Genomic DNA, 144,179 nt, shown 5'->3' with positions numbered 1-144,179 from the left:
TTGTAGAGTACATTGAGTCTGTAATTTATTTCCTTGAAAGAGCTGCTCCATTTAAACCCATATAAGTATATATTTGTCATGTATTTTTTAATAAATCTGCAATCTTTATTCCTAATTTATGCCCAGTTTTATGTTGTAGATATGCTGTGGACAGATGTTTGCATTTACATCTGACCTGCTGTGCACTGACTTAAACTTTCAAGGTGACTAGCTTAGCATTTGGACTTAGTTTGACATGTACCAATTTAGTCTCTGGTTCAGCTGTGATAAGTTCCAAATTACTTGTGTCTGAAATTATTAGCAGATTTAGGAATTGATTAACCAGAACAAACAGCTGGTCAGGAAAAAGTCTGATTTCCTGATAAAGTGAAAAAATATTTTTGATTTTCTCAGAGTTAAAAGCATCACAAAAAGGCTTGGTCAGACAGCTACTCAAAACTGAGCATATCTAGAAATACAGTCTGTTTATTGTAGTTTGAGTTAGTTTTAGTTAAAGCTAGCCCTTATAATCAGACTGAATTACCATGTAATTGCTCTTTATTTATGTAGTATGACATTGGGTTCCCATTAGCCGATTTCGCATTTGGAAGGTTTTTTCCTCTAACGCATCAGAAGCACTCGTAACAACTGCTATTTTTCATGAATATAGTGGCTAGCCATGTAGGAAGATGATGTTCTTGATCCCGCCTACTTAGCTCTGATTTGTCAGCTGTTTCACTAACTGGGAGCAAACGGGCAAAACATCAGAGCTGCTTTTACTACATTGGCAAGTGTTCAAAACAACTTTTCTCGAAGCTGTGCTGCTCAGAGACACCAGAAGCTGACGCAAAAATCTGCCATTTGCCATCTCCTAAACCTACAAGACAATTATGCCATTTGGTTTAGGTCACTGCCGTTGAACTCCACTTGAATATCAGCATGATGCATTCGCGTTCAGCAAGTTATACATGGGAATCTGAAGACAGAAGGAAAGACACCATGAAGCAGCAGGATGCATCCAGAAATGAGAGATTTTTAATGTTCACCTGCAGCTCTTCTGTTGAAACTCGAGCTTAATTGGATGAATTAAAAGTCTTCCTGGCCTCAGAGCTCAGTTGTGGCATTCAGCATATTCTATATAGCCTCGTGCTGGACTGCTGGGTAAGACTTCCTTCTCTGCGTATCGGTATTACAGATCCGCATTGTGCGGTGCACATCTTACTGTTCCAGGATGGGCCTAATAGAACATTAAACTATTACACACAGAACACTAATATTCTCCCTTCGCTCTCTGTCTCTAACTCTCTCTCTCTCACACACACAGCTCTCTGACACACATGGGGCCCAGACTATACACACCACTAATGCTTCCTGTTTGCCTTTAATCAGAGCTCAGGTTTCAGGAAGACAGGATGCATTAGTGGTGAGAGGCGAGAGATGTCCTGCATTAGCAGGCTGTTGACAAACCTGCCGGCTGGAAACAAGCAGCATCTCTTTATTTTAAGTATATTTTTAGAGGAGTTACAGCAGGTATGGCAGGGAGAGTCAGACAGACAACACGTGTCAAGCTGTGCCGATGATTCAGGCCCTCGTTTTGTTCAGACTTCATTCATTCTATCCAGAGTCCAGGTGATTTTCTCCTCCTCGATAGATAAGTGGATCATTTAATTGGCTGTCATGCTGCAGAGAGGTCAGAGGTGGAGACGGGTTGTTCACAGATGCATAAAGGATACAGGATACATACACAACATATGAAGGAGGTTTACTTGCATGGTCGGTGACCACCCGCCACCATTCGAGTCATATCATTGGTTGAGAGTCATGACGTCTGCTCATCATGTCACCATCCTCTCATCATGATATGATGTCACGCGTGACGATTATCTTCAGCTCGTTCTTTTGTTCGAGGCGCGACACAGAGGCATGAATTCTTCTTAATCTGCTGAGAACAGACTGTGAGTGGAATTCAAATCCAGTCCTGTTGAACAACGCTGGCTTGGGCGCTCTGATCTGTAGAATATCATCTTTCAAAAGTTTTGTGTTCCTTTAGCTCATGGAGCTTTGTCAGAATATTGATTTCTGCGCACACATTTTGCGTTTGTGTGTAATCATGTAACTCTGTCTTTGGATGTGCAGGAATGCAGGCCAGGAGCACTTCTTGTGTTCCTTCGGCAGCGGGCCCAGATGCTGCATTGGAGTTAAACTCACCGACATCTTCCTCAAGGTGACTCCAAGTCTTTGACTACATGCAAACACACACACTATCATTAGTCCAGTCTTTCATTCAGTCTGTAGAATTGTTTTTCACTTCCTTCCTTCCCGACATGCAGTTAATATTCTTCCGCCACAGAAACAGACGCAAAGAAGAAGTTAAAATGCTGAGACACTTGCGGTTTTTAGCGGCTTCAGCTCTTCATTTTTTTTACGTTGAGCTTCTGGTTCACAGTTGGAGGGAAGTGTGTACTAGACTGAGTGAAAGGTCAATGGAAAATGTAATTCCAATGTGTCTCCTCAGGGAGGGAGGAAAGGATGCCACAGGGCTGATGTACAAAAATGTAGAAAATACAATCTGAATTTGTAGAAATAATACTGTTCTTTTACTCAGACTTGCCTTTCTGAGAAGAATCCTATTTTCTGGATGGGGTGTAGACAAAAGCTTAACAAAAGCTGGATTTTCATCATTTGATTTATTGAAGAGATATTATTATGTTTGAAAATATGAATCCTGTAGCCCCAAGAAATATGCTTTGGCTGCAACCAATACATGCAACATACATACAAATACTATATGTTTTATGAATTTATGCTACAAGTTCTAACGTTCTAACTAAACGTGTCCGCCTATGCAGACAATCAATGTTGTATTAACAGAAATGTGTCCTTATAAGTGTCCTTGTCTGTTTTGGACTATATCAGGTAATTTGCAGTAATCATGGGTTAGAATATTTAACAGAAATAGTTCTCCTTTCATGATATGATGTAATTCCTCCTTTCATGAGGTCTTTCAGTTTCTCCTAAATGCTTTACTGCCTCAAGGGCAGCTGAAAGTCAGACTGACGAGTGTATGTATGAGTGCAAACTAAAAATAGTGTGATTTAATGACATGACTAATATTATGAGTGATACACTGCATGTATTATGTTTTTAATTATGAGTGAATGTGTTCGCAAAGGGGAGCGAAATGGGAATTTGCATAAAGGGACACCAGCTGAGGGAAGCTTCTGGAGAAACCCCCATTTGTCTTTTGTACTGGACAAATGCACCACCCACTGTCCACTATCGCTGACCGACATAATAAGGAATATAAACAAAGACCAAAGTTAGTCCGATTAGTTCAGAGTTGTGAAGCTTAACAGCCGCTTAATGAAATAAGAGAGAAACGGACAGTGGCACATAGAGAGAGGTGTACCAACCCCCAACCATTCAGTGAAGAGAGAACTGTTCAGAATGATGAAACGCTTGGCTCTGTGTGTGTGTGTGTGTGTGTGTGTGTGTTTGTGCGTGCGTGCGTGTGTGTGTTTATTAGAGATATAAGACAGATCCAGAGAGCCCAGGTACAGACTGTCCTGTTCAAACCACCTGCTAATCCCCACAGCAGCACTCACCATAGCCACCATGGCCTATATACACCAGAGGCACATAGACAAACACACATACACACACACACACACACACACACAGATATACATGCAACCACAGCCTAAGGAAGGCACCAGAACAGGACAGGTGAGCTACAGGTGTGACAACAGGAAGGAGAGAGATTTATTTCCCACGTGGGGATGTTCCCTCTGGGAACAGCTGTGTGTTGTGAGCCTCGACACACAGGGGAGTGGTGGGTGACACCAGTTTGAAAACAACCACTTTGGGCCTGTGGATTCCCAAGGTTTTAATTGGAGGCTTGTGCTACTGGGCCGGAAGGATCCTCAAAAACTTGTTTTGTGTTGTAGAGGCTGTGTCCTTACAAATGCCCTCCAGTTTCAGGTGAAGTTTAATGGACTCTTCCCTAAGCCCCACCATCCTCAGTCTACACAAGGTCTGATTTCAGACGGTGGTCGACAAAAGCAGACCTCTCATGTCAAGCTGACCATTTGGCCAACTGAAATGCCAGCAGTTGCCAGCAGTTTTTATAAGTTATCTTCTTCTTCTTTTTTTTTTTTCACATAAACACACAGGGTCAGTTTTCAGAGCATGTGTGTTCTGTCATAATGCTAACTGATGCAACCATGAAGGCTTTTTTTTTTTTTCTTTGCCGGCAAATGCTTGAAATGTGCAAAAAACAACACATTTCTTTTTTTTTTTGAGCCAACAGGCTACACAATCTTTGTTTGCATCACTTCATTCGTTGTCATCTGCTTACCGTCGCTGCTGACCAGACGAGAGAGCAGAGGGAAGGAAGCAGATCGCGCCAGTCAGCCAATGAGAGGCTTATCTGAGCAGCTGACATCCGTCGAGTCAGACTGTTAACTAACACTCTTAAAGTGTGTTATTTAACTGATGCTGCTAGATTACAGTCACTAAGACTCAGGTTAGTAACAGCAAAAACAGCAAGACGTGCATACCAAAGCAATATGGTTGAGATGATAGTGCAAGCTTTCCAAAATGCAACCATGAGGGATGTCTCACGCACACACGCACACACACACACTCACACTCATGAGTCATTGTTAATGTTGGGCCTGATTGAATGGAGCTCAGGTGAAATGTGCAAAGCGGTTTAATGATCTGCTCTCTCCTCATTCAGCTCTCCTCATTGTTCAGGAGGACAATCATATCCCATTATTTAAAATTGGATTACTTATTCGAGATAACCAGAGGCTGCTTGTTTTTTATTGTTTAAGCATGTGGCATGAATGGGATAATGTAGGCAGAACATTATTGCTTTTGCTCTCCGAATGGACAATGTGTAATCATCTTCACTTTGCCCTCCATATATATATATATATATATATATATATATCCTGTTTGAAGGACGAACTCAGGGAACGTGTTCTCGTGTGCAGCTTCGTAGCTATTTGAGGACACACAACTACAAATATGTAGTGTACTTGAATTACTTGAATTAGAAATATATTTTTTAATCTAATTTGATTCATTTTGTCAAAAGTTTTATCAATTGAATCTCATTTCTGATTTGAATGTGAATTTGATTAAATTTAATGTTATTTATAATTTTGTTTAATTGCTTGAATTGAGTTAATTTTTTTTATTTCAATTTTTGATTTTTTTTATTACATTAAATCAAATGAAATGTATTTTTAAATCTCATCAAAATTAATATAGTCTCGTCCAGTCTACTTCCTTTTATGTATTGATGAATATTTTATTTCATATTCACTGACACAGGCTGGTCACCTGCTGCCAACCAATCACTGCAGACTAAATTCATTCAGAAACATGATGTCATCCATAGCAACGGGGTCAACCTTGCTCCTTGTGTTGAGCTCCGGGATTCGGTCCACCAGTAAAAGTTGCTCTCTGCAGCACTGAGCAGCATGACCCAACACTGCTCAGTGATAACATACAAGTATACACAGTATCCATCGCCTTGTTAACGTTTGTTTTGCACGGATGCACAAGCAGTACCTCATCTCTCACTGTAGCCTGCTCTGTTTAATACTAAAAGACCAGAACATTTGGCTGACCACTTGCACATACCACCACACACACACACACACACACACAGAGGGGTGTGACCAGAGTAAAAAGTAGACCGCAGGGATCTAGGTCAGAGATGTGACTCATCGCCTCCTTGCTCCATCCTCCCCCTTCCCTCCTTTTTCCCACCCCCACCATCACCATCCTTCCTCCATTCCCCCACTTCTTTCCTCCATCCACGTTCATGCATCCTGCTCCTCCCCCTCTATCAGGAAAATCTTCATTCATAAAACGGAGGGAGGCGGGGCAGCTGGCATTGGTGGATGCGATTGGTCGGCTCTTTGGATGAGCGTCAGCCAATGGGGAATGCTGGCTATGATATCACCAGCCATGGAGCTCTGAGTGCACTTAGTATGTAGAATAAAATAGAACAGAGTATCAGGTTTTTCCCTCTTGTGGCACCGTGGTTCAGCTTTTACAGTTTGAAGATGGTTGCAGTGGAATGAAAACTAGTGACAGAATATTACACATAAAGCTCTTATTGGTGGTCAAATAATGGCATATATAACAAAAGTCTTTAGGATTTGAGTCATTTCTGCCGTCAACCACGTCCAAGCACCTAATGTTCTGATTCAGCTTGGCTGCAGAAAGGTGTTGCGTTGCATTGCTATTTTCCAACCTGGAAGCAGCGTACAAACACACATACAGTGCTATGGAGGCTGTAGCTTTACAAGTTGGAGACTAACACGGCGTTGGCGGAGGCTGACGCTCTGCCAAATGCCCTGTAGTTAACATTTTGTTTCTGCACTGCTGTAAAAAATCAGAAAATTGTCGCTTGCACCCCCACTGCTTTTAACTTTAAATATCATGTGTTAGGCAGAGAGCAAGTTCTGCTGAAGTCAATGCAGCAGTAAAGAGATACTGAAGATCCAACACGTTCAGAACAGTTTTTCTTGTGTCTTGCTGCCAGGAAGCGTGCATGTACCTGTTAAAGCACTACAACTGGTGTTTGGACCCTCCATCACAGGACCTTGAGTACAAATGGCTGCCCGTGTCTCGCCCGGCCAACCCCACCACCATCTCCTTCACCCGACTGGATCAGACCAGATCTGACAGAGCAACACCGGCTAGGCATGCACAGTATGTTTAGTGATGTACCTGCTGATGATTTGGGGTGGGGTGGGGGAAGCACTAAACACTGCAGCTTGAGGCCATTGCAGAGAAATGGAAAATATGTAAACACGCACACACACACACACACACACACACACACACACACACACAGAGGGAAGCCGGCAAACTGCGAAGCTTTTCCCCTGCTGCGTATAATACAGTAATCGTCCCGGGGAAAGCCGAGGAGTGTGCTGGTTTCACTCTGTGTGTTCTTCTGCCAGATATTCTGCAGCGTTCCTTGATGAATCTGCAACACAAGACAAAAATAAATGACTCATTCCTCCATTGTTGAATCTGACTCTGCTCGACAGCAATTTATGGTCTGTTTTATAATGTGTCATTTATTACAGTTTAAAAAGATTCACCATGGAGCTCTCTGGCTCACTGACCCTGTCTTCAGACATCGCTTTGAGGTTGAATGAGATGCACCTTTTTTATGTTGGTGTTTTTTTTGGGAACATAAATTGAAATTACCTCCAGAACGGCAGCTTTCATGTTGTACAAAACACTGCAGTATCAATATCCAAACCAAATAAATCCAAAGGAACACACACACACACACACACACGTGCACACGCAGAGGTAAGCCCTCAGATTCCATCACTGACTGCAAACCTGTCTCCCCTCCCCCCTCCACCACCTAGCAACCACCACTGCTTAGCAACAGTTCGTCATACCAACACTGACTTGCTTCCTTTTAGTATGCAAGTCTCACACACGTGCACACACACACACACTAACCTGGTTATTTTTTCTGAAAGCAGTTGCCAGATATACGCATGCCATCTGAATCACATGATGCCAGAAGGCGTTTCAGAGCACACAGCTAAATTTTAAATGATAGCAACCTGAATGATTTTTAGCACATGAATCATAAACTAACACATATTCTGTGTTGGCGACAAAAATTTGTTTTAACTTTTTATTTATTAATATTCAAGTGTAGTACACATTCTTTGTATTCTATCATATATTGTGTATGTGTCTTTCTTAGTAATTTAAATGCTTTAATTGTTTTATAATTGCAATTGTCATCTTGTCATGCAAATGTACATTTTTTGAGACTGTATGACATCTCAACTATCATATCACATTGTTGCCTTGTGAGGCTGTGTGCTATATGTAAAAAAAATGTTTTTTCTTTCATCTGTGCTTTTTTTATTTGGAAAGACTCGACACCTTTACCTCTTCAGGAACACAAAAGTCCTTCAAATGGCACTATTAAGAAAGAACAATCCCTCTCTGCTTCACCTCTGAGGAGGTGTCACAAGTAGACTTAATTCATCCATTCATATTAAGGGGTCGCAAGCAAGCTTAGATAAAACAACACATGTTCACGAATAGCTATTTCTAAAATATAACAAGCTACTATTCTCCAGTAAAATCCAGTTAAAGTACAATACCTTTAAATAGAATAGCATGAAAATAGACAGGAAATACTGTTTCTTGACAGTTACAATTAATGCATTTTTTAGTCTTTAACATATCCCAGCAGCAAGATTAGGCTCAGTCCGAGCCGCGGCATGTCCAGCTACAGTGTGGGTGAAGCCTGGAGAGTGTAACATGTATGAAATGTGAGCTATGCTGTTAATGCTGTCTGCAGACTGCATAATCAGCTGTAGGCATGTGTGTCAGAAAGATGCTTTTGTCCTGCAGAGAGCTGTTCAACAAACCTACTGTGTTCTCTTTGCTGTTCTCTCTCTCTCACACACACACACACACACACAACTATACTCCTTCCTATACACACTGAATTATGCTGCAGACATGCATATTTCTTTCTGGTCTTCCTCAGTCGTTGTCTCTCTCACACATGCCCGCAGACACATACATAGCGCAGGATTTGGCAGAAAATGGGGGTCTTGTGAGTAGGGTGGTATGACTCACTATTCCCCCCCCCCAACTTGTCCATTAGCCGAGGCTCCTACTCACAACAATTTGCAACTGGCAAATGTGACTTAACACTGAATCCTCTCATGCACAAGGACGCCCGGCTCTGTTTTATTTATTTGAGCTTGTTTCATGTTATTTACTTCCTCCAGCTATTTCATTGTTCCCTTTATTCTGTTTTAACCCTCTGATGTAGGTTAAAGCACTGAGCTCATTATCTACAAATCACATGAACTTGCATCCATGTTATTTTCCAAAGGTTTGGTTTAAATTCATGTCGTGGCAGAGAGTTGAAACATTCTTTGTACTGGTATGGAATAGGTGGATGAGTGCAGGGACTTTAAAGGGATGGTTCAGTGTTTTGGGAAATACATGAATTCACTTTCTCGCCTAGCGTTGATGATACGTTCACTGCCGCTCCCATATCTGCCCAGCACATTCTCCTCTCAACTCGTCACATACAGATGCTTGGTCGGAACCCCTTGGAGTCATTTTTTAACGTGCTGTGTACCGCTTTAAGGTCAAGTTAGCAACAATAAATATGCAAGGTCTGGTTGGATGTTGGATGGACATGTGGTTTGACTTTCAAAATAAGGCTTGCTGGGAATACTAATAAATGTGTGATTAGCGTTGTGAAATTAGGTTAAATTAAGGCAACAAAGCTACTGGTTGGGTTAGGAAAAGATCGTGGTTTTGCTTAAAAAAGTTCATTAAATATGCATGTTACTTATGCATTTAAGTCATAAGTGACGTACATTACTTCACTTTTGGTTTTACATGGGACACACACCCTGGTCCCCGAGGACCTAGCACAGAACGTTCACCTAGGGCCTAGGTGAACGTTCTGTGCTTGACCCGTCCGACCGTCCCATCTCCTCCACTGGACTTACCTCTCACCCTTTATACTACGTAATTGACCAGGTGTCCATATGTGACGAGGTAGGAGTGAGACCGGGTCGGTCATTCAGATAAATATGAAGCTCCAGCTTGCAGTCTGTTAGCTTAGCTTAGCATAAAGAGTAGAAACAAGGGGAAGCAGCTAGGCTGGCTCTATTCAAAAGAACAAAATCTGCCTACCAGCACCTTTTTAAAACTCACTAATCAACCTGGTATGCCTTGTTTTTTATTCCATACAGAAATAACAAGTGTAAAAACAGTGATGGGCAGTAACTTCCTGGAGTCTCCTCTGGTCACCTGGCTGTAACTGCTCACGGCCCGAAAAAAAATAGTCCTGCACATAACTTCAAGTAAATCTGCGAAATTACATTTTCACACTTTGTTTTAAAGTACAGATTGTGATCTAAAACCCACAGAATAGTCCTTTAATTCCTGATGCCCTGCACATTTTGACATACAGGAAATTGCCTGTTGCAGGAATTCAACCTGAGACCTTTACTTCAGGTCACCAGATCATCAACAAATCAGCATTTCATGTAGCATATTTGTTGCATTCCAGCTACACCAACTGTCTGTGTGCCTCCCTGTAGTCCAACGCTTCACATTTTAAAACATAATTTAAAAATCAGCTGACCATGTGCCAACAGACAATGGCCTCGTGAATTTGCCCTCGTGAATGTAATGTTAATGCATTTCAAGAATGTGATGAGCTGAGGTGACATATTTTCTCCTTCCTACGTTTAGATTACAACAAAATGCAGCTCGTGTAGAATTAAGTGGAAGCTCAAGCGTTCATTATGTGCACATGATCATCCATTCACCCACAATTTATGCAATTAAAACTAATATGTGCAAGGTTTAAATTAATAATGTTGAGACAAATGAGTCGAAAGTTGAGAAATTCGGCCAGTGTTTATAGGCTTATTGTCTCTTAAGGACAATGGGCCTCCAGTTTGTCTGCCAGATGGTGTTTTATTAAAGGACGGATCAATAGATATATGTAAAAAAAAGAAAATTTGAAATAAACAATACACTACAGGTGGGGTCATTTTCCATCAGGGTTGTGAGACAAAGGAAATCATGTCAGTCACTCACACACATTTGTCTAACAGGAGGTGGGACAGTGTATCCAGATGGCAGAACAAAGCCCGAGGTCAGTTTTAATGAGCACAGCTAATTACCACATGACTGTCCTGTCTGTCCACTCCCAGTGGACTGTCGGCTTTAATAGGGTATACAACAGGAAGTAAGGGCAGGAAAACCCCTGCCCCTGCCACATATGCTGGGACAGTCGCAAACTGTGGTCACTGTAAACACATGTGTGCTCCATGCAGCCAGCACATTTTTACAGACAGTCGACTCTTTGTGTAAACAGACTGTGAAGAGCTGCAAACTCAAGCATCCTGCATGCAGTTTACAGTACACAGATACAGTGCTGCAGGCCTGCAGGTATTTTGACAATGACACATTTGTTATCGTGGGGCTAACATGCTAATAATGCTAAGCTAGCGTTATAAGCATCATCAAGCTTTCTGCTGTCGCAGTTTACAGTGACAGCAGTGGCAGATTTCCCACTCCGAATTCTTTGACATTTTCTAATCTGTGAGCCGTCGATTTGGTCGGCTGTAATGACAACTGTTGCGAGCAGATTTTTATCAGCTGTGGCTAGCTAGCCAGTTAAATTTAGCCTGTATTTTGGAGTTTTTAAATTTGGTGTCTGTGGTGATATTTCCCCGTTGGCGCACCGGCAGTGATGCATTTTACGTGTCAACCAGCAGTGATTGGTTTGCCAGAACTGAAGGGGGGGCGACGGAGTGAGCTACAGCAACGGGCATGGCGTCACAACAGTGTTTGTGCAATTGCTCTCACTGCCAGAAGGGGGGGCACTGCAGGAGAACTCCATTGTTTTTTCCAGTGACTTGTTTCTAAATGAGAAACATGTAAATGGGTCTTGGATAAGCACTATCTCAGCAGTACATGATATCATGCTAAAAGGCTAAAGCTGCACGTCTCAGGCACGAAGTCAGCATCCTCATCAGTTGCTGATCTGTCAAACACAAAGAAGTGAAGGAGCAGCATTGTTTTACTATTATAGAGGAGAGCTAGCGAACCATAGTATGTTTATGAAAATCCCTGTTTGGATGCTTATCATCGGCCTACAATAGAGAAGCATATCTGTTTCTGATATGCTCCTTGGCCTTGCAGCTAAAGTTATGCTAGCATTACTCTGACTGCTGTAAGTAATAAGCTACAGTTATGCTAACATTTGCAGCAGTGTAGTCCCAAAATTTTTGTAACTGTTGAGATCATTCCCAGAACTATGCAGCCTTTGCGTTTCCCTCATATCACCTCGTAAGCTCTGCCTCGTTTTGATGTCTGCCAGTGTTTGTCTATCTGGCAATTCCTGCAACAAACCTGCAGCCCACACACAAACACACAAGCATGTGTCTGTCAGTGCTGCACACACAATCCTTGCTGCTTACTACTGTGTTTGTCTGTGCTCAGACAAGCAGGAAGGAAAAGCCATTAGTCACTGAGGTGCCATCAAGCGCAGTTTAATTGTCTCGTTTATCTTCCCTGTGCTGCTGAACCCCGCGCTGCTGCTCGGATTCACCAGGAAGCCCTCAGGAGCAGAGCACTCCGCCAGATATAAGTATATAATCATTTGTTGCAGCAAATGGTCCTATATCTCCCGATGTAAGTGTCTCAGAGAGAATTTGAGAAGTGGTCAGCTAGTTGCCGGATATACTGTAACATCAGTCGAGTTTCAGCTCCCTCGGCTCCATAGAATATTAATGAACTTCCTGTGACTTGCTGTGGAAGTTGATGGATGCGTGGACACAGTCTACAGTCATGTCCTCACTCAACAGCGCTGACACCAGAGAGTGAATGCCTGCATGTAGTGTGTCCTGCTAAAGGCTAAATATATTCTTTTTCATTATTGATTTTTTTTTTTTTTACTATGTATAAATCAAGAGCTAAATTCAACATCAGCATGCGAACAAGGCCAAAATTACGAGAGCAGGTATAATGTTGACCATGTTCTTCTTAGTTAAGTATCTCAGCACACAAAGTACAGCTGAGGCTGATGGGAACGTCATCTGTTGTGCAGCTTTTTGGTCATAAACGCTAGGGTTGGGCAAATGAAAATTGTAACTTGATGATGGCACTATGGGGGACCATCCCTTCATCCTGAACCAAAAACTCCCACACCGTCAGTAGCTCATTTGTCTCCTCTTCCTTTTTCCCTCAATCTCTCTTGCAAAAGTCATTTTCTGAACTGTGCTCTTCGCAGTAGGACCTTTTTAATATCCTCTTACAGCAAGAAACTTGGATGCGTGGGAGTGCAGTCTGGGCGAACGCTGGTTTAAACCAATGTTCCCGATTCAGAATAAATAATTTATATCACAGACTGTAAGACTTTATTACTATAAATACTCAAATGCCTTAATCACACACACAGTACAGAAACACCCACATAAATCATTTAGTTTAAGTAGAACTAATGCAACTGCTACTTTTAGTCCTCTTAAATGAATTTGCATAGACATTATCTTGACCCGAATGCTTCTGGCATTGAAATAACTCAACAGCTTGCTACGCATGCAGACTATTTCTGGACGAGCTGTCATCCTCTTGTGACTCTCATTATAATTTCAAAATTAAAATCAAACGTTGTTCCGTGATGTTGCAATTGTAATGTGAGAGAGGGAGAGGAAACAGGGGAGTCAGATGAGTGGTTGGGAGTACAGTTGAGTAAAAGCAACCCTCTTCAAACCCCCCCCCCTCGCATTGACATACTCTCGTTCTGTCTTTTAAACACTTTCAGCCACTCATCCACCTCTCTTCTGTCGCTCATACCGCTCCCCCTCCACGTCTCCCCCTCGTCTCTCTTCGGGACTGCAGTCATTAATTTCAACATCACGGAACAACACTCGACCTGTTTTTAGCTGCCGGGGTAATGGCTCTGTCTCCGGTGACGTCCGCTGGGGAAGAAGAAGAGGAGGTGGAATAGGAGGGGAAAAGAAGAGCGATGGAAGGAATGAGAGGTCGGATGAGAGGAAAGCCGGTGTGCAGGGGAGGGGGAGTTGAATGAGAAGTTGAGCAGAGTTTGAGCATTTAACAACTGTTTTTTTGGCTATTAATCTGAGCAACCTCTCAGTTTATGTAAATTCCACCTGTTCCATGTCAAAAAAATTTATTTATTAATTATTTTTTAATTTATTTCTGTTTCCTCGTACCAATAAAGTGTCATGACAACAATTTAGGATTTGTTCTTATTGTACAATTCCCATGAAATGATCCAAACAAACAGGGAACTGATTGTACTAACAAGCATTATCAAGTGTATCCAAGCCTGATACATCTCATTCCTCTTTGCTATAGAGCTCCATGTGTCCAAAAACTATTTAAAAACACATCAACACCACACTGCTGCACTGGGTGACATCTCCCTTCATTCCCATGAACTTGGGCACTGTAGATTATTTGGAGTGTCTTGCAGGCTGACTACCCCCCAGCCCTCCATTGTGTATTAATTCACTTCTGAAAATAGTCCCCAGCAAATGCACTATTTACTCTTGTTTTGAGCAATATTTACTAAAAACCACAATGGGCAGCTGTTTTCAGTATTGGTTTCACCTTTTTTTTAAATGAAACTATACGTTCATGTTACATTTTTCAAGATTTACGTATTCAGGAATCAATGGACTTTGGGCTGAGAGCCACAGACAGGTTAGGAGGCTTAAAGTGTTAAGAGATCTGGGATCTGTTAGCAACAAGAAGAATGCAGAATAATTGCAGCCTTATCCGTTAATACGTTGGTGATACTTTTGGTTAAGATAAGGTTTTGGTTGTATTTAAATATTAAAACTGTAGCCAGTGAAAATTCCAACAACACTCATTTGGTTTAGGTTTGGGAATTACAGATACAAAGTGTGATACTGGCTGTTATTATTTACTTATTCTTTGATCAGATTGTAGACTATCCTGTTATAAAATGTGTCTATGGTATATTTGCATTTTGCTGTCATCAAATTAACTTTTAGACAAACTTTGAAAACTACCTTCCACTTCCTGGATTGAATGAATGCTGAAAAATATCACAAATCTTGGTCAGGGCCCCGTCATGCGCACTTGTGCGGACACACAGCGAGCAAGCAGCCCAGCAGTCCAGGCCACTATCCAGACATACTGCATTCCTTACCCTCAGTCTGCGCCGTTTGCTTAGTGTTACAGAGCTCAGTATGTTTATCCTCAGCTGTTAGGAAAGCTGGCTTCCCAACACGCTCAGATATAGAGACAACAATAGCAGGCCTGTTTCTTCTACAGCTTTAGTCGTGCTCACATAGTTTGAATTAAGAGGTCAGGCCATTTTTTAATAGTCCCCCTTTCAGTCCTGACCATCAATTACACACAGTGAACTTGCTTTCATTCAAGTAAGTAAACAAGCAAATTTAGAATATTTTGGGTTACATACAATCACACATTATTTCAGATATATAATGTTATCTAATAGAATTCAGATGCAGATTTTAGAACCTGGTGATAGTCATGCATCATTGTGAGTTTGCTGCAGTCTTTGCCTTTGGGACTGTCCATATTTCAGTCAGCCAACGCATGTGCAATGGATACTTATATGAGTGCAGAATATGTACTGTCAATATTTGGTACTCCCTGCAAGAATACAGCAAGCTCAGCGCAGCAGCGTGTGAGGAGTGACGATGATAACTTTCACCCAGGGGAATGGGAAGGTGTGGCTTATGACAAACAAGCAGCAGTGGTAGCTTCAGTTTTCAGGTGAGCAATGCAGCAGCAGCCATGGCAGAGCATAAGAACGGCCAGAGCACAGACGACCGTGTCTGTCACAGCAGGTAGATTGTAGCATGTTTGAGTTTTGCAAGGAAGGTGAGTGAACCACCTCAGCTAGCTTGCAGAATGTGCTTACTGAGCACTACTTAACTTCGTTTATATGCTCCAATAACGGAGCATATTAATTATAGAATCAGCGGCACACTCAGCTGAGGTGAGTGAGCATATGGGTGAATTGTGGGGATGAATGACCAGCAGTATAGAGATATGGGATTATAGAAGAACACTACTGATAACCAGAGTAGGATAAGTCGACACACTGAATTACATTCATTCATTGGAGCAGCTAAGCTGCAAATAAAGAAGAAACCCTAACCTATCTGAAAACACTCACTCAAATACCTGCAATGCAATAAGCCATAATAATATAAACAGCTTCATTTAGAAAGAAAAAGCATGTTGCAATTCAGACACATATTTAACTTTCTTCTTTTGTTTGTTTTTTTTCCCTCTCGTTTTTTTTAACTCTTCACATTTGGCGTGTAGGAGGAGATGTTTGTCTTTGCAGCTTTGCGTTACAGCAAAACTCGCTCAGTCCTGACACTCCGATGCAAAAAAAATGAAGAAGACTCATTTTCTTAGAAACTGATGAATGGGCCTGGTGTTCGGCTGCTACCGTGGAATGAGTAGGAGTTGGACTGCGAGTTCCAGTGAATATTCCATTGTTTTATCATCCTCCTGGGATTTGATGGTATCAGGGTTTGAACATGAAGTAGAATATTAAAAGACTGCCCACAATAGTGTTTTCCTGGATGTAATAAACAAGGTGATCTTCAAGTAAAGTGAGAATGAATAGTAGTCCCAGCAAATGTGCATGTCCCAAAATATTATAAAGCGTTTCCTGGCAACCACAAGTTTCAGTGCCATAAAATCACATTGCTGAGGCGAATGTGTGACAGGCTTCAGGCATAATTCATGGGAAACATTTTAAAAGGAAGAGGCATTTCCCCTGCAGCTTGAACAGGGACATGGTTAGTGGGACATATCTGATATGGATAATACAGTCAGTCTTAAAAAACAGAACATCACTTAAAATATCTTCGGTTCCCAGAATCAGATCCGCCCTCAAAAATTATGTAAGTACCTCTAACAGCCCAACTCTCCAGTCAGCATTGCCCAAATATTGCTCTTTGCCATGCTATTTAAAGACAGCGTGTTAAAGCAAAGGGCATGGGCAGTATTGCTGGCAGCATAAACAGACAATGGGTGTCCATGGCAAAGTCAATGTGAATTATGCAATGCGCTTTAAAAGAGCAATATATAGAAAGTATCATGTCATATCAGCCACAGCACAATGAGATTAGCTGAGAGGTCCGGCTGATGTGACTTGACCCTCGCATCTGAAGATATAATGATATTTAGTGGTCTGGTAGGAAGTCACTATAGCAAACAGTGTATAATTAAACAGCATGAGGATGTGATTTTCAGACAATGTGGCATTGCTGGAACCTGTGACAGTCTGTCTTTCACAGAAAAACCTGATTCAAAAAGTTCATCCACACCAGACCTACAAGTCTCACTCTGCTGGCCATAGACCTTTGTTCACAGCAGACTTGTCATTGTAGGAAAAACAATTTTATGAAATACTATTAGATTAATTATGACTTTGTTCTATTCAAATGTCCCAGTAAGCCAGGACAGTGAACCGACATACACAACACCAGGACCCCGAAACCGAGACTGCTGAATGGAATTCAGCCATCATTCATGTTACTATTTCCACCTGCATTTTTCCCTGCTGTTACAAGTCAAGAGGACGTATTGCTTTTCTTCAAATAATGATCATATAAAAATACATAACATCTAACTGAAACGTGCACCCATGTGTACACAGGCAGCCACATATAAACAGAAGAAGATGCCAGGACATTTAAAAAAAGAAATGTGTGCGCAGGAGAGTGAAAAAAAGAACCCAAATAGAACATTTAAGTTAAAAAAGAGCAATGTTTTGTCATAAACATCCTGGAACAGTATGTAAATATCATCCAGTTACATCCTCGAGTTAATACCACTGAACTAAAATATTTTTAGCGGATTGTAGGTGTTTGTTAGTTGTCAGTTGATTTGTGTGTTTATTTTTTATCCTGAAGAAGGCAGTATGTGCCGAGATATCGATTCACAGAATTAAATATGACTGTGCTGCGCTCGCCTCCACCTTTTCAGTATTTTTATCGTTTCAAGGATTCAAACTGGTCATCTTCCAGCTATGAGCCCAATTCCCCAGCGGCCTTGTATGATTTCAAGTTGCACAAGTTTTTCTTTAGAATCACATCTGTTTTAAGGAGCGGCCCACATAGATTGGGACACGATTCGGCCAAATGAAATTAAGCAACATGCTCTGTTTGGGTAGGGTGTGTTTGTGATAATAGTTGCTTCAATAATCATATCATTCCCAGCAATCAGGAGCCAGATTACCCAATGAGGGAAAGAAATGCTGTCCTTGGAAAAAATAGTAAATCTATCTGATGTGGCCACATGAATAATCTCTGATACAGAACTGGTTAAAACAACAGGAAATTTGTTTCCAAAAGCACCCCTCTAGTATGCAGTATGTAGCATACAGTATGTACTACATACTGCATACTGTTTTTCATAGTAGTACACAGTATGAAACTGTTAAATCGATTTATTTTGCAGTCTGTTCAGCTGGTGTCTGGTTTTGGAAAGCGGAAGAAAAAAAATGGCAAACCAACACTACCATGCAGCATCCCCTAATGCTCTAAGAAAAACAAATTATAAATGTGGATTCTCACAGTTATCTAAAAGATGAACATTTACCTGACAGATGCATAACACCTATCTGACAATTGGAAGGAAACAGATTCACATCTGTTTTGTCACATTACTTACTGCAAATGTCATATAATAATAATAATAATGCGCATGCTGGTCTGGGCATATATCAAACATTTCCCCCTTTGCAATAGTTGCATAATTTCAGTAAAATACGTGAAGAATTTAATGTAATGAAAGAATATCAACGGTTTGAAAATGTCTGAAAATTTGGGGCCTTTTTTCAATTTGTCGTCAATTTTTGTACAACTGCCAATATTCCAAATCTACACAGTTGATCTCTCACCTCAAAAAATTAAGTAAATTTAGTGATGAAATATCATACGAAAATTGTGTAGAACTTCCTCTTGTGGTGACCCCTCCAGCGCTTTGCACTGTGGGACACAGAAGGTGAGTTAGACTGGTCCGATGCATACTAGAGATTTTTGCTGAATCAGTACGACATCCAGGTATTTCTGGCACACTGAAGGTTTTGCTTGCTGCATACTACATGCTACATTTTGGCCAAATCAGTGCATACTGTTAGCATAGTTGGCTGTTTGGGAAACAGCCCTCATGTTGAGTATCAAACCCTCACTGTCTATAAGCAGGAACTGTTATTGTTCTTTTGTGGAGGTTAGCAGCTGTGGTCCCTTTCACAATAAAATCCATAAAAACTTCCAAAAGCATGTACAGCATCAGTACTCTGAGACACACATATTTTTTGCAAAATATGGCCAAATGCACAGCTTCCATCTGACGCCAGCTCAATTAGCTGGTTATGTTTTGCAGTATGCACCTGCATTTGCTGATGGGCAACTACTGCTGACAGAAGTTGGTTTGATGCACGACGTCCACCCACCCTGTGTCCGTGGGCAGCAGCTGGCAGGTAGTTCTGTTAGCAGGCTATTGTTAGCAGGTTCACACATAACTGTCAGCTGGTTTTCCTTAAGGCAACGTTACACAACAATGTGTGTTTGCTTTTCAGGCAAAATTTCTTCTAATTTGATAAAGAAATCCAAGAGAGACCTTTAATTGCAGGTCTACTGGCTTCTCGTCGAATTAATTCATTTTAATGGATTGAGCTCCAGTGTTTTGATTGTATTGCTCCTCTGCTGTTTCCCAGCCAGCAGTGTTCTGCTGGTTTCAGCTCGTTCGGCTGATGTCACGACCAGCTGATTTGCTGTCATGCTCATGTTTCATATGTGTAGATTCTTCTAGAACGTCTAGATAGGTTTGAGACAGTTTTGGTAAATATTTGTCTGTTACCAAATATGCGAGAGGAATGTAAGATACTGACAGTTAAAATAATTTTGTCAAAAAATTAATTACGCAAGTAATTTTGATGAAAAGAGAGAACACATTTAAAATATTGTGCAAATTTAGGTAAATTAAGCATGTAAATTGTTGTTTGGTCAAGGCTCGTCCATAAGGCTCTATAAGGTTTATGTGTGGTAACAATCTACATCTCACATTTTACCTTGACTTCTTTGCCTCATATTCTTGCAGCTGAGTGTAGCATGAGAGCAGGAAGCAAGCAGGAAATGAGAGCGTGTCGAATAGTACAGCATGTAACATGATTCAGTTGCTTTGTACTGTGGCAGATTGTGAGAACACCTCCAGCCCTGAGTTTCATTTTGAACCTCCAGCAGACACAGAGGGGGGCAAGGAGGGAAATGTTTCAGTTGCGTGTTGCGTAACTCTAGTCGTGTTGGCTGTCAAGCAATTGGGCAACTCATGGCCATGAACTCTCTCTCTCTCACACACACACACACACACACACAGGCACACAGGAAACTCAGTCACTAAAATGTGACCATGTCACATTAACAAGGACACTCTGCTTCCTCCTGTTCCTCCTCCATTCATCTCCTGTCTTCCTCTCCTCCCCCCTCCTCCCCTTGTACCCTCCATCACTGGTCAGTTGCCCTTCATGCTGTTTGCTGGGAAAATGAGCAGAAAAATAATCATATGACACACAGATCAACACGAGTTTGTCTTTCTGCATATATGCGCTTGTGCTACTGTGCGTGTGCTTATCTTTATGTTTTGCGCACACGTTTTTGTGTGTCCGTACCTGTTGTCACCAGTCATATTTGTCCCACTCGTTGCCTTAGTAACCACAGTTAGTGGCTCTGTCACACTTTCTCAAACGAAAACATGAGGGATTGATGACGTCGGTATGTGTGTCAAGTCGGATGCACTGCTGCGACTTAAGGGTGCAGTGCCCGGTTGTGTCTGTGAATGTGTATGTGACTGTCTGGGTGCATGTTAGCAACAGCAAAATATACAATAATTGGATTCAGAGTCACAAATTGTACGGTTTACTGACAAAATGCAGGAAAAAGGCACACAAGAGCGTGTGTGTTTGTGTACAGATGTGCAAAGGGTTTCAAGCCAGAGTGTTTCCTGTCCTTAATACCCATGTCTGTTCTGCTCAGACTGTCACATGTTAGACAAGTTGTGCTTTAGTCCTGCCTGCTTTTGACCTGCAGATAATCCTCCTCACAGTCTTCATTCATAGTCATTCATAAACAAACACACTGACAGGAGCTGAGCCACGGATGCAAATAATGCGAAAATCATTTTCAAAAAAAGGGGAAGACTTGCGTTTAATAAGAAGTCATGTCGCCATATAGTTAACACTTGTCCTTGGCAATACACAAATATTTGCCCAGACACCTATTTACATATACAGCACAATACCAACTGAATTATTTGGCATAAACAGCTCATTGTGTCAGTTATTTTATGCTTTATCTTACTTTATTGCATTTTATTTTTATTTATTTTTATTGAGTCTGTATTGTGTAACTTTCTTATCTATTATTACTTAATGAATGTAATTATTTTCCCCTTAAATAAATGGTGTTTTGTTTGCACTGGTGACAAAAATGAAAATATAGGCTACACAAGCTATTAGTTAGCCTGTGTTGGACAGGAAGCTAATACAGGAAGTAACACGAGTCTCAAGTTTACACCTACAAGCAGCCGGTCACAGCACCATTTCAAAGCAAAATCAGGTAAAACCAGTGGATTAATAAATCTGTGCGTATTTTTCACCTGGAGTTCAACTTTGACGCATTTTGACAGTGCTGACCTTTGGGAGAGAGAGCCGCAGAGTACAAACTGGAATTAGCCTCCTCTGTCAGAGTATGAACATCCGCAAAGGATGAGTGATTTGTGAGACAGGAGTCAATGGCACAAATATGTCTTTTTAATCAATTGTAGGAGGTTAGTGTCCCTTTAGCGACTGAGCTAACAAGCCTGCTAACTGGCAACTTATTTGGTTAAAGTTGCAGAACTGACTGACTAGCGCTTGCATGTGAGTTGTTAGCTTGCTAGCTAATAGTTTATCAACTAGCCCTGCGGTCACTGCGTCAGCAAGCTTCTGTAACTACGTACAGTGTTTTGTGAAACCGTATGGATGAATTTTACCACCCCAGCGTCCGGTGTAACCAGTCTTGAACATTAACAGTAAGTGATAAAAAACTTGGCACTGTTTCGCGTCATCACATCATCCAGATATGATGACTGCTTGTACAACATACCTTGACCTCTCTCTTTGGCATCTTTGGCAGCACGTGGACATTACCCAGACTGCCAAATACAAAAAAAAAACAAGCAGTCTGGACTCGCGCCCAAGCCGGGAGACATTATTTATGACAGGAAGGTACTAAACCTTAGCCTCCTCGAGGCAGTGATCATGAACTTCTCTCCTCTTCTCATTTACTAAAACAATATTTGTATTAGCTGCGTAGCTTGAAAACACAGTTTGAACGTTGCAGGTGTAACAGGAATGTTCAGCTGCACACATGCCCCCGGGGATACAGATGTTTGAGTAGAATATGAATAGGTTTGAATATGATCTCGCCGTTCCATCCTGTGATGCTTTGACTATTCAAAACACGCAGTGAGATTTGAATGAGGAGTAAGTGTTTTTTCATGCGAGTGTGTGAGAGAGAGGGAGATTGAGACAGAGGGGGAAAAACATTATTTACACTGTAATGCCACCTTTACTGCGGGTTTATTTAAACTGTCATACCACTGTAAAAACATTCCTCCATGACAAGCAGACGTGTGCTTTATGTACATTTCTGTTAAGCTAGTCTCTTTGGAAGCCTTTATCATTTGTGCTCACTTTTCTTCATTTTCCACGGACACAAGATGACCTTTGTTTCTTACACTGCTGGGAGCTTAGCATGTAGCACATAGGGTTCAACATTTACGTTAAATAAAGAGTTGTAAGACATTTTGAGAAACACATTTACGTAATTCACGTTTTCTTGCCAAAGATTAGTTGGGTATAGGCTATTGATCCCACACTTCTATCCGTATGCTAAATATGAAGCCTCAGCCAGGAGATGGTTAGCTTAGCCTAGCATAAAGACTGGGAATGAGGAAACAGCTTGCTTGACTCTGTTTAAAATCCACATACCAGCACCTTATTAAAGGTTCAGCTTTAATACTAGCATTTCTGACTCCGTTTTTCATCGTCGTAACATGGTTTGTCCCATTTTTGATTTTTTGTTTCTTTCCCAATTTGAAGTTAGAACAACTTTTTCTGGCCAGGTCATCTTTGTAAATTTGTTCTTAATCAACTTTCCTACATAAATTAAGGTTCAAATTAACAAAATAAACGTGCATTTCCAACAAAATGAAGCATGTTCTGTCAATAGTAGCATTGGTTGAACTTAAGGCTGAGGAGGAAGTAAGTACCAAATAAGAAACACAAAAGTCACATTCATAAAAACCAGTTGGAGGCACGTGTGTGCCGACACAGTGTCTGCAGCCTCCGGTTCAGTACGATAGGGCCAGACAAGAAGGGATTCAGTGCAATGAACTTGCTTCTGTGTGTGTGCTCAGTAAGTTGATCCATTCAAATGGGGATAAGCAGCTGGTGACCTGTTTTTTTATCAGTCATTAACGCACAGACTCTCCACAAACAGCTCTGGACAAACATGACATCAACCCAAAAAGTCCAGCGTTTCGGCTTTAAACTCACATCTTACAGGCGATAGAATTCAAAGTGGCACCAACTGTCATTGACAAATAAAGAAAGTCACATAAATAAGCAGCAGATATCATTCATTCATATTCATGTATTCACAGAAGACACCAGAAATCAAAATATAGAAGAAAATTAAAAACACTACTACTACAACTAAAAATATTCAGAAAACAGAAATAAAAAACTGCATAACATTTACCAAAAGCATTACCACATGCATTTGTCCAACACGGTAATACAGGTTTATGTGAATATATGCATTTATTTGAACTCTTTCCAAACTTTTAAAATTGGACAGTGTTGATACAAAGAACATTATGCAGATGATTCCTCCCATCACATACAAGACAAGTATCCCAAGACATAGCTGTAATGGTTCTGAACCTTTTTTTAGACTTTAATGTGTTTTACTTGAGAATTACTGAGTGGTTTTACCTCTTCAGGCATCTAAACATTATTCAGATCAAATAAAAGGAATTTTAAGGTCACAAGCCACAGAACCACTGACACTCAAATCTTAAAGGCATATCTTCTAATTGACCCCACGTGGCATCAATCCATGCAGGTCGTATCCTGAGTAACCGGGACGTTGTTTGTATAAAGCAGCACAAACAAAATTCTGCCCACCAGCATTGTATTGAGATGACAGCATGCTTTTTCTGTGATTTCAGTGAACCATCTTTTTTTTATGTGTGAGACACCTGTTTCATGTATTGTCATTATTTGTCATTTTTCTAAAGGGTGAATACAGATAACACCGTCACAGCATAGTCTGGGAGTCTTTTTTTAACAATGAGCAAACTGTCTCTTCCTAAATGTGGCTTATTACTGTTTTTATTTCGCCAGAAGAGTGGAAAAATGTCATCTTTATTATTTGGTCCTTCCAGTGGAAAGGTTAAACTGCTTGTCAGTCACGAGAACTCGTCCGTGCGTTTGTTCAGGGAGAAAATATAGATCTGCTCCAAACAGAATAACAACCCCCACCACACCGCTCGCACACTCCCGCTGCTCAGCCCGCCCCGCCTTCATTCTCTCTCTCTGCCTTTTTTCTATTTATTTTTCTCTCCCCGGTGTCCTGCTCACAGCCTTCCTCTCCTTTCACTCCATCATATGTTCATTCTTCTTTTTCTCTTTCACACACGTAACTCTGTCTGTCCTTCAGCCCTCTCTCTCTAAATCAGCACACTCACGCAGACACATGACAAATGACACAAACTCATTCATGAAAATGTTGCGGCACTCAGTCAAGGCTTAACCACTGGATTATGGGATTAGAGAGTGGGACAGATCTAGAGTGTATACACATGAATCACACACACGCTCACTCATGCAAGTCTGTGTGTGTGTATGTGCGTGTTGTTTTTAGGGTTTTTTTGTATGTTGGTGTTTTAATTATCCTGCGTTGTGGACTTCATTTCTACTTAATGTATGCAGACTTTCTATCATGAAATACCAGCAGTCCTTTGTGCTGTTAGTGACTGCTATTTATTACATAGATTATATACATACAATTACATTACATGCAGTTATACATACAGTATATGTACTTAGAGCTCATTTCAAAGGGTAGTTTTACATTTTGAGAAATACACTTATTCACTTTCTTGCTGAGAATTAGATGGGAATATGAGATGAGAAGTTAGATGGTACCACTTTCATGTTTATATGAAGCACATGCATATTGTTTAGCATAATCCCTGGAAACGAGGGTAATTAACTAACCTGGCCCTGTCAAAAGATGAAAAATGAAAAAACGTGTTAATTAGTGAGGTTTAAAGCTGCTGGTAGGGAAGTTTTATTTTCAGACAAAGCCAGAGTAGCTGTTTTTTCCTGCTTCCAGTCTTAATGCTAAGCTACATTAACCAGCCGCTGGCTGTAGCTTTATATTTAGCATACAGACATGAGGGTGGTATCAATCTTCTCATCTAACTCTCAGCGAGAGTCATAATGTCAAAATATTCCTTTGTAGTCATGTCTGTTAGCATTAAAGTAGTAAATGCTAACAGGTGCTAAAGGGGCTGTATTTATGAAGCACTTCCGTACCTATACAAAGAGCCTCTCATTCAGCCACACACACACGCACCCATGCAAAGTGCTAGCCTGGGCATTGGGACCAATGTGCATGTGCTGCTCAAGGACACTTCAGCAGGAGGACTCAGGGATCGAACCACCAACCTTGTGATGGATGACTCGCCCTACCTGCTGAGCCACAGCTGTATACCCTCGTCACGTTGCTGTCAGTCTGTCTGTACTTGTCCGTACTTGTTGTCACCTTGTTATGTTACTGTTTTTTCTGCTGCTTGCCTGCATGAATCGTACAATATGCCTCTGTGTTGCATGTGTCTAATTCATGCACTAATGCTCCCTTTTTATTATTTCTAACTGTTTTGGGTGGGGGCTATGTAACATCTGTCTAGGGAGAACAGATGTAAAGTCCACTGCATTTGCATACATTGTGTATTACATTACTGTAATTTGCACTGTGCCTGTAAATAAAAAGCAAAACAATGAGGGGATGATGCGGGTGAAGAACGTCAACAAAAGAGACAGAGTGAGGGATTAGAGAGAAGAAAATGGAGTTAAAAAAGGAGGACAAGAGATATTTACCAACAGTGATGCGTGCAAAGCTCATATACAAAGTACCCTCTCTTTCTCTCTCTCATTCACTGTATTGATGGATGACGGCATGCAGGCGAGGGATGTGAGGGGATGAATGGATGGACAGGGGAGAGCAGAGGGAGGGAGGGATGACATCAGTGCAGAGTCTGTTTCCGGCCAATACCCTCGCAGCCCCCTGCCTGCTGTCTCCGCCCTCCCACACCTCTCTCTTGTTGCTACGGCAGCAGCACCATCCCGCCTGTACGAGGCATTGTTTAGGCTTGGTAGTAATGCGGCGCGGTGTGTATGTGCGTGTGTTAATATGGGACACTAGAGGCTGCAATCCAGCACAAGTAAATCACCTCTTTTTTTTCTTACTCAATCATTACCTCTCTCACCCATCCTCCTTCCTCTCCCTCTCCGTCATCCTTCATCTCTTCCTCCACTTCCTCCCCGTTGTGTCTGTCTCCTCTTCAATCTTCCATCTCACCTTCTCTCACCTCTCAGTCTTACACTCAAGGTCCTTTCACTCATGATTTATTTTTGCTGCAGTGCTTCTGTCAACTATTTCCACGTTCACGTGCAGCAAAGATCACACACACACACATTCACATGCACACACTACACACACACATTACGACTCATAGTGTCGCAATATTGATTTTTCTGCACTTTTTTCCTTTTTATTATTTGGACAATGTGGATGTATTATACAAAATCTGATCCAGGGGCATGTGAATCTATAGACACATGAAGAATTAAAGGAAAAACTTAAAAAAAAAATGTGTGCAGGCACTTAAAACATCATCATCAACCCAAAACACCCTCTCTACCATCATTATTCATATGGGAGTGTCGTCAAGTGTGAGAAAATGACTCAAGTGATATCACACAAGTAATTTTTTCTGTTTTGTTTGAAAACAGAAACCCTGCATTGGAAACAAGTGTCACGCTTGACATGAGAAGGGAAGGTCTAAAAAATAAAATTGCTACTGAGGTGCATCATGGGAAATGTAGGGTCCAGTGTTTTTGGAGCTTGACCCATACTAGAGACTAAAAGCCAGAGTATCTCTGCCTTTGCTGCATCAGTTATCAATTATGCTTTAAATCTGACTCTCGCAAGTCTCCCACATTGAAACTGAGGACTTCTGCATGTGTTGGAACAACATATTCTCATGGTGGGTAACTCCAGGTAATAGGCATCCAACAAAAACCTAAACATTTTGTGTTATATTGCACAAAATTGGAAAAAGATTTCATATCGGACAAAAAGGCGACTGCTCCGGTTTTCATGAAAATACCCACACATTTGTATTGCTGCCACACAGCCTTGAGCTGGGTTCAACATTTCCTCTTTTGAGGTTTGGCTTTTGCTCACAGTCGAGTCCAGACAGTCTCATTTTTTCACCGTCTCACACCGGAAATACGATGTAAAAACTAAGAATTTCACATGACTTCAAGATGGTTGGAAACAAGCGGCTCGTGACACTGATTGTCTGCTCACAAGTGTCGACATTGCTGTCAGATCACGCTTGTGTTACACGAGTTACATCTTGGAGTATTCATTAAAAATAAATCAGGCCTGTAAACGAACAAGCACAGATCCATATGCCCATGTATTGCCTATAAGCTCAAACACACACACACACAATTTGCGACATAAACCTATTCACAATAAATCTATCTGAGAATGATGCAGCATTCAAATGATCAGTTTTTTTAATGCAGTCTGTTTATCTGTCTGTCTCTTTCAGCTGGAGTGTCTGCCTATTTTACAGCCAGTCTGTTTGTGTCAGGGTGTCTGCGTTTTCCCTCCTCTCATCTCCTGTCATGCTGCTCTCTTTCCTCTCGTAACCATGGAAATCAGATCAACATGCAAATACCTGAGCACGCTTGCTAAGGCTGTGTGATAGAAGATGCAAATTGCGTTTCCGCTTGTAGGATTACACACCCACACACACCGATGCACACTCAGACGTATATACACATGCACACGCAAACGTTCGTGTGCGCACGTACGTAAGCACACCCACCTGCAGTCCAACACATTTCTCAGCACATGACACCACAGCCAGACTGAAATGATCTTACAGGTGAAGCATTGGTACTTAAATGAAAATGAATCCAATACAATCAAGTTTAAGCAATTAAATTGCCATTAAAATGCTGATGTTTTAAGAAAATATTAAATATTCCCTTGAAGCTTAGCATTGAAATACATTCATTTTTGGTTTTTCATTAATTGACAAGGAACCCAAGAAGCGATGTGAGGTTAAACCTGAATTACTTGGTTTTTGGTCAGGGGAGCAGAAAAACATCAGAGCAAGCTAACAGATATGTTGCTAATGCCATCTAATGAAGTTAAAGCTAAAATGTTAGCATACAGCAGCCTACTTTAATATCCAGTGGAAACAAAGCAACGTTAGCATTCATTTGTGGTTGTATTTCTGACCAAATATTCACTGTTATTATTTAGCTCTGTTTTTGTCTACAACAACCCTGAGACAATTATCTTTAATAATTTAATAATTAATTATTAAAAAATAATTATCAGACATTAGCACTTTAGCTGCTGTGCTTGTCTTTGTCACACAAACTAGTTTAGCTAAATTTTCCCTAAATTGCCCTTGAATGCCATCGCCAGGAGAACAGCAAACTGAAAATGCAGGTGAAGGTTGTATGGTCTGACAGGGATCAATTGTTGCTTGTTGTCTACGACTTGCAACAGGAAATACAGAGACTGGAGGGCCTACAGGCCAACTGTGAAAAGGAAAACAGTGATGAGACCTTGACATCAAGTGAGTCTCAGATCTCTTCCAAAGAGACAAGTCTCCAGTCCCAGGTGGAACAGGACAACATCCAGCACCTGAGCATGGAGGAGTAGAAGATGGCAGAGAACCAGTTGAGTGCTGCAGAATGAACTGCAGATGAAGGAAAACCAGCTGGAGCAACAGCTAGAACAGAGGGACGCTGAAATCCTGGTTCTCACAAGTGACAAAGACCACCACTCTGACATGCTCAAAGAGGCCACAGATGGTGCTGAAGAATAAAAGAACGGGCTGACAACGCACAGAAGGTGGAGACAATGGTGGAACAGGTAAAGAACCTGGAAGAGCACTGTCAGAAAATGAAGGAGGCAAAGGCAAAGAAGGAAAGCAGCTTCTGGTCTCGCCTGAAAGGAACAGAAGGAACAGGTGAAGATAAGGAATAAGAAAGAAAAAGAAGAGAAGAAGGCCATGAAAAAGAACACAATGGAGGGAGAAAAGGAGAGGAAGAACAAGGCTTATAAGGCGTGAGGGCGACACTGAGGTGGAGGAAGCTGCTGGTTGCTCAACTTGGGGAACAGTAGTTCCCTCTTCCTCCTCCCCTGAACACCCTGATCCTCCCCTCCCTCCTCTTCCATCCTCCTTCCTCCTTCCCTCATTACCTCGACCCTCCCCTCCCTCCTCCCCTCTCCATTCTAACCTTCCTTCCATTTTTCCCTTAACTCCACACTCACCCCTTCCCCTCTCGCCCCTCCACCCCACCCGACTTCACCTTTCCTAAACTCTTCCTAAATAATGTTTAGTTAATAAATAATAGTAACTTATACCCAATAAAAAAGAGAATTATTATTAATTATTACTGCAATTGGCAATAACATTGAGCTGAATGAAACAGATTTCAATTATTTATTAACCTTTAACTTAGTCTAGTTTGAATAAACTCAGCTGTGAATTGCTGAGCTGAACTGAATTTTATTTTATGAGGAAAATCAAAGATGCAGAAAATTGATTGATTTTACTCATAAGGAAACACCTTGCACTTCTGCCTAAGGCATTTTGAGCCACATAGATGCGTGTGTGTTGTCTGCCTTCATTTCTGCTACACATTTCAGGAACGTGTGCTGTTCTCTCAAAGGTGTTAATAGAGGTCAAGTCTTCACAAAACAGGAATCAGATATAAAATAGGGCATTGCTACAATAACGTGATCCTCCACAAATAAATAAAACAAAGGTCAGAAACTAATTGGAATTAGTACACTTCACTTCAACTGTCTTTAGGACTCATTTAAAATGCTCATTTATTCTATTATGTGAAACAATCACTGAAATGTGGTCATGAGCTGGTTAAGGCAGGGCCAGACTCCACTGTACGCCAAGTGGAGTCTAATCTCCATCCCATCGCCTCTCGTTTCATTGATGCCTCTTTTTTTTTTATGAATGAACGACAGAGCAGGAAAGGGGACGGGAATCTGGACGCTTGGTGATAGGCTGCTCTCGGTTGACGTCACCTCCGCCGTGACGCGATGCACCCATTCATAAAAAAAAGGAAAATAGAGAAACAAGCCAGTGGAGGCTCGTGCAGAGAGGGAGAGGGAGAAAGAGAGAGGTGACCGCACCGAGCGTACAGAGGAGAGCGGTTACAATGCGCGGGATGACGCGCGGATAGAGGAGAGGATCCGCAGGTTTGGAGGGCGGTGGGGGGGCACAGAGAGGGGAGAGACGCGACAGCGAACGACGCTCACACACGCAGCCCGAAACGACGTGCGATGGAGGACCTGGGCGAGATGGACTGCCCGGTGCTGAAGCGGCTCCTGAAGGACGACAGCGCCAAGTGCCTGCTGCTGGACTGCCGCTCCTTCCTCGCCTTCAGCGCGGGGCACATCCGCGGCGCCGTCAACGCCCGCTGTAACACCATCGTCCGCCGCAGGGCCAAGGGCTCCGCGCTGAGTCTGGACCAGATCCTGGCCGGAGACGAGGAGGTCCGGGGCCGCCTGCGCTCCGGGATGTACTCCGCCGCGGTGCTGTACGATGAGAGGACGCCGGACTCGGAGACGGTGAAGGAGGACAGCACTCTGACTCTGGTGCTCAACGCGCTGTGCAGGGACTCCTCCGGAACACACATATACCTGCTGAAAGGTGGGCTTCATTACTCCAACATTTCATTTAATGTCACTGATGAATGGTCGCTTATTCTTTACATTACAATAGGGCGGTGATGAGGAATAAAAATTAGAATAATAGGAATGACCCTTAAATTCCCATGATACTGTTCTCACACAAATAATGTTGATTTAATTGTTATTAAGTCTTCAGATTGGGTTTCTTGAATGTTCTTCTTGAATAAGCCTTTATATTAGTAACAAAAAAAAAGATGTAGTATTTTTGATAATATTTAGGCTTTAAATTGGACAGTCATAGGCAATAATAATCATAGCTCCAAATTTCCTTAATAGCCCAGTTTCATGGGCCTATCTGGGACATTGTTCATTTTCTTTTCAACCAACAAAATCAATATCATTTTAATGCCTCCATAAATACACTGAATGTTGTTTCTGTAGCTGCTTGTCTAAACCAGTGATTGAAATTTCCTGCAAACTGTGCCTGCTCTATTTTTATGCAGTGTTTTGGGTTTTTTTTTTTTTTTTTTTTTTTTTTTTACAATACACACACTCAGTCACTCACAGCTACACACATTCACACACAGACCAATGGCGTGAGCTGAGTGAATGAGGTAATGCTGATGCGTAGAAGCCACATCAAACCGGAGAGACTTACAGGACACACAAGATTTCAGAAAACAGCTCGCTTCGAGTAATTCACTGATGGGAGGCTGTGAAATCTAAAATCAACACTCGATTTAACCCCCCCCCCGACTATATTTAGACTGCAGGAAATCTGAAAACCAAAGCTGCTGCAAGCTGTGGCGCATTCTTTTTTTTTTTGTGCATCCTAATGACGCAGACGCCTTGAAGCGCAGGAGTGTATGTATGTAGCCTCCAAAGATGACATTTCCCCAGTTAATCTGGTTTGATCCCCGAGGTGCAGAGAGCAGTGGTCAGCCTGCAGATGTATGAAAAAAAAAGCAAAGGGATGATGAAATTGTTTTCAAATCCATGGCAGTAGACACAGGGCGGACTAGGTCAGGGTTCACTTTAATGGACTTTGTGTCAGGCTCCATCCTGATTGTGCTGGGACGGTAATGTGGGTTGCAATGCCTCTATTCTCCTTATGTATGCTGCTGCAAAACAAAAAGAAATCTAAAAATATGTTTGTGCTCCCCTCCTAAAGCTTGAATCTCTCATATTTAATTTTAAGAGCATTTGTAATGTAGTCACTTTATATAAGAGTTGCGTTTGATGCATCGTGTTTGATCATGCGGTCTCTTTTCCAGGTGGCTATGACAGGTTTTTCTCAGAGTACCCAGAGTATTGTTTGAAGACCAAGTCCTTACCGCCGCTCACCAGCCAGTCCAGCATCGACTCTGCATGCTCGTCCTGTGGGACGCCACACCACGACCAGGTAACACACAGCAGGGGACAAAGAGGAAGTCGAGCCTCACACGCTTCTTCAGCCTGAAAATACATAGTTAACATTTACATACACCGAGTGTGTGCAGCCACTTGTTAAGGCCGCAACTAATGAATGTTTTCTTTGATAAATGTCACAAACTCCACAAAATACCAGACCAAAAAGCAATGTCCTATAATAATATGCAACAGAAAATGAATGCCTCATCAAAATAGGAATTTATTAGTGTTATGTCAGGCACATTAACTGTAAAAGTCAACTTCACTTCTCATGTCATGCTACTCATGTAGACAGAGAGCTGCCGTGTGCAAACACTGGAAGTTATTTGCCTTGCAACTCAACTGTTGTTCACTTTCCCACGTTCATTTAACCGCATTTCCCCCTCCGGTGAAAGTGTAGTTGCAAACTTGCTTTTTCGGTCTAAAGGCCGTGTTAGAAAAAGCAAACGAATGGGAAAATATCCTGGAAAACCTCTTTTTGTTTAAATCAGTTATTTATCGTGTGATATGGCTGCACCGGATGTCAGAGTTCACCATTGATTCACCTCTGTGTCACTTCCTGTGACCCGGGTGGCCTCGTTTGGTTAGTCAGTGCCGTTTGAGGCTGCAGATTTTCTACGATGTTCACAGTCACATGGGCTGTGGGTTTAATTCCTCTGGAAGGCATGAGGAGAGAGATGCAGACAATCCAGCCTCTGTATGTTTTCTAAGAAGAGTGCTTGACGGTCTCGGGCCACGCTGTCAGGTGGAGTTTTTACCCCGGGAATACTGTGGCTTCCTGTTGACGCACAGAAATGATGGACTGAGTAGAAGAGCTGGTTGGGTATCTCTCACTGGCTTTTTTTTTCCTCTCACCCTCCACCCCCCCTCCTCACATTACATCTCTTAGCAGTATCGATCATTTCCTGACGCTGTGTCAGTACCGAGGTCGTCAGCGGCAGTGACATAAACAGACAGAGCCCTCGTCAATAAGTCTCACTGCCGGTATAGACTGCCGACCGGCTGACCACTCAGATCCAATGAAAGGGAAAACAACACTTTCACTCTCACATTAGAATATGCTTTGAGATGTGCTCGAAAATAAAGACACAATGGCCCAAAATTGCATCAGTACGTGCAAACATCAGGACATGTCCCATAAAAACTAGAATATTTAATAAATGCGTAATATGTAATGGTTTCAGTGAATCTATTTCAGCTTTTTACCATGAAAGCTTTGTGTTTTTGATGGTGAATGGTGACAGCAGTGATGTTGGTGCTCTGGTGCTGGTGTAGCCAGCAATTCATATTTTTAACCAAAACACAACAAAACCAGAAAGGACAAATACGTGTTCACAGGTTTGCGTTCTGTGAGATACTTCCTTTTTCCAGGAAATGTGACAAAGCGCCATGTCCTCAGTCAGAGCGTCTGTATGTTCACTAACTGACAGCATGGACTGTACTTCCCGCTGTCGCACGTCGTACTTTAGCTCACGCTGTAGCAGCTTCTTTTCTGAAGAAATGTTTCTTTAAAAAAGGAGCACATTTATCTCAGACCAACTGGTTTTTCCACTGATAAAGTGTGATCACAGAAAAAGCACAATGTGTTCTTCGCGAAGCACGAGATATTGTCGAATGTAGACCGAGATAAAGCCGCTGTACTTCCTGATGAATCAAAAACATGCTAATATTTCCATTGAATTCTACGGTTTGAGCATTTAATCATTAGTCAGTTCACCAGACACGCAGCTCCTATAGTGAGATGTATTTCCATACGGTTAAACTAGTTATCATGAAAAAAACTAAATGGCTCATATCAAACGCCCCTGCATTAATCGCACAGATAATAAGCTAGCCCCGTCCAATGATAAGCGTGGCTGATGTGATTAACAAAATATTTGAGCGAGGTCACGCATTTACTGAAGTCATTTGGTATTTCTCCTCTGCCGCCCACCGAGACAGTGAATTCTTTGTTTTATAAAATGTTTTAATCGCATCGAAGTAAATTATGTCCAACATGGTTATCCAAGTTAGGTGGGGTCAGGAGATGTTCCTTTTTGTAATAATGACTCCATGAACTGACTGACTGGATGAATGAATTATGAACAAACTGCCCCGGAACAGAAAATATGCCTCTTCAGTGCTAATTTATAAGAAATAATAAATTAATAATCATCCTCCCATCTGTCTTTCGTCCAGGGCGGCCCGGTTGAGATCCTCCCGTTCCTTTACCTTGGCAGCGCCCTCCACGCCTCCAAGAAAGAGGTTTTGGACAGCATAGGAATCTCCGCCCTGCTGAACGTGTCCGCAGACTGTCCCAACCACTTCGAAGGGGCGTATCAGTACAAGTGTATCCCTGTGGAGGACAACCATAAAGAAGACATCAGCTGCTGGTTCCTGGAGGCCATTGAGTTCATAGGTCAGTGAATAAGTGTGTGTGTGTGTGTATGTGTGTGTGGTCCCTTAGCAGAACAAATGAATTCCCATGGTGGATAACCACATAATTAAATGAGCGACCTTCAGGCTGTGGTGTGCTCGTGCTTTACGTGGTTCATTTTGGGGTCTTTTTTCATACTGAAAGAGTTCATCTTAGTAAAATTTGTTCGTTAATTTTGGTGGATTTTTTTGTTCAAGCAGTGTCCATTAGTACATGTCAAAAGCATTTATAATATCAAATCAAGACATATACAGTAAAGGGCTGCAGCTCAACATTATTTTTACTATGGATTACTCTGTTGATTCTTTATTGGGTTAACTGTATGTAAAACAACACGAAAATGTGAAAAATGCCAGTCAAAACCTCCTACAGCCCAAAGTGATGATATCACAAATCCTGTTTTGTCCAAACAACACACTAGATATTCAATTTACTGTAATGTAAGACAAGAAAAGCAACAAATTCTATATCTGAGAAGCTGAACTATCAAATATCTGGCATTTATGCTTGAGATTTGTCTTGCAGGTCTAGACACGTTTACTTTAAATACATCTAGTCCATGGAAAATCTTTGTTTCTGCGATGGTGGCTCATCAGTACTCATGCTAACCAAACAGACCTCTTCTTCAATCCCAAACCGAGCGTGAATGTGAAGTGTCTGTGTCTTCTTGTCTGGAGCCTGAGAATCTTTTCCTACAAAAGAGCTTTCAGATAGCTACAATGGAAAAGCATTCATGTACTGGATACCCTGTGCATATAGAGCAGGCAGATGATGACAAATCAGACATTTATTCATTGGAATCTGTCGCAGATTATCATTTCCAAGACGCCCTTTATCACACACATTTCAGCAGACTTTGCAGAGGCAGAAAAAGAGAGGAGACACCTACCAACCGAAATGATGTAATGCAATCAAGAAGGATAGCATCTGTAATGAGAAACTATTCCAATCAATCATTTCTCTGCAGCATGATTTGGGTTTTTACGGGTGAAAATCATGAAAGCTGAGGAAATGTATGATTTTTTTCTCCTTGTATTGTGACATCTTTGTGTGGTACGTCGTCCAATACAGCATCTTATACAGTAAGCAATACAGGCGAGTGTGTGATTTGCTTTTGCTTTGCATATCCACCCTTTGTGTAGACATTGTGTGTGTGGTTTCCGTGCTGTGAATGTATGTCCGTGAGTCGGATGTGTGTGTGTGTGTGTGTGTGTAGGTGCTGGTATGCGTCATAGTTAGCTGCTGTGGGACCAGAGTCTGACTCATCGGCTGTTACCGGGTGAACAGACGCTGTGTTGGAGTTACCTGAAATCTGTGTGTTTGTGTTTGACAGAGTTTGTGAGAGAAAAAAATGTAGACTTCTGAAGAGCAGAGCAAGACACAGGGAATGAGCGGGGGGGGGGTTGTTAGCAGTCACGCATCTGTGCATGTCGAGAAATGCCAGTAAATATTTCAGAAAGGTCACTGAGTGAAGTGGATTCAAAGCAGTCATTTTTATAGTTCAACTGCAGCATGGCCAGCAGTGGCGGAAAATTCGATTCTATTAATCACCATGAAAAAAACAATAAAGTCTAAGTCTCTCCATTATCTTCATCATACTTTGTGCTTCCAGTTTCCTGCAGGCCGCCACACACCCTTAAGGACATTAACATGACTGTCCAATTAATCATTCAAACTTAGGTTGTTGGGGAAATTGAGTTACTTGAATCAAACAATTACCTAAATCTGATTATTCACAGTAATGAAGGAAGAGCATGTGTCCAAGCATACTGAAAGAGGCAGAGACATAAATAGGACGAGGGAGGAAGTGTGAAAGAGGCTGGTGACTCAAATTTTTTTTGCACTTGCGTGTTTCAGCTAAATGTGATTTGCTGCTTTCTCACTTTGAGGTTAGTTACTGGTTTTGACTGCGCAGAGAGGGGAAAGCATGAAAGTGTGGAGGAGAGGAAATGAAAAGAGCTACATCTGTTGTGTTTAAAATACATGGTGGCTTGAGAGAAAAAGAAAAGAATAGAAAAAAAGCTGCTGTCCAGAATTCATTTTGTTCTGTTTGGCTTTGCGAGCATGAGAAACTGCTAGAAATTAACCGTCAACGTCTCCTTCCTTTGATTTTGATGTGAACTGAGACTCACACTTTGCACTCTGCAAGGCTAACCTCACAAACACAATGCTGATTTTTTTTTAGCTAAATGCTAATGTCTACATGCTAACATGCGCGCACTGCTAACATTTAGCAGGTATAATGCTCACTGTGTTCTCCGTCTTGCTTTAGTGTGTTAGCATGCTAACATTTGCTAATTAGTGCTAAGCACAGTTGAGGCTAATGGTAATTACGTTTTTTTTCAAAGGCATCTGCTCAGAAAAAAAAAAATTGGCCAAATTAAAAAAAATGCCTAAAGATGAAGCTAGGGGATCAAGAAGTTATGGAATGGCCAAAGACATCCTGATGAGTCCTTTTTTAGTGTCTCTACCAAATTTCATGGCAATTCATCCAGCAGGGTCAACAAAGTCGCTACATTTCTTTCCCAGGGTGGCAAAGTCATGACCCACCATACTCTGCCTGTCCGTCTGATTGGCTAGTACTCATTGCCTTTCATTGGGTTGGTTAGGTTTAGGCATGAGGAGGAGTGAGATTGGTGAGGGTATTACGGTGAGCCAATCAGAGACGGAGGTGGGTGGGTCATGCCTTCACCATCCATGATTTTAGTGCCAATCATTCAGTAGATGTTGAGATATTTTACTTGATATGAAAACTTTGACCTGCTCGTGACACTTGAGGAAAAAATTAGGGGACCACCAAAGTCACTAGGATTTATCATCTGGTGAGCATGGATACCTGTACCAGATCAAAATATTTCAATCTGGAGAAGTTTGTATTTGTTGTCCATGGAAAGCTCTGACCTCTGACCCCCTCTCTCCTCAGATTCAGTTCGGGACTCCAGTGGGCGAGTGCTGGTCCATTGTCAAGCAGGCATCTCCCGCTCCGCCACCATCTGCCTGGCCTACCTCATGAAGAGGAAGCGGGTGCGCCTGGACGAAGCCTTCGAGTTTGTTCGCCGGCGCCGCAGCATCATCTCCCCCAACTTCAGCTTCATGGGCCAGCTGCTGCAGTTCGAGTCGCAGCTCCTCGCCACCTCGTGCGCCGCCGAGGCGGCCGCCACAGCGAGCCCGCTGCTCGGACCCAAGTCCTCGACGACCACCACCTCGACGTCAGCCACGCCCACCTCTCCGTTCATTTTCAACTTCCCCGTTTCTGTGGTGAACTCCGCCTACCTGCACCACAGCCCGATCACGACTTCCCCTGGCTGCTGATGGATAGTCACAGCTTCCCCCCCGACAAACTAACTGAGCACAGACTGGGCTGCCATTGGCTGGAGGGGCTGTCGGCCTTAATGACCGCTGCACATGCTTCCAAGGCGGGGAGGGGAGAAGCGTCACGGTGCCTGATTCAAAACTCAGACTGAAAAAAAAAAAACTAAACTTTTTACAGTTAAGAAACCAGCCAACGCTCCTTCAATTTTAACGAGAGATTTCTTCAAATCGACCAAAAATGAACTGGCTTTGGTCTCGGGCTCGAGCTCGGACGGAGTGTTGGACTGACAGGAAACACCCTCCTCCTTCATCAACAACAGCAACATGCACAGAGGCACACTGACACAGAGAGGCATGAGCAGCAGCGAACACACACACACACACACACACACGCTCTCTCCGCCTCGCACACACACATTCATGACCACCGACTGAATAAGCTCAGTATGAAGACAGGGTCTGTTGCTATGGAGACAACAGGTCTTTAGGAGAGGAGATGGACACAGGAAGGAAGGAGGAATTTTAAGCACCCGCTCTTTCCCCTTCGGGTGTCCCTCCTGTTGCCGGACAAAAGAGATGGATGGAAATAAGAGGGGAGGAGACGGTGATAGAAAGCAGGAGGCTCTTCAGTGACAGGTGCTCTGCCGGGGATCCGACCGGAGCTTCCTGTCTTTCATACGTCCTCTTCCTCCCTCTGTCTCTCCCCCACACCTTCCTCTCCTCTCATCTCCTTTTCATCCTTTTATATTCTCTCCCTCCCTCCTCCTCCTCCGCCTCCCCTTCTCATGTCTGCCTCTCATCTTCACCCCATCCACCCCCTCTCCTCTGCTCCTCATCTCCTCACTGAAGAGAGGCTAAATAAATAAAATAAGATGCCAAATAAAGGCCAGGGCCCTCGTAAATGGACTGGGAAACCCCACTGCGGGCCCCTGATACGCTCTGTAGGAAGCCCCTAGCGCTACCCTTCACAAAATAGTTGTTTTGGATCAGAGGGTAAACTTTTCTAGCACAGTGGCTCTGGAAGACAGCCACTTAAAGGACCATGGTGGTGGTTTTGCATGTTTTAATTCATTATGAATAATCCAATCTTTGTTGTTAACCATTTTTTCAAAACACACAGAACTTGTGGTTTCAGTTCTGTTCTTCAAGTTTATTTTCATAGTGCGCTCAAATGAACTGAGAACACTGGCTCCTACGGGATTGGAAAATTGAATTTTTTTTTTTTTTTTTTTAGCTAACGGGCTAAAATGTGCATCACCAGCTCATGGTCCTTTAAGATGTTTGTGCCTTGCTCACCCGTAAAGGTGTCCCATGGATTCGGGCGTTGCCTGTGGAATGATTTGTTTTTTATAAAGCTGCCAGAAAGCAGATTGCTGAATGTTAGTCAGAGTTGGAGAAAAAAAAAAAAGTCAGCATCTCAGCGTAGACTCTTATTCCACAACGTCAAAAGAGCAAAAGCTTCTCTCTTCATCTCTGCTCATGCACACTCACTGTTGGACACAAACGTATAATATGCTGTATTTGAGTCGGTGGAAGTTCCACCTTTGAAATGGCAAATTTTCATGCTGACTAAACAGTGAACATGGACATTTAAACAGTAAACTAAAATACTCAGAAGTTGACATTTTTAGGTGCAGTATTTTCTCGCATGTATCCGCCGATGATCCGCCTGCCGTGGCTGGATTTTCAGACGGGACATCCGAACATGGGTGTTTTACTGTCTGCCTACCAAACATCAGGGACCCTCAGTGCTGTTCCCTGTGAGGGGAATCCAGGTTGAAATAAAACACAATCATCTATTGCTTCATTTTTTAAAAATCCACTGACAAAAGAAGTGATGGAGACAAAGAGAAGAAAGCTTTTGTGCTTTGAGGCCATAATCCAATAACAGGAAGTTGTCCTTACAATTCTGTTCATTCAGCGTATGTCTGAGTCCTTGTGCACACACAACGCAACCACAACTCTTCCCCGTTTCTAAAGGTTGTCCACAGTCCTCTCCGTAGCACTTTGAAGTCACGCAATACTGTGCTCATGTCAAAGCCTCATAAAACCACAGTTTGAGACAATGTTTGTACTGCTTCTGCTTTTGACCAGGCTAAAGCTCTACACTCTGTGCTAGACGTCCAAAGGCACAAAGTCCAACCATGGTTTGCTTTTACATCCGGGTCCTGAAGTACACACACACACAACACACTCCTACACGGTTTCAAAGAAAACAACCCGCTCTCTGTTTTTGAAGATTGTCGGCACCTATCTCTGTAGCACTTTGAAGTGATGCAATACTGTATTTATAATTTCTGATTGATTTGTACATCACGGTGATGGTAGAGTGACTAGACTTTACATGAAAACCCTTTGTCCACGTAGAGCGAGACAGAGAGAGAGAGAGAAGAGAGCCAATCATTGACAAAAACGCAATACTTTGTACATGTCTGTGTGGTACCTGTCTGTCTGTCTGTCTGTATTAGTCCATCCATCTAGACTGTCTGTCTGTCTGGTCAATGCTGTTTAACGCATCATGGCAATATCAACCCTCCACTTGGACATTTATATATATAAAAAAAATCCTTCCCCTCAATTTTATTGTGGAATGAATGATTTGTGCATTTATTTATTAATGAGGAGCCACTGTTGAATAAACAATGTTCTTAATGAAGTTGAATGTGCTTTCTTTGTGTGACCCACAGTATGAATACACACAATTTGATAAGACGTCATCATGTGAAAATTAGGTAATATTAGTGCACATGGAAAGTAGAAATACAGGAGACGATGCAGGTTTAGTGAATGTGGATTCAAGAAGAAAAAAAAAAAACACTGAATGACTCATCCAATCACAGACTGATGACATAATCGCGTCAAAGCAGGCGTAGGTGCCACCTCTTCTAAGTCATTCCACTTTCCTACCAATAAATTATAAATAAAGTTGTCCAAAATAATCCAAGACGACAGAGCTCAAAGACAAACTGCGACTTGTCGAATACAGTCGAGAGGGTGGACACAATAACAGTAATGCCTGTACAGTCTAATGCAATCCAATCAAATGTCAGTGAGACGATGACTGACTTTGCCAGGCTCATAATCTTTGATATCTTCATTGATTAAAGACAGATTGAACATGAAAAGCTCAGGGGGGAATGACAGATAAATAATATATATAGGTAAACAGGTGAATGTTTCTCCCCACTACAACTGCTCTGATCTACAACCACATGCAGGCATCTCTGCTCTGAGCAATATCAAACAGCAAATCCTCTCAAACTGACTTTTTCTAATGTGATAAAATGGGAAATCTATGGGCAGCATGTGTATTCTTTGCCATTTAAAATACCAGGAGCCTCTTTGCGTGGTAAATCCTACTGGCAAGAGAAGGAATGTTAGCTTGCAACGCCATCCAGTGGTGAGAAGATTGAATTGCTCTCATTCAGCCTCTTTAAGATGACAACAGCCACAAAACATGAGCAAACCACTAATGCAGCAACAGGTAGGGGCGTGATTCCCAGTTAAGACACTATTCACTATTCATGATAGTTATTGGAAGGTCCAAAGGAGGGCCACAGGTCGCCCCCTGTGGCAACACGCCGGAATGCCTTTGAGGCCCTGCAGTGGTGTTTCTCTCAGGAACTCATCTGCTATCCAAAATACCGGTCATAGTCCTCTCCTCGTCCCTCAGGCCCTTTAAGTCACTGGCTGAATGCAGAATAAACAGCTGGACGTCCCACAACTGTCTGCATCTTAACAGAAGTATGTGGTTGTTATGTACAGTAAAAGGAGGTAGAGAAGGACGGGACAGGAAAACTCAAAGGCATCTACATTATAGAACATTTTCAGGTTTTCAAAACAACTTAAATGTTCAGAGACCACATTGCCAGAGCCTAAATTACAAGGTGTAGTAATAATGACTGTAAAATTACTGATACCCACAGTGTGCAGAATACTGTAAAGAACACTATCACAGGGGGAATGGGGGCCTTTCATGGGACCAAGACCAGAAAGTCCAAGAGAAACCAGAGAAACATAAGTATAGCAAGTATATGCTTTAACAGACAAAGCAACGGCAGGACACTCAGAAGACGACATCACAAACAAACAGAGGCAAGACCAAATCAAGGGAAAGTTAAAGCAAGAAGACAAATGTCAATACAACTAAATACAAACAAAAACAATAAAAGAAGACATCACAAAGAAGCAAATAAGCACAATAGAAAGATTAAAAGCAATAACAAGATCACATGAAAGCAAGTTTACAAAAATGGGTTTTAAGAAGTGATTCAAAAGAGGTCACTGATTCTCTGAACTTCATCTGCTCTGGCAGATCCCCCGAGGATCTAAAGCTGCCAACTGGCTCGTATGGGGTCAACATTAAGAAGCACAGTAAGACACCAAGCTGCTTCATTCTGGACTGGTTGGAGGTGAGACAGTGATTTTTGGTTTATACCAGAAATGTTATTATTATTATTATTACTATTATTACTTACCTTGAGGAGGGCGATTTCTGTGCTAGGTCAAGCTGTAAAACCTGACTGCAAGATGTTGTTATGACATATAAAAGCTGAAATTAAAGAAGAAACTGGCCTAAAATGGTTAAGAAAAGAAGGATCCAGTTTAGGTCTCTATAAAACCACAGCATGTTCAAAAAAAGATGCAAAAACATCATTGCTAAGGAGTTACTAATAACCAAGAAGAACTGTATAAATAACCAATTTAAGAAATTCATTGGGAATTATATCAAGGCTGCATGCGGTTGATTTCATATGGGATGCAATTTCCAATAATAGGACAGTGATACAGGTTGAAACTCGTTAAAATGAATATGAGTGTCCCTCCTGGCATATAAAAGACAGTCTGGGGGATAATTTCTCACCTTATACCCAAAAACCATCACACGTCTCATGAGGTAAATTACAGGGGGAGGGGTGATGACTGAGTCTGCGGTTAGAATCATTTGCTCATGTCAAAGAATGATGCTTTTGCTTCTTTTGGTAATTCTTCACTTCATCTTTCCAGATCTCATAAAACACAAGTACATAAATGTCCTTGATTTATTTTGTCTTCCAGGTCACATCAATACCTACAGCAGCTTATACATAAGCTATTATAAGCTATAGATAACTTGTTCTGCCTAAAAGACCATTCACTGAAACAGGTTTTGGTTTGACAACAAAACATGTGGCTGGCCACAAAAGCAGAATCATTAAAAACCACTTGGCCAGTTTATTAGGTACGGCTGGCTGAAACCAGTGCAGCCAAATGCAGCAAATCCTCCCTTCGTGAGGGTTATAATCTTCAGTATTTTTGCTGAAACTGATTTTAAAGGTGTTGACTTCACTGTGGGGTTATTTCTGCTGTTCCTGATATGTCGCATTAAGGGCATACACACACACACACACACACACACACACACACACACACACACACACACACACACACACACACACACACACACACACACACACACACACACACACACACACACACACACAGATAAATAGCTATTAAACCTGACAACTGCTTTAAGGACAGACAACACAGAGTAAGTGAAGTGGCGACATACTGGACTGAGAATGAGACAGACACTTTGTTAAGCTCTTTTATTAAGGATTTTCTTCTGTACAACAGCGAGGAGTTTCTCTGTTCCACATGTTAGCTGGTCAGCAGCTCTGTACAAGCGTCTGTACAACAGGAGGTCAAACATCACTGATGAGGATATGTGTTAATCAAACTGGTGGCTTTTGGCTGAAGGCAGGTCAGAAGGTGAGGCGTAGATTGATTGAACACACACACTCACACACACACGCACACACGCACACACACGCACGCACTCCTCCAAAGTATTTACAACAACATGGCTGACTGGCCCGTGAGACAGTTAAGCAGAGACAGACCAGCTAAAACACAATTCAAATAGTTATCACATAAAAAAAGTCTTTGAAAAGTCTTTCAAAGGACAAAAAGCAAGAAAAATAAACTCAAAATCATCCATAAAAGGCCCTTTTAAAGGCCCATCTGGAGTTAGTTTATTTACAGTGTCGTTTAAAACAAAGCCCACAGCTCTCTGCTAATAAAGGATACGGCGCTGCTGACCTTACTGAGGTCAACACCATAAACTCCACCTGCTCTGCATGAGCCCACAGAGCCGACAGCAACGCTGCCGCTTTATCGGAAATCTCCGTCCCAGCGCCGACCGATCGGGGATGACACAGACGCTGGTCCAAAACAGGAAAACATAGAAATCCGGCTGGTCTCCAGCAACAACAGCATCACACTTGCTTCGTCTGTCATTCACCTGATTTAAACATCTAGAAACTGAGATCGGGGCTTTTTGTGAAGTCTCAGATAGTAAATAACTGACTTTGGGAGGAAAAACAATAAGTTGATGCACAGCGTAAGAGAAACGCCATCATCATCAATGACCATCATCATCTCAGTCATGTCTTAAAAACTAATAAGCGCATACTTATGGCCGTATACTGTGTGAAGTGTGTCCAAGTGCTGCAGCTGTTTTATTTTCCCCTCTGAAAACTTTTGTCATTACAGTTTAATTTCAAGCTTATTAGCTTTTCTCATTTTTGCCTTTAGTCATCAGTTGTTGTTCCTGTCTGCCAGCTTATTTCTTTCACTTTTAATTCATTTCCTTTCCATTTTCCCTGCAATGAATCACTTTGTAATTTGCTGAAATGTGCTGCTACCCAAGTCATTTTTTGTTATCGTTCATTGTTATTAGGATGAGCTGTTGCTATCAAATGTGTGGGCGGCAAAACCGAGGGAAATAATGCTGATGTGGAAACTTCACAGCTTGAACACAGTCTGACAAACGGTTCAGCTTCACAGTATCAGGGGCGTCTCTTTTCAGCTGCCGGGGCCCTCTTGACATGGATTTAATGCTTGTTTCGCGCTTGGCTCAGACCAACGTCATCTTCACCTTGAAAATGCAAATCAGCTGCAATCTGAGTTTGACTCGCGGGCGCTGCGCTGCAAGCGATCTCAAGGCAACCTTATCTTTCTCCAGAACCTTTCAAGGCCCTTTCCCTGCCCATCGCACTCACTTTCAAGGAATTTCAAAGACCTTCAGCACTACCTGACTCGACCTGATGTGATGGAAATGAGAGAATCTGAACTCAGGTCCCTAGTGTGGTACAGTGTCATTATTTCAAATCACTAATCATAAATAAACTTTCAACAGAAAAACGTGGTCAGCAGAGTAACAGAAAAAGGAGTTTGAGCTTACAGTACGTAGTGTGAGGAGTTTGCTAAGCTGTTATGATGTTAGCGTGCCACCGTGAATGGTTAATACAGGTAAGTGATAGCTCATCTTTATGTACAACATCTGCATTGTCCTCTTCCTCATCCTCCGTCAGATTTCTGGTTACATAAATATCTTTTTTAAGCCTGTGACCAGCCTGCTGAATGGCTTGCTCACATACCGTGAACAGGCTCACTTTTCACATTTGCTTGTAGAATGTTTGAAGAGTGTAAAGCCAGCAGGATAAAGATGATGGAAAAACAAACAAAACAAATAAACATTACTGTGTGGAAACGGATCCCTATGTAAATGCCTTCCTGAATAAACTGTACATTTGTTCTCTTTGACTGACTACTGCAAGCCAGCAATTCTTCCCTGGCACCACTAGGGGGCATCGACAGCTAAAGGTAGAGGGGAATGCGGCTGAAAGGCAGCGGGATCATGTAAACAGCAACACAAGAAAAATGTGGGTCCCAATGAGAGACAGTAACACGCAAACCAAAAAGAGTCTCCGGATGTAAGTGTACATGAGCGACACACAAGTGTAGCAGCAGACAGGTGTGGATGTTGAGCTGCAATTGAAAAAATCAGATCAGGATTATAGAGAGTAACGTCCCATTTCAAGTTTTTATCTTGTATCTCTGTCGCTTTTGGGTCCTTTTCACATTAAAGATCACACCTGACAAGATCTCTCGAGGTTCAAACTCTCGGGGACTGTGTTTCTGTAGTTGTCTGAGTTTGCCAAGTGCAGCTTTGAGTGGGCTGCAACGCAAACGAAGAGGAAAAGTGTGAGTCAAGCGTACGCATGTGTTTGTGTGTTCATATAACAGTCACAGTCTGGTCTCTTGTGGTCCTCCTGGTTCTGGAAAAAGACGGAGTTTGGACTGTTTTAACGCGAGCTCGGCTGAAGCAAGCAGCAACGACCATGTTTGACTGTCGGAGCCGATGAGGACGTTGTTTAAGCTCCAATGACGGCCGCTGGACTCAGACTCCAAAACAGAGAGTCAGCTTGAATTGTACTTACGCAGGTCTTGTTGGCAATTAAAAAAAAAAAAAAAAAAAGAATCAAAACGAAATAAAGAGTGGCATGTTCAGGGCACGTTGGCTTGAGTGACAGGTGTCTCAGCCCATCACACTCAGCCACTGTGGTTGCTGCTTGCTCGTCACCAAATGCTGGTCAAGTAAACCAAAAAACTTCTTCTTCTAAAAAAAAAACCCCATCATGTTTGTGGTAACTGATGTTTCTGGCAGCAGCTGTCCTCTGGTCTGCCTGGCTGGGTGCAGAAGGTGGTCCCGGTGCGGATTTGGTGGGAAAGTCTGCAGCCGGCGCTGGTAGCAGCAGCGGATTGTGTTTGTTTTCTGCTTTATTGACTTGTGGGTATTTGTCCGCTGTAATCTGTTTAACTTCTCCCTGCTCGCGCTCGTTTCATCATTCCTTCGTTGCTTACAGCAGAGGAGATGTGAGAGAGAGAGAGAGCCGTGTCTTGTTTACATGAGCCTCATTGGTGCAAATGTGACAAGCTGTAACACGAAATGAAGCGGATTTCTGTTCTCTCGGCGCGACGATCGCTGTTTCTGGAGGTGGCCTCGGGGTGTTGTTTTGATGCTGTGGATGATGCACAAAGCCGAAAGAGGACACGATATCAAAACAACACATTAAAAACTGGGGGTAGAATATACAAGCAGCACGAAGGTGCAAAATCAGGGACGTTTGTTTTGCTTTGGACTGTGTCCCGCTCTAATTGCTTCCTTAATTGTTTTTAGGATCAAGCCAGAGGCCTGCGAACTTAAAAATGAGCTTACTGGTACACTTTCAGAAATGTTGACAAACCATTTTCTTTTTCTCCAGCAAAACTAGACCCAGTTAATTAAAGAATCTGCTGCCTGCCGCTTTGCACTGAGCATGTATCGTCCCCCCGACGCTGCCTCCCCATCTTCCTTTTCTTCTTCTGTTCAGACACGTCCGCGCCTTGTTTCCAATGGCCGCCTTGACTACAGCCTGGTCGACACTTCACCTCAAGTTCAGCTCCGGAGACCTTCATTTTGGGTCTGAGGTTTGAAACACCCTCCAGTTCAGTTCTAGCCCTCTTAGAGAGCGGCTCTAGTCCGACCTTCTTCAGATCCAGCAGCGGCTGCATTTAGGACTTCTGCTCGGAGGTGGCAGCAGGCGCGGCCGGACTCTCTGGCTTCACTATCTGGTAGGTAATCAAGTATTCTGGGTAAGCCTGTGGACACACAGCACATCAAAGTGAAACTAAATACTGGGCTTACCTCTAGTGCTACTGATGATAATGGATTAATGATGTAAGTTGTTTATTATAAATGTAAGGATTTGCTGATTTACTCTGTTTTATACCTTTCTAAGTTTAATATCTTTTGATTTTAGACTGTTAGCTATCTGAAGATGTCACCTTGGGATTTGTGTATGATGCCAACAGTGGTTTTTTTTGCTATTGTTGTCAAGGAATCACAATCCCTCATTTTGCAAGGTTGGATGAACCTCATCACACCACAGGTGCTGCTGCCTGCTGTGTATTGTGCCCAGAAACACAATATTACCATAAGCATCCAGACTTTGGTTGTAGATGTAACCAGCAATATTATCGCACATATAAACAAATATATTGCACCTAATGCACAACAGCTACCACCTCATCCACCTCAGTGTGTTTCCAATTCACGGCACCGTCTCTTCAAAGCCCGGATGCTTGTAATACGCTGACTCTGGACTAAAATCACCATTGTTTCCTTATTGCTACATCTGATTGCAGTTGAATTTTGGTCTTCCACTGCAGGCAAAATACACGACAAGCAGAGGTTTTCTCAAGGTTTTTACAACCTCTAAGAATATTCAATTTTTTTTCTCCTAAAATTGTGAGTATTTTTTCAGAAATTTACCACTTTAATCTAAGAGAATATCCAAGTTTTGTCTTATAAATGAACAACTTCAATCTCAAAAATTTTGTGTGTATGTATGCGTGTGTATGTGTGCACACTGACCTGCTCCCCTCTGTAGATGACGTACTCTGCATACGCCAGTCCGTTGACGCTGGGTCGTCCTATGACAGAGTGGTGTCCTGGTGGCGCGTGGGCCATTTTCATTGCGCTGAACTGAAGAAAGGACTTACCCAGTGTCACTCTGCAGAACAGCATCTGCCTGAAATGCAAACGCACAGAATAACGCTGTCAATGATAAGGTCACACACATATAGTTTATTGCAATTAGTATGAGATATCAGGACGTTGTTTTGCACTACCAGGAAATATAAAAGTGATGTCAATGAAACTTGCGGGTTTGGAATATCACTTCCGAGTAACTAAATAGAGCAAAATGTACTGTGTGTATTTCAAAAGCTTTCACATTCCTGAAGCTGTCTCAGTATCATTTGCAACATGTTCTATTTTTTTGCAGCTGTGAGAAACAACGCATTCTTTGTGCAATGTGCAATGCATTGTGGGACAATAGACTGCATCAAAAGCACATTGAAAAGTGAGAGAATTCAGTATACATGGCATCATTTTTGAGCAAACTGTGGTCACTTTAGCAGTTACACAATAAAACCTGGGTAGAAATAGTACTTCATGTGGAATTGGGACACACGCCGACCAGCAGCTCTTTCCTTCTGCGCAGAAAGAAGCTAGCTGTCGGTTACATTTGATCTAAACCAATAAGATGTCTCACCTGTGGCACACGTAGCAGGAGCGGTCTTTGTGGGTAGGACATCCTGTGCCTCCACCAATCCCGTACACGTACTGGTTGCTTTTGGAGGAGTTCTCAGCAAAATAGATCCCGGCGCCAAACATGCCGCCGATGTAGGCGTGTCGCTCGTCAAAGCCCTTATGGATGATGGCGTTGATGAAGGGAGAACCTGACAGGAGGAATTAAAAAAAAAAAGATGAGAGAGGACATGCATGGTTATCCTACATACCTCCACTGCGGGGACAGGGACACCTTCTGTTGCTTTGGGAACCTGGAAAAACCTACAAACACATCTTTGTTTTAGACTCAAAACATGAAGTATTACATCCTTTTTTGGAGCCGCCACCGGAAAAATCCTTCAAATGCAAGCAGCTAACCAACCCATCCTCTGCAATTAGTGCACCTCCTCTTTTACAAACACGTCTCTCCTCCTGACAGAGAAGCACAAATAAATAAAACACAACGGTATGAAGAATGCAGACGAGGCAGACAGATCCAGATACTGTTTGACTAAGTGTTATCCTGGGAAATCCATGATCTAAGAGACTTTCAGCGTAGTATGATTGTTGGTGCCAGACGCATCGTTTCAGGCATCACAGAAGCCACACGACTGCCTGGGATTTAGCACTCTACAGTGTTTGAAGGAGTCAAACTCGGCCGCAGTCCTGATGGCTGCGTCCTCGCTGGGCCTTGTGGTTGAGAGGGGAAGATTAATGAGGTTCGTTCAAGCTTACGGCCAGGCTGCAAGAATGAAAACACTGCAGTACAAAGCGGAGATCATCTCAGAGAGCACAAATAATTGAACCTTGATGCAGGAGACCAAGCTGCGTTTTACGTCTGTCGACTTAAAGGAAGTGACTGGAGCTACAGGGAGACGTGATCAAAACTTCATGGCAGTGAGGAGGGAAACTGTCACAGGGCGGGGATCATTCTAGTTCATGACATGCATCTTCAACTTGGGATCAACTGGGTTTTGATGTATTTTTACAGTGAAAAATCCAGGTTTTTGTCTTCAGACAAAAAGAGGCAAAGACACACACCCCTGTCTACATCGGTGGAGCTGAGGTGGAGCAGCTGAACAGCTTTAGGTTCCTGGGAATCAGCATCACAGAGGACCTGTCATGGTCACCACACATCTCCACCACGGTAAAGCAAGCCAGAAACTGACTTTCTTAAAGAAACTTAAGATGGCAACATTCCTGTGCCAAGTTCTTGTTAACTGTAATAGAGGAAAAAAATGACAGCAGCGGATTAAAACCGGCTGGAAGATCATTTGTACGCAGCAACCAAGCATCAGCTTTATCATGGGGGTGAAGTGCCTGTGCAGAGCCTAAAGGACACTAAAAGACAACACCGGCCTCAGCCGCGCCGCGGCCTGTTTACTCTGCTGCCATGTGGCAAGCGATACAGAAGTACCCGCTGCCGTACCACCAGACTACAGAGCAGCTTCTTTCCTCAGGCTGGGAGACTCCTCAGCTCATCCTCCACACTCCACCATAAAAAATAGTCTTTCTTAATTAGCACAAAGGGACTACAAAGTACATTTCGTTGTGCAGGCCCGTCTTACAGAATGACAAATAAATAAACTATTGAAAATGAGTCATACATGACTTTAGGAGCTGATAAGCCAAACTTTTCTAAATTTCTACACAGCTCCTTCAGCAGGTCAACGATGTCGGGCCATCAAGTTACGAGGCTATAGGTGCCGCCCTGCAGTGCCGGCCATTTGCATGGGAGCTGTAGTTTTTTTAATGTGCATACAAAGTAACCCTTATTAAACTTGGTTAAAAACATAGATGTTTCAACCACTGGATGCCAATGAGAATATTTAAGTATGGAAAGTAAAGCCCAGGAACACGCTTCATTCTTCAGAAGGACCGATGACAGAAATGTTCAATGAGAGATGGTTTCAGATGTTAGCGGATCAGAGGCTAGCCTGCACGTGACATCACGACTTCAGCTCTCTATGGTGGCTTCTGGTTGCTTCACCATATTCCACCAGTTCAACATCTTTTTGAAAATACACAAGTCACAAAAGTGAGAGTAAATCAACAAGAACCATTGAACTACTTGACAATACATAATATATGACAATGAAACCGGGCCTGCTGAATTATTTCACATGTTAAATTACCGTGAAAGAGCATTCGCTCGTTGTGATGGTTGTGATTCTCGTCTGCGATTTCCTTTTGTCTGTGTGCATATCTCTCCCGCAGCTTCTTATTCACCACCTTCTGAATCTGCACAGTCAGTGGGAGGAACGGAGGGAGGGGTGAGGAGTGAAATAAAGCGAGCGAGAAAAGTGTTAATTGGGAATAAAAAAATCTATTTCCAAAAGCCAAATGGGGTCTGTTAATCAAAACAATAGTTATTGGAAACATTTAGGATAATGTGAGAACTCAACAAAATATATAACATCAGTCTAGTCATTTTTAGACATTTATCATGCAGAAATGTTACATACTATCCCTTCAATTCATTTCAAATTTCTTATTTGTGATCACAAAGACAGAAAAGTGGTCTGTGTGTTGAGCACACACCTTAATGATGTTGTACCGGCTGAAGACTCCACCTGCGTTGCCTCCATCCCGGTGCTCTCTAATGGTGCTCTGCAGCTGAGGAGGAAATAAAGAGGCACAAGACAATCAAAATGACCACATTATGCAAATCTTTCTAAGGTTAAAATGGGAAATGTGTGGGATAAAACATGCTAATGAAATGCGGTTTCCATATATCGTGAAGGTGAATCACATAAGGTGTGATGAGTGCAGCTCTCTGGACAGCATTAGCATTAGGGGACCCAGAGATGAGGCTTTTTCTTTGGGTTTTTTAACCTCGGCACACCAGGTGTGTTTTTTTTTTTCAGAAAAAAATGACATCCAGCATCCACCTCGACCAAACATTTCACACTTTAAACAGTCTAGGCAGACCTCACACCAGCCATTTTTCACAATCCTCCAGTAAAAATTACAGTTTAAATTACCTGCTAAACGTCCGTTAACATCTGACAGATCCTCATTAATTTTAAAGCCATTCACACTGATACCTGCTGTCTCTCTGAATTACCGCTTTCATTTACAAGAGACATATAATCAGTGGAGCAGTTACACTAATATGGAGTCTCTTGTACACAGTGTTGCATCCTTTGTCAGATGGCTCAAATTACTAATGATGGACATGCTCAAATTTCATATCAGAAACCTAATTAGATAGATCATTAAATAATTTGACCAAACTGCAGTTAAGTCGTGCAGGTAGCGAGGTGACGGTAAGGTAAGTGTGTGTGTAGTGCCCATGTTTCTGTGTAAATGAAGGTGTGTTTGCAAACCTCCTCCTCCACTGACTGGAACTCCTTGTCGTCCGGGGCCAGGTCGATCAGCACGGTGCCCTGGCTGGAGCAGTGGAACGTCAGGTACGGGTTTCCACCTGCGAACGCACATTTGAGTCACAATCATGTGTTTTAACATTCCACGTGTTGTTTATTTTAAGGTTAAATATTTATTTCAGTACAATTCATGTGATACGAGGTCAGCCAGTTGTATAACCCCTCATATATGTGTGCTTTTTTCCTGACCTTGCTGGCCTCCCAGCAGCCTCTCGATGCCCTTGATGAGTTTGTGTCTGTGACCGTAAGCGTTGATGCCGATCTCTTTCAGCTCCTCGTGACCCATGTCTGCCAACACATCCAGCGAGATCTGCCCGGAGACCACAAAAAAGTCACGTCAGTCCTGCTTATGGTTGTTCCTGCTGCCAAAAGACCGCCAGGAAAATAACATTTTTTTTAATCGTAACACGCAATAACTTGCCAAGCCAGTACGGCTAGTTCTACATCTGTCGACTGAATTAAATGTTGTTTTACGGTATTCAACTGTAAACTCTGCAGAAACTTTTAACACACAAAAATATAAGAGTTTAAAGGTGATGTCAAGAAGGTCGCGTGGCAACAGACAATCCAAACTTCGAACGATCAATAGTGAGTTCAGTGATCTAAGACATATTGCAGAGACAATAGGTCTGACAAATATTCATGAGAGAAAACAGAAGCGGTACGAAGAAAAGGTCAATGAATGAATGGCAGTAATCAAGCCATTGATATGCAAATCGCTGATGCTGAAGTGAAGAGTTTGTTCAGGGAGAGCAGAGATGAGATTCATGCTGGAGGCAGAGATAACGCCGCTTTTCAAACGCTAACCTTTACCTACTTTCATCCGTGTTGCTGTGATCACCGCTACAGGTGTAAATCATCACAGCCTAAATACTCTGCTGGGAGTTTAATGGGACTGGCACCGGGCGGAAAGGGGCAAAACACAAGCTGGAAATTTGAGCCGAAAAGGATTCATTTCAGAAATCACAGAGGTGGAAGCTCGGAACTTCTGCAGAAGCCTGTATGATGAAGAGTCCATGTCGCAGCCAATTTCATGTCATCATCTAAAACCAATAGAAATCAGCCTGGATCTCGCCGCCGGCTGATGCTTCGAGCTGCCACCTCACGGTTTCATCACAGCGGTGAAAAAGCAGCGTCAGAGCAATCGGACACCTGGAACATCCAACTAATGAACTTTGCAATCCTCAGAGTGTTTGCACACCGATGATGGCAGTTATTAATCACTACAGCTAATAGGCTGGGTTCTTTGCTTTTACTTTCAACATATTGCTGTAATTTCTACATAAAGAGTAACCGTTATTAATAATTTAATTTGTTAAATGGACTGATGTGAAATCAGTTGAACCAGTGTGTATCTCTGGTTCAACTGATGCTATAACTGAGTCGTAGTTGGTCTTCTGAAACAAAAACAGAATTTTCCATTAACTCCCAGCTGACCTACATCTCACTCTTCATCTGAATACTAATGACACACACACACACACACACACACACACACACACACACACACACACACACACACACACACACCCTCCGTGTTGCTCCCACACTGCCTTCTATGCTTTGCCTTTTGCCCGCTGTCACCTTTCAATCTCACTTTCTATTTCCGTCTCCCACCTTGTCTGCTTTCTCCTGTTTCTGTCGCCCCATCTGTCTAGCCGTCTCCCTCGTCCTTTTCTTCATCTTTCTCCTCAAACCTCTCTCTCTCTTTCCTTTTCTTCTCTCACTCCGTCCATCTGTATCATTCTTCTGTCTCTCGCTATTGTTATTTTGTGCATTAATATTGACATAAGAACATGACTAAGAGCCTGCAGCCGTGCTACTGGCTCTGTGAGGCAGTATTTAGGTACAGTAGTGCTTTAAGCTAAATGCTAATGCTTACATGCTCACAATGAGGCAGTTAAGGGTGATGAGAACATCATTACTTTTCCATAAAACGAGCCATTACAAAAGTTAAGGGATCACCAAAGTCATTACAGTTCATCCTAAGGGGAACATGGATGTCTGAACCGTTTTTTATGGCCCTCCATCTCTTGTTGATGTATTTCAGGCTGGACCAAAGTGGTGGACTAACAAAAGAACATCACCGTCCCCAGAGCCACGCTGCTAGAAGGTCTAAAAACGGACTCAAAAAATATGTTTAAAACAAGACTGAATTAGTGTGTAACCCTGAGAGAAATAAGCCTGAAAAGACGATTGCAAAGTTGGATATTCACATCAGAAAATATGACCTAAAAATCTTTCACTTGCAGTGTGAAGCTCTTTCCTTGTCTGTCTCTCCGGTGTCTCTCCAGCTCTTCACATAGTTCGCTGTTCCCTCTCACTTTTGTCTTCTCCCAGACGCATGAAAAAAACAAAAAGAAAGAAGTGCGAGTACCTGTTCCCGCTGGAAGATGTCTCGGAGGTGTTCCAGCCCCAGACTCTTCAAGAACTGGTTGATGGTCATGTCGAGCAGAGCTGCAGAGACACAGTCATACGAGTAGAGTCCCAGCTGTTAGACACGTTTACATCAACAACATCTATGACACCTGTGCAGGTGAAAAAAAAACAAAAAACAGCCCGATTTAGGACACAACTGGCGTGTTTGGACATACTTTCTCCTTCCTTCCTGTCAGACCCAGATGCTCCGTCCGCTGGTCCAGTGGCCCCGCCCACGTTGATGTCGCCGAGGGGCGTGGTCAGATTGTCTATGCTGCTGGCAGCGGACAGGCAGGATGGGGACGGAGAGGGTGAGATGACCACGCCCCCTGCCGCGCCTGTACTCACCACACCTGCACTCACCTGGGAGTGGAAGAGAGGAGATTTAGTTTAAAGGGCCGATACCTCACACGACATCTCATACTGACTCCTTTCAGCGCACAACTGAAATGTCGACTGCGTTCATTGTTTACAGTCAACTGACATTTCAACCTTCATTTCTAATCTTTCACGACAGTTCAGCTGCTTTCATCTCTCGCACTTGAACTGATAATTCGACTGCTTTCAGTGCTTTTAAGTCATCTGGCATTTCAGCTGCATTCATCTCCAACACTTCAGCCGAGAGTTCAGATGCTTTCAGGTCTCACATGTACACTGACAACGTGCCGACGGGGCTCCGGCTTGAAATAAAATTTCAAATGCGTTCAGTCATTGCACTTCAACTGATTTCAGCTGTTTTAAGCTCACACACTTCAGGGCCCATGTCCACCAAAGTGTTTTTTCTCTTGAAGTCATTATTTTTTGAACTGTTCGCAGTGGGAGCAGCATGTATTTACAGTACGCTACAAATGGCTACAGCCTGTCACCGTGTTGTGGACACAGCCCGCTAAACTGCCATGGAAAGTCCTTTCAGTGCTCACACTTCAATTGATAATTCAATCTATTTCAGTGCTTCAACTTCAGCCCAGCCTGAATTCAGTCTTTTCCACACATGTTAGCTGTTTCTTCTTAGAGTATACACATAATGTCGGCCACCACAGGATTATGTGTGTACTTGTATGTATGTGTGTGGACACTCACCACAGTGGCCTGGGGTTTTAAACAGCTTGGCAGGGCATCTGGTGGCATGGCGTCAATCAGCAATGCTCTGATGTCATCAGCCTGCAACAGACAGACAGATTGACAAGATTTCGACAGACATCTTGTTGGCATTTCTGTGCACATAAATTTGGGGGATGATAAGACCAGTACTTTCATCTTTAGGCCTGCTAGCCACCGCGCTCTCTGACCCTCAGCTCGCTGGCCTTGTTTGTCCACTTTAAAGAAGCAGCTGGATAATCCTGGTTGTTCTTTGGAGCGCTCGTACGTTCAGTTCGTAGTTGAGGCTCAGTTTCATGATCAGTACACTCCCTCACTGAACAGTATTCATTGCATCTTATTATTTTTCATAATGAACCGGTAAGCTGTCAGCACAATTTTTGTTCTAATCTCCGATCAGTAGCGGAATTGTGAGCTAATGCGAGCAACATCACAAGGCGTGTTGCTCTCTCAAACTATGGTACCTGCAGTCAAACAAGAAACCTTATTAGGAGGCTTGTTAGGAAGCCTCATTAGGGTTCAGCGAGTTGGGAAGCTTCTAAATTCCTGCAAACTTTCTTCATGGCGCTCCACTGTCTGATTAGTTATCCTAACCACCCAAATATCAATTAGAGCTAATGATACAGCAACGTGCTGACTCATAACACGTGTTGAGGACATTTCTAAGAAGGCCTTTTCGCACCGTTGCCAAGTCCAGCGGCGTCTGTCCCTCCTGGTTCTTCATTGTGGGATCGGCTCCATGGGCCAATAGCAGAGCGCAGAGCTGAGTCCGCCCCTTCTGGGCCGCTTCGTGGAGGGGCGTAAACGCCCACTTATCTGTGGCGTTGACGCACGTGTTGTACTTGATCAGCAGGGCGGCTATGTCCACGTGCTAGACACGGGGGAAGATGTAGAGTTGAGGAAGACGAAGGAGGAGCGACGGACAGCAGAGAAGAGAGATTAGAAATGAGAGCAGAAAGAAGAGGAGGTGGTGAGCGGAGGAAAAAGCATTTCACAAGAACAAACGTGTGAAGTCTGGTGAATGAGTGCTACAAAAATTGTGATCAGAGAAAATGGAAAATGTGGGATTCTCTTGAGTCTCTGTGAATTATTAACTCCATCATGATTCTTGTTTTCTTGGTCCTTCCTTTTCGTCTTCAGCCTCATCGTCAGTCTTTGCATCTAACACAATGTAGCTCATGCTGAGCACCAGCGGGGGACGATAAACTGTGTGTATGTGAGCTCTCCAAAACGCAGAGCTCATCAAATTTTCATTCAAACATGTGTTTCATGACTCTTTCAGTAGCAGAATGCTGTCGAGCTATAAGGCAAATGTGAGTGAGAGGCAGCCAAGGACTCCCGATAGATCCAGATCTTTTCAGAGAGTCTAAGTGTATCAGTAATGATCAGAATAATAATTCTAAATGGGGAAATTATTGACTGATACCACAAACAGAATGTCAAGCATCTGCAGACAATAGCAATCACTAAGCTGCGTTTTTCAGTCCCCATCAGACATAAGCTCTAAATTCAGATACTGACGCATGAATCCCACATGATTCAGAGCATCAAATAAGAATTTCTAAATGTCGCCTTAACAGTACGCAAACTTCATGACATTCACCTGAGACAAATGAGGCTGGCATGGAGCAGAATGGTGGAGAATTGTGAAAAATGGCCATCACATGCTCCCAAGCAGCTTTTTTGATGTTTGAAATAGTTTTGTCCAAAAAAGAGTCCCCAAAACCCAAAGGTGCTCCACTAAAAATGATGCAATTCAGTTTACGATTTACGGAGAAAAGCACCAATATTGTGAGTCCCTGATCAGGTTGTAGCTAATAGCTTTTGACTGTAAAAGTTGAAGAGTTCACACGTTTATTGGATCAGTTTTATCCTGAAATATGTATGATATGAACAGATATCACAGAGAGTAAGAGCAGGGGCTCCGTGCGTCTTACCCCGTATGAAGCAGCATTGTGTAAAGGTATCAGCCCTCCTTTGTCCTGCGCGTTCACATCGGCTCCATGTTCCAACAGATACTCTGCTACCTCCAGGTTGTTGTAGCCGGCTGCAGAGCGGCGTCGGGGGTCGGGTTGTAAAAAACGGAAAAAGGGTCGATGGATGAGAGTTAAACAGAGACACAAAAAGGCAGTCAGGTAACAAGAGAGGAGGAAATACAAAGAGGAAGACAGAGAGACATGTCAGCCTACATCAGCTGCAGCGTGACAGCGTATAATCATCTTTTCCTTTCACAAGCAAGCACATGAAGGCAGAGGGTGCGTGGGTGTGTGTCTAAGTGGTCAGATCTCTGCAAAATCACAGACCTTCAAAGTGTTTTTCAGCAGTTTCTTAACTTTAAAAGTGCCCGTCATGCCGCAAAACATTGGCTAATTAAGATATACTTTATCATCTGTTGGAAGCCAGCCCGCTCATGGCATTCTCTATAAATACTGAGTGGAAAACTGCAAGTCAGAAGACAAAGGCTAATCAGTTTCCCCACCAGAGGAGGGTTGCATGGGGAAACCCTGCAGGAAAAACATGAAGCAGTGTGAGAGACAGGCAGAGGCACTCAGCCACGACGACACCGCTTCAGCTCCCAGTTCACGATGACACGTTTTCCACTGGGGAGCGACTTCTTTCAAGACTGAGACACCGAGCTTCACCCTGACCTCCAGCAAGCTGTTAGCAGACTAACAGCTGAACACAATTAGTAAGTGATTTCACATTATTCATGTCAGACCTCCTGCTCATCATGTGAGTCTCTTGGTAAGCATGAAGATAAAAGCATTGTGTGGAAATGTTTATTCTCCATTTTAAGGTAAAGCTGGAAGACATCCATTCACTGTCTTTATGCCTGTGAGGTGCTGGAGCAGGATGGTGGATATCTCTCTCGTTATCTCTGAAACTGATGTGATCATGATTACAGATCCCATACATATACATGAGGATGTGTGTGTGCTCCTTTGAGGACCTACAGTATATCTGCTATCAGGAATTAAAACCTTCGTGAAGGAGATACAAGGTTGTTAGAACACACTATAGCTACTAGTTAATGTATATTGTAAATGGTGACATATAATGTTTTGAAGCTATTGGTAAATAAGGAAATTGTTTATATAGAAATAGTGATATTTGCATTTAATATTTTAATTGAAAGCAGTGCAATATCCAATACCTAAAAATGGCCGTGTTATGAATCCAGTTTAGAGGTCCTTGTATTTGGTATCACCACTTGTGTCTCATTACAGCCGAGTCATCTATTATTCATCAAGAAAGGAGAGTGCACGCAGCAGTGATGTTTGACTACTGTGATTCCCCTTATTCAGACCCCTGCCGTAAATCAGCTGCCAATCTCCATCTTATCCACGCCGCTGCTGGCCAGCGCTTAACAGTGGCGAGGGCGAGAGAGATCACATCTGGCTCCCGGTGCGTTTTAGAACTGACTTTAAAATCCTGCAGATTAAGGCTCTGCACGGTCAGACTCCCAGTTTTATTCCAGACATGTTGATCCCTCTGAGTCATAACACAGCCTGAGATGCTGAGGCAGGGGTCTCCTGGCTGTTCCAAGCGCTCGCTATATTACAGGGGCCGTTTCAGTCTGGGCCCCTTAACTGTTCAACTCAAGGGTTAAACACCCCCAGAGAAACACTTTGGCCGTGAAAGCTCAAATCTGGTGACTTCTGGCACAATATAATGTCACTATTTCATCATATACACTGATCTTAATTATTGCATATTTAATGAGTTTGCCTACCTGACTGTAAACATGTTGTGAATTACTTTAAAGGACAATTACGCTTCTTGTGTGTTACAGCCCACAGAGTCTATGATTTCTATGAATAGCTATTAATATTGAAAATCATGACTATTCCTTTTGTAATTAAGATAAAATGTATGATGTGGAAAAAAATACTTAATCATATATATTACCACAGGAAGTTCCCCTACAGCATATTTTATTTTTAAAACATGATTTGGGACATCTGACATTATTTTGCAGAATTGGCAAAAAATGCAAATGGGTTAAAGGACATTTTAAAGAGTGAAATAAATTACACGTTACCCTTATAAAACATAGAGCTGTGACTTTTGACAACATTGCCTGTTTTAGTGTGTTTGCAGTGCGTCCTGTAAAGAGCACAATGTAAATAAAGCCTGCATGACTCTGTTCCTAAGGCAATAAAAACGTGGTCTAATGGTGACATTAAGGATTTTAACTTTTTTAATGTCCTTATGAAATCATTGTATATATTGCACCAGTAAAACAGCCACCTGATCGCATGCTAAGGCTTACGCTCAATGATTACTGCTGTCAAAAATGGTGCTACGAAAAATCATTGACAAAGTCGTCCCAGCCCGCTTGTCTATGAAGAAAGTGCTTTCGTCCTCAAGCCTTAAGCTGTCTGGATGTGTTTGCTGCCTTGTTCTTGGCACTGCACGGAGCCAAAATCCCCGGAGGTCGGCTGTTTCTGAGACGCTGCAGCCAGAGTGACTGGCACCAGCGCATATACATACCATGTCCAAATTTGTTTAAATCCTGAAAACTTCAGTCAAACAGTAACTAAAAATTACCACCTCTATCCTTCATTTCACTGTGTCTGCAAAGTGAGCTTTACCCAATTTAAGCAGGTGTTTGCTTATTAAAATGACCTGTGAATGTGTCTGTGTGTGCAGCTTCTGGCTTGGTGTTTCCAGCTGCATATTACCTGCGAGGTGCAGAGGTGTTGAGTTGCGTCCCTGCGTATCCCGACAATTAATGTTGTCGGGGCTACATAGTTTTTGCACTCTGGCCAGGCAGCCTTTCTTAGCAGCATCCAGCAGCGCGGCGTCTCCTCTCAGCAGGTCCTGGATGTCGGTGTCTCCGTCCTTCACCAGGTCCAGAGGCGTGTTCCCGTCTCGGTTCTTCTTGGTGGGGTCCGCCCCGTGCTGGAGAGAGATGGTCAAAATGGAGTAGTTAAGTAGGAGGCAGATACAGATGGAGAGAGAAAAACAGACAGATATGTGGTAGAAAGTTTATTCAGTGTGTGTCCATGAACACTAACATCTATGATGCAAAAACCCTGATTCCAAAAGAAGTCGGGACGCTGTGTGAAACAAAAATAAAAACAAAATACAATCATCTGCAAAGTGTTCCTGAGCCCATGTAGTAATCGCCTTTATACAATCATGTGTTCACAAAGTGGTGAACCTCGCTCCATCCTTGCTTGTGAAGGGCTGAGTCTTTCCAGGATGCTCCTTTCATACCCAATCATGATACTATCACCTGTTACCAACCAACCTGTTTACCTGTGGAATGATCCAAACAGGTGTTTTTGGAGCGTTCCACAGCTTTCTCAGTCTTTAGTTGCTCTTGTTCCAACGTGTTTGAAACACGTTGCTGCATCAAATTCAGAATAAGCAAAAATCAGTAGTCAAACATTAAATATATTGTCTTTGTACTGTTTCCAATTATCACGGTCTGTTTTGTTTATCTTTTACAGAGCGTCCCAACTTTTTTGGAATGGAGGTTGCCGACAGTGTTTGTGATAAAGATGCAGAGCTTAATCTATCTTAAAGCAGACTGCTTTTAAAGACTGAATTTTGGCACAAAATTTGATTCTACAAAACATCAGCGCTGAAAAAAATCCCTGATCGTCTCAACCCCTGTGGAAGCGTTTCACTCAGACAGGGAAGAGATGTTGACAAGTGACGAGTGAGAAGTGGATGAAGGTAATTCACCGGAGAGAAGAAGAGAGGGAGAGACGAAAGGAGGTAGAGAGGTGAGGACGGGACATCCACTGAAGTGGAAAACACCGCATACCCTGGAGATTGGGACATTTTCATCGCTCAACTGTCTCCTAGGTTACGGTTTAACTTGTCATTTCATTGTAAGTTTTGAAATCCGCTCATTAAATTTTGATGCTGTGGGACCACTCCCCTGAGTCTCCACTGCTGGCCTGAAACTGTCCATTATTCATCTCTCATGGCTGTATTTCCCTTTCTTTTTAACATTTTTTTTTCGATCCGTGTTATGGTTTTTCTGCCCTACTTCTCCACTTCTATTATCTCTTGCTGCTGATGTAATCACATTCTCACTGTAATTTATTCTCTATCCAGGAAAATTAAAATCGAGACCCATTTAAGTGACAATTGGGACATTTACATAGAAATAAGGTGCAATATGAGCCACGTTCACCATCTTAGTGTGCTAGCATGCTAACATTTGCCACATAAATTCACGTTTCATCAACAAGAACTCCGAACAAGAATATGCCACACTGCCTGGCTGACAGCTGCTCCAACAATACATCCACCCAAAGATCACGAGTGATGCGAGTTCACACATTTCATTCCAAGTGCTAACAAGACAGATTCCTTTTTTCTGTAATTGAGGACAAATTAATTATGCTCTTGTACTTCTTTCCTAAGGAAGAAAATGCTAATGTGCGTTTTGTATGTCTCACAAGATCCTGACAGCACATCACAGCACAGCACAGAGCAAAGTGTTATTCTGAGCACAAGTCCAACACAGACAAGGGACAGTGGAAAGTTGACAACAAACAGCGGAGACAAAGGCAAACCTACTGCTGAACTCTGGGACAGCTTATTCAAAACGAGGGAACAGTTGCATCCCGAGGCCACGGCAGATTAACACCGAAGCGCGGGAACACTCTGTTACTTGTGTGCACGTGTGTGTTACAGGGGAAATGAGGGCGCTGCCATGTGTACACAGGAAGCACAAACACGAGCTCAGAATCCAGCTGAAAGTCGCCGGTGTGAGGATTTTCCAACCGCGGTGGAAAAATGCCAAATCTTCCCACCACCTTGAACAATCAATCATCTGCCCGCGTTTCTAACCTCTGCCTCCAGACCTCTTACTGCAACCATCAGATTAGCGAGAGAGCGGCCTGAGGGAGCTGCTGCAGCTCTGAACTCCGGGACAGTTTGGAGAGCACTGACTTGGATTTATCTGCACACGAGGCTGACGTCGAGAAGCACATTTCATGCGCTGCTGCATATGTAATGATGAGGCTGATGACAGGAAGAACAGCCCCTAACAGCCGCCAAGACACGAGTGGAACAATACAAACAACAAAGGACAACTGCTTTGCATGCTGGAAAAAGGGAAAAAAACAACCTGACTCCATCACTGAGGTCACAACAAACGAGGATGAACAATCGCTTGTGATAAACTCCCACTAAGTTAAGCGAGTCTTTTGTTGGATGAACACAAACAAAGCTGCTGAAGCAGATGGTGTTCCTGGACGTGTGCTGAAGTCCTGCGCTGACCAACTACAATAGCGCCATGAGCATGACAAACACTCACTGGCGGAGGTCGAGGTTCAGCAGCGACAAATGCAGATCAAATGTAAAACCAAACGGAAAGTCTCTGGGATTCTGCTGGAGGGATTATCACGATGACTCCAAAAGACGCTCAGTCAGTTTGTGACGCTGATGGTGGACCAAGACGTTGGTCCAAAATCTTCAAATTCAACCATGCAGTGCTCTCGAAGGAACGTATTTGCTGCATTTCTCCACTCATTTATTCAGGCTTTTCTTTGCGACACATCCATATTTTTCCAGGGACAAACCTATCAGCTATTAACAGTCTGAACAGCTACTGCCCTTTGGCACTCACCCTCATAACCACGATGTGTTTCAAGAAGAAGAACCCAGTCTGGATCAATACCAGTTTGGCTTCGGGGCAAACAGGATGTCACCTGCGTGTCACACGTACTGAATAACAGAATGTTAAATGAATTTACTTCAGCATTTTCACACCATTATTCTGAGCGAGGTAGCTTCCAAAAACTCAAAGAAGCACTACTCTGTGCGAGAAGACCACAGACTGACCGTCAGGCTCGGAAACCCTAGAGCACCACCTGGCTGAGTACTGAGTCCACTCTCACTATTTACACACAGCTGCATGCTGGGAAAATAGGGTTGAAAGAAGTATAGAGCAGAATTTACAGTTTATGGTACTGAAACTTCATGACAGCAGATAGTGGGCTGCAACTAATTATTATTTCCATTGTAGACTAATTATTTTTTCAATTAAACCACTAACAGCTTTTCCCAGAGGGAAAGATGGCGTCTTCTAATTGCTTGGACCAACAGTCACAAGCTCAGAGATATTAAGTTAACAATAGTCAGGTTGCCAACCAAATGCAGTATTTATACCTGAATTCCCAGGAAACAGGCAACAGAAAATGTGAATGGGTGTTCACTCCCATCCACCACCTTCACATGAATATTAGGAGCTGGGTGCATCCAGTCTGGCAACAATTCTGCAGTCGGGTGCCATCAAACCAGTGCAGAAGAAGAGGGTGCAGCGAGAAGATGTAATTCAAAGAAAATATGAGGGAAATGCGCCATTTATATTCATTTTATGTATTCATTTGGGGATTTGCTCCACATGGATCTAATTTTATCTGCTGCAGCTTTCAGTCACGACATATCTGTCAAGTCTGTTTCCATTGCACTTTGTTGCATCCAGTTTTTTATCGATACATCAACTTTTCTTCCTCCAGGGGTAAACGCTTTTTTCCATATTTTGACAACAGGCGGACGAAAAGCAGGAAATTCTTAGAGGACATTTTTGAGGAGCTGCAATATTTAACTGACCGTGAGCAATATCTTTTACCTCTCTCACTGTCCTTGTATTATATTGTGTTTTGTCAGTATTCAAAATGTTATTAAGGTTGTTTTATTCTTCAAAGCATCTTATGCAGATTGCTCTGAACCTAATCTCACTGTGCAATGACAGTAAAGGAATTCTAAGTCTCCAAGCAGCACATTTCCCCCGCAGCTGATGTGTGTTTGCTTTGCTGTGAGCGTTCATGTGTGCGAATTCAACAGTGTTGATCTAATAATAATTTATGCAGCGCCATATGTCAACAACACAGCGGTGATGGAGCCTTGTCTGGAGGTGATTATGACAGGAAAAACAAAAACACATTCGGCTGTGAAACTGCAACATTTCACAGGACTCATTTAGAATCTATGAGATGTAACAATCAGATATCACAGAGCAGATATTTGCAGCCTCGCAGTCTGATTGGTCAGAGTTCATCCCGACTGGGCTGAAAACTTAAGTATTAGTGCTCGCTTCTGAGGGGCCAATCAAAGGTCTGTCATAACTGTTACCACAGGTCCATACTGTTGATTTGTACATGCTGAGTAACACACAGTATTCCCAGGGCACACATGGCAGCACGTGCTATTTATTGCATTAGTGACAGGTGATATTGTGTCACCAGTTTCTGTGTTACATGGCAGAGCAGGTTTCTGAGTTTCACTGAGACTCTGTCACATCTTGTAAATACTGTCCTCTGAAGCTGTATGTAAAAAAGGATAAAGTGTGTTTGCAGAGCGTTAAAGCTGCACCGAGAAAACGGCTGCAGAATTTTAATGTTTGAATCCTGCAGACTTCAACACGCCCAGCAGTCCTGCATGGCAACTCCAAACAGCATGCTTATGTTTGCAAATGTGGCCGGTGTGATGTTTATACCCAGGGAAACTAAGACAGCAGAGGAAAAACATGTGACGTTTGTGAGCCCAGCTTTCTCTGGACACTTCCTCACTGTGGTTCTATGACGCCTGCGACTAACCATTATTTTCACGACTGATTCACTGATCAGTCAATAAAATGTCAGAAAACGAGTGCTACCAATCAGTGGTTAAAAGAGCTAGCTCAGTGCCTCGAGCCCAGGTATGCTATGCCATGAAAAAGTCAAGCTAGTCAGCGCACACAGGCTAACTGACCAGCAACTGCTGGACAGCTCTCGCAAACGAAAGCCATATCACAACTATCTGTCCTGACTCGGAGCAGGGTTTCATTTATCCCGTAACTGACGTTTTTTTTTACTTGGAAGATTTGCTGAAGTATGACATATTTAAATCTCTCCAGTCAAAATGTCGAGTGAAAATCATTCCTGAGTGAGATGTGAAAATATTCTGGCTCTGCACGCCGTTTTTCCTCGCTGCTTCTCTGATGTCCGCCCTCTGTCTCACTCCTGTCCCAGTTCAGTGAATTAAGGGTTTGTTTCAAGCAAACCAGAGTTGGTGGTGATTATTCGAACAGTGCACGACGAACCAAGAAGGTTTGCGTGAGTTTTATTTTGCTGCTGTCGAGTTTGAATGAAGGGCGTTTCATGATGATAAAATCACTGTTTCTGTGAATGGAGTCTGGTGGCTTTGGCGAGAGCAATTTAACAGCTGTTTCTGGTTAAATAGATCTCACTCTTAAACAAAGAGGTCTGTCTCTGCAGGGATCCTTTCCATAATGTTGTCAGACACTTAGAATAACAGCGTGAGCCTGTCAGTGGCAAAAACAAACACTTTTAGTAGACGTACAACGAAGGTGCGCAACGACCTGGAGGGATTACATAGCAGTCTCTTTGCGGTCACAGCGCTCTCATTCAATACTGGACCAATTTCTAAAATTGTTGCGCCTCACTTAGACACAACAACATTGGAAAATAGAGCCCATAAACACAGATAATATTTGACTGGAATGTCTCCCATTTGTACGGGGCATTGAAATCTTCTAGGACACGACTCAATAGGAGATGCAGTCCAGCATGTTCCTCAGTGCAAATTAACCTGATAGTTACCAGTTAATAGCTGTTGGGCTATCAAAAACAACATGAACCAAAAATGACATCCCAGCTGCAACAAATAGAAAGTGAATTAGGTGTGTTTTCATCTGCTGGTTGCGGCAATAAACTGTCGGCCTGAGCACAAGATTCCAATGTCAAAAAACACAAAAAAAGAAAGAGATTGGCTGAATAAAACTGGATCGACAATCGCAGCCAGTTTGACAATTAACCACCAACTGTCTTGATTGTGACAGCCCTAGCGTAAACATGAATTCAAATGTGGTGCTGAAAGTCAGGGAGGAAAATGCAGGTCTAACCTTGAGCAGCAGTTTGCAGATCTCGTATTTGCCCTTGGCAGCGGCTTCGTGGAGCGGCGTGAACTTCCACAAGTCGGCCACGTTGACCGAGGCCCCGTGTCTGACCAGCAGCTCAGCCACCTCGTAGTGACCGTACGAGCAGGCGTTGTGGAGGGGAACCAGTCCACTGTACAGGTTACACACACACATACATTATTATATTATTACCTTCCATAACTTTTCCATGACTCCCTAATTTATCTTGTGCACAAAAATGGACCAAAGTCTGCCTGTAAATGTTTAATGTTGGCTACAAATTAAACCACAGCTTAAAGCGTCACACCCTTTGTCCTTTGCGTGCACGTCGGCCCCGTGGTGCAGCAGGTACTCCACCACTGACACTCTGTTGTAGCCAGCAGCAAAGTGAAGGGGAGTGGAGTGCCGTCCCTCCAGGTCTCTACAATTCACATTCTGAGCCGTACACAACGACTGGAGAGAGACGAAGAAAGAGACAAAGAGGGAAGATAAAAATGAATATCTGTGTTCAAATTAAAGAGCTGTACCACAGAGCCATGAAGAAATGCATCTATTCTCCATGGCTGCTTTCACAATCATGCAGTAATTGCAATCAGATTTATATTCATTGTCGTTCCATTATTTTGCTGTAGCAAGACAAAGTTCCACTGGAGAGAGGTTTTGATTTAAAGGTTAAATCGTTTCAAGAGGTTTTTCATCAAGTGCAACGCGACCGTTATTTTCATGCTTAAAGTGCAAAAACAGCATTGTCTTGCTGAAGATGGACGACGGGCATCCTGAATAATCAAGATCTGAAAACTGGGAGAAGGAAAAAAGCGACTGGCAGGAAAGCAGACACATCGCTTTTCTCTTAAAAAAAATTAAAAATTTACATCCAAGCATAAACACTGAACATTTCTCTGTTCTGCCTTGAATTTAGCAGGTTTAGTCGTCGTTTCTCGTTTGAGCTGGTGTTCCAGCTGTTTGCCTGGTGATGCCATTTTTTAATCAGGTGAATTATTGGAGATTTACCTAGAAACAAATTAAGGCTTATTTCATTCAGTTTTTCAGCCACACCAGGACAAGCCTGAAATATCTCAACAGCTCTTGGATGGATTGCCATCCAAGCCTAGAATAGCTGATCTATGGCACATATACAGCGTCTTAAAACTGGAAAAAAATATAGAAGTAAGATAGCAAATTAGGACACAAATGCAGCAGACACATCTGGTGAAGAGGTGATATATCACCCAGACTCACAGGTTTACATCATCCTTTTTATTCCCTCAAAAAACCAAAGCCGATGAACCAAACCAACATAAAAAAGACAAAGTACTTCTGAGAGAAAGCAAGAAAGAGACATGAGTAACATTGTTCTTCTGCCCAACCATCGTGGTTCATGATGAAAACTCTGTCAGTGAAATGAAATATGTGGGGAAAAAGCGGTTTTAAGGAGCAACAGCAACAATATTAAAGTTAGAAACTTCAGTTAAAAAAGAAAAAAAAAACAAAATGCGTGTATGCGGAGCTGTGGCGGACACCTGCCCCCCGCTGAAAATAACAGCGCTCCTTTCCTTATATTTCAGACCCAATTACAACTGAGTTTCCCTCAGTGGGAAATGTGTTTTAGAGTTTACTTCCACTCCTCTTTAGGACGCTGTTTTACAGGAAATAAAATGAAACGTCCTGCTGATAGTGTGACTCCTCAATCTCAAGGCATTATCCCTCACTTCCGACTGCAGTGCGGCGTCTGTTTGTGAAAGCTGTTTCCAGGAACTGTAGCCTGCACCAGGGCGAGTGTAATTTGAATTCTGCATACCATGAAAATGATGTGATTACTTTTGATTGAGGCTGGCGGGTACGATTAAACTTGTAAACATTAGGTGTCACACAAAACAGCAGGGACAATGGCGTGTAGAGACTTCATAGATCAATTCCAGTCTGTGCTGGAGCTTCTGGATGTTTGCTGCCTAGACATTAATATCAGCACACTGTGTACACTGTCCCTTTCACAGGGTAAAGAGGAGTCCATATGCAGCAGCAGTATCAGTAATAACCAGTGCGGAGCTGCAACATTTAGTCGGCCATTAGACGAGTTTATCAGCAAATATTCTCATCAAATAATTGTTTCAGTCATTTTGTGAACTGAAAATGCGAATGCAAATTTGCTGGTTCCAGCTTCTCAAAGTAAGGATTTGATGTTTCCTTTGGCACGCATGATAGCATGTTCCAGTTTCCCTGATTTTATAGACATAATGAGATTAAACCCTGCAGCCGTACACTAATGTGAGTTTATCTTACAGAAAATGAAAATTCCCCTAAAGGGAAAAGAAGAATTGAAATCAAAAGATTCATCACCCGATTTTGTTCCAGTCTTTAAAATCTGATTGTATTGAAGGGCTGGATCTCATGTGAATGTGCATTAAATTACGACAGCACGTCCGGCTCCATCCCTGAGTGTGCAATCATGAATTAGACCTTTGAGACCTCTGCTACAGCAGAGACAACATTCACTCTCTATTTGCTCTGGTTTTGGTCACTATCAGCTCCTCCTGAGGAAAATATCTCTACCAGATGGTCGCTTACAGTGTGTGTCTGTTGTCTGGTGCAGGTAGTGTACAGTAGGGCTGACACTGCAAAGAAAAACACACTACGATTATCGTGACAGATATTGTGATTGTGATATTTGAGTCACAACATTAGCGAAAAAGCTACCTGCTGTAGCACAAATCGCCATGACAGTGATGAGAGTGAACCATAATGAAGTTGAGGGTTGGGCAGCTGAACAATGAGCTGAAGCTGTCCACAAAGCTCCGTAAAGCTGAAAGAAAGTGATAACGCATTGCTACGATCGAACCCCTTCACATAATCACAGCCATTTGATACTTCGCTACGATAAAAATATCGATTATAACCATTGCGTCTTGGAGAAATTTCTGTGTTGTTGTTATTCTCTGCTGTAGCTTCTGCATTGTGGAGCAAGAAATAGCTGAGCACATCATTTAGAATAGTCTCTAATGCTTTGAATGATGTAGAAAATGTTGCTGAATGACACAATCGGTCTTCCTTTGACTGTCGTCCTGGGTGACCATCCTTCTAACAGTCACAGTCTAACAGTTCTGCCTGAACCTCTTCAGCATCTCAACAGATGACAGAAATCACTGCAGGAACGGTGCTAAGTTATATTTTTCTCAAAACGTCAATCAGTAGCTCAGCCAGACTGTTAACCCCAGCCAGTGTACGTGTGTGTGTGTGTGTGTGTGTGTGCGTGTGGCGTGGGTCAGGTAGAAAGAGACTGACAGAAAGTGTGTTCTGCTACGATCCCTTGCCCACCTGCCAAAGCTTCACACTTCAGACACTGACAGACCCTCTTCATCTGGATAACCCTATTACAGCCTGTCTCCGCGGGCGAAGACACAGATTTTCACTCGACACCAAATACTTCTGTCAAATACTTCAGCCATCTTCCCAGGTCCTGACATTTGGTGGGTGATTTTATCCGAGGCATATTACAGTGCATCATGAGCGCCTACACTTTTAACACGACCGGGCCCAGTGCAAATCAAACTGCCAACAGCAGCAGTGCAAAGAGCTTGTTTTTTCTCAAATTTGGCCTTTAACAAGAAGAACTGTTTGCAGCTTTACTGGAATCAATGTGGACAACAGTGCAAAGACATGAATAGAAAACATTTGATATCCACCTGACATTTAACAAAACATCACAGCGACCAGGACCCCGTAAGAGCAGCGGGAACAGTCACAAAGGTCACAACATTTTGCTCCATTTTCAATTAAAAATAAAAAAAAAAGTCTGTGTTGATGGATAAGATTATCTGTGCCACAATTTCAAGGACCTGTAAAATTTACATCTTCAGTTCACCATCTTCCACTGCATATCACAGTCTTTTTTTCTTGATTAAACAATTAGGTTGTTACAGATTTAAGGGCAATAAACTCGTATATAATCATCATGTTCTTCAACAGGCGTCTGTATAAACTGAGGATGTCAGTTTAGGCATCGTCAGGGTGTCTAAAATCCAGCCCATGTTCAGTCATGCAGCTGGTCAGCTTTCACACACATTCCTCTGGACCGGATCCCACATTATTTCCAAACTGTAATGAGGCAATTAAGAAAGATCTCTGCTCCCTCAGAGCAAATTATTTCCCAGGATTGCTGTCATTACACACGCCAAGGCGACTCAGGTCAGGCTCTTTTTTTCCATGTCCATTTTCATTGTTCGAATGAAGCCAATATTAATCATTTGGAGGGGAATGAATTGTCTCTTTTCAATCATTCAGCACACCAGTTTTAAGTGTGGTTTGTTTAAATAACAACAAACTGATCACTTCTAATTGTTGGACCCTTGTAATTAATTTGGAAATAAAGCTTTGAAGGATTTATCCCACTGTTGGACTGAGGGTAGAGAGATACCCCAGACTGTATCTAAAGTCTCATTTATATACTCTGCTATGAAGTGCATCTGGAGTATATTTACCACAATACCAGTGCATATCACATCTCAAAAATCTCACGAAGGGGTGACTAATCACAGCCGAACTACCTTGACGGTGTCCAGGTCTCCGGCTTTAGCGGCTTCCAGAAGTCTGTAGTCCACGTCTGAGTTTCTCACCGGGACGTTCTCTGCAGGGCAGAACACACAGGACAATACTGGACACTCATTTTAAACACACGCTACAAATCATCACAAAAGTAAATTCATTGCCTGCAAATAGGTGGAGAGAGAAGATAAGTTTAGACAACTTCATGCCTGGTGGCACTGCTGCATGGGATGTGTCACGGACACATGCACTTTATACACACATATGTCATTTTGTGGACGACTTGAAAGGCGGGCATGTTGCATCAGAAGATACAAAACTTACAAATCTACAAATTCCAGGTAGAAATGGTGTTAAAGGAACAAATTTCTACAATCATCTTTGTTGATTTACACTTTGACAATAACTGACAGGAGAGAATGAGCCACCTGCTGTGTGTCACCCCAAAGAGCAGGAGGTACAAGTGACTAACTATGAAAGGTTTGCAAATATATCAGGCCGAGCAGATAAAGTAACTGTTTGATATTTATGGAAGTACGCTTAGTCGCTTTCTTGCTAAGAGTTAGACTACAAGGTCAATACCGCTCTCATGTCTGTGTGGTAAAAATGAAGCAGTGGTTAGCTTAGCATGGACTGGAAGGAAGGGGAAAGAGCTAGCCTCGCTCTCTTTGACAAGACCAGCACCTCTAAAACTCACTAACTACCATGTTACATCTTATCTTATCTAATCTGTACAAAAACCGCCAAGCTGTGGACATCAGGGATCAGTCTACTTGTCTCGTCCAACTATTGGCAAGAAAGTGTGCATTTAAAGTATATTTCAAAACTTTAAAATCACATGCATTTTTTATTTATGGTGTCCGCATGTGTGATCAAATGATCAGATTTGCCTCAGTATCAATAAACGCAACAATAATTATTTTCCTTATTTTGATAATGTTTGTCACAGCATGAGACCAGTTAAAGATACTGGGCCGGTGATTGTTGATTGCTTGGTTGAATCTGCACCTTCTGTCTGAAACTATCAATACTGACCTTTTAAAAACATTTTTAGTTAATTGTGTGGTTGCTAGCTAGCACGTAACAACCAAAACATGGCACCCACACATCTGCACACCCTGCCTCCCACACACACACACACACACAAAGGGTGGCCTACCGTTGAGTATTTGCTGAACAGCTTCATTTCCCATTTGAGCAGCAGTGAAGCCCTGCAGTGACACCAGTGAGGCATCGGCCCCGTATCCTAGCAACAGCCTGCAGGTCTGAAGGTGGCCTGCCAGCGCCGCGCGGTGCAACGCCGTCTGACCCAGCGTGTCCAGGGCGTTCACCTGCAAACACAAACACCTCCAGTTAATACAGTTTCTCCCCTTTAACTGCTTCACTTCCACCATTAGAAACAATACCCAGCATTAGATACTCTTCAAACTGTTATATCATCAATCAGTGGTGAGTTATTTTTGATTAAACGTATGCATTTACTCTCCTGGTGGACCCACAAATAGACGCATCTACAGTATGTCTGGTTGAGGCGATAATACCCTACATTTTGCCAGCCTGTAATTATAATAAGTTTCAATCTGGCTGGAGTTGTGATCTGAGACCCTGATCATCAGGGTTCTGATGCGTCGGCCGGTAAAGACCACTGTATACGTCCTTCCACTTTCATATTTTTAAACATCATATCCAAACTTTCAAATATGATCCTGACACATAAAATTCTTCTATGTACACAGAAGAAATGGTTATATTTAATTATTACATTACATATGATGAAGATTAATAGTAATGTTTAGGTTAAAAATGACAGTTATGAGTTGGCAATGTGTATAAATCTTCAATCAAAGTGTGTGCAATTTTACATTATAATGATACTGTACATCTGATTCAATTCACATGTACAATTCAGTGCACTTCATCATATTGATGCAAAAGTCTTCTAATGCAGTCCTGAACATTGATTTACAATACTGCCTGTAACGGCCAAACCAGAATCAATACAGCGCAATCAGTAGGTGTAATAATGTGAGAAATGGATGTGATGAGGTAGAAAGTCAGGAAACACCTGAGGCCACGTTAGTCACATCGCTCGGTCGTGTGACGGATCATATTTGTCCTTGTGTATTCTCACCCAAATTTAGACACTTGTTATGTAAATAACACGCACACTTGAATGCATCAGCATCGATGGTGGCAGTAAAAGGAAGAGGAGACATTCTCTCCAGTATTGAAATGAGATGAGTCACCACTTCCACTGAAAACCAGGGTCGCGTTGCTTCATGTCACTCTGCTCTTCTGTCTGTTGGTGTGTAAACATTGGTGCTCCTTCCACACTTAATCTAACTCTGCATTAAGTGCTGAGCAGGTTGAAAACGGCAGCAATCAAAGTAAAGTGTGGCTGACAACCAAAAAAAATGATACTTAAAACTGGTATTTCTGATTGCAGGCACATTTACTGGCATTAAAAGGGTATTTTTCTGTTGAACAGTGACAGAACAGTCATGCTAAATCTACTTTGATTCCATGCTGTAAAGCAAATACTTTTTTACAAACAACAAAACAGACAAAATAAAAAACAGTGGGCGACAGAGTGATATGAATCTATATGTGTGCACAGATAAGCAGATGTACAAACAGAGATTTACAGAATGTACCATCATGAAAAGCACATTTGCATGTATTTAATATGGATTAGGGTGGAAGTAAAGAGATAAACACACAGATAGCTGTGTGAAGCTGACTACCTGAACACAGAAAAGACTGTGGTTTACCTTGGCACCGTGTTTCTGCAACACCTCCATAATGTCATTATGAGCACGCTCTGCTGCCACATGGAGAGGAGTCATGAAACTACAGAGGGGGAGAGAAAAGGAGATGAAGGTGAGTAAAATGGAAGAAAAACAATCTGCAATCAGCAGCATGCGTTCAGTCGTTTTGTATACAATCACAACAATGATCTCACTTTGTGTCTATGTGCAGATGACAACAGTACTCACTCTTTATTCTTCTCATTTACATTGGCGCCCTTCCTCAACAGCAGCTCCGTCACCTGCTTCCTCTTCGGGTGTGGCGATGCTACTGCGCAGTGCTGTTTCACACAGATGGAAACATCACCTTAGCATCTGTGCAACAGTGGAGGAATCAAGATCAGGCATGTGTGTGTGTGTGTGTGTGTGTGTTTATATCTCACCAGCGCCGTCTCATGTGTGTGAGGGTGTTTGAAGTTGATGATCTCCAGTGCCAGGGTCTTCTTAGCTTTGGCCATGTCAGCTTCCCGAGCAGCTTGGAGCAGGGAGTGGCCCTTAAACTCATCTGAACGCACACACACACACACACACACACACACACACACACACACACACACACACACACACACACACACACACAAAATGTCAATGTGTCTACAACAGAGAACTTGAAAGCTCTCCTACAAACCTAAAACATAAGTATCTAAACCCACTGCGGAGCATCTGATACCTCAGCTGAATGAAAAACTTGACCAAAACTGGAGTTACGAGGTTCTCACCCAGCCATAACAATGTATTCTTTCACTTGCAATGACCCTGCAGCATACAAATACTTCAGACAGATTACTTCAAAGTTTTTGCCAGCGAGCTAATAACTTCTGATGCAACAGTCTGTCTGCTGGAGTTGGAGCGGAAACAAGTGATTATCCCCCCGAGGACTGAAAATTACACACAACAAACTATTTTGCTTCAGACGCATTTCAGGCTGCACAAAAGGAGTCCGTTCGAGTCCATCTACCGACTGAGCGGCAGCATTTACAATCAGACATTTAGACAAATGGGATGAGCGCTGCGCAGAAGTCATGTCTACAAGGGAACGTGGTCAAGAGAGAGAAAATCAACAGCAGAAGCAGCGCTGCAGTTTATTCTTGAAGAGAATTTTCATCCTTGTTAAGTCCACCGCAGTGCGCTTCAAACTTCTGGGTTTGTGACCCGTTAACATGAAGAAATGTCTGCTTTCCAGCCCTCATCGCAGCTAACAGCCTGACTGTGGACATGTGCTGTGGAGCTGCTCCACCAAAAGCAATTTGTGCTTCTCTAATTGTTTCATTTGAAGGATGAAGGCGTGAAGAGGACAAAGCATCCGGCATTTCTAATAAAAAGATTAGGAACGTAATTTTGTGTAAGAGAGTTTTGTTAACATGCATGGAGAGTTTGGGTTTACGAGAGTTTTCTTGAGCTTTCTAAGAATAATGAGACACTAAAGTAGAATCCACACTGCTGCCTGTGTTCTACATCCCTGAAAAGTATTTGCACTTATTAAAGGTGTTAGCAGGTGCAGCTGCTTTCATGTGGCGACAGCATGAAAGCCAAACCTTTAGTGCCTTGAGACACGCTTCAGACAGGAGAACCATTTACGGTGCAGAGTTCATGTGATTTATAAGTTGCTGTTGCATTAAATCACAGTGCAGTGTAAACTATAGTACAACTTTAAAATACTAAACCTGGCTCTAAACAGCCCTGAACTTCTTTCACATCTATGATTCATCTGGCTCAACTAGACTCTCTTTTGTCTTTGTGTATTGATTTGCTATTGTCAACAAAAAACCTGTATCCCACATCTGTATTCAAGACAACAGGAGGCTTAATGTCAGTGTATAAAAGGTTCAATAACCCACATCTTAAATACTTTTCACAGTCTGTGCTGGTCAGATAACAATTTCCTCCAGGAGAAGAAAAAGGCTGGCAAGAATTTCATCTGAACTCTTTCAATCTCTACCAAGACCAAACACACTTTCACAAGAACACACACACAGTGACACAAAACCTATAGGCTACTGTCTAATTAGGCCTACTTTCACCAGCTAGAGGCCCCATCTCCTCCCTTGGAGTACACATGGCATACCCAAATATACAAAAAACCCAAAATCTGGAAGAATACCATGGAGAAAAGTCTGATTTTGAAAACAAAAACCTTAAGTTTTAGGTTTGTTTTCCTGTGTCGAGTGTTGTTATTGCAGAAACTGTCCCACTGAGACCCGTTTTCAGAGACACGCCCTCGTCAAAGAACAAACAACTAACGGGAAGAATTGTCCTGCAGCTGTACACAAACTCAAGTTGACTCATGATTCATGTAGCATTTGATTTTTGTTTTGATCTGGCTCATTACAAAGATAAAGCAACAAGTGCAGCGGAGAGAGAGCTGCCTCGCTAATTAACTTTCAAAGAGTTGCAGAGAGCTTTCTGACGGAGACAAAGACTTAGCTTGTCTGCTCTGACTCTGCGGTAGCTGCAGACGTAAAGGAAACGCTGCATGGATCTCACTGTAGTGCGCTTTCCGTTTAATTAAATTAATATCGCACATCGGCCAAATGTTCAATTAAGAAAACAAATGCAAGGGGATGTGTAGTGTACAAACACAAGTCACGTGTTCCCAACTCAAAAAAAAAACAAAACCAGTATTTTTTAAAAGCAGCAGCTCAGAGGAGTATAAATCTGAATGAGCTTCAGCCAACCAAATCAACCTGGAACATGGTGCAGAGTCGTTCAAGGATATCTGGAGTCTGGAATGTCTTGATCCTCACATCCTGAGGTGAAGATTCACTGCTTCTGTGAATGAGCTGCTGTATGAGAGAAATTCAAAGGCAGGGGCTATAAATGTCAGTCACAGTCGAGTGGGAAAATTATGGATTTGGGTTTCCCGAATAACTCTACATGTGTCTGCATACATTAATACATATGAGGCTGAGCATTTAAGTGTGTTCGTGCATATAACTGTGTTCTGCTTGCTTTATTGAGGTAGTTTAAAGTGCGCATGTAGAGTATGTCTCCCATCATATGTACATCATCTAAGGTGCAAGCTGTTTTTTTTTTTTTTATCTGTAACTCAGGACAATATATCGTCCTGGACATTACATTTGAAAAAGTCAGGCTGGTAGTATAACATGATGACTCAAGATGGACAGTTAAATAAAAAAATAATTGAAATAGATGCAGCAGAAACACAAATATCGCCTCCGTGGATTCTTCTTCCTTGTCAAAACACTACAGCCTACATTACCCACCGTGTAACCTGAGTGCTGACAGTTGTTATGCTAACAGCGGCTAACACAGTTTCGAGCCGCTAAGCTCAAGCAGAGATGAGGAGCGGGCTACAGACTTCCTCTAAGCTCACTTCTTTCTAACCCCACAACAGCAGATTCATTTCATTTTCAAACTTGGGTCTTCAGCCCCAACTAATGCCGACTCAAGGGACATCATTTAAGGCATTTTATCACGTTTTGGGGGGCGGTCACCCTCCTGGACTCGCCCCCCCCTGGGAGCCAAAACACGCTCTAAAGTGCCCTCTTGGACTCCAAAACGCGTGCTAAAGTGCCCCCTGGGAGCCAAAACGCGCACTAAAGTGCCCTCTTGGACTCCAAAACGTGTGTTAAAGGAGATGGCGTTCTCTTTAATGGTGGTGTGTAGCCTTCATGGTGCTCGGCTACAGAGTTTCTGCAGGACTGTTTACAGAGCAGCTTTTGGTTCATTTGACAGTTGTCTTCTTTAGATGAGAGATTTTTGGAGCTAAGGATCAAAAAGCTCTTGTTCCTGTTCTAAACAGCTTCTAAAAATGAAGGACTTGTCTGTACTCTTCTTCTGTGGTGTTTCATCAAGTTAAGCACAGGTGAGATTAACAGAGTTAGCCGAGTCTCAGCGTGTGGAGCTGATGGCTATCAGATGTTAGCATCAGTCTAAAAGATCGAGATTCACCTTCTCAACTGTCACAGTGCTGAAACAAGTTCAGATGAACGGCTCCAAGCACGACTGTTGTAAACACACCCTTCCTGAAGCAACCTATTCATTAATTCAGCACCATGACACATTTAGCAGGCTTGTACACTGCAGCTGCAGTTTATGCAAATGAAGCACCACACTCACATGTAAGTCTCTCCTTCAGCTCAGGAGTGGGCGCCATGTCCACAGAGCTCTTGCTGTGGCAGTTGAGCAGGGTCGGGTCGGCCCCGTGGCTCAGCAGCAGAGAGCAGACCTCCACTCTGTTTTTAGACGCCGCTTCGTGGAGTGGGGTGAACTGCCACAGATCCATGGCGTTCACACACGCGCCATGCTGAACAACGACAAAATTAATAAATGAGAAAACTGACTGTTCAAGTCTGGTGTATAGTTGGTACATATGACTTGTTGTTAATGAAGTAACACAATCAACAAAACACTGCAAGTTGATTCTCTTTGGATTCCATTTCCATTCCTATTCTTAGCAAAAATATTATCATATTAATTAAGATTCAGTGCTTCTGCCTGAGTAAATAGTGAGCTAACATGTGTGTGAGAGTGTGTGTGTGTGTGTGTGTGTGTGTGTGTGTGTGTGTGTGTACCTTTAGCAGCAGCTCTGTAACTTCATAGTGTCCATAGGAGCAGGCATTATGTAGCGGCACCAGACCACTGGAGGACAAAACACAAACCAGCAGTTAGTTAACAACAAATAGCATTTCTTCTATTCAAAACCAGAAATAAACAACCTCATTCTTTACCTCTACATTATATCTTCATTCTTCAGTTCAATTTTGAATTTTGTGACAACACAGTCATGTTCAGCATGTTCAAAATTTTCCATGTTCACCATCTTAGCTTTGTGCATTAGGATGCCAACAATTACTAATTAGCACCAAACAAACATAATAGCGTGAGTGTCATTAGATTTGCAGGTCACAAGCCAAAGAATTAGACTAACCTGAACTTTGACCTGATAATGGCGCTCGACAAAAGGCAAAGTTCATCCTCTGAGGACCGTGAATGTCTGTACAAAATCTGCATCTAATAATTGTTTGGAGAATTCATTCTGGACCAAAGCGGTGGACCGACTGACATTGCCATCCTAAGAGTGACTCCGCAAGCACGGTTAGAAATCCAATACTTTCACCAAATAGAATCTGAAGGATGAAATTCTAATTCAATTTTACCTCTTTATGCTCTCACACCAGAGGGTTTCTTTTTCGCCTGCCTAAATCTTATGAGCTTCATTTTAGTTTTAAATAACATCCATTCAAGCCAGCAGCTGGAATCAGTCTTAAATAGCGGCTACGCTCACCAAACTCTTGAAACTCCCAAACCTATAATCAAAGTGAATGATGTCTCACTAAGTGCATGGCCTCGTTTTACCTCAAATTTATTCAGATAGCAGTTCTGATGGATAATGCAAGATAAATTTGACAACACTATCAACACTGCAGCCATGTTTTTTTCAGTTTGAAAATCAGGAGAGAGCCAGTGAAAGCCCTGTGAGTGTGGGTTCATCCAATCAGGTGTAGCGAGGACTCTTGATGCTGTCTTACTGATGGAAAGCACTGTTGATCACACAATAACCAGCCTACTTGCTACTACTGCTACTGAAATGTTCTAGATTTAGGTTTTCAAAAGGTCAAGATCCTGGCACATTCAAAATGTCTCTGCTTTTAAACTCTCTTTTTATTCTAATTTATTTGTACGTACCCTTTGTCCTTGGCGTGAACATCTGCTCCATGCTGTAGTAACAGCTGAACTATCCTCACCCTGTTGTATCCTGCTGCCAGGTGGAGTGGAGTGGACTGGAGAGACAGGAAGAGACGCAGAGGGAGACAAAGGGGGACCATGAGAGCAAGAGGAGAGAGGAGAAACAGAGGCGGGGGAGGAGAGAAAAGAGAAATGCAAAGGAAATGTTAGCCCACATGTTCATTTTACAGTGCAGCAACCTATCATCGATGATTTCATAACACCAGTCCAGTACACAAAGAGTGTAATAGGGAGGAACACATCCTGGTCCTCACTGAGCATCCATATGAACATTTCTTAAGGAAAGGCTTTTCTGAGAGAACCAGGCTTTTCCCACTTCTGAATCAGTCTACGGTGATAACGCTTGACTTTATTTCCTCCATTAAACTGATGAAAAGCTGCAGTTCTGAGTATTTTAAGATGGGACCGGGATGAGATGGCTTCGGCTGTCCGCGCAAAGTTTCCACTATGTGCTCTCAGCAAAGGCCATTCTTCTTCAAAGCCGGAGAGTCACCCAGACCGATGGAGAAACGTTACGGCAGCGAGAATGTTCCCATTATTCAGTCAAATGGAACTTGTTAGAGGAAAAAAAAATAATGGAAAACCTGCCTCGAAGTCATGATATAAAAGCCATTTTACAACGCTGGATGTGCTAGAGATCACATTGTGAATAGGACTGGGATTAAAGCTACTTCACGCAGCGGGCAGATATAAAGATTCTCGCGCTGAGTGAACTAGAAATGTGTTGTGGGCAAGAAAAGTACAGTGCAGTACAATTTAACAGAGTCCTTCCACACATGCCATTTGGCCTACAAACCGTTCTGTCTGGGTCATGTCAAGAGTCAGCGCAGATTCTAGAAGAGCTGAGTCACCAGCTACTCGCCTTCAAAACCTGCTAAAATTCCTCTGAATGATACGATTTCATCAAATAAATAAAAAAGGTTTAGGATTTCTGGGAGGAAGGGGAAAAAAATGGTGTTTTCCTGATTGCGTTGCATGGTAATTATCTATTAACACCTTCTCAGCTGTCTCTTCAGTAGCTAATAGTTCCACTAAAGACAGCAGGGTTTCCATCCAACCTCAGTGGACACTCTCTGGGTAGGGTTGTGAGGTGAAAACAAGGCAACAAAATGCAATAAGACAAACAATTTGAATAAGTCAAGAATGGAGGACGTGACCTGACGTCGCTTAAGCTTCCACTCGGCTAAACAGCCGAAAAACACGGGCTGGCGAAAACCTCAGATCGGTGTGGAGCAATGAGGACACGGTCACATTCCTCAAAGGAAGACGTGAGACAAATGTCATATTTCCTTCAAATCTTTTGCCATTCGAGGTTTGACGGGCGCTCCTTTAATTTCTCAATGCACTCTCTTCTTCTGCAGTGGTTTAATGGACCCTGACTGGAGAATTAGTGCCACCAGCTATCTTGACAAACCAACTCCAATTTTCTTTTGCTAATTTCCTGGAAACATGGTTAAAAGCTGTGCTGCATTTGAATGGAAAGTTGAGTACTGTTTCTTGAAAGGAATGCTCCTGTTTGATATTACTTTGTATGATAGCTGGCAGTGGAGGGATTGCAGGAAATGAGGAGAGAGTGATGGGGAATGACATGCAACGAAGGCTCCCAGCAGGACACGAACTGGTGCCCCAACCCCTTGGCCTCCAGGGTGCCTCAGTTGGTGATTTTTTAAAATGTAAATTTTCAGTGGAGTGCTACAAATAAATTCAACTCACTTCCATGGATTGGCAACAGAAATCCCAAAGACTGATATCTCAAATCTGCATACCTCACTGCATGAGATGCGCTGTAACCATCTAAGGTAGCACAATGCTAGGGATTGCAGGGGCACCAAAACCACAGCTGACAATGAATGAATGAATGTAATGGATCAGTGCATAGCATTCTGCACCCCTAGTTATGAGTCAGACGAAATTCTGTATAATTCTCTTGCAAATCATTATTTGTTTGAAGCTTTTTGTATAAAAGATTTGAAACCAGTTGTGTGTGTCGTTGATGTGGGAGTTTGCATGCAGAGCCAATAATATGAAGAGAAGAGGGAAAAATTAGCATGGTAACATGGCATGTTTATGTGTGAAAAGGGCTTCAACTTGTTTCTTTAATACAACAACCTATATCTGTCGAGATATGTCTCAACAACTCTGGCATCGACATCAGCATGGGAGCAGAATCGGCTACAACGATTGGCTAGCAGATCGTCAGTGAGGTAAAAACTCAGCTGTTTTCAGTGCAAATATTCCTCCACGTCGTGCATACAGTCATGTCATCGCAAAGCAAGCGATTCTGCTGACAATCGCAATATGCTCTGTCAGAAGAACACTGGAAAGTTGTGACTGTGGGGCGGCAGCAGGCATGACGATGCCATTGAGGGAGTAAAGGGAAGGTGCTTCGGAGGAGGACAGCAGGATTCATATGCACGGTCGGACAAAAGATCAGCAAACCAATTATAACCTCAAAACAGTGCATCAATCTGAGCTGAACATGCCAGCTGTGAGCACAAACAACTTACTTAACAACACTAACAGCACAGAAATCACACAATGACGGCAGCGTTCAGAAATGTGACGGTTAATAGACGACCGCCTGAGGTTTGACCACAGCCGCTAGATCTATTTCTGAGAACCAGACTTTTTCCTGTTATAAACCCCAAAACAAGTTCTTTCACAGATCACTTAAAAAAAAAAAACTCTTTTAAAAGTCAGACTACAACATTATTTCATAAGCCATGATGCAAAACCTTAGCAATATCAAGAATCTAAAATATTGTTTACACGATACAAGCACGGGTTTTTCAAAGTGGAGCGTCTCTAACTTTCAGTCGGGAAATTTTTTTCCAAACCAAATGAAGAAAATGTTTAAATTCCCACTGCTGGCTTTTCTTGTTTTATCAATCATTTAGCAGGCTTTCGAAAAGCTGCACGGGCACGACGCTGAAGCTCCTGTCAAAGATGGAATGAGTCTGATCTGAAAAACGAGTGTTTGCGATGAAACTTTGAGCCAATGTCCCGCTTGAGGAGACGCTGGGAAACAGATCGTCTTCAGTGATCTCTGCTGCTCACTCAGGAGCTCAGCTGAGACGCGGCAGCAGCAGTGAGGCACAGAGGCAGAGCTGGGTGGACAGATGGTACACTTGTATTTACAGGATGTGACAGCAGTATTTGGAAGGAGCAGGACATGGTACACAGTTAGTCATCATCCTCATTTTCAATGCAGTGTCTTTCTGTGTGTGCTTGTGCGTGTATACATGTTACCACAAATTGTTGTGGACATACATAAACGGAATAAAAAGCATTAATCATGTCCTCGGTGCATTTTAAAGCTTTAGCTACCAGTGAGTCATCAGTTGGGCCTTATACGCACACAGACACACCACGCATGTACGTGCATGTACTGTTGCATCACCATGCTGCCGTTGCCAGGGTCAGACTGGGTAGTTTAAGCTCCACCTCCTCAATCTGTCAACTCTGTGAGAGGAGCGGGTTCATGCATTTGTGTGTGTGTGTGTGTGTGTGTGTGTGTGTGTGTGTGTGTGTGTGTGTGTGACCACTGCCACACATGAACACCATCACTGCCTCAATAGGTCTAGGCATTAGATTCACCACACAGCTGCTTGCTTGGATTTAAGTCACAAAAAAAGCAACTCCAGCTGAAGCTTTTTATTGTGATCCTCTGGCCTCAGTAGCCACAAGCCAATAGAGCAAACAATTAGGATTCAGAGAGATGAGACCATTTAGTCAAAAACCATATTGAACCCTGGTTGGTTTTTGTTTGGTTTTCACCATTTATTTACGGGCTCATGGCACAGTCACTACAGACACTACATGTTCAACTATGCATGCCATATACTGTTATTTTCAGGACAAACTGCAAACTTAACGACATTCCCATTAGCCTCAGCTGTACTTTTAGTGCCAATTAGCAAATGTTAGCATGCCATCATGCTAAACTGAAACGGTTAATGTGGCAAACATTTACTTGCTATTCATCTATTCTGAGCTGGTTAGCATACTGACTTTAGCATTCAGCTCAAAGCAGCACCATGCCAGAGTACAGCCTCATAGCATGGCTCGAGACTCGTCTGTATGTCTAAAGGTTTACAACACACATCAAATATCCGTATGTACTTGCGAGTAGAGTGAAGAGGGAATCAGTGCTGCAGGGATACAAGGGAAGCACAGTTCTTTTGTACAGTCAAAAATGCATATGACCATAAATGTAGAGATAAATAACACATGGATTATTTTTAAATACTGTGATGGTTAGGGTAAAAATCCCTATTAGGCAACACTGCACCAAAACAACAAAATTAAAGGAATACTTTGACATTTTGGAAAATGTACTTATTCGCTTTCTTGTTATGAACAAGATGAGAAGGCTGATACCACTCTTATATCTGTCTTTGAAGCCTAGCTTAGCATCATTTCTTAGGAGTTTTTCCTTGCATGCACAGGTTGCCCAAACCTGCATCATCAGCATTTACTTTTAAAATGCTGTCTACTCTAATTATTGTTATTATTATTATTTTTTATGAATGACTACGATGATGAGTTAAACCCAGTTATTAGTCAGACCTAGTTTGCTTTTGGAGCCTGTGTCCTTCAACTGTTGGTTTCTCTCTCCATAAAGTCATCTGAGAATGAATGAAATATGTTTGCCTGAAGTGAAAACCCTGGTCGACAATATTTCAGATGCAATCAGCACTCACAGTGGCAGACAAAAAGTGAACAATAGCAATAAAATAAAAAAAGAAAACACTCTGTGGTGCTTTAATCACCTAAAAGCCTTTTAGTGAAGTGGAGGAGAGTCAGGAGTGGAGGATGGGAAGGAGATGAAGGGGAGGAAATATGGGAGGAAAATGAAGGAAGTAGGAAGCGAGGAGGGATGCAGAGGGCACGTTCAAGCCAGCATGAAAAATACCACTCATTCTTTCTGACTTCCCTCGGAAGCCTTTATCTTCTTTTCATTCATACCTCCCCCCTCCACAGAAACACTGTGCATCTGAACAGTAGCGGCGAAGTGATACAATCTCCTCACATTACAAAATGTATTAGATATTGCTTATGTGGTGAACTAACAGCAAACAGAACTGCCTCAAAAACAGAAAAATAAGTCAGAGTACCAAAAATACCAATAACGCAACTAAATTTAACACACCATTAAAAAAAAAACATGGGGTGTGTAATCTGCTGCTGTGCTAGTTCCTTCTTTGTCATGTTTCCATTTTTCTTTAACCTCTCTCTCTCCCTATTCTCTTTACAAGCCTGTCAGGCTGTTCCCATGACAACGGTGACTGCTAGCTGTCAGCAGTTGCCATAGTAATGAGAAATGATCTATCTGGGAGGGTGAACGGCCACATTTTTTTTGAAACATTTTGTTTGGTGTCGTTTGCATGAGTGCGTGACGCTCTGATGTTGGTCCTCAACTTCGGCCTGCAGAACGGTCTCCTATTCATCCCACGAATCTGTATGTTCATCAGTCTAATTACAGCAGCACACACCATGTGCAGAAAAAAAAAATCATGTTGGGATCGTTTTGATAGATATCGCAATATGAGTCGCGGTTTTATTTGAAATGAAAAAGACATTAAAATGATGACGATGTGATCTGTCCTGAGGTCTGTACAAGCAAACAAGCATGTTCCCCTTACATCTGGAGAATATGATTTGTATGCCAGGGCATGTCTGTAACACAGCGCTCCATTTAAAATGGTATGTTGTGACGCATTTTACCTTAAAATTGCAGCTCCTGTCATTTTAATATTGCACTTGACCATATTGCAGTTTATATAATATAATGAACTGCTCCTAACACACACACACACACACACACACACACACACACACACACACACAACACTGTCCTAACAAAGACTTTAATAAAATAAGAAAATATTCAGTTGAGTTGAGTGAGACTGTTCCACTTTTTCAGATCCATTTGGATCAAATTTAAACTGCTCATAATAGCACAGATGGCTGCACTTGTATCAAGAAAATAGATTCTAGAGAATTATTTAACCATGTTAATTAAATGACTTGTAATTGAATGTACTGCAGTGAAAAAAGGGCGACACCATGGAAGATAGTGGTTGAAATAAATAACTGTCTTTATCTGAAGTGAAACTGAATATATATGTGCCTTTTTGCACACAGCTGGTGTGGAAACTAGATGTGCAACAATATGATCTGCAGCATCGGTTCGAGCATCAATCAGTAAATGAATCGGTCTGTTTCATAAGAGACGAGCCATCCTTCTCACAAAATGCACTTTTGGGGTCATAAACATCTTCTGCTGGGGAGAAAAAAAAGTCACTGGTGTGAAGATTCTTTACAGTTGATCATCAGGATGACAGAAATACAAAACACCTTGTGGAGTTGACACACATTCATCTAATTGTTATTATTCACTGTATATTACTGAGAAAGGCGGGGATGGATAAACAACACTGTGCTCGGTAATGGCTAAACAGTTATTGATGTTCCTCAGTAAGTCAGGTTTTATTCCTGTGATGTTCAGTTCAGAATTGCAGAGTTGCTTCAGGCTGATATGCATGAAAAAGTCTTTCTAATGTGTCAAAACCAAACTAATCCACTGTTGTTGCTGCTCAGATTTAGTACCTGGATAGGTCTATACATATTGACTATCTGTACCCAAGTGTGGGTATACACCTAGAGATACCTCTAGGTGTTTCTCTCTAGGTCTCTCTTGAAAAAGATATCTATAAACATCAACACTGATTAAATGAAGGATTGTGAACACCTTCCCGCCCCTTTCGTGCATGCAGTCAATGTGGTTAACTGAATAAAAAAAGCTTTTCTCATTATGCAAATATTAAGAAGATGAGGTTAAAGGATGCTGATTCACTGCTGCGAGCTGTTAAACAAATGTTTATCAAAAAACATTTTGAATAGAGGAGTAAAACTAAAACTTTCATGTTAAAATAAGTAGTGGAACGTCTCTTTAATTTTCAGCTGCCTTGGTATTCAGGTCAGGGCTGCACATCAGCAGGTGGACGCACTAACAAGATGAGTAGTGTCAGATGACTGGATCGATAAACATATTAGCAAATCTGTGTGCTATTCCACACGCGCGCACACGCACAAACACACACAGTAAGGCGCAGACAGCTCGGCCCAGCCAGCAGCTTGGAAGATAAATAACCTACAGCTAGTCCTCACATATTGTGCTCCCTGTGCACACTCACACAGTCAGACACACAGAAACACACACGCTGATACCTCAGCCATCACCTGTCAATCTGCTCTGCCTCTCGGCCATAAACAGCGACTTTTCCGAGGAGCTGAAGGCTACATGGAAAGTTTAAAGCTCAGCCGCTAAGAAAGTAACTTCAGGAAAACATGCCTCGAAAGCAACAGAAAGTATCCTTCTTACTTTGTGTGATGGACATGCTGGTTTTGTGTTTTTCTAGGTATCTGCTGTCAGGTCCTGTATAGCTGAAAACCTCATATGTGAAAAGCATCAGCTAAACATTCTTATAGATAGAATAAATGTCCTCACCCTATAAATAACATATATGACTATATTTTATAAGATCGTCTCAAGCAGTGGGTTGAGATATCTAGTATAGCACTTCCTATTTATCTAATTATGACGTCTTTGCATCCATTCAAGGTGTTTCATTGAGCTCATTTGACCTGTGGCGTTCCACCAAGGCTCAATTCTGGGACCCTTCTTTTTCTTTTTCTCCGTTCTCCCATTTATTCAAATGTTTTTCACACCGTCTTTATAGCCCTGGTTTGGAAAATGTGCACTATAAATTAAGTTTTGCTCATTTAATTACTTGATACTATCTCCAGAAAACAACATCAATATTACAAGACTCCTTCTGATTTCAATTTTTTAGAAATGTGAGGTTAAGTTTGGGAGAGATCGTGGAAGCTATATTGATCAAAACAGAAGATTTTTTTTTTTTTTTTAGAAAAACTAAAAAAAAAACAAACGCCTTGACATATTCATCCACCACTCCGACCTCTGCACCTTCACTGTCTGCTTTGCTTTGTATGGCAAACTACTTCATGCACTGACACTGACCTTTGGCCTTTGTGCACTGCAGGATCGATCAATTTGAACATAAGGCCTGCGGATACTGGGCCGAAATGTCAGGGTTCGTCTACAGCGTTTACTTGGGCCACAAATAAAAAGAACTGACTGTTTCTCTTACTTCACTTTCACTGCTTATCTACAGATGAAATGCACTTCAAACTACAAGTCAAGGAGTCAATCATCACTGGCCATCATTGCTGATCTGTGTTGCCTTGTGAAGCCAAACAGGTTTGAAAGCATTTCAGCTGCAAATGGTCAGATCTTAGTGTGAGTGGACACAGTTCCGTGCTATTATATTCAGGGACCACACTGGCAGCTGTTTTAGGCATTTGGCCACGCATTAAATAAATGTTTCCAATGAGAATAATGTAAATTAAGTGTAATTTCAGCACTTAATTTAATGTTGGGGAGCTGCTGGTTTGGGAAACAAAGTTGTGACAGCGGATTCTTCCTGATAAACTACCTGTGTGCCTGCGAGCTCCAGCTGCACACAGCCTCCTCAAATAGCAACATGCTACGGACTTGCACGAAAGCAAGATGTTAAATTTGTCACTGACAAAAGTTTATTGAGACTTCTCCTTACCCTATTTGTCATCTGTCACCTGAGCAGTTAACAAATGCCCCTGGATATTTTTATTCTCTGTTACAAAGGAGCAGAAGTCTAATCTCTCTCTCAGACAGGGCATCAGGTTACATTTACACACTCGCTGACTCCGCTGTGAAAAATCTCCTGTCAAGCAGAATTCAGTCGTTCGTACCACCTTGTTCATGTTTGCCTGGGTTTGTAAACATGAGCGAACTTCCAGACAATGGGCTCGACTCTGATCTGCGGACTCATCGGGACCCCTGAGGGCCCCAACAAATTAGAGCTTAATATCGAAGGAGAGTTTCCGGGCAAGTTGGCACTTTTTCCAATACGGAGATGTCAGCACTGGGATTGAAAAGAACCTCATTCAATTGTGCGGTAAAATCTCAGGAGACAGTCGACTTCTCGTGTCAGCACAGAGCGCTTGCACCTTTGCCTCATAACAGTGCTATCACATGAACTCTGAAGGCCCGAAACTGAAAAAATAAAGTGAAATGTTATCAGACAAGTGAAAAATACAGCTCAATATATTCAGAAATAATACTATTGGGAGTGAGAACGGAGTGTAAAAAGTTGTAGAGCTCTCTCATTTTTAAAAACAAGTTATATTGTACATATTTTAACTCATAGTTTCTCAGACTTTTTTTGGTAAATCTTGTTATAGTTTTGCTTCTGGACTTGCACTCCTTTACACATGTTTAGTGTTATGCACCAAAATACCAAGGCTAATTCCTTGTATATGAAAACCTAGTTGGCAATAAACGGTTAATTCAATCAATCAACATTATTCATTTGACTCTTTTATTTATTTATCACAGGCTAATTTTATTTTCATTTTTTTCTATTTGTCTAGTCCCCCCCCCCTTATTATACAGACATAATGAGATGGGTGTGACCATGCATATCAGGAGAAGTGATCAGTCCTGGTTTGTTAGTGTGTTTCAGTCCAGCAGTAAACTGACTGCAGGTATAAGAACGACTATAGTGCCTTTATATTTCTTTTTACATTCCATTTTAATTGTTCAACTAATAAAACTTAATGATTTTCTTGTATTCACTCATACTTTTGACTTGTTTGATAACTTTTCATTACATTTGGTCAGTTCAGGGGCTCCACAGTAAACATTACATCTAATTTTAGTCACTCACATAGTAAATTTGACATCATCTTCAAATGGCCTTGAATTACTGTCGTGCATTTGAGTCTTTTCTTAAAGTTTGATAGCCACTATATTCCTGAAAAGTTCACTTTTGGAGATACATGTATTTCACCAGGCGGGGATGAAAAAACACTGTCAGTCAGCGTGGTGCTCTCAGCAGGATAAGCTCCCATAATCAACATTTAAACAAGGCTTCAATGAAAGTCTTTTCTCTTCTCCTCTCTCTCTCACTCTGAATCTGAATCTGAATCTTAGTCTTGCTCTTCAGCTGTCTGTCTCTTTGATGTTCGTGCCAGCTAGGATGCGAGTGGGTGCGCTGATTCTCACTGGTGAGATATAGATCCAAAATTCACAATATTCATAAACACACGCACATCATCACACATTCGCAACAGCCGGAGCTTGACGGAGTCCAAAACATGAAATATATTCCCTGAAAAAAGAACAGAAAATTGAATTTACGGAACGACTGCGGACAGCCGGTCAAGCCGAAGCACATAAGAAAGGAAAAGAAGGGATAAACAAATGAGTCTGTGTGGCCTCTGTGTGGCCTCTGTGTGTGTGTGTTTGTGTGCGCACGCATGCGTGTGTGCGTCACTGTGTAGTCAGAAACGACAGGCGATTTTCCTGAGGAAAGAAATCGCTGCAGGAGTAAATGTGTGTGTGTGTGTGTGTGTGTGTGTGTGTGTGTGTGTGTGTGTGTGTGTGGGAGTAAACGGTAGGTTTCAACAGAGGCAGCTTGATAACGCTCTCCACTCAGCTGTGTTAATAATATCCCACTCTGATGGGCCCTCAATCATCTGAGTGCACACCGTGTGCGCACACACACACACACACACACACACACACACACACACACACACACACACACACACACACACACACACACACACACACACACACACACACACACACATACACAGGCGGATGTTTTACTGCTGTTGCCTATATAAAGCAGCGTAATAAGAACAAAGAGGTCTGACTAGAATTAGAGCTGTGGGGGAAAACAGTTTGTCTGAAAAAAGGAAAGTCCACTACATGGTCAAAAGTCTGTGGACAGCCCAACAGCACACCCATGTGCGATTGTTGAATATCTTATTAACATGAGCAATCATATGCTGCTATTTACAGCCTCTATTCTACAAATAACTCAAATTCTTCTTGAGTTCCCTCAGTAAAAACTAAGGGGTCCAGCCCAAACCAGGAAAAAGTGTTCCAGTCTGTAAACAGGGGTGTCTGTCCACATACTTCTGGCCATGTAGTATATCTCTCTCCCCCTCTCCTCTCTTGTGCTTTTAATTCCCCAAGAGGCATCTGCAATCAACATTTACGCTCCAGGTCTGAGTGTTTGTATGTGTGGTTGGAGAGGGGAGAGCGGGGAGCCTGTGCCACTTCTAATTAAACTGAAACAGAGAAGAAGGAGGAGGGAGGGGGAGAGAGGAGGGGAGGGACAGAGAGAGAGAGAGGAGAGAGAAAGAGAGAGAGAGGAAGTGCTGCTTGCCTAATTTTAAGGAAAGCATCATTATTATCAATCAATAGGAGTCCGCCACGCTCTGTTTTGTCCATGATTATCATTACTGTCCTCGTATCAATTTGTCAGTGTGTGTGCACGTGTGTGTGCGCGCGTGTGTGTGCGTGTCATCTGAGTAATAGTGTAATTTTTTGAAAGTTGCCATAAATTGAATATGAAAAATGCTCTTGCGCCACCCCATTATCTGTCTCACTTTAAATCACGTCTCATGATGTTACAGTTATCATATTTTAATCTGATTGTCTGGTACTCTGGCTCACTGTCATCAAAGGCCCACGTCTTGTCACAAAGACTGCCTCGTACTGGAGATCGAGATTAGATTGTTTCTAGTGCCGGCTACACTCCTATCATAAAATATACCCAATCGTATTTGAACCACACCCACGTACAAATGAACAGTGAAAATAGAGGAGAGGATTTCATAGTGGGAAAATACAAGTTAGAACCACAATAGGTCATATTGTGTGATTTTTCTCTCAAAACTGAAGGTTGCGGATATAATGAGAGGAGGCCGAAATGAAAATAAACTTAATCTGAAGTGTGTGTAATAAACGTAATAGAGAGAAATACTGAAAAAGAAATGTGAGAAGCTCTCTTGGCCATTCTGCATGCACTTCTGGGATCTCTTATTTCAGCTTACTGCCCGGCATGTTTTCATTTAACTGCGTTATGACTCTGATGTGATTGATATCTGTGATTAACTGAATCAATCTGGATTGTCTTTTCAGAGCGGATTATCTGTTCATAGTCGAATAATGGATTCATATTGGTCCACGCCCCTGGTATTTAAATGACGAGTGTTTATCTATTTTCCACACTGGCATTAGTGGATTTAGTCAAAGGACAAGAATGACAAGTGGGAAAGTTTTTGTTGTTCCTCAGTTTCACCTAATGTCTCCAGCTATTAGGCAGAATTCACTCTAGAATTTCTGTTAGCAGTGGGAATGTAAATCCCCATCACCCCATTAAATTACCCTAAGACCATAATGAGGATAAAACTGCACTGGCGTTACAATATATTCCATCTACTGTGCACGACTGCATTTAGTCTGAGCAATTAAAGAGCATTACAAATACAGATTGTGCAGGAGAGGTCATTTCAGAATATGTCTGAGCACAATTTTTATATTCCGGTCATGGCTGCATTTATCTACTTATGGGCCATTAAATTTCAACGTTTCTCGATGATCTCGTGTTTGTCCCTTGCATCGCCGAAGAATTTCAAATTACACGGTTTTCCCTCGGGTATCCCTTCCTCAGCAGGCCACCTGCACAGATAATAGCCAGAGGATGCGCTCTCACAATTATGGGTATGATGGTGATATGATGGATCCAAGCTGCAGCTGAGCATCATCAACAACACTGAAGTACCCGTAATTATAGGAAAGAGCCTCCTCAAGGCTGTTAGAGCATTTACATGACAGTTACCAAGAGCAAAGAATAAAAAGCTCCCTTTGGCTCCATGGTTGTCCCACCAGTTGTCATAGCAACCAATAAAATACAGCGGGCTCCACTTTCACGACCAATTAATTACAGCAAGCTGTTTTTTTTTTTTTGAAAAATGTCTCTGACCAATCAGATCTCTTAGATCAAACTATCTCTCTATGATTGCTTGTTTCTACAAACCCACGTTAGACCAGCGTCCTTCACATTCAAATAGAAGCAGTGAGGTATCCTAAAGTACATCAGGTTGGCTTTTTAAAGCAGAGTTTAAGTTCCACGTGATGAAGAATAATTGCTGCTGCAGAGTGGAGCTTCAATCTCGCTCAGCTCTCAAGGGACTAGAATTGCCGACTCGCAGTTATATCCCTCCGCCAACCAGTCAAGTTGCGGTTTTCACCCATGTCTAGCCAGATTCATTTAATGCATTAAAGGATAACTTTCGTTTTTTACAACCTGGACTTTATTTGTAGCATTAAATACGACCATTTACTCATCCAGACAACTTTGGTGGCATTTGGAGTCGTTTTGAAGAAATTAGCCCCAGAGGAGCGGCGCGTATATCCGTATAATGCGAGTAATTGGGGCACCCGTGCGTAGCCTCTATAAACGCATAATCTGCGGCGAAACTTGTTCATATTCCAATATTTTGTTGTGATATGCTGGTGCTATTCCCCTCTGAGCCCATGGTGGCATGTTATCAACACCCAGTGTCTCTAGGCAACTACTTCTGACGTGGATGACGTCATTTTCGAGCGCCGCGCGCTGCGAGCAACCAGCCACAACACGGCTAACTCTGCGGCGGTCGGCTAGTTTAGCTGTAGTTTGCGACTGTTATTTTTCACAAAATTGATGAATATTTTTCCAACTCTGAGGTGGTGGACGATGACTTTGTTTACGATGGACGTCCTCACCGTTTTGAGCCAGAGTACACGGACGAGGAGCTCGTTGAAAGGAGGACGCGGAGGCAGAGAGAGGAACAGCTGGCCAAACAACAACAAATGGCTGCGCGTCCACGAGTAGACGGTAACTGGTGGTGTTCTTGTGGACAATGTTCATCGATGACAACAGAGGAGGATATGTTCATCGATGACAACAGAGGAGGATATGTTCATCGATGACAACAGAGGAGGATATGTTCATCGATGACAACAGAGGAGGAATGCCTCTGTTGCTCAGAGTGGGACTTGCAGCCAGGAGATACACGTCTGGATGTGTGAATAAATGTCTGTATCACAACACTGGAGGATTTCCGCTCCTCTTGGGCTAATTTCTTCAAAACGACTCCAAATGCCACCAAAGTTGTCTGGGTGTCTAAATGGTCGTAATTAATGCTACAAATAAAGTCCAGGTTGTAAAAAACGAAAGTTATCCTTTAAGTGAAGACTCTGAAGGAAATTAATTAACAGTATTAAGTGTATGTTTTGGCAAATTGAAAGTTATCACTTTATTGGCATGTTTGATTTTAGTAAATAATTTCCAGTGAGAAACATGTTGTCTTCACTTACAGGCTATTTTTAGCTCCGATAGAGAGCGTTGTGACATGGTGCAACAATCACCTGAAACTCAATATCAGCAGATCCAATGAGCTTGTGGTGAACTACAATGAAAACAAATATGGATGTTGCTGTATAGAAGCTACAAACATGGACACTTGGACACAACCTGGCAGCACACTTTCAAGGTGGACGCAAAAGATTAGTGTCACCGATCTGACCACATGTGAAACATGGTCACAATCTGCCTTCTGTTGCTGAGTTATGGTGCTGAATAATGACCAGAAAAGTTTTTTTTTGCAGAACATCATGATGTAACCTTTGACCTTTTGGACGTAAATGTCAGCATTTCATCATTTTATCCTGTGAGACATTTGTGTGAAAGTTTGTCATAATCAGCTCATGAATTCTTGAGTTGTGGCCAAAAACATGTTTTGTGAGGTCACAGTGACCTTTGACCAGCAAAATCTTCATCCTTGAGTCCAAGTGAACATTTGCGCCAGCTTCGCCTCCAGCCACAGCTGCTGCCGGCGCAGAGGCATAAAAACAGCAGCGGTCTTTCTGCCAGGTTGGAAAACAGTGACATGGTGGACTACGGGGAGTACTTTGGGAGTACTTCGACTAAAGCTGGAAAATACACAACTAGAAAGCGGTCTTCCAGTCATTCATCCGAGGGACTAATCAGTCACAAGCCAGACGTACTGCTGTGACGCAGCAGAGCTCAAGTTCTGGCTCAGGGCTCCCAGAGGACACAGGAGCAGAAGCTGTGGTCACAAAATAATCTCTGTTAAGTGATATAATGCATCACTTTCCGATCCCCTAATTCTACCTGCCGACAGCAGTTACACTATTAGACTTCTGCATATACTTTTGCAAAAACACCTGTTTGGAACATTTCACAGGTAAACAGGTTCATTGCCCACAGGTGATGTATCATGATTGGGTATGAAAGGCTCAGTTGTTCACAAGCACACATGATTAGGCGTGCAGTTCGCTCTGCGGCCACTACGCCCACGTCGCCTCGCAGCCTGGTGCTACTCTCGGAGGGCCTGGGCTCAGCACGAGGCTGTGTGAGCCGCTGCATGTCTTCTTTGTGTGTCAGAGACTCAGGTTCACCTGAACTTCAATCAGCCAAAGTAATTCACTCACAAGAAAAATATGTAAAACATGTCTTTGTGCGAACCAACTTCTAACCTCGGTTAAAGTCTTCCTCTGTAAGGTAAAGGCCTAGCCACAGGGGGTGGTGCTTTCCTGCGCTGAGTCAGACTCAATTCTCCGCGTTGGAACGTGTTACTACAAATGCAGGAATACTGCCGTCTGCTCCTCTTCCTCTTCAAAACGAATTTATCTAAAGAAACTACTGCATGTGAACCACAATCATTGCTAACAACCAAATAAGAACATCTCCCCCGTTTATGTGTTCTTCAATCACCTGAAAAAGCCGAAGAAACCAACCCCTGAATGCATCATCTGCTGTCATCGTGTTTCTGGTAGTCTGACAGTGCTTTGCGTGCTGCTGTGCACTGCCATTGTTCAGCACGAGTGCTAATTCATTCACTGACAGGTTTGTGTCTCCATCTATTTTAATGACTGACAGCCAAGAGACGCTGTCAGCAGATTATTTGATCCAACTGAGGCCCACAGCCGCCTATAACAGCGTTCGTTTCGCTTTTCCTGATCGGAAAATAAAAAAATAAAACCTTGCAGCAACAGTTTGATGGTTTTTTTTTTTTTTTTTTTTTTTTAACCCTAATGGCTTCCCTGAGGTGCGGTGAATGCCAGTGACGAGCTCGTTACTCCGTCGGGGTGTGTGTGGCTTCGTGCTTTGCTCTCACCTTGCGGCCGTCGCTCGCGTGGCAGTTGACGTTGAGCGGCGTAAGCAAGGCCATTAGCTTCTCCTCGTTTCCACTCCTGCGAATGTACACACACGCACAGAACGTACACATTAGAGATAGAAAACATCCAACGCCACAGAGGATTAGCGCTGTTCCTCAGCAGGAGAGCGCGGGGGAGAAAATGAGGGCGAAAGAGATAAGAAGCTTGAGACTGAAGGGAAAGGAGACATTTCTCCTGCAGAAACAGACATATAGAAATGTTTGGATCGACGTGTGCATGTGTGTGTGTTTTCCTGTAAACCTCACTGCAACAAGCTAAAGAAAATCTGTCAGAGAAGACCATTTAGCCTAGCTACAGAGGAGTTAACATTTTGTTTATGTAGTTGATCTGTTTCCTGGTTCCGGGGGCTCACTGCCCTGGCATTCGGAGACCACCAGGAAAGTCTTGCCAAGGCAGTGGCGCAGTCCAACCATCATCCCTGTGACAGCCGTAAAGGAAGAAGCTGTCAGATGGAAAGAAAAGGATTATTCTTCTGTGTTTCCACTCCTCTCCCTCTCTCCTTTTACTTGTGTTTTTCCCTTGGGCCTCTCCTTCCTTCTCTTTGTTTCTGTATCTTTCACATTCACATCCTCTCCATCCTCTCCCTCTCTTCCCATCCAAACTGTCCACCTTTACCATCCCGCCCTCCACCCTTAGTTTCTCCTTCTCCGCCTTTACCTCCACGGATCAGGATTGTCCATTTAGTTCTCTCGTTCTTTTGCTTTCTTTCGCTCAGCTCGCCACCTCCTCTTGCTGGTGCCCTAACACAAGAGAGCCTTCATTTCCATGCAAACGACATCTTGGGGATTTAACCGGGATGAAGGACATGGCGTTGTATGTGCGCGTCCTTGTTTGTTTGACAGATGCATGGGCAGCACGACTTAGCATCCAGCCAATTAACAATGAAGTGAATCAAGTCAAAAGAACCAAAAACAAACTGAAGTATATTGGGAAACATGTTATTTGCTTTCTTGACGACACTAAGCAGGAAGCCCCACCCAGCAGCAGACAGCTACCTTTGGACAGCGCCTGGCCGTTTCTGGTCTGTCACAGGTGCGACAGTGGCATCACTCCTCTCATCTAATTCTGGGGAAAAAAGCAAATAAGCATGTTTCCCAAAATCTCAGACTGTTCCTTTAATTTGCTCCTGATTGGTAACACCACTGTGTTCACAAATCCAGAGTGAACAGTCATATATCACATCCCGAGTCCGTCTGGCTCTGTCTCTCTGAGGCGTTTCAAGGGTGCGATTAGTAAGAGTTTATCATCTTTTTGTTGTGAATATTCTAAAGGCAGGCCTGATCTCGCACAAACGATCTACAGTGGCCCGCAAGGGACAGTGCTCACAACCATTCCTGAATATTAATCAATCTTTACACGTAAAGGGAAATGAAAATGCATCTCTGTAAGTGACTTGCATCTTATTTCAAAGACCTTCAAATCACTTAAGCTGGATGTTAATGGTATAAAGTTAAAGATAAATGGATCCTTGACATGCACATTTGAATTGGAAAACGTTGCTCAATCAATACTTTTATATGATCCATGGATAAAATAACGGTGTCTGATATGAAAGTTCCCTTGAAGTAAAAACCCACGGCGAATCATCGCCTGATAGCTCTTCTCCTTAGCTCTAGTGAGCATTTTATCATATTACAGCTCATTGTTTTGTTTTTATTGCTCGTAACTCTCCTGTTTTGGTTCTCAGCAGCATTGCTTTCAGACACAGAGAATGAAAAAGCTCCAGCAGAAATGCTCTGATTAAGTAACAAAGTACAACTGCTCATGTTCTGTACAATTTTGAGGGACTTGCACTTCAGTATTAGCATTTCTATTTACTTAAGCTACAATTAAAGTGCGATGCACACAAATAAATGCTAATGATGCTCTGTCTGATAAGCAGCTGTTTGCTCACATTTCAGTCATATCAACTTCATAAGGTGTTAATATTATAGTGCTGTGTTTACAAAATGCTGCCAAAGTAGCCAAATAATCCAATAATGCATTAAATAAATATGTTATGGGGATAATTTAACTATTTAGCGATAGGAACTCGATTTAACTGGACATTTAAAATCTATCTATATGATCACAAAGCATTAAGCAGTTAAAACATACCATTTTCCAATATCTAGAAATCATACATGAAGACCCAGAAAAGACTTGACTTCATCGCTTGTTGTCAGCTGACTGGCTGGCTTCAAAGTCAATGCATGGAGTCACTGCATTCCCTTCAGCCTGTGCAGAACCATTTCATCAGCTAAACTTATTTGTCTTCTACGCTGCTGTGCAAGGATGCTATCTGGGCCACAAATAAAAAGGTAAAAAATAAAGCAGAAAAACAACAATATCCCATAAGCCATGTGTGGGAGTTGTTTGACCAAACACAGCACTAAAAAAAAGGTAAAAAAGAAAAAGAATTTCTTCTGAAAAATGACATTGGTGATGAGCCAGTCAGTGGCTCAGCTGTGATAGAGGCACACTGAGTTCACAGTTCACACTTAAACAGCCTGCTGACCCCATAATACACTGGGGTACTGCGATGCTGGGCCAGCTGCTTCCCTGTGTGTGTGTGTGTCTGTGTGTGTTGCTGTGTATGCCTGGGAGAGAGAGAGAAAGAGAGAGAGGGAGAGGGGGAGAGGAAAAGAGAGAGAGCGGGAGGAAGGCTGTTGAGGCATTGAGCGCTCAGCCACCCACACACAATCCCAAACGAAAGCTATGCCATTTCCACATGCAAGAGACGAAAACACACACACGCACACACACAGACAAACACACACACGCACACAAGCACATTGCCCACATGCACTGCCTGCAACCATAACATGCCTCCAAAATGCACAAGTGTCCCTGGCCCACATGCGCTAAGCTTTCTGGATCTGAACCCCCTGTCTTGTGTAGGAGCTGAGTGTGTGAGTGCATGCATGTGTGTGTGTGTGTGTGTGTGCGTGTGCGTGTGCGCGTGCGTGTGTGTGTGTGAGATGGAGGAAAAGAAAGAACAAGTGATAAACTGTTCGACACCGGGAGAAAATTAACAAGCGAGAGGCAGAAGAACAAAAAGAAGAAGAAACAGAGGGAGTAAATTAAACAAGGAAACAAGACAGGAGGAAAGGAGAGGAGAGGAGAGGAGAAGAAGAAGAAAATGAAACAAAACAGAAACAAGAAAGGAGAGGAAAGATAGGAAACAAGAGAAAAAATGAGGAAGTCAAGAAGAGGAAACAAGGGGAAAAGATGAGAGAGGAAATAACAGGAAATGAGGAACAAGAGAGAGGAGGATAAGAAACAAGGACCGGAAGCAGAAAACAAAAGTGGATCAGAGAGGAGAGGAAGGGGAGGTAGCAAAGGAGAAAGAAGAGGGGGAAAACATGGAAACAAGGATAAAAGGGAAAGCACACAGAAGGATAGAAATAAGATGAAACCAGGAGAAAAGGTGAAAAAGGAGGAGAGCTTTGAGGGGACGAGAGGAGGGCAAAGGAAACATGAACAGGAGAGGAGCAGGGAAGAGAGTGAGCCTGGAAACAAGAAGAGAGGCAGCCACAGACCTGAACAGGTGAACAAGGAAGAGGAAAAAACGAGCAGGGGAGGAAAAAAACATGAAAGGATGCCACCAGAGCAGGAAAAAAAACTCCCCCATACAACAAGGCGAGAAAACAGGAGAAAAAAAAACTGAAATGACAACAAAGAGCATGCAGAGTCTGGTACTCACCTCGCCGCCTCCAGCAGCTCATCCTTCTTGTATTCACCTAGATGGTTACAGAAGATCATGGTGTCAGAGAACCGGCCGCTAACACACAACCACACACGCACACACATACATGATCAGAGAGAACCACACACACGCACACAGAGGAAGGGTCTATCTACTGGGGGGAAGACACCATCTCTCCTTCTATCTCTCCTCCTTCCCCCCCTCCTCTTCCTTCTCTCTTTCTCTGCCATTCTCGCTCAGTGCGCACCCCTCTGGCTCCGGTTGCCGTGACGATGCGTTGCCGGCAGCGACCACAGCACATTCATTGTTTGGGCGACGAGCGGCAGACTGACACGCGCTCTGCCTCTATCCCTCCGTGTGTCCGTCCATCCCTCCCTCCTTCGCCGCGTTTGTCTCCCGTCTCTCGGCCGCCGCTCATACTGCTAACCATCTTCCCTCGTTCTCCATCATCTCTGTCCCTCTCTCTCGGTCTCGCTCTCCCTCCTCAGGAGGCGCAGTTACCATCAAAAAACACAACAGAAATAAACAAACCCCTCCCCCTACCTCCCTCTCTCTCCCTCTCGCTCCCTCTCTTAGCCCTGCCCCCCCCCCCCCGCCCGCTACTACAGTCACAACACACACACCTTCCCATATGTGTCTCTTCTGCCTGGGAAACAGACGAGGGTGGGGGAGACGGAGGCTCTTCTCCGACATGGAATCTGTAACATTTGTCTGTCTGTTTAGGCAATGGCTTTCCTTTAGAGGTGCGCTATTTGATTAAAATATTATGGATTGTGTAAAAATCCTGATCAGTGTGCAGTGATAATTAAATAAGCCTAATTCATAATTAAAAACAGACTGAGATGTACAAGTTGTGGGAATCACATGAGATAAAAGATTAAAGAGATTCAAAATTGAGAGGGCCGAGGCGGGAATGACTCCATGTCCCTGTCATGGGTCAAGCTCCAAAAAAACTACATTTCCCATAAGGCAACTCAACACCACCTTCCGTCAGACCACCCCTGCCTCCTAAATGCCCACTCCCTTCAACACACACTTTCTTCTCATCATGTTAAGTCTCAAGCCCAGCCTGACGTGACCCTGTTGACATCATCCGGGTTGTTCTTGCAAACTTGGGAGAGCTCCCTCCAGAGCCAGAGAAGACGTCAGAAAACTGTTTTCACAAGCTGAGCAGCAGACGAGCACACTGAACTTCATGTGTCGAACAGCTGAAGAGCTATGGGACTTTTTAGCTTAGCTCATGTTAGCTTAGCATCTCAATTTCAGTAATTAACACATTACATCTTGTATCTTTTGGCTGTAGGTGGAAACACAAGCTGGAATATTTTTTCCCTTGGTTCGGTGTCTCGCTCCATCCTGTAAGGAAGGTTAATGTTATGGAAATCCTGAAATTCTAATGATTAAATATTAAACACCTCCTGTTAATAATTGCACTGGACCACGCCTATTCAGGCTGGGAGGTAGAAATGCTAACGGTCTTTTTTCCCACAGGCCAGGTTTAGCCTGTCTCTGCTTCACATTAAAAGCTTTCCAATGGCGAACCGGTGGGAGACTTCGCTTGTGAAAAAGCTTTAGCAGCTACAGAGCCAAACTTTGTTAGCAGTGCTGTTCTGTTAAATGTGGGCTGCACAAGAAAATATGAACATATTTGATGCCATTTGGTCAGCAGATGAGCTTTAATTATTGCAGGGAGCAGCAGTAGAAGAAGACTAGAAAAGAAGCCACAGTGAGGGGAGCATGCCATCAAGGTAAACAATGCATTTTACAGAAAACCATGCGGCAAGGCCTGACGTAGTAAGATTACAACTGCAACTTTTACTGAAAAGTGACTTCAGGGCTTATTCACACGTAAAAATCCATCTGCAAAATTGCTGGCGTACATTTACGTAACAAAGTTCATCACTGAGAGGGGCCGTAGAGAAAGAGAGAGATAGAAAATTGAAATAGGAAATACAAAAAAAAAAAAATCAAAGGAAGACGGAGAGGTAAATGTGATACAGATAAATGGAAAGAGGATGAGGAGGACGGGCTGTGTGTGCACGCCGCAGACGGAGGGGTGGGGTAGGGTGAGGAGTGAAGAAGAAAGGTTACAGAGAAGGGAAAAGGGGGAGGAGGGAGGAACAAAGGATTTGTAGATGAAAGAGAGGAGGGATGATTAGGGATCTGGAAACTGACATGCATGGATTTGACACAGTATAATTGGTGTTAGGGAGGCTAAGGCGGAACAGGCAGGAGAAGAAGGAAGGGGGGCAACGGAGAGGGGCCGAGATAGAAAAATATGAATACAACGAGAGAAGAGAGAAAGGTACAGCGAGAGATCAAGGCACTAAATTAGCTGTTATAGTTTTGAGCCAGTTTATGTGCTGGGAGAGAATCATTTTCCATTACACACCTGACAGTCACGCTTCTTACAGCTGTCCGGATTATATCATCATTATCATAATCACAATTACTATTATCAGCACGACTAACGTGCAACACGCACAACCGTTTCTCACATTTAATATTCTGTTTCTGAAGCTAATTTTCATTAGACTACATCTTGCCTACATCTTTGTATCAACTTTCCAAAACTCGCACAAATGTGCGACTGTTTTTCCTCCGAGTGAAAATGGGAAAGAGTTGGGAGGAACGCTTGAACCCCGCTCATATCTGAAGCATTAAATATTCGTCACACTTCAGTCTTCATGCAAACTAAACCGGTCAACGCTTTGAACTTCGCTGGTTTAAAATCAAGCTTTTAAGCTTCCTGATAGCTCTTATGGCGAGAGCGGGGAAGTCGTCAACCTCTCGGAGCAGCAACGAGTTTCTAAACAACAACAACAACACGCAAAAAAGAAAAAAAAACACTTTTAGTGATTTCACTCGCACAAGTTTCACCCTTCAAACAGGCATTCTACATCAAAACACGGAGCTACGCCTCCTTCCACCTGAAGTCAAAGAATCTATGGAGCAGAGTTACGACCGATGACAGAAAGGGAGTGACTCAGTCACTCAATTCAATTAGAGTGCAACTTATACCTGAGCACCCTCTGTAGCATTATGCTCAGCCGAGTCTGCTGCCACGCACCGTGTGCAAATGAAGGAATGGAAATGAATTGTAGGCAACACCAGATAGACTCTCTGCTCGGCCAGAGTTCGCTTCCAATATTATTAATGCTTTGAGAGCTAAAGTGATAGTGACTCAGCAGTTTTAATTAGTCTCTCTCACACATGCACACACACACACACACACACACACAAAGCAAGGACAAGCTGGACTATACCTCCCATACTTTAGGCACCACATCAAAACATCCCTTTGTAGGGATTATCCTGCTTCTTCACTTGCAGCTCACATGCAATCAAGAATGATTTACGACCACCAGGAGGCGCCAAAGACACAAATTCTACACCGTGCAATGCAGGGGCGTGGTTCTTTAAAGCCTTTTATCATTTCCTTGTGACCGTAGTGAAAGGATCACATCATCGCACCCGCTGTTGCCAGAATAAAATTATGTGCTAGCACACCCCCTCCACCGGCCGCGGCTAGCTTGTTAAAGTGGCTAAGTGCTGGTGATGACAACAGACAGGGATGAAGACAACGGCACAAAGGATGTGAAGGGGAGGAGCTGGCTTTATCCCAGCAGCTTCTTTGGAGTGAGACAGAGTCAGGACATGCCTGCTCGCTCAATGTAAGTGATTACTGAGCCACAAAGTCAGCAAAGCGCTTCAAATGTCATGTATTAATAGGACAAATAAAATATTAATTGCAATACTGGCAGCAGCCACCTGTGGCTGGCTGCATCTACACATTCAGAGTGGCCAATTTCAGGCGGCTTTGTGGTATAAGACAGAGGAGGATGTATACATTTAAGTATGTATGAGCGCATCTGAGTCTGACAGGGTGTGTGTGTCTGTGTGTGTGTGTGTGGTGTCAGCAATCCTGCTGACTCCAAACAGAAGAGACAAGGACAGGTTAAAGCTCGGGACAGGCTAGCTGCCTCCTGAATGATGATATTATGCGTGTTTGTGTGTGTGTGAGGGAGTGTAATTGCGCGTGTGTGGGTGTGTGTCTGTGTGTCTGTCTGTCTGTCACTCCCTTGCCAGACCACAGTAGACACCAGCGATCACGGTTTGAATTCCAATTGTTGTTCCTTTTCAAAGCATGTATTCCTTTCCATACATGCGTGTGTGTGTGTGTGTGTGTGTGTGCACGGGTGTGATCCAGGGCCGTGCACAGGTGAGTACAAGTCAATGTCAAACTCCTATATATATCTTGACCATGCAGCAGGGACCTAGCATACTCTGTGAGTGTGTGTGTGCCAAGTTGTTGTACAAGCACAGATGATGCTGACTGATGCTGACTGGACCATGAGTCGCCTCAGTGCCCAGCTGTCTGCTTGTGTGTGTGTGTGTGTGTGTGTGTGTGTGTGTGTTTAAATCAAATATCATTTATTGTAGAGGCAGTTTATCCGCTGTTATACAACAACTGGCTTTGAGTTGGGAGTTTTGAGCAATCCACTTACAACCTCAGCAAGGTCGCCACTGCTGAGGTTGTAAGTGGATCTGTGCGCACTGAGGCCAATCAGAAAGGGGCAATAAATAAATAAATAAACGGGGAAGTGAGCGGAAATTATAAAAGATGGTGTTTTGGGCCCTTTGCTGGCTGGCTCAGCTTACTTCACACATCCTTGCCACTTACACTGTGTGATTAATTGCTTCACACAGTGCACCGAAGAGAACCGCTCAGGATTAACTGTGGTTTTTTTGGCCGCCTGCTCCACCCTCTTCCACTTTGCGAGTTTTGCAGACACAAGAATGTGGGTGTTTTTGTCTGCGTGTAGCTTAACCAGAGGACGGACTGTTTGTAATTCATCATGGTACAACATCAGTGTCTGTCTGTGACCTTGATCGGGAACAGCCAAATGACTTATTATAAACTGCTGCAATTACAATTTATTGTGGGTGTAGCCGGAGGTGAGCAGGGGTGCTCTCGATTGGGCTTTCATCATTCTACTGAATGATCCTTTCTTCTGTTTTCAATATGTTTGTTCCTGTTCGGGAAGCATGGCGACCCACCAAAATGTGAGTGTGGCACTATATAAGACAGTGATATTACTAATGAAAGCAGAAGTTGCTGAACAAAGAGACTTTTGATGTTTGAAATGACTCCAGCTGAACAAAATAAAAGCACCGTTGTCAATTGTTGCCATGACCAACAACATTTAGCAAGACACAATGAGGTTTATGGACAAAATTTAAAAAACAGGCTGAAAAATACAGCAAACAAAGAAACTATAGGCAAAAAAGGTAATTTTGTATGAAGAGGAATAACAATGGCACGCATCTTGACACAACTGTCACTCCAGCAGGGGGGATCTGGATCTGAAACATGGTAACATGTGACAGAATCCATCTGCAACTTCCTATTTAGTAAAAAAAAAAGAAACGCGAGCTCGGTGACTTGCTCGAGGGCCCCTATCAGAGAGTAGAGGATCATCCCGTGATTTTAAACCAGATTTGAAACTTTTCTTTCTTTAACACCAGGACAGCACCGCCCCTGAGGGCTCCGAGAAGCTGTCCTGGACAACGATAGACTTCGTTAAACAGATACAGGACGGACAGGAAGGGGGCCGGAGCACCCACTCCTCCTCTGCCGAGCAAAGCTGTAAACAACAAACAACAAAAACAGCAAAGCTAGCTGCGGACAAATGAATATGGATAAGATTAGATCATATTGCAGCTGTCCTGAGTGTGGCACGCAAACGGGAGTCACGCAACAACCGAGAAACAACACAACAGACCGCAGACGGCTCATGCCTCTGCTCCCAGGCTGCTCCGCAGAGTGACTCATGACAGATAATGAAAGGAGATCATTCTAATGTTCAATGGATATGTTGTAACCAGTCAGTTATCCTTTAACAGGCTGCATTTTATATATTTTATAGTTATTCAATATTTTAGTGATTTTTCTCCCTTTTGAACAGATAAGTAATCTTGTGGAGAGCACTCCTCAAATTTTCAAAGTGTAAAATTGGTTGTTTCCTGAGGATAGAGAGCTTAATCTAGTCATTTTGTATTCCTGAGTGATTAATAAAGAATCACTTGCCGATGTGTCAAGCATTTCACAAATCCTGCAAGCCAAACCGGGCTACAATCTGTCCGATTTCAAAGATATTCAGTAAAATCCCACTTTTGTTTTAGCGTTTTTGGACTACCAGCACACGTTGGTACACATATGGGCACATTTGAAGCGAGAGTTAGCCTCGTCTTCAGGCATGTATTTAATTCATCCAAAACTTCCAGTTTTCCAGGCAATTTCCGCATCTGGGAGATACGGATTAGACTGTACTTCTCTTTCCTTTGCTTTTGCTGAGGTCATTAACCAAATTCTGTCAGTCTACTCTTGCAGAGTGGCCGACTGCCCTCGCCAACTCACTCAGCGTTGTGCTGCTGTGCGGCCGTGTGGAAAACTTGGCAATTTCAGCTGCAGGGAAATTGCCCCAATGGGGTGAAGGAACCTTGTAAGTGCATCACACACACACGCGCACGCACATGCAATAACAAAACTTAAAAAAAAAAAACCACTTTGTTTTGCTTCTCTTGCTGGGTCATTTTGGAAATGGGGCTGGGGCTCATTTATCACTGGGGACCGATCGAACAGCAGTCATCCTGGTAATCAATGAGCATGTCACTGATAAGAGGAAGAAAGCTACACAGCTGGCCTTGCAGCCGCGGGAATTCACACTTTCTCTCTCTCTCACACACACAAACACACACACACACAGGCACTCAAAGGTGCACACAGGTGCGAGATTGCCTTTGCTCCCGCTGCATTAGCAGTACGAAGCCTTCAGCGCAGCTACAGCGGCTCTTTGTCTTCATGATTAGGCTGCTAACATACACACCGGTCAGAGCAGCCCTTCTTCCAGTTTCTTTGCATTCATTCATCAGTTCATCTCTCTGTTCGACCGCCACCCATGCGCATCATAATCCCCCACCCCTTCCCCCCACCACTTGTTCCATCCTTCCTTTCAATTCCCGAATTCGTTCCCTTCTTCCACATCCATCCACTTCCTTCCTTTTCCTTTGCTCGTTTTCTCCGACCCCGGCTCTTTCTCTTCCCCCTCCCCTCGTCCATCGACTTTCTCTCAATCTCCCAACCCCCCCCCCCCGACGTCCCTCGCCCTCTTAAATCTCTCATCATTTTCCGCCAGCCCTTGTGAGAGACTGCGCTGGCTAATTTTCTGCTATGTTAAAGCTGCGTGCCCACCCCGGACCCCTCTTCAAAGCAACAATTTTCCTTTTCTCTTTATTTACAATGGAGCGGAAGCGCTCGCTGACAGCGCGCCTTCAACACCCAGGAATACAGTTCTAATGGAAACACACACACATTTCCTGTTCAAGTACACCACGCTTCAAACTGCTGGGTTATTTTTTTTTGTTGCTAGTCACAAAGCAACAGCAGGAGCAGGGACAAACGCTTCCCAAAGCTTCTGTTCAGCACTGCTAGCTTGAAAAGCAGCGCGGGGTGGAAACAAGCCCCTAATTGATTCCAAGAGATGAAAACCTGTCTGCCAGGGAAAAAAAAATGTGATTGGTACCAGTTCCACTTGTGACAAGATGACAGGGGTACTGTACAAAATGCAATTCAAGTGTGTTTGTCTTGCACATTTCATATCCAAAGTGCTTTACATAATGCATTGAAAACAAAAAAAAAATGAAGAACAGCGTTTCCATTTTGTCAGCTTGTCGCAAAAGGGGTGAGGCAGGGGAGAGGGGAGAGTGAAGGGAGGAGGAATTGGAAGACTCGTACATGAGCTGGTTATTAGCACAGACAGAGACTGCCACAGAGGCTGTAGTGTGTTTTCCTGGTGCCGTGTGAGCCGGGCGGCGATGCGCTGACACTGAGGCTGTGGTGTCGGAGGCTGCTGTGCGTCGGGGTGCATCGTCTTAGGCCAGGCCGATGGGTGTCGCAGGCTGAACTAAAAATGGTCCATCAGTACTCCAGATCTGCTTGGGTGGAGGCAATCTGCCCTGACAAGATGCCTACGTCCCCAGAACAGATTAAAGTCAGACCAAAGGCTCTGCTGAGCCACGCATTCAATGCTAAAACTCTGCTGAACCTGTTGATCCCTCTGTTGACCGCTGGCAGTGGTCCACTATTAAACAACTGGCCATCAAACAGTTCAATGAAATCCTGCTTAAGCCCTTCTGACTGCTCTCTGCAAACATCACTGACCCCCACGTGTACAATAATTGTTTAATTTGGGGGTGCTGCGATATCGGTTAAGGCAGTTTTTCTGTATGTCACAGATCATAGCACATGTGAAGCAGTATGTTTTAATTTTCTGGACCACTTATACCTCTGATAGCTGCGTCTCCCACAACAAAAGCTACAGGTTGAACTGTCTCCTTCAGTGGATTTTTTCTCCTTCGCTCTATTTCCATTTAGCCTCTTCATAATTCTCTCTTGTCCGTTCTTATCAGCACACATCTCCCCCGCTGCCTCACAGAGATTTATTAATGGTTCAAACCTTTTGTCTAGTTTTAATGTCGGGGGTGACTGTGGTCTGTGGTTATGTATAATTATTGCCCTCAGTGGGAGTACAGTCTTGCACTTATCTTTAAGTTTGCACCCAGATTATCCCACCAGGAAGAAATCCCGGGCGCGGCACCTGACCTCAATGTTTCAGTTTCAGCGAGTCTGGGAAAAGTTACGGTGTCATTTAGAGTTAGCTATCCATTTAAATCGTATCGAGCTGTGTTCTGCTGAACTAACTCGCCGGCGGGAGGCATTGGGAGAGTTGCAAGGAGTTCACAAGCCCTTTTTTCCCCCCCTGTCCCTCTCATATCAGCATATCCTTGCAGCTGCAGTTTCTTTCTCAGTGACAGTCTTTTACTGCTGCCTGCAACTCATTCCTGAGGATGAAAAGCCAACTGCGACAAGATGACGGGGGGGTTCTTGACAAAAAAAAAACTTGTTCAAAGTCGTATAATTCGGCATTTGTTCACTGAGCCTCTTCAAGTTCTCCACAATCTGCCTTCGTGACAGACTGGAGACGAAACAAGATCCAAGTTACAGCTGGACATGGAGCTGAAAACTTACACCATATGGGGAAGACGCACTGTATCTGTCATATCTGAACCCAACCTTACTGACAGTGTTTTTGAAATAGCAAATACTGAGGGAATATGACAATAAAATCCAGTCTTAAAAGTCTTTGAAGTCAAGTTTTGCTCAAGTGCGAAGTTTGAAATCCAAGTGTTAGCTCAACTTTGACCGCTCGTGTTGTTTAAGTGAGAACAAAGCCTTGTATATTCAATTCAGGAAACCGATTGGCCTCTAATGCTGAAAATGTTCAAACATGCAATACAGTAAAAAAAGATGAGAGACAAAAACTCAATTGATTTTCATGGTGCAACAAGGTCATTGCTTTAGTAAAGGTAATAGGAGTCATTAAAGAAAGATAATGGAAAAAGAGCCTCAAATTTATCATTTGCTCATAGTGGCCACTTAGAAACGTCTCTCCTACTTCTGATGAGAAAAAAGCAGCTGACACTTCAGTCCACTGATCCAGAGACTGTATCATTCATCCTGTGCATCCAGTGATCCCTTGTTTTGACCAAGAGGGGAATCGTGGACCTTTCCTCACCTGTCTATCAGAAGCAGACTGGTAAAAGGTCGCGCAGATATTGCCTTGCACCTTCTGACCCATACTGAGCAACAGCGTGTGTGTGCCTGTCTGTCTGTCTGTCTGTCTGTCTGTCTGTCTGTCTGTCTGTCTGTCTGTCTGTCTGTCTGTCTGTCTGTCTGTCTGTCTACACTTCTGCAGCAGAATAAAAATAAAAAGAAGGACCAAAGCATATCTTTACAGCTGGAGTCGGCAATGTTGGAGAAACCAGCGAGAGTGAGTGAGATTCCACGAGACAGCACTGAGGAGAAGAGTGTTGACGAGCTCTTCTAACAACTACATCAATAATAACAACTCTGTTAAAAGCCACAATCATAGGCACACAAGCAAACGGACATGGGTACTTAGTACTCACGAGGTGCAAAGCTGGCATGTTAGTGTTGGGAAATTCTGGCTGCACCTTCTCTGCCATTCTTGTGCAACTAGCTGGCTATAGCTTTAGCAGCTCTGCCTAGCCTTGTGGAAGACTGTGGTGCAATGAGTGCACAGGAGGAGTACACAGATTATTTCATTAGAGCATATATCCTGAGCTTCCCACCTGCTGTACAAGGGACTGATGCTCATTTTGGGATTTGCACTGATGTGACAAGAGGCAAGATTGTTTGTAATGTTTTTTTTGTTTTTTTTTTCAGCGTCAGCGAGCAGCTTTTGCACGAAAGACAACGAGACACGGCATCAGAAACACATGCTCGCACTCGTCAACATTGTGTCAGATCACCTGCGGTAATTTCCTTCGAGTGGCAACTCAAGTCGTTCCGAAAAGAAAACACGTCTTCCGATCCCTACTCTGCTCACATGTGTCACCTCCAGCCACTGTGGGTTCACGTTAGTGTGAAATATGACGCAGCCTGGACGCTGGAACAACTGCTAATATCTCATATGAAAGAACTGCATTTTAGTGCGCCTGTGAATAAATGATATCAGAGAGGGAATCTGGGCGTAAAAGTGTGAGTTGGAGTTAAAACAAGTGAAGCCAAAGGAATAATGAGTGTGTGTGTGTGTGTGTGTGTGTGTGTGTGTGTGTGTGTGTGTGTGTTGACTGAGTGTGTGTGTTGACTGAGGTCCAGAGTGGAGAATTGATCTCTCTGAGGCTCAGAAGCAGCTAGCCTGTGAATACCAATCAGAGGTAATTAATAGCAGCTAATGGACTCTGTTTCTCACTCTCTTTCTGTTCTCGTCTCTCTTCCGTCTCTATTTATCCCCTCCAGTGTTTTTCTCTCGCTCTCTCTTCTTTATTATGCAGCAATAATGAATACAGGGATGAATAATCACTCTGTTCTTTCCTTCTTTATTTACTGTCCTAAGCTATAGGCTTCCACAAAGACATTTCAAACTTCCATATCTAAAGCAAAGTAATGATCTGACCCTCTCCTGTTGGCTGGGCTTTGCTGACAGATGATGTCACACCATGCGACAAACACCGCACGTGCCAACAGCATCGTTAACCGTACTTACTAATACGCACACATGCCGCATGGCGTGTTGTGGCTGACTCCAAATGGAAAAAGGTTCTGTAGTGTCTCTGGCACCTTTTTAAAGCTTTGACAGGAATCAAGTTTATCACAACATCTCCAGCACCTGATGCCGTTTGACTGTCAGCTGAGACTCAACACCATTCCTCATTTAAACAGGCTTCAGTGCCCTTGTCGGCACGGCCAAGTAGAACAGTGAGGACCGACTCATGGGCCCGTCTCCTTTGAAAATTTCAAGACCAAACACATCATAACTAGTAGATGAAAGCAGCAGAGAAACGCAGCCTTCTTTTGCAAAAGGTGCATCATTTGTGGCTCCGTATCCCAAAACCCATTGCTCTCAAGTTGTTGCCCGTTGTTCTTATTCTATTGCCGCTAGGGCTAGGTGATTGAACAAATACATAATTGTCCCTGTCTTTTTTTGCCATTTTATTTTGCTAATTTCATGGTCTGCCACCGAAGAACATCCGAGAGCCCCTGCTCGGCAAGCTAACCCAGCGTCTACAGCCATAACACATCTAACTCTGAATTAAGGGTTTATTTCGACCAAACCAGAGTTCATGATGCAACAGTGGAGAGACTGAGCAAGATGGTTTTGTTGAGGTTTTTTTTTTTTCTTTTTTCTGTCGTGTTTGAGTGAAGTGCGCTTTCAGATTCACGGCAATTAAGGTCGTCAGCTCAGTGAAAGAGAGAAACTTGAAATCAGAAGGCGTACAGTAGTATTTTTCTGAAGTTTGAACCATGACAACATATCTCTTTACTTCAGACTCATCCATTCCATTTTTCTACCTTTCACAATAAAAGCCTTTGATTTAAACATTGTAACTGCTCCAAGTGGGAGGTTAAACTCATTCAGATCATTTCACTAACAGGCACCTCAATAAAGTATCTTAAAATATGTACAAGAATATTTCCTTTCTTGACATTTTGTGACTTGTTTCTGTTTATTAGACTAATAAATTAAGATAGCAAACTCGCTGCCAGCTTGTGTCAGCTGAAACTCTGGGACTGATGGTGGCTGGTTGGAGAAATTTAACACACTGTCAAACCCTAATTAGCACATTTAATTCAATTGTAACATCAAATTTAGTCCATTAATCAATTAGTTGACAGAAGATTAACCAACAACCAACAGCGCCCAACATCCGCTCATTCCAGCATTGCTTCTTTTCTCTGCTTTACACCGAATGTGTGAATTGATTATCTTTGGATTTTCAACGCCTTTCAAGACGTCAACTTTCTATTCGATTAGCTTCTCGAACTCAATGTAATCTGTAATTCAGCTTTTCTAGTCTTCGAAACAGAAAAAAGACAGAAAATTAAGTGTGTTAAGTGTCATGATCCCTGCTGCCACTTCAGGCATGTCTGAGCTGACCACCGCCCCTCGACTCTCGCCATGGACCCTCTGTTGAGTTGTGATGTCACTCAAGGTCTCGCGGTTATTGGAAATTGTGTTTTTTTAAGGCCACTAAAAAACAAGTATTAAATAAACAATGATATTGAATAATTTCCTTAAAAACGACTTTGAAAATGTCCTTGGCTAAACATATGAGGGGAGTGTAGAGAACAGCTCTGTTCCAAGGTTGGATCTTTGCTAATTAATGATGCTACAAAATGTCAGTGCGGTTTTAACAGTTCTGTTCCAGTAGTAACTGGAACAGAACTTTTAGCCTGCTAACACTCTCAACTCATTTAGCTCACCTCACAGAGACACCAGCTTGGCTGTAGCTTTTTAGTCTTGTTACCTCCAACCCAGCATATCCCAGTTGGCTGCTTCCTCTTATCATACGATGCTGTTTGTTTCTCATAATAAAATTGTGCGCGCTTTGAACAGCACTTTCAGTCTAAACACAATATGCAACGTGTGCCCTTAGTCCCGCCCTCCTCCCCCTCAGTGGCTCCGAGTTCAACCCACACACCTGTCACTCATCCTGTCATCTAGCCTGAGGCTGAAGTAACTGCATCTCCTTCTTCTTCTACAGGTGTTTGAAAAAATAAATCTATATTTTTTTATAGAGCCAAGTCCTTACGCAGTTTGGTTCCTATGTGAAGACAAAAACAAACAAAGCTATGAGAGCTTAATACCAAAGATGCAGACAAAATCAACAATGGCAGCCTAACACCAGAGATAATTATACAGAGATTACCACATAAATTACCTCTCCCAGTTAAGTTACATAGAGCTTATGTCTCACCAGTCTATTTGTTAGAAGGATCTTAAAAGCATTTCGCTGAAAAGGAGTCTTAGTCACCAACCTCCACCTGTTCAAGTTTAGCTGAGATCTCTGAAGCAGCCGCAGCTTATCTATGTGTACTCCACAGACTGATATAACACCGGAATCATGTCACTGTCAGAGATTTAAAGAGGACGAGGCAGAGTGAGAAAGAGAATAAATGGCAAATGTCACGGGAAAGATGGAGAAGCTGATTGGCATAAAGCATGAGACGGGCGAGGGACAGCCGGGGGTAAGAGGACAGAGAGTATAGATGACGTGTCAGAGGGAAAGACAGCGACACCGAGGCTGATGTAAGGATGAGGGGTGGATGGAGTGCATGCTGTACTTGCGAGCTCATTAAACAACGGCGTAATTGATGAGTGGAGAAAGAAAGCCACGGAGAGATGAGGGGAGAAGAGGAAGAATCGTCAAGGGCAGAAACAACTTGATGAAAGTGTCCTAATCACTGTTCACTGGCCAGAGGAAGATCAATCACCAACGACAGGAAAGACGGATGTAAAGAAGGAGCCTCCCGGTCATCCTTTTGTTTCCACAGTTAGCTCCTCTGGGGCTTTTCACATCATTATCTGCAGTCCGATATTTAGGATATTTAAGGTTTGGGGAAAATCTGTGCTGGCAGTTGGTGTGAACAGGTCAACGTAGATTATCTGGTCGCACAACACACCATATGAACCAGCTTTTCATGTTCACCATAATCCTGTTTTTTTGACACTTGTAGCCACAGTGGCTGCTGTTTAGTAGAAGCCACATAGTCTCGACTGAAGTCAACAATTCTGTGAAATACTTGTCCGTACCAAGCAGTGCAAAGCTTGGAAGCTTCATTCATAACGCTGACGTTTGAATTCTAAATCAACATTCGAATGCATGCCGCGCGCATCGCAGGGTTTTTGCAGAGTGTCGTGAGGGAAGGACCGGGCGGAGCAGAGGGAAAGACGCTGGCAGACAGCTGCAAAGAGCTGGGGAGCTCTGCAGGAAAGAGCCGGGGGCAGACCGAAGCTTCTGGAGGAATAAACACCCAGAGTCGCACCGGATCCGGCTCTGATCCGGAGCTGTTTACCGGCGGGAGGAGAGCTCAGAGTTTACTTTTGAGACTTTCGGGATTAAAAAGTGGATTTATCTTCACTTCAACCTGTCTGCGGCAGCGAGTCGCAGAAGTGCCAACCTGTACAGTAAGTCTCTCTTCGTTGACTGCTTACTGGAGGGGGAATGCACCTTTACATCATGAACGTACAGAGAGGAGAGGGAATAAAGAAAAGAAACTGGAAGGAAATAACTGAAAGGACTGGAGCTTGGTGAGTGCTGAGTTCAGTCAGAGGCTGAACTGAAAACAAACACACACAGACACACACTCCCTCAGAGCCTCCCGTTGCTTGCTAGCTTAGAGCTAATGTGCGGTATTCTGGCCATTTGGGGCAAAAAATCAGAAATGATCCGGCGGTGAATACATTGCTGATTGTACGGGCGACCCCAAAAGCACATTCTCCCAGGCTTGGTCACAAAATGCAAATCTGCCTAGCAATCCTCAACCTGTTCCACACTGACGCAGGACTATAAATCAGGTCAAAACAGACCGGCTCCACTCCAACATCTGATAAATGCTGTGTACCGTGGGGCGGCAGAATTTAGCTGTAGGAGCCGGTGACCATTTAGCGATAAGCCAATCTCGTAGAAAATCTGCGCCTGCCCTCCTTTGTAACCCGATAAGGAACAATACAACTATAACTTGAAACTCTCGAAGCTTTTACACTACAAAAGCACAATAGAGTAATGAAGAGTGTTTTATGTCCAGGTTTTTTCTCGGCTTTGAGGAATTAACATTTCTATCAGACTTAATTGCTTATTTATTGTGCTGCTATTGCGACAGCAGATTCCAACAGGTAACAGTTCGCATACTGATTTGGAGGAGCCTGTCCTTAACAGAGCATTGAATTTCTGCAAATAATGTTGAGAAGCACAACGTCCAGGCCTTTATCTGTCACCAAATTCTGAATGTGGGAAGTTACTTGCAATAGATTAACTACTTAACTGCGTGTAAAAAGGCGCATATGTGGAGCATCTCAGGGTCTCAACGAAGACCTGACAATCATCACCTCCCTGCCCTGTTATGACATGTTCAGCCTGATCAGGAAAACAAACTGCATGATGAACATCTTAATTAAAATGCAGCGTGAGACGTGTTTGAAGCTGCGTCTACAAAAAAACCAAACTAATTTTCTCTGTTTTTCAGTCTCACATCTCCAGCTAACAGGGAACAGAGTCTATCATTTCTGAGAGCAGTTGGTTGGATGTGGCAGGGCAGTAGAGCTAATTTATGGGTCAATATAAACTTCCATCACCACAGACTGAAGCTGAAAGCTGTGCTGGCCTGCGGCAAAGATGAGGAATAGAGCGGAACCTCTATATTCTAGACAGAGAACATATAGGACGGGGAGGAAAAACGCTCCTGCAGGATGATTATACAAAGACTACAAATATATAAGCACAATCATATATGTTCCCATTTACACTCCTGGAACAACAACATAAGGTCTTTAAACAAAACGTGACCACACTGGCAATAATAAAACAGTCCTTAAGAAGACTGCATTAAATGCATCACTGCCAACAGTAATTACAACAGTGGAATCACTCCAGGGTGGCGCTGGGTGAAAAGACAACATAACAGGACGGCCGTTTAGGTAATCGGCGATGGCCATTAAAAGCAAAATTCACCTTACTAACAAGATCTGGTTAAATTTGTTCAGAACCACAGACAGAATGAAAAACAGCCACCGCAGGAGGAAGAGGCCGATGATGGAGGAGTAAAGTATTGCTTTTATGGATCAACTAGTTTCTCTGTTAGCTGCTCATTTTCGCCTGAGTGCATCTGCGGACGCCTGTGGAAACAGCAGATGTTGACAACGAAGGATAACATTTAGCTCTCCTTGTTAATGCCTCGTTGTTGTCTTTTTCATTAAAATTTCAAAACGCACCCATCTGCTCCGTTTGGAGGCGTATGCTCCAGCGATATGCTAAAAATGCAGTCTTATTCGTCTGTGTTTTCAAGGGCGAGTGAGTAGGATTTAGGGGGATCTATTGGCAGAAACATAATAGAATATTCACATTGAGTTTTCATGAGTGTATAAGCACCTGAAAATAAGACTTAATGAGCTCTTTATATCAGAGAGAGCAGGTCTTCTTCCACTCAGGATTTCCATGTTTCAGCACCATGTTTCTACAGTAGCCCAGAATGGACAAACCAAACATTGGCCATAGTGTGAACCTTTCATGTTTTTATTTTTCCCCACTGTAGGGGAGGATGAGGGAGGGGAGGGGGGTATGGAGCTGGGTCCAATCTGCAACCTCACCACTAGATGCTACTAAATCCAACACACTGGACCATGAAGCAGAGTAGGCAGATGGGGCATCATCATCATTTGCAGGATACCCAAAAGTGTAAACACAACTATCACTAGATTAGTTTAAAACTTAAGAAAACGGAACAATTACGGAGTTATAAAAAGCGTCTTTTTTCAGCGAATTCTGGATGTTTATCTATAGATGGACATTTGGACATTGAAGACAACAATGTCCTCAGAAAGTGTAAGCCACACTGAATCTAAAAACATGTGCATCATGTATGTGTGTATATTTTTTGTTTATTGTTTAGTATATTTTATTGTCTTAGCATATTTTCATTTCTGGTATATTTTTATTGCATTTACAAATATTTTTACTGCATGTTGGTTTATTTTATTCTAGTATCTTAATTTTATTTTATAATCTTTCTTATTATCTTGTTTCTAACATGGGGGTTGCAATGCAAATTTCATTGACATGTCATGCTCAGTAACAATAAAGAAATCTTGAATCTTGAAACTTCAGCTTTCACCGGGTTATGACAAAGGTATGAGAAGGAGTAGACGAGGCACCTCGACTGCCTCCATCATCATATCAGAGTCACTCCTGCTGCAGCTGCCGACTGTTGGGAAGGAGGCTAAACCAGCAGGTAAAAGCACGAGAGGGTTGATTCTAGCTGTCCCTTTCACCTCACGCAGCACCTTTGCCTCATGGAGCTCCCTCCACACCTCACATTTTGAAAACCTCTGGTCTGAAACGCTGAGAGAATTCTCCGTTCCTCTTTTGATTAAAAAGATTCGGCTCACATCTTTCTTTTAGCGCTGGATAGAGTGAGAGTTCACTAGAACAGGTTTTCTTTTTTTCTAATCCTCAATTTGGAGCCATCTTTGATGCGCTGTCATGACCTCTGCTACCGTGGAGTGTCAATAAACAAACACCACAAAGCTGCACTCGGTAAACTCTCATTTGTAAGCAGCCCTGTGTTTCATTCTGTCTTCTGTGTAGTTTATGCTATACACACACATACACACACATATATATATACACACACACTCCCACACATTTAATTGACCTCACAATATCTTCTGTCACATAGACTAAAATCAATTAAATTACTCCTCGGCTAAATCTTACTCATACATTGCTTTTCTATGACAGCTCTGTTGTCAAACTTGACGGGGTGAAGGGGCTAACTGTGACATATGCAGAAATGTTCAATAACTCCAAACTACCTCATTTCAATTGTAGCTAGTAAGAACCATCACTTTTCACAGCGCTGCCACAGTGAAATCCTCCCATCACGTTTTGTCACCGCACAGCTCCTCGCTGTGGTATCTCGAGGTTTATCTCATTTGCCACAGAGCCTAACAAGGGGAATTGATGATGTAAACACAAAAGTGGCGCTGTGAAAACTGATTTGCAGCCTACGTCAATAACCACAGAGAGACAGTGAACAGAGATTTTACATTTTAAATTCTCTTCACTCATCTGCTACTGCAAATAGAAACAAATTGAGCTCAGTAAGAAGCATGACTCCAACTTCCTGAAGAAAAATTAAGGAAAGGACTCAACTCACCAGCCAACACATACAACGGCAAGCAAAATTTTGAGATCAGAGGCTGTTCGTGTTAACTTTGATTGCATGACAGGATCCTTCCACTTCAAGCATTAAAAGATTTTTTTGTTTACACGAGTGATTTCATTCATTTTTCTGCGTATCTGAATTCAAGCATTTGCTAATCTTGAAAACATAAGGGTGAAAAATAAAAGATTTCCAAACCTTCAAGACTTTGTATAAACCTTGTAGTACACATGGCAGCATAGCGCTAACGTTCCCCGAGGACTAGCGATGCAGGGATCACAGTTATATTGGCGGTCGCTGAGTTTAATCAGCGGGTCGGGCCGGGTCACAACAATGAACATTCTGATTATTGGTGGATGGGATCATTTCATTATCATCAATTGTTTGGAGTCGTTTGTCTGATAAATCCTGAGCTCAATCAGAGCTGTCTAAAAAGACTTATTCAGAAGCTAAAGGTTTAATTTTGCTTCCTCTGGAGAGTCAAGTTTATAACTACAGTTTTTAAGTTCTGCTGCTTCCAAAATATTTGCTGCAGTGCCATTACAACACAGGGTTAAAACTACTGAAAGCAGCCCCTCTTATTATTAAAATAAATCATGAACAAAAACAATCAATACAAAACACAATAAAGAATCGCCCGGAAAGCTTTCACTGCTCAACATAATTTAAAAGTATGTAGCCTGTAGGGACTAGAGGTGGAGCGAAATGTCCGTGCAGCTGCGGGTAATGATTTGTTCGGGGTGGGTGGCGGATGGATACGTGCAGATTCTGATGAACTCAGATAACTACTGATGCGGTTATAGAAAACACTTCATGTCAATTCATTCTGAAAGAGCAACAGCCGATGGGGAAACTCTGATGGTGCGGCTTCACCACTGCTGTTCCACAGGTGTGAAAACGAAGCTGATGAAGATGATGATGGTCCAGCCAAAAATCAGGCCAGAAAACCTATAAAAAGTTTCTGTAGTCTGTAGTTTCAGCCGTCTATCTAAAGAGGAACTGAAAAAAAAGAATAAAAATTATTTATTTAAACGGCTGTATACTTTTAATTAGTTCCTCGTTTAAAGGCTGTAACTGGGTCCCAGCGGTTCCTTTGCCACTGAGCAAATGTAATGAGTCCTGCTGCCTTTAAGTGCTTGTAAGAATGATAGAACCAGTAATTAGTCCGAGTTTCACTGCCAAGTTTTAGCGTCCCATGTTGGCCACTAAAGCTCTCCAATGAGTTCATCGATTGGTTTGCTTTTAAGGGTGTAAAAAGCCTCTTTCAGCAGTTTTATTGAAGGGACAACGTGGTGTGAAAACTGGTCTAAACCCTAATGGGACAATGATGATGATGGTGGTGGTGGTGGTGGTGGTGGCGGTGAAGGCTTTCCCTGGCCTCACATGACGCCATAGCAGTATGAAACTGATGAAGTGGGAGGTGTGTTACAGTCACAAACTGCATTTAAATATTATTTGCAATTTGTCATTATTTCGAGCATTGCGCTAAATTAAAGGAAACACTGCTCAGTAAAAGTCTGCAGTGACATTGTTTTGGTTGTTCCTCTATTTTTCAGCAAGGCATGACATTACAGGAAGGAAGGAAGGAAGGAAGGAAGGAAGGAAGGAAGGAAGGAAGGAAGGACGGAAGGAAAGAGCAAACAAGGAAAAGAATGGCAAGCAAACCGAACTCTGACACAGGGAGCGAGTTTATTGAGTAGCTGATCAATGAGTGCAGCCTCAGCCAGAAGAGGAAAAAAAGGAGTGAGGACAGAAAAGAAATGCGAGACACAAACACACTTCTGACCCTTGGACAGAGACAGAGAGCACGATGAAGAAAATGTGATGTGGTGACCATCGCTGTGTACAGCCTTGGACACAAAGACTGCATAACGGTCTGAGTGAGAGTGAGCGGCACGGCCTTGCAAAATAAGACGGGTGATAGACTGAGGGGGGGGGTCATACTGCCTGCAGCCTTGGACAAAATGAGGAAATGAATGTTGGCAGAAAGTTGTGGGCAGAATGGCAACATTTTGATAAAAGTGGAAATGTGAATCCTTTAAGAAAAGACTGAATCAGAGAAAGCAAACGAAACACTAGGAAGAGAGTCAGAGTGAGGCAATACAGACACGTACTGACCTGTGTGTGTGTGTGTGTGTGTGTGTGTGTGTGTGTGTGTGTGTGTGTGTGTGTGTGTGTGTATAGAGACAAACAGGAAACTGACCTGTGAGTACGGCCTTGGCGGAGGGTTCGGCCAGGTCCAGGGCGGACTTGCCGTCGGTGTTGCGGATGTTGGGGTCGGCTCCATGCTGCAGTAACACTGTACAACAACAGGGCAGACACAGACAGTAGCTGAGCTCCTGGACTGACATGCAAACTCCCCGACACACACCTCCTCCTAGTCCTCCTCCTCCTCCTCCTCCTCCCCCTGCTCCCCCTCCTCCTGCCGCTGAACCACATCCTGCTACACAAACTGCTCTTCCTGGACCTCCTTTCTCTCCCCCTTGCTCCTCTGCTATCCCTCCTCCTCTGATTGTGTCTCCTGGCTCTCCTGGCAGCCCTTCTGCACGTCCTGCTTCATATTTCTCTCCTCCTCCTCCTCCTCCAGCTGCTCCTCCTCTGTTGCTAGCGCTGCTCCCTTGGCTGCCCCTGGCTGCCCCTGCCCTGCGAGCCATGCCGCTGATGTAAACAGACATGCCACAACAAGAGCAGCGAAAGCTACGCTACAGCACACCGCCAGAGAAACAGCGGACCTTACAAAGCGGCTACGTGACCGGCTACAAAACACATCACACTTCCATGGAGGAGGTGGGGGAGGCTACAGTTAAGCTCAGAAAATAAATAAAAATGAGTGAGGAAGGGAGAGACGAGTGGCTACGGATAAACGATGTAGCGGCAGCGGCGGCAGCAGCGACGAGGCGGGCAGGCAGTGCGAGTGGAGAGACTCTCGCCTCTCCGACTGACTGAGCGATGCAGCGGAGAGCAAGATGAGAGGGGAGAGGGGAGGTGGAGGAGGGGAGGATGGGGTGGGCGGGAGGTGGACGCTGAGAGTCAGGGAGGATGGGAGAGGTAGAGGACGAAAAGAGGGGAGGGAGAGCAAAAGAAAACAAGAATGTTTGTGTGACAGTGGGGGGGGGTCGGGGAGTAGTAAGGAGAGGAGAGGAGAGGAGAGGAGAGGAGAAGAAGAAAGGAAAGGAAAGAGGAAACAAGAGGAGAGCAGAGGGAAGAAGAGATGACAAAGGAGAAGAGAAGAGAAGAGAAGAGAAGAGAAGAGGAGAGGAGAGGAGAGGAGAGGAGAGAATAAAAGAGCATTGCAGAGGGGAGGAGGAAAGGAGAGGAGATGAAAATGAAGGAGAAGAAAAGAGAAGAGAAAGGGAGAGGAAAGGAAAAGAGAGGAAAGGAAAGGAAAAGAGAGGAGAGGAGAGGGCAGAGTCCCGTGACTACCAAACAGGTATGAGCTGAATAACAAACTCTGTCTGCGCTCAGTTTTTTTGAAAATAAGCTCTTTTGAGGGGGCTAATGTCAATACTCTCACTGCCTTCCTCTCCATCTCACTTCCCACTATTGTGATTGCTGAGCAGTCCCTGGTGCACATGCCCTTTGACTTGTGTACACTTGAAACCACCCTGCCCAACCCCAGCGAGAGAGGAGGGTGGAAGAGGAGATAACCAGGCTTGTTTGTGTGTGTGTGTGTGTGTGCATGCCAATATGCATGTGTGTGTGCCTCTGCCCCAGCACTGACGCAGACCTTAGTCACCCACTCACCCCTCAACAAAAACATGATTTAGCTCTGCACCAATCCCACACACACACATCAGCGAGCACAGACACTCACTGACACCCAACGGTGAGAGAATAAAGATGCCCTGAGTGAGGCAGGCAGAGGAATGATGCACAGCCACGCAGCAACACACGTACGGGTTAGAACAGTTCACGCATCTCGTAACCCAGCCTGGACCACTGTTTCTGATTCATTTACAATTGTCAACGTCTAAATTTGTGTTTTCAGTTTTCGTCTCTATCTATAACACCCGCAAAAGCCTTCTCTGAACAGCCTAACAACCATAATTGTGATAAATGCAGAGATGTGGGGGGAAAAAAACTGGTCCCGTCACGGGGACAAAGTGCTGCTGAAGAGTAAAAGCAGCAGACGACAACAGTCAGGTAGCAGACGGGCGCAGTGTTATGCAGTGTTAACACTTCCAGCGGATGCTTCACAGCGAACAGCTTTCTGTGAGAAGATGTGGGCATCAGAGCGTTGAGTTGGTCTAAATTTACATTCATAGCTTTTTTGGCCGTTTAACACACATGAACATTTGGGCAAAGAGCTGCTGGCGCTGATTTGAGAAAGAAAAAACGTCAAGCCTCCACCAGACAAAATAAAGATAAGCCATCGCTGTCTGAAATCTGCACGGTGCGTCTCCACCAAACGCTATAAGTTGATTGATAGAAAAGAAAAAGAACAATTACTCTTATAACAAAGCCAAACATATAGTGCTTTCAGCCACTCAAATGTGACGACTAGGCTGCCGTTCTCTGCTTGACACTGTAAATTCATTATCTCTGCGGTCTGGGCTGTTGGTTGTACAAAACAAGCAATTTGGGGACCTCACCTGAAGCACTGAGAAATCGTGATGGGCTATTTACACCACGTTCTGTCATTTCGTGGAGCAAACGATGGACCAGGCATCCCGCAATTCAGTTCAACCAAATAATAAACAATGGCCCCTTAACAAAACACATGAGTGTATTTATACATAGAGCAGCTGTCAAAACCAGCGATTACACAGTGCTTTACATCCGGCGTCTCATCAACCTGGCTGACACGTGGGGAAATTCAAAAACAGTGTCGGCCAGGAAAGGGTGGAGTCACAGGAGGAAAGGTGAGGACACGGCTAAACCTGTCGTTTATGGAGGCGGCCGTTTTCAAACTCAGAGCCAACTGTGCGGCCGCCTTTCCACGATCTCCTTATCCCGAGTTCGCTGATGAGATTTTCTCCAGGCCTTGAGCTTGAGGAGTCGCAGGTCTGGTAATGAGAGATTAATTTTTTACTCAAGTTGTCCGAACGCCAGAGAAGAGGCTTGAGCGTCCATCATGCTGAGCCGAACTCACGGTCTAATCAGAGTTGGTTTGACTCCCGTGCTGCTGCCAAATCTCTAACCTGGCAGGGCGACAGACGACAAAACTGTCCAATAAATAAGCCGCCGGAGGTCATCTGATTTTTGTTGACATGCCTCTGTGTAACTGTGCACTTTGGATGGCAAACCAAACATAAAAACGCAACAAAGTACTGATGTTGTATCAGGTGGTGGACTCAAATCTAAATGACTTGTGCTGCATTATTTGATTAGTGAAGAACTGGTTCAAAACATATTAAAAGGGAAAAGGGCATTAACATGTTGAGACCTCAGTTCTAAACAGTATTTTTCTATTCAAACAGTCTTATTTTATTGCATTGTGACTCATGTTTACTCAACGTTATTGCAGATCATTTTCCACAGCATATCATAACCTTTCCTACGTGCATTTGTTTTGAATCATTTCGGCGTGCTATGAAAATCACCTTTCAGACACACAAAACTGAGACAAACAATAAAACAAGGGAAATATTTAGTCCTCTTTACAGTTTGTCAGTTTTCTTACTGTCGTATGGTGATAGGGAAAAATGTCCCTCTGTCGCTGCAAGGACATCAAGGACACTGACATCCAGGACTTGAGAATAATGAGGGGAGCCAATGTGAAGGTGCCAGCTTTTCAAATGATCACGCAAACTGGCATTCGCAACATGAACATATTTGCCTTTTGACGCGGTAGCGAATAACGCATTTCTCGTCCACCTGTTTCACAAAACGTGTCCCGATTACATTTTGAGAAGGTGGAAGCTGTCCGACATGCCGGCACTCAGTCGCACTTTCTGCAGGGATCACCAGGGCAGTGTACCACAACAGGCTGACTCGTCTGTGTCGTGTAATATTGTTGAGGAGTGCAACTAAACTAAGTGTGGCCACAGAACAACATCCTCTACATGACCTGCTACCTCCAAAGCCTGATGACTGTGCAACCCTGATTCCATAACAGCTGGTAAGCTCTATAAAACATAATTAAACCTGAATGTGATAATTTGCTAATACTTTTTGACATATACTCAAAAGAAAACAATACAAAGATAATATATTTAATGTTTCACCTAATCAACTTCACTGATTTTTGTAAATATCTGCTTATTTTGAATTTGATGCAGCAAAACATTTCAAACTAGTTGGGACAGGAGCAGCAAAAGACTCCAAAAACACCTGTTTGGATCATTCCACTGGGAAACAGGTTGATTGGTAACAGGTGATAGCATCATGATGGGGTATGAAGGGAGCATCCTGGAAAGGCTCAGCCGTGTACCTGATTGCATAGTTTTATTTATGTTAGACACAGCGTTCCAGCGTTTCTCTCCAAGCCTTACTTGGACATGCGGTCCAAGCTGGATTCGCCAAACTTGCCAACTGAGCTGAATAAGATGCCATGTCAATATGACGACAACAACAACAATAGCTCATACAATCTAAAATATATATATTTATAAAATAATAAGGTATAAAAAAATCAGGTGTCCTGAATGATCTTATTCACGCAGAAATGGAGCTGGGTTAACATAGAAATGCAAATCATATATACTGAATTACGTCCATTCATTATACTCTTGGTATTCTGGTGTCTGTCACATTTCTTAAGTGTTCTTTGAGACTGCTTTTAGAGGTAAGCTGAAATTGAAAAGGTGTGCTTGAATAAATTTCAGTGTCATTCATAGTTATTGATAAATCAATAACTGGTCTCGGGCCTGACAACAGGGTGAAGTTTGTGCACAGTGATCATCAGAGCTCCGCAAAGGCCTCTGCTGCTATGCGGTCGCCGAGGGCGCAGGCACTCTGCAGCAACTTCTGGAGAAATAAAAATGACTGGAGCAACTTTCCCCCCTTGTTGCTCTCAGCACTACACGCCGACGCTGGCAGCAAGGTGACGCCGACCATCATCGCAGTCATTTGCGATTACCCCTCACACTGAGCGATGCTTTTCCATTAAGATCATAAAGATTACCCTACAAACTTACTGCTCAGATGCTTCTCGTGCTGCTGCTGCGGCGGATCTTGTCTACTTCGGGATTTCCTCAGGGATCGGTAACGCACCCTCTATGTTATTCAATCCACCTTTAAAGATCAGCTGCTGCCGCGGATGTCCTCTCTGAAGCGAGCCTGTGGTGCCGTTTCACTTTTTAAATGAAAGCTAAGTTGGGGGGAGCTCACATAATGTAACACAGAAAGAAATCAATGCTCCTTTGTCCCCTGTGTGGGCTTAGGAATAAGCAGCAACACAGTAATTGCAATTTACAGGTCATTTGCTGCTTTGTGCTTAATGGAAAATAATAGCGCGCAGTGCGTGGGTGGTTTATTATAGTTTCTAAAATTACTGTGTGATTATACAGAACTCCAGGTTGTGACTTTAGAGGGGAACAAACACTATACTTCAAAACCAACCATATCTCAAACTTTGCCACAGCGTAACCACCGCAAATAATGAACCATATTAACCAAAATGTCACAGAAGAACCACTTCTAATGTACCCAGAGGAACGACGCAACTCTGCGAACCGCAGCCAGTACTGAATGTTTTCTGTGTCTGCTCTGCTCACATGACTAATTCAGTCTTACTCTGTCCTCAGACCCCAAGAAAAAAAAACAACAACTCCAAATGCCACCACATAATTTATCATAAACACACTGACTCGCTGTGTAATCAGACACTGCAAATCAGTTAATAGGGTACACACTCGTGTTTACTCAGCCCACAACCTTCACAGCGGAGTTTTTGTGCTTACCTATACAGACGTCTATCTTGCCCTTGATGGCAGCTTCATGGAGCGGCGTGTAGTTCCAGTTGTCTCGAGCGTTCGGGTCGGCCCCCTGACACAGCAGCAAGGACACCACCTGAAAACAGCACACAGGACATCAATGTTTACTCTTTACACTGCATTATCCAGGGGCTGCTTTCCCTCCCTACTCCAGCCACTAAGCCTTAATCAAGCGGTGAATTGGGAAGCCTCGTGGTTGAGCTGACACCAAAAGTTGGACGCATTTCGGTCCGTGCTCGCAAAGTATTGAGGTTCAGCGCTCTGCCCTGACAATACATGAACACTCCTTTGCTTCAGGCAGGCATCGCCACACATTACACTTTTGGTTCAAACGTGCAAATCGCACTGAAAAAAATCCCTTTAAAGCAAGGCAAACAGCCACTTTGAGAGGTTCCCCTGTGTCGCGGCTGAGTGATTGATTTCTGTTCGGACAGCGTTTACTCTCATCAAAATGCTAATCATCACCGCCATCATGCAGCTGCATTCGCACGGCACTTTTCTGACAAGGTTTCGAAGTGCTGTCCTGGAAAGCTCTAAAAGCCTCGAACACATCAGCAACTGTAAACACTAGATTGATCACTGTGATTATGGCCGGGGTCATCATCGTGCACAGGCATGACCAGAATGTCGACGAGCCAATCGGCGGGAACGTGTCCTCAGTGTGATCTTTAAGGCTGACTGTGCACATTACAGCTCAGCAGCAAACAGTGCCGATTTGCATGTTTGGACAGAGTCATAACAACACGGGTTGCAAATGACTCCTACCATCCACTCTGGATTTTTTCCACCACTTCTTGTGCGCAAAACTGCCCCCCCAACCTTTTATCACCAGCAGTCGTTTCAATGCTAAAGCATTAACTGTTTGGCTGTTTTGTTCCAAGCAGGATACTGGAAGTGTGGCGCACATTTTTCACCTTTGTGTGGCCCTGATGGGTACTCACGCTCACTTCCACCGCTCTCTGTGGATTTGTGTATCTTCAGCACACTTGTTCGCCCAGAACAACTGGTATCATACAATTGCAGTAGCACAATCATGGTGTCGGCATGCTTTCTGAATTACCAGTGGTGGAGGAAGTATTCAGATCCAGTACTAATACCACACTGTGAAATACTCCCTGACAAGTAAAAGTCCTGCATCAAGTCTTATCAGCAGGATTTGCTTGATCTATGAAGGTAAAAGTACTCACTGTGCAGTAAAATGGCTATTAGTGTTATACTATTATATTTGGATCAATATTACTGCTGCATTCATGTGTACGTTGCATTTTACTGCTGTAGATGTTTAAGGTTTAGCTAATTTTAACTACTTTATATACTGTTGGTAGTTTATCCACAGCAATGCATCATATTCTATAAGGGTGTTATATGATTGCAGTGCTGTTGTCCTGTGGGAACCACATAACTCTAAAAAGTAAACTATTCATGAGCTCAGAAAAAAAATCAGCTCTGCGACGATGCATTTTGCAGCTCGTCCGAGAGGGATTTAAATAGTTTATTCAGTTTGAGAAGTCGGAGAGTTTTCTCAACCCATAGAGGAACACTTCATCTTTTAGTTTATCAGAAAAATTCAAAGCCAACACATTTGGAGATACGTGGTTTTCACTGGACGTAAAGGGCATTGAAGTTGTACAGACTGAACTCGTAACTAAAGCTGCCAGACAAATGTAGTAAATAATTGACAATGTCGCTGTGTGCAGTCCCACCTCGGAGTGACCAAACGAGCAGGCGTTGTGAAGCGGGATCAGACCCCCGTCATCCCGCGCGTGCACGTTAGCGCCCGTCTGCAGCAGGTGGTCCACCACGTCTTTCCGCCCAAAACCTGAGTTCAGAACAGAGGAAGAGGAGAGAGGGGAGGCAGGTGGGGAAAGAGAGAAAGGACAGAGGGACAGTTACTCAAACAGCGGAAACTTTTGCACACGGATTGACTCAAATCTGCAACTTCGACAGGAGGTTTCAAGATTTTCAGTAACTTTTGTGCTGCTCGTTTCATGCCCTGTTTCACTTCTGCTGTATCTGTTTTCAGCCTGACTCCTGCCGAACAATAATAATTAATACTTCAATTGTCTTTTTTCCATTTAGACATGGTGATCATGTTTTTGTAAGGCACTCGCTGTTAGCAGCTGTTTGGGAAAGCGCTGCAGTGGAGTGAGGCTCATTATGTCTTCACTACAAACGTGCAGCGAGACTCCAGAGAATCTGTTCTAGTTCAGGCTGCCGAGGATTAGGAAGGCCCGGACATAAAACAGCTGTGCGTGTTTTTCTTTCTTTTTTTAATCTTTGTTGTCTACACTGGTGGAGTAATTAAAAACAGTCGAGTCTGGAGACGAAGTGAAGATGAGCAGTGTGGATCTCTTTGATTCCTAAACAAGTCCAGAGAGGATTAAAATGACTGAGTCTTGCCTATGATTTGCTTGTGATGTTTAAATGCGGCACTGGTTACACTGGATTCACAGACGGGGTTGAGCTGAAACCACCGCGGTTGTTTTGTTGCAGGCATGTTTGCAAACATCTTGGAGCAATTTTGGCAAATTTCATTGGCAGACAAAAACTCATAATCTCACTGAATATACACTCCTTATAAATCTGATTTTATACATAATCTGAACATTACATGAGCAGTTTGCCTGTCGAGGCTGCAGCGTACCTTACTTCAACATTTTGTTAATACAAGAGCACTTTTTTTTAAATTGTAGTGATATTCTTGTGTATATGGGGATTCGTCAGTGCTTTATTGTGTCTGTTCTGTTGGATTTGCCTCCATCATCATAAAAAGCATCTGCCCAACTACTATGCAGCTGCAACGTCTGACACAACCTGAAACCTGATTCACATTTTGATTTAATATGAAGACAATTAACAAACTTTCAGCAAATGCAAATCATTTGTTCCATCTACTAGCGCTTATTAATAAATATACCTTAAAGAAACTAACAAAACAACTAACTCAATTTCTGAATTGCCCTGCCCACACACATAGAGTGGTGTCTTTTTGAACTTTATTATTTGGGATTTCTGGTGTGGCTGAGGTCTGTTTCGTTGGGTGGCAGCAACACAAAAGAGGTTTCCTCCACACTGCTGGACAGCAGAAAACCAGAGGAAGCAGACTGCAGGTTTAATCCAACTCAAAGCTGTGCTGCTGTCCTCTGATTAACATGACTGCATCATCCCAGAACAGATGTAAACATCAGGTTTTTGAGTTAAATAGTCACACTAATGGTAAATGGCCCAACAGGGTAACTGTTCTACATTACATTTTAAATCTTTTCTGGTGGTTGTCAGCCAGTAACATCCTGAGAACTGAAAAAATACCCTCTGTTTGTTGTTGTTTATTATCTACTTTCGGGTCACTCCCACTCCCTGAGGGCAGCTCCCAGCCAACAGCCCGCGGACACTTCCCGTTACGTTTACCTGCGGCGAAATGCAGGGGTGTCGATTTGCGTCCTGCCATGTCTTTAGCGTTCACGTTCACCGCATCCACGAGCTTCTTCACCCTCGAAACATCCCCGTTTCGACAGGCTTCAAATAGCTCCCTGAAAGCCCCGCTTGCACCTCCGCCGCCGCCGCCGCTGCTACTGCTGCTGCTGCTGCCCGGGTTACCGCTGCCCGAGTCGGGCGTAGAGCCGGGGCTGGTCCCGCTACCATCGGTGGTGGTCGGGGAGCTAGCGTTGCTGCTAGTGCTGCTGCTGCTACTGCTGGTGAGGGCCGGAGCTGGGGAGGTGGTGGTGGGAGAGGCAGGGGTTACCTCACCGTCAGCCGCGTTCTCCATGGCGCCTCTGTGGGGAAGTGGGCTGGCATCGTCGTCGGGTGCCGGCGGAGAGCCAGGCGGGGTGCCGGGGAGAGAGGAGCCGCGGGGCGGGGAGGACAGCAGGGAGTTTGGCTGCTGCTGCTGAGAGGTGCGACGAGGCGTCGCCATTTTCACAACACAACAGTCCCCACTGGCAACAAAAACACTGCTGACAGTTTCCTGCCCAGGAGAGACAAACTTCCGCTCAGGATCACCGCGATGACATTTACTGGACCGCATCTCCAACAATTAACTGTGATATCAGGACAAATTAATTAGTAGCAGAAGCTTTATGCATAATTGCAGAGTAAACACTTAAAAAATATGGCTTCTTGCCAGTTTACTCAAGTGTCTATTTAGCCTATTTTAACCCTTCTTTTAGTCTCGGTGAAATGTGTTTTTTAATTTTTCTAATCTTACATGTAAACACCTGTTAAATTCGCCTTTATTTTGCGTGTGTCATTCATGTTGTGTTTGGCACATTTTCTTGTCGGATGATGCCGTATAGTTTGATGTTTTTGTAACAAAAACTGATACCTAATAATTTAGTCTCGGACGCATGATTGGGAGACTCAATAAATATTAGTTATTAGACTTTGTTGAGTTAATTTTTGAGCCTCTAAGTCATAGACAGACCAACGACGTCACAAAGTAGACCCAAAATATCTTTTTTGGCAGACGGTGGAGGATGATGTCAGCTGGACTGGCTGAATACAACATCGCCATCTAGTGGAGACCAATGGTAATAATACAGCCAAGTCTTAATGGACATTTTAGTACAACACTTACACAACAAGTATATGACAGACAAAATAAAAAATATTGTCCAGCCAATATGTGGCACTAAACTATGTGTGTATATAATGTAATCATGTAAAAAAAAAAAATACATATGTAAGTCAGCCTTTCTGGTTATCTTTGTGCAGTTACAGAAATAACATTTACAATGATCAATGGCTATGTCAGTGTTTTTCATGGTTGTCGAATCTAATGTATGTATTTACAAAAGATTTTGTGTGTCTTTATTGGTCCACTTCTGCTCCACTCCAGCTGCACCCTCTTGCTCAAATTAAACCACAAACATTATTTTTTTTTAACTCTGAGGGCTGTATCTACATATGTCAACATACAATCTGTGGTGGAAACAGCCTCAGTTTACTCTGGACAGAACCCCCGTCACCAGCATATTATTGAAGTGTGTGACCTGAGCTGCATGTTTTTGAACTGAAACCTGAGCACCCTGATGAAAACCTGTCCAAACACGATGAAAACTCCAGATAACTGGCTGTGATTTGAGCCAAGGACCATATTACTACACAGCAACACTGAGACTAATGACTGAGATACTAAGCCACACATCAACAATAACTGAGTTTAGTATTTAGTTTTGAATAACTTTCCTTTATGTCAGACAATTCAACAACAGAATATTGAAGTAGTTACATTAACTGGCCACCAGGTCGTAGCAGATATCCTGCAAGAATAGTGTTTTGTTTTGGGCACATAAACTAGCATCTCTCTCATCATGTTTCTAAAATTATTTCTGGATTTAGCGTATTTTCTCACATGAAAAATATTAATTGAACGCCAGACATAGCCTCATATGGGTCATGCATGTAACTAAGATCCTTGTGTTTGAGTCAAAGGAAAGTTCAGAATCCCAAATCATGAGTATTGTGAAGTAAAGTTTGAAAACCTTTTCTTGAACTTAATCGCTGAAAAAGAAATGCCCTCTGCTGTTTTTACACCATTTATTGAGTAAAAATGGGAAAAGTGTATACTTTCCTTTGAACTGATAACATGCAGGCCCAGGAGGTGGAGAATTTGTAGGTATCTATTACACTGCATCAGTGGTATGTTCGTGACAGCCAGCTCGTTTGTTCCCATGAATCACATACTCCAATTATAGCAATTTGTAAATGAACTGAATGAACTGAAACGTGACCTGCAAAAGAGGTGTCATGACCAATTAAATTGTAGACGGAGACTACATAAAAAAAACATACAGCATCATTGTGACATTCAGAAAGAAAACCTGAAGCAAAGATAGCTCTAGCTCATCCATGATTTGTAATCTCTTAAAAGTTACTAACTTATTTATATATTCACATTATGACGAGTTTAAAAAAAAAAACTGTTGCTGCTTTGCCCTGCAGCAAAATAAAAATGCCAGTACCTTTTTCTTTTATTTAACAAGGTAGCATTATTTTGTACCTTAAAATACATCCAAGCAGTAGCTATAGTTGTACTGCTGGTAGCTGCGGTGTTGGATATGGAAATTTACAGTGTTTCACAACAGACCCTCTGTAGTGTTTACATTCAAGTCAGACACAAGTAGGCTAAAGCAATGACGTGACAGCTGATCACACAATGACAGCGGTGATTCAGCTCGTGGAAGTGATAAAACTAGATTGCGGTATGTGCAGAGTCCAAAACAAAGGGGGGCAAAAAGCAGGGGGATAGTTTTCTAGAGTCTGTCTTGAGAGGGATATTTTGAGAAGAAAGCCAAACTTTTGACCTGGTTTATATTTGGGGGCCCATTTCCTAATCCACAGACAAGGGCGGTAGCTCAACCGATGGCACCGAGACTTCCTCTTCTTGGGCTGGGAACAGGGGGGAGGTATCCCAGGGAGTTGTGAGCATATTCCACCCAAGGAAGGTGAGTGGACCAAGTGGTGGGATTGGTAGCTGATACGCACCGTAATGCCGCTTCTAAATCCGGGTTGTTTTTTTGGTCATTGGGGATGAAAGCCCAAACTGATGTCATCCACGTTGTGTTGCCGTGAGAGAGCACCAGGCTTCACATTACAGGGCCTAGGATGGTAGGTTAGGATGAAGTGGAAACGACTGAACAGTGACCACCGGGCCTGGCGGGAGTTCAGTCTCTCTATTCCAAACCCTCCAACCAAGGTCACCAGTCCTCCAGTGCCAATTTAACAGCCAGTAGCTCCCTGTCACAGATATCATAGTTTCTCTTTGTCGCAGTCAGCTTCCTGGGACAGAAGGCACAAGTGTTTTGGTCAGAACTAGAACGCTGAGACAACACGGTCCCAACCTTAGTATCAGAAGCGTTCACCTCTACCACGAACTGCAGGGCTGGGTTGGCCTGGATCAGGATGGGGACAGATGTGAACAGGGTCTTGAGCTTGGAAAACACTGCTGCTGCTTCAGAGGACCAGGAGAACGAAAGACAGGGAGAGATTAGCTTAGTTTGCAGGGAAACCACTTCACTATAGTCGCTGATGAAGCTGCAATAAAGTTTGCGAAACCCAGAAAACGTTGCAGCTACTTGCAATTGGTGGGGGCTGGCCAATCTTCCACTGCCTTGATGTTTTCTGGGTCTGCTCTCACCTGACCACTCGCTATCATGGCATATGGTATTTCTGCAGGACATCAGACAGATCTGGAGGAGATACAGACAGAGGAGGTTTGTATGGGAAAAGGAACGGCTTGCAAACATCGGAGAGACAGAATGAGCTCCAGACGGCAATGTTATGGTTAGCCCAATCAATGTGCGGATTGTGGATTTGGGATAACTGGGTACCTGAGGTGTGTGAGGGATGACATGACACACAATCGGACCAGTTCGGTGTGGTTGCCAGACAGTGTTACCTTGATGGGTGCCATGCGGTGCACAGTGACTGAGTCAGTCAGGGCTCCAAGGGTAGTCCACGCTTCTCTGCCCATTCCCTATCAATGAAGTCATTAACCAGCCAGCCTTGGAGCTGAGGGGAGAGAGTTTAAAAAAACAAATGGTGGCAGGTAAGAACAGTTTTGCTTTGGATGAGGAGTTAGTCGTGGTCAGAATCACCATACCCTCACTGCTGGCGAGCCGGATATTTGTGCAAAATCCGGAAGATAGGTGGACTCTTCCTAATTGCATAGATTCCTCCCCCATAGTTCAGTTTTCCACAGAGCTCTCCTCGGTCCTGGAAGTCTGCCTGCTAACCCAGACAGGGTAACTGCTGATCAGGGGGAAGCAGGGGAAAGATTAGTGAGTCTCTCCCTTCTTTTCTCCCTGGGATGGTTGTCCAACCTTGCAGCTAATGCCACAACCGCCTGCAGGCTCGAAGGGAAGTCCCAAGTAGCTAATTCATTCTTTAACTGTTCATTAAATCCCTCGATAAAAGGTAAGGAGAGCTGCCTCGTTCCAATCACTCTCCGCTGCCAAAACCCTGAATTTAACCGAATAATCCGCAACACTCCGAGGCCCCTGCGTAAGATTTAATAACCTGGTAAGCCAAACATATCTGGGTTCCGGCAGGAATTCCTCAAATGTGAGGTTTTCCAGTGGTTCCTTTGAGTATCGTGCCTCAGCACACTCAAAAGCTGACCATCTCAACAGCCCAATCACATTACGGATTTGAAATATTTTCGAGGGAAAAGTTAAAGGTTTAACCAATGTCCTACATTCAAGAAGAAACCCAAGACATTTGCCAAATTCCACAGAGAATGGCTCATGGACTCCCGGACTATTCTTGGTGCCAGAGTGGTGGCAGTCAGCAACTTGGGGCTGCATGTTAGGTGGCGGAGCGGCTGAAACAAAAGCAGAAAAATTAGGTTGAGACTTTAAGTGGTTCCATACAGCTTGTTGTTGGCATCAACAATTGTGATGCAGGATATGATATATCCTCGCTTCAGTAACTCATTGTCTGAGCTGGCAGAGTCCATGTCTAGTGAAATCGTACTGTTATGGTTAAGGGGTTTTAATAGACTCAAATGTCAAGCTCAGACAAAGAAGACAGAAGACAGGAGTAAGTAAAACAGTGTTTAAATGAAGTTCAGCAAGCAAGACAAGGCACATATAAGGTCTTTATCATTACCACACTGGTAGGCGGATGAATTGACAAATACTGGAAGATTCTCTGGGGCTTGTATACTGTGTAGACATGCACAGGTGTGCTCAATCACACAATCAAGTGATGCCACTCAACTGGACAGACAGGCAAGAGTCATACAAGACACAGCAGGAAAGGAAAACATAGGAGCACAAATGGAAAAAGGAGAGGAGACTGCAGATCTCAACACATACTTCTCTCAACTGCTCTTTGTGTGTCAAAGCTCAAACATGGCCTGAAAATCGAGTCACAGAACAACAACAAAAGGATCCAAACGGCTTCAAGAACACGTGACAAGTTTGAATTTATGCAGTCAACAACATGCTCATGTACACCTCACACATTTAAAAGGAGAAGAAAGCAACAAATACGAATGGAGCTAATGGTAATGAAACCAATGCAACAGTGCAGTCTCTGGGCGTATCATCAGCTGTTCACAGGCTTTTCAATTGCTTAATCACTTTCATGTGGGGTTGATGAAGTTGATGTGAGAGTGGGGTCTGTGCACAATGATGCAATGAGAGTTGAGTTGCACCTCTGAGGGTCACCTCCTTTAATAGCACTTGTGAATAATCCACTTTCATGGGACTGACTGGAGGGGAACCCTCAGACAGAACAGGGGTAGTCAGGAAGAGACAAGCTAAACAAAGAGATAGATAGAAGCAGAGATTTGCACGAGAGAGGACGAGAAGACAAAGAGGCAGAAAGGTATTTGAGCTGCTGTCAGAGGATTCCTGCAGGACTACATTCTTAGCAGAAACGGTTCCCACACGGCCACGGTGGCATCTTCCAACCAAAGCCATCATCATAATCTCTGAGTCTGACTGTCACCTGCTGGGAAAGTAGTAGTGTGAGAGCATTAAATGAAGTCCTGTTTAACGCTTATTGTTTATCGCTTATCACAAGCCTTTGCATGATAAAAACCTCATCGAAACTCCCCTATGCTTGTCTTTGCTGCTGCGGGTGAAGATGAAATAGCTCCCTGCCTGCTGCGCACGGCGCGCCACACCTGTCCTATTTGGGGACTTGGGGGCAGGCAGGTAAGGCTAAAGCCCCGCCCTCTGCCAGGTTTCAGTCTGACTTGTTTTTAAGAGCAGCTGTTTCGTGTCTCGTGTCTGAAGTACTACACTGAGTTTGGGAGTGAGAACATACAGGACAGCAGCAGCAGCAATCATGCCGAGGCGATCAACGCAGGAGTGGATCCGATTATCCATGCGCACCCCGGGAATCCTGATCTTCGGGATGGTTATGGCTCCATGCGGATGGATCCTGGACCTGACTGCCACCGTGGCCCCAAACTGGAGGACCATCAACAACATCCCCAACACCCCGTCCGACCAGTACATCCAGCAAGGCATCTGGGACATCTGCAGGGCCACCTCCACCAACACCAGGGCAGAGTGCAACCTGCAGGACACCACGTACTTTGGCAACCAGATCATCGTGGTGGCCCAGGGTTTGATGGTGGCCTCCCTGATTGTGACTCTAGGCGGGCTGGCCGTGGCAATCCCAGGGGTCCGCTGCTGGAAAGACAAACCAAACTGGACAATAGCCGGCCTAGGAGGGCTGTTGATCTTCCTCTCAGGCGTCATGACCATCATACCCATTGCCTGGTACACCCACATCCTCCAAGAGATCACATCGGTGTCCCCGCTGACAGATGTGCGCGTCGGCTACTGCATCATCCTGGGCTACATTGGCGGGATATTCGAAATCCTGGGTGGCTTTGTCATGTTCATCGGGATCTGCAGGTGCTGCGGAGGGAAGAACAGAGGGGAGAGGCGGATTGAGGAGGTCATGGGCAGCCGGTCCACCCACAACAAGCCGCCGCCGAGACGAGTGGAAGTGCCGAGCCTGAACCGGGCCAGGAGCAGCGCCAGCAGCAGCGTGCCATACTCCAAAGACTCCTTGGATGACGATGTGTCCTTCCCCCGGGCCAAGAGCCCCGCAGCCCGGTCAGTCAACACCTCCTACAGCGGCAGACCCTACGATGCCGACCTATGAGAGGCCACATGTGGAGATGCACAAAACACCCACAGGAGAGGAAAACGACTGGAAGATGGACATGACCGAGAGTGGAAAATATTCTAGGAGAAGGATGGTAATTACACAATGACTTTATAACATTACAAATCTGGTCCACTGTAGTAGAACTAGAGAATGTATAATACTCTGGAGTATAGGAGTAACAGGAAATACTAATACAGTGAAGTACTTTAAAGACAGTTTTATTGATGCAGAATTATTTGGAAACCATTAAGGAATATTTCAGATTATAATTGAAATATTAAGAAGTCACTGTAAACTCACTTTTAGGTGAAGCAGAATCACTTCAAATGCCTCTGAGCATCACACTGTTTCATCATTTGGGCAGTGATAATAGTGTTGAATGTGGCTACAGATGAGACTCATTATGGGCTTATCTGGGCTATGATTAATGCTAACACCATTATAAAACATTATACAGTAGGTGTATGCCTCAGGCAGTGCAGTTATGGAAAGTGAAGTGTTCTGTATTATTGCAAATGTGGAACATGGAGAGAAAACCTGCTCTGGTTTGAAGAAAAAATGTATGAGTTGAAGTTTACCATGGCTGTGTTTTACAATCTGCAAATGATGCTGAACTCCATTTGCAAATGTCATCTTTAAGGAAGCCTTTTTTCTGTGTCTATTGGCTAATGCATAAATCTGTTTCTTTCCCCCCAATTTTTATGTAAATACTGTATTCTTATGCACTTTATGGCCGACCTTGTAGGACAGCAGGCCACCTGTTGAAGAAAGCATCCTGAGGTGATCAATGTTGTTCTAATTGCTCTGTGATACAAGTGCTGTTTATTAAATGTTCACTGTGTTTAAATGGTCCCCTTCCTCCGCTGAACTTTTTTGGTATTTGCATTGGTGGAGGCAAGCCAGAGAGGCAACTCAATGTTCAAAACTTCAGCTTTTACTGGAAAAAAGAGATTTGACAGCTGGAAACATCTGTGGTTCTGATGGTTCAGTGAGGTTAAACATTTATATGTTATTTTCATAAGTTTGACATGATTGTCATTGGAGCAAGAGTGCAACATTTTCACATCTTAGAGAGGCAAAATAATGTATTCTATCAGCCGTGACCATTCAGTGTGATGGCTGTTGCTGGGCCAGAAAGAATCAGAGGGCTCCAGTCATTATGGACACTATTCAAACAGGCTACAATTTACAGTGTTATTTTTCTTTCTTTATACAACCTGTCTACTCAGTCATTAGTATAGCCAATGCCAGAGGACAACGTAGCCTGACCGGTCTGAGAGGTTGGTTTCTTTACGCATCTTGTCTGACAACATTGCCTCTCCTCTTTAAACTGGCCTAACATCTCAAACAAGGTGACACTGTAGTGAACAAATGTCCCTCTGTAGCTCCCTACAGGACCTGCTGAACACCACAGCCAACATAAACTGAGTTAGAAGCACTTTTTAAAGCAAAACTTATATATTGTTATGCTTTCATGCTGTTGCTCTTCAAGCAGAAATACTGTTACTTGTGTTGAAACAACTCAAGAAACTGTTTTCTTTAACGACCAGTCTGAGTAAGTCAGCTGAAATGGAAAATCTTGCAGATTGTGATGGATATGGGCTCTTGAGCAGTGGTGTAAATTAGTAATAGTGGGCCCCAGCGCAGGCTATTATCACGGCCCCTTGAGCTCCTCAGTTAAAAAGCAACACAGATTTTTTTTACCGCATTCACCAGACCCATCATAAGAGTCAGCCCACCTGCCCAACCAACAAATATATATATTAATCAACGTCTGCACCCAAGCCGACCCGCAAATCACCAACTTTATGCTTTACAGCATCACAAAAAAACGCATGACTGTCGGGATGACGCTGCGATCTGCTTCCTGCGCTTTGCAACAGGCTGAGCCTGCAGATACTGTCAGAGTGCTGCTGTTTCTCCCCAACACACTGATGGGAGGGTTTACATTAAATAACATTGTTAAACAACAGCAAAACAATTAATCCTTCATCAAAGAATAATTCTGTATCTCGCCTTTTCTTCCTCTCGCTCTCTCTTTTCCCTACAGTGAATTTGAACAGAACATTGGTCCACATGTGGAGGTCTGTGCTGTCTGTTTTTAGCTGCTGTTTGGCTGCACCGTCTAGAAAAACAACTGAGTTCATGCTTTCAGTATTTAAACTGTTGCACTCTGAGCAGCATCAGCAGAAGGAAGTGAACTTGGCCTGTGCACACAGCTGCAGCAAAGCGTATGTTAGTGTGTTTTAGAGAGAGTGAGACAGACAAAAACAGCAAAAATAAAGGCAAAAGGTCTTTTTCATTAAGATGTGGTTATTCTTGTTATGTCGTTTTCAGTGTTTTAGCCCTCTGCTGATAATGGAGGAGTTTATACAGAGCATATATTGACATTTGCAGTAAGTGCAGGAGAAGTAATGTCAGTAAGCCAGGTATTGATATTCGTTTTAACTCATTTTTCACTCTCACAGTAACAATGACACACCCAAAAGGACAAAAAGCATATTTACTGGCTTCTCTATTTGAGCTGGTCTCTAAAAGAGGATTTCAAAATGTGTTGTGTTTCACACCACTGTTGAAAAAATGTCCACACTGACTCCGGTGACTCACACAATGATCGTCCAAAACAGGTGGGGCGAGGACGGATGCTACGTTCAGGGTGTGACAAAAGTCATGGGTTTTTATTTATAGACTCACCCTCCTGGGTAGCTGAGAAGCCCTCTCCTGTCTCTCCATCCACATAGATCAACTCCTTTAATCTCTTTGCTATGGATCAAATCATTATGAATATATGATCACTGCTGAGAATGAAACCAGGATAACACAGTGATGGTTTGCACATTGAGTGACCGAAATCAGCAAAGGGAAATTGGGACAAATGTCACTCCAGCAATTTAGTATCACACTCAAAGTAGGGAGACTCACAAGAACACACTCTGTGGTGTTCATGTTCAAGTCTGACATAAGTCGGCTAAAGCAATGACGTGACAGCTGATGGCACGACGGCAGCAGTGATTCAGCTTGTGGAAGTGATAAAAGTAGACTGTGGTATGTGCAAAGTTCTGTCCGATTGGTTGGTTGACATACCTCTCATACTTCTCTCAACTGCTCCTTGTGTGTCAAAGCTCAAACATGGCCTGAAAATCGAGTCACAGAACAACAACAAAAGGATCCAAACGGCTTCAAGAACACGTGACAAGTTTGAATTTATGCAGTCAACAACATGCTCCTGTACATCTCACACATTTAAAAGGAGAAGAAAGCAACAAACACAAATGCAGCTAATGGTAATGAAACCAATGCAACAGTGCAGTCTCTGGGCGCATCATCAGTTGCTTTAATGTGGGTTTGATGAAGTTGATGTGAGAGCAGGGTGAAAGTGTCCCCCCTCCTTGCTGTGCACAATGATGCAATGACAGTTGAGTTGCACCCCTGAGCTTCACCTCCTGAAGAGACTTTATTAGCACTTGTGAATAATCCTCTTTCATGGGACCGACTGGAGAGGAACCCTCAGACAGAGCAGGGGTAGCCAGGAAGAGAGAGAAAACAAGCTAAACAAAGAGATAAATAGTGCTATTAATGATAAATGCTGGGAAAATTCCAATGTGATTTTATAATGAAGACCTCCTAATTTTTTTTCTTAAAAAAAGGTTGACTGTGCTGTTGTATGTTTTCCTGAGCAGGGCCCCGAGTACAGGACCATTAAATGAAGTCATGTTTTAGACACAAGCACTGTGCTCAACCGTGTCTTCTTTCATTCAATATTTCTGCATCTCATTCTTGTTTTATTGTATTAATTGCACACCGCCCCCCACCATCGTGTTGACAACACCTACATACTATATTTTCTTACAAAAATGTTTTTTATAAGTTACAACTTTATAAGAGCTGAAAAGCCCAGACATGTAGTGTCTTATTGATAAAAATCTTTGGGAAAAGCTTGATCAATAATGTAATTTGTTTGTTCATGTAGTAGCCTCTCCTCAATGTGCAGGCCCACTTTTTATTTCACTGGAGCCATTCATGACTCTCCTTTCAAAAGATTTCGTAAAGTTGGCAAAACAGAAGTACAAAATAAAGCAATCTATCCTGGTGATAGTAGTGATTTCAAGTATTTTCTTTTCACTCTTTGGAGAAAGAGGGTCCCGCTTCATTAGACTTCACCAGGCTCTTATCATGCTGATAGTGAAAGAGCTTTCTTCTGAAAGAGTCTGCTTTGCTCCCTCCAGCCTCATTTCCTCTGAAGTGCTTCTGCCTGCAGCTTCAGGTGAGTGACATCAGTGTTTCACCACCTCCACCTGCAGATAGCGCAGCTCTGGCTGGGAGGCTCCAGGGCTCTTATTTTATCAGACAGGAGCAAATAAAATGTATTAAGATAAGATAAGATACAACTTTATGAAGGCAGTCCTTTTATTGCAGACATTAAAAGTTTATGGAACAAGAACAGTTTGGGTGTGTGAATAACTGGATATAAATATGGAACTTTTATGAAGCTGAAACTTGCGCCAGCAGATGATAAGACGCACCCGCTCCAGAGACTATTCGCAGATAAAAATGTCGATCTATTCTCGTTCTCTATCGCTTATCACAAGCCTTTGCATGATAAAAGCCTCATCGAAACTCCCCTCTGCTCGTCTTTGCTGCTGCGGGTGAAGATGAAATAGCTCCCTGCCCTGCTGCGCACGGCGCGCCACACCTGTCCTATTTGAGGACTCAGAGGCAGGCAGGTAAGGCTAAAGCCCCGCCCTCTGCCAGGTTTCAGTCTGACTTGTTTTTAAGAGCAGCTGTTCTGTCAAAAGTCGGTCTCTCGTGTCTAAAGTACTACTGAGTTTGGGAGTGAGAACATACAGGACAGCAGCAGCAGTAATCATGCCGAGGCGATCAACGGAGGAGTGGATCCGATTATCCATGCGCACCCCGGGAATCCTGATCTTCGGGATGGTTATGGCTCCATGCGGATGGATCCTGGACCTGACTGCCACCGTGGCCCCAAACTGGAGGACCATCAACAACATCCCCAACACCCCGCCCGACCAGTACATCCAGCAAGGCATCTGGGACATCTGCAGGGCCACCTCCACCAACACCAGGGCAGAGTGCAACCTGCAGGACACCACGTACTTTGGCAACCAGATCATCGTGGTGGCCCAGGGTTTGATGGTGGCCTCCCTGATTGTGACTCTAGGCGGGCTGGCCGTGGCAATCCCAGGGGTCCGCTGCTGGAAAGACAAACCAAACTGGACAATAGCCGGCCTAGGAGGGCTGTTGATCTTCCTCTCAGGCGTCATGACCATCATACCCATTGCCTGGTACACCCACATCCTCCAAGAGATCACATCGGTGTCCCCGCTGACAGATGTGCGCGTCGGCTACTGCATCATCCTGGGCTACATTGGCGGGATATTCGAAATCCTGGGTGGCTTCGTCATGTTCATCGGGATCTGCAGGTGCTGCGGAGGGAAGAACAGAGGGGAGAGGCGGATTGAGGAAGTCATGGGCAGCCGGTCCACCCACAACAAGCCGCCGCCGAGACGTGTGGAAGTGCCGAGCCTGAACCGGGCCAGGAGCAGCGCCAGCAGCAGCGTGCCATACTCCAAAGACTCCTTGGATGACGATGTGTCCTTCCCCCGGGCCAAGAGCCCCGCAGCCCGGTCAGTCAACACCTCCTACAGCGGCAGACCCTACGATGCCGACCTATGAGAGGCCACATGTGGAGATGCACAAAACACCCACAGGAGAGGAAAACGACTGGAAGATGGACATGACCGAGAGTGGAAAATATTCTAGGAGAAGGATGGTAATTACACAATGACTTTATAACATTACAAATCTGGTCCACTGTAGTAGAACTAGAGAATGTATAATACTCGGGAGTATAGGAGTAACAGGAAATACTAATACAGTGAAGTACTTTAAAGACAGTTTTATTGATGCAGAATTATTTGGAAACCATTCAGGAATATTTCAGATTATAATTGAAATATTAAGAAGTCACTGTAAACTCACTTTTAGGTGAAGCAGAATCACTTCAAATGCCTCTGAGCATCACACTGTTTCATCATTTGGGCAGTGATAATAGTGTTGAATGTGGCTACAGATGAGACTCATTATGGGCTTATCTGGGCTATGATTAATGCTAACACCATTATAAAACATTATACAGTAGGTGTATGCCTCAGGCAGTGCAGTTATGGAAAGTGAAGTGTTCTGTATTATTGCAAATGTGGAACATGGAGAGAAAACCTGCTCTGGTTTGAAGAAAAAATGTATGAGTTGAAGTTTACCATGGCTGTGTTTTACAATCTGCAAATGATGCTGAACTCCATTTGTAAATGTCATCTTTAAGGAAGCCTTTTTTCTGTGTCTATTGGCTAATGCATAAATCTGTTTCTTTCCCCCCAATTTTTATGTAAATACTGTATTCTTATGCACTTTATGGCTGACCTTGTAGGACAGCAGGCCACCTGTTGAAGAAAGCATCCTGAGGTGATCAATGTTGTTCTAATTGCTCTGTGATACAAGTGCTGTTTATTAAATGTGCACTGTGTTTCCTAACAAATGGCGAGTCCCTTTCCTCCACTGAGCTTTTTTTGGTATTTGCATTGGTGGAGGCAAGCCAGAGAGGCAACTCAATGTTCAAAACTTCAGCTTTTATTGGAAAAAAGAGATTTGACAGCTGGAAACATCTGTGGTTCTGATGGTTCAGTGAGGTTAAACATTTATATGTTATTTTCATAAGTTTGACATGATTGTGGAAAGCAGGAGTGAAGTACGGCTGTGTTTCAGGAAAAGTCAGTAAGGGAGCAAATCAAATATCTCTGATGAAACAGACTGTTGCGTAATACTTAAAACATCACGTGCATAGTGCTGCAGAAAGGTTATGATCGTGCCTCTGGAGCAAGAGTGCAACATTTTCACATCTTTGAGAGGCAAAATAATGTATTCTATCAGCCGTGACCATTCAGTGTGATGGCTGTTGCTGGGCCAGAAAGAATCAGAGGGCACAAGTCATTATGGACACTATTCAAACAGGCTACAATTTACAGTGTTATTTTTCTTTCTTTATACAGCCTGTCTACTCAGTCATTAGTATAGCCAATGCCAGAGGACAATGTAGCCTGACCGGTCTGAGAGGTTGGTTTCTTTACGCATCTTGTCTGACAACATTGCCTCTCCTCTTTAAACTGGCCTAACATCTCAGACAATGTGACACTGTAGTGAACAAATGTCCCTCTGTAGCTCCTGCAAAGTCTTTTGTAGTTAAATTGACCTGATTGAGTTCTCCCTGCAGGACCTGCTGAACACCACAGCCAACGGCAACTGAGTTAGAAGCAATTTTTTAAAGCAAAAGTTATTCGTTTTTATGCTTTCATGCTGCTGCTCTTCAAGCAGAAATAATGTTACTTGTGTTGAAACAGTTCAGAAGTAACTCAGCTGAAATGGAAAATCTTACAGATTGTTATAGATATCGGCTACACAATAAAGTACACAATAAAGCAACCAATTATGGTGGCAGTATTAATTGCACAAGTGAGATATGGATTATAAATAAGTACCCTGTACTAATATACAGTAGAAAAATATATAACACTAAAAAATATGTAATATTGTACCAGATGTTTGCATAGATGTAATGACATGAGCGAATGTTAACATAAATAACAATAGTGCAAATAGTAGGTTTGTGATTATGACATCTGTTGAAACAGATCAGGTTTTTTTCATTACGATGTGGTTATTATTGTGACTTAATTTTCAGTGTTTTAGCCCTCTGCTGATAATGAAGAAGTTTATACAGAGTATATATTGACGTTTGCAGTAAGTGCAGGAGAAGCAATGTCAGTAAGCCAGGTACTGATATTTGTTTTAACTCATTTTTCACTCTCACAGTAATGATAACACACCCAAAAAGAC

General features: G+C 43.1%; 5 protein-coding genes across 7 annotated transcripts in view; 4 read left to right on the top strand and 1 right to left on the bottom strand.

Annotated features, from left to right (window-relative positions):
- Positions 1 to 7,893, top strand: part of LOC121623215 (beta-amyrin 28-monooxygenase-like) — a 22,563-nt gene extending 14,670 nt beyond the window's left edge. Inside the window, exons 10-11 of the mRNA XM_041960425.1 lie at positions 2,116 to 2,203; positions 6,545 to 7,893. Coding sequence (XP_041816359.1) covers positions 2,116 to 2,203; positions 6,545 to 6,724 — 268 coding nt within the window. The 3' untranslated portion in view covers positions 6,725 to 7,893. The remainder of the gene's footprint in view (positions 1 to 2,115; positions 2,204 to 6,544) is intronic.
- Positions 7,894 to 30,152: 22,259 nt separating this feature from the next.
- On the top strand, positions 30,153 to 40,448 carry dusp4 (dual specificity phosphatase 4). The gene is made up of 4 exons (XM_041960051.1): positions 30,153 to 30,687; positions 31,943 to 32,070; positions 34,257 to 34,476; positions 37,418 to 40,448. The coding sequence occupies exons 1-4, from the start codon at positions 30,318 to 30,320 to the stop codon at positions 37,804 to 37,806; spliced, it is 1,107 nt and encodes a 368-aa protein (XP_041815985.1). The 5' UTR covers positions 30,153 to 30,317; the 3' UTR covers positions 37,807 to 40,448.
- Positions 40,449 to 43,396: 2,948 nt separating this feature from the next.
- LOC121622880 (poly [ADP-ribose] polymerase tankyrase-1-like) lies at positions 43,397 to 129,549 on the bottom strand. Of its 3 annotated transcripts, XR_006007804.1 has the most exons (30): positions 129,045 to 129,549; positions 127,340 to 127,455; positions 125,604 to 125,712; positions 119,963 to 120,058; positions 99,450 to 99,486; positions 95,704 to 95,779; positions 79,537 to 79,631; positions 78,423 to 78,489; positions 77,968 to 78,154; positions 74,271 to 74,392; positions 74,077 to 74,168; positions 73,852 to 73,930; positions 72,240 to 72,411; positions 71,083 to 71,162; positions 66,849 to 66,994; positions 66,527 to 66,692; positions 60,336 to 60,555; positions 57,588 to 57,697; positions 56,333 to 56,521; positions 55,633 to 55,713; positions 54,729 to 54,915; positions 54,512 to 54,591; positions 52,324 to 52,444; positions 52,078 to 52,175; positions 51,290 to 51,364; positions 50,884 to 50,989; positions 48,732 to 48,918; positions 48,050 to 48,206; positions 46,881 to 47,274; positions 43,397 to 46,655 (listed from the first exon to the last, which is right to left on the bottom strand). XR_006007804.1 is itself a non-coding variant. In XM_041959927.1 (29 exons), exons 1-29 carry the CDS (start codon positions 129,547 to 129,549, stop codon positions 47,188 to 47,190), a joined length of 3,843 nt encoding a protein of 1,280 aa, XP_041815861.1. In that variant the 3' UTR covers positions 43,397 to 47,187. The 3 variants fall into 3 exon arrangements, 2 of the variants coding, with proteins under 2 accessions (XP_041815861.1, XP_041815862.1); XM_041959927.1 differs by having other exon boundaries at positions 43,397 to 47,274; XM_041959928.1 differs by lacking the exons at positions 43,397 to 46,655; positions 46,881 to 47,274 and having other exon boundaries at positions 48,055 to 48,202.
- A 5,815-nt stretch (positions 129,550 to 135,364) lies between these two features.
- On the top strand, positions 135,365 to 137,119 carry LOC121622669 (claudin-23-like). The gene has a single exon (XM_041959541.1). It carries the CDS (start codon positions 135,432 to 135,434, stop codon positions 136,260 to 136,262), a length of 831 nt encoding a protein of 276 aa, XP_041815475.1. The 5' UTR covers positions 135,365 to 135,431; the 3' UTR covers positions 136,263 to 137,119.
- Positions 137,120 to 141,054: 3,935 nt separating this feature from the next.
- On the top strand, positions 141,055 to 142,815 carry LOC121622667 (claudin-23-like). Its single transcript, XM_041959540.1, has one exon. It carries the CDS (start codon positions 141,135 to 141,137, stop codon positions 141,963 to 141,965), a length of 831 nt encoding a protein of 276 aa, XP_041815474.1. The 5' UTR covers positions 141,055 to 141,134; the 3' UTR covers positions 141,966 to 142,815.
- Positions 142,816 to 144,179: the final 1,364 nt, after the last annotated feature.

This window comes from Chelmon rostratus, chromosome 19 (assembly GCF_017976325.1).
Source record: "Chelmon rostratus isolate fCheRos1 chromosome 19, fCheRos1.pri, whole genome shotgun sequence".
Taxonomy (NCBI): Eukaryota; Metazoa; Chordata; class Actinopteri; order Chaetodontiformes; family Chaetodontidae; genus Chelmon; species Chelmon rostratus.
The sequence above is the reverse complement of the archived record's forward strand: the minus strand, read 5'-3'. Positions and strand labels throughout refer to the sequence as shown.

Excerpts from the sequence above, each read along its gene's own strand:
- LOC121622669 (XM_041959541.1), top strand. The coding sequence starts at position 135,432 with ATGCCGAGGCGATCAACGCAGGAGTGGATCCGATTATCCATGCGCACC.
- LOC121622880 (XM_041959927.1), bottom strand. The coding sequence starts at position 129,549 with ATGGCGACGCCTCGTCGCACCTCTCAGCAGCAGCAGCCAAACTCCCTG. Across the intron at positions 60,556-66,526 it reads TCTGCAAACTGCTGCTCAAG|CACGGGGCGGACCCCACCAA; the intron begins GTTAGACCTGCA and ends ATCTCTCTCCAG. Across the intron at positions 56,522-57,587 it reads ACAATGCTGCTTCATACGGG|CACGTGGACATAGCCGCCCT; the intron begins GTAAGACGCACG and ends CCCCGTGTCTAG.
- LOC121622667 (XM_041959540.1), top strand. The coding sequence starts at position 141,135 with ATGCCGAGGCGATCAACGGAGGAGTGGATCCGATTATCCATGCGCACC.
- dusp4 (XM_041960051.1), top strand. The coding sequence starts at position 30,318 with ATGGAGGACCTGGGCGAGATGGACTGCCCGGTGCTGAAGCGGCTCCTG. Across the intron at positions 30,688-31,942 it reads ACACATATACCTGCTGAAAG|GTGGCTATGACAGGTTTTTC; the intron begins GTGGGCTTCATT and ends TCTCTTTTCCAG. Across the intron at positions 32,071-34,256 it reads GGACGCCACACCACGACCAG|GGCGGCCCGGTTGAGATCCT; the intron begins GTAACACACAGC and ends TCTTTCGTCCAG.